The 123,467-nt window shown below is 42.7% G+C and overlaps 7 protein-coding genes across 9 annotated transcripts; 3 read left to right on the top strand and 4 right to left on the bottom strand.

Moving 5' to 3' along the window:
- Positions 1–5,771: 5,771 nt before the first annotated feature.
- On the bottom strand, positions 5,772–19,894 carry LOC106564034 (uncharacterized). Its single transcript, XM_045690608.2, has 3 exons — positions 19,779–19,894; positions 12,802–13,018; positions 5,772–12,155 (listed from the first exon to the last, which is right to left on the bottom strand). The coding sequence occupies exons 2-3, from the start codon at positions 12,998–13,000 to the stop codon at positions 10,372–10,374; spliced, it is 1,983 nt and encodes a 660-aa protein (XP_045546564.1). The 5' UTR covers positions 13,001–13,018; positions 19,779–19,894; the 3' UTR covers positions 5,772–10,371.
- A 509-nt stretch (positions 19,895–20,403) lies between these two features.
- LOC123725607 (uncharacterized) lies at positions 20,404–35,569 on the bottom strand. Its single transcript, XM_045692046.2, has 3 exons — positions 35,435–35,569; positions 28,539–28,749; positions 20,404–26,596 (listed from the first exon to the last, which is right to left on the bottom strand). Exons 2-3 carry the CDS (start codon positions 28,729–28,731, stop codon positions 25,743–25,745), a joined length of 1,047 nt encoding a protein of 348 aa, XP_045548002.2. The 5' UTR covers positions 28,732–28,749; positions 35,435–35,569; the 3' UTR covers positions 20,404–25,742.
- A 3,740-nt stretch (positions 35,570–39,309) lies between these two features.
- LOC106564035 (uncharacterized) lies at positions 39,310–54,075 on the bottom strand. The gene is made up of 3 exons (XM_014130005.3): positions 53,927–54,075; positions 41,740–41,954; positions 39,310–41,337 (listed from the first exon to the last, which is right to left on the bottom strand). Exons 2-3 carry the CDS (start codon positions 41,936–41,938, stop codon positions 39,365–39,367), a joined length of 2,172 nt encoding a protein of 723 aa, XP_013985480.3. The 5' UTR covers positions 41,939–41,954; positions 53,927–54,075; the 3' UTR covers positions 39,310–39,364.
- Positions 54,076–55,078: 1,003 nt separating this feature from the next.
- On the bottom strand, positions 55,079–62,084 carry LOC123725398 (uncharacterized). Of its 2 annotated transcripts, none has more exons than XM_045690606.2 (3): positions 61,805–62,084; positions 61,254–61,524; positions 55,079–58,353 (listed from the first exon to the last, which is right to left on the bottom strand). In XM_045690606.2, the coding sequence occupies exons 2-3, from the start codon at positions 61,516–61,518 to the stop codon at positions 55,775–55,777; spliced, it is 2,844 nt and encodes a 947-aa protein (XP_045546562.1). In that variant the 5' UTR covers positions 61,519–61,524; positions 61,805–62,084; the 3' UTR covers positions 55,079–55,774. The 2 variants fall into 2 exon arrangements, with proteins under 2 accessions (XP_045546562.1, XP_045546563.1); XM_045690607.1 differs by having other exon boundaries at positions 61,988–62,083.
- A 312-nt stretch (positions 62,085–62,396) lies between these two features.
- Positions 62,397–71,463, top strand: LOC106564074 (vascular cell adhesion protein 1). The gene is made up of 5 exons (XM_014130058.3): positions 62,397–63,225; positions 64,451–64,717; positions 69,868–70,212; positions 70,395–70,634; positions 70,723–71,463. Exons 1-5 carry the CDS (start codon positions 63,177–63,179, stop codon positions 70,794–70,796), a joined length of 975 nt encoding a protein of 324 aa, XP_013985533.2. The 5' UTR covers positions 62,397–63,176; the 3' UTR covers positions 70,797–71,463.
- Positions 71,464–76,413: 4,950 nt separating this feature from the next.
- Positions 76,414–80,101, top strand: LOC106564070 (uncharacterized). The gene is made up of 2 exons (XM_014130050.3): positions 76,414–76,592; positions 78,480–80,101. Exon 2 carries the CDS (start codon positions 78,556–78,558, stop codon positions 80,023–80,025), a length of 1,470 nt encoding a protein of 489 aa, XP_013985525.3. The 5' UTR covers positions 76,414–76,592; positions 78,480–78,555; the 3' UTR covers positions 80,026–80,101.
- A 3,430-nt stretch (positions 80,102–83,531) lies between these two features.
- On the top strand, positions 83,532–102,079 carry LOC106564071 (uncharacterized). 2 transcript variants are annotated; one of them, XM_014130055.3, is made up of 3 exons: positions 83,532–83,810; positions 97,758–98,157; positions 98,360–102,079. In XM_014130055.3, exons 2-3 carry the CDS (start codon positions 97,764–97,766, stop codon positions 99,133–99,135), a joined length of 1,170 nt encoding a protein of 389 aa, XP_013985530.3. In that variant the 5' UTR covers positions 83,532–83,810; positions 97,758–97,763; the 3' UTR covers positions 99,136–102,079. The 2 variants fall into 2 exon arrangements, with proteins under 2 accessions (XP_013985530.3, XP_013985528.3); XM_014130053.3 differs by having other exon boundaries at positions 97,755–98,157.
- Positions 102,080–123,467: the final 21,388 nt, after the last annotated feature.

The following is a 123,467-nucleotide window of genomic DNA, read 5'->3' as shown; positions in this document are numbered from 1 at the left end:
GACATGTAGTTTTGTGATTACAATGCCCACATGTCCCTGGTGATCTAAGGCTACAGCCATCACACGAAGTCCACGTGGTAAAACAATGCCTGTTCCCCTTAGGACTAACTGTCGAATTACACACAGTTAATTTGCTATAGGCCTGGCATGTCTCATAACACCCACTCTGCAGAGCATTTCTCAGCTCTCTTGGCTCTTCGTCTGTAGCTGATGCTTCCTCCACTTCCCTTGTGGTCATTGCATTTGGAGTTGCGTTCACAGCCACAAATCTCACGCTCTCCTCTGCTCCGTGTGTGTGTGTGTGTGTGTGTGTGTGTGTGTGTGTGTGTGTGTGTGTGTGTGTGTGTGTGTGTGTGTGTGTGTGTGTGTGTGTGTGTGTGTGTGTGTGTGTGTGTGTGTGTGTGTGTGTGTGTCTTTCACTGCAGTCTCTCCAATTAGATGAGACAGAGGGTCATCCATGTTGTTTTTTTCCCCCTGATATGTGGACAACATGAAAGTCATAGGGTTGCAGTCTCAGCACCCCACCGTTCGATGCGAGCGCATGGCTTTGAGCGAGGACTGTCAAATAGCCTCTAACGCCTTATGATCAGTCACTGGATCAAACTCCCTGCCGTATACATACGGCTGAAGCATTTCACAAGGCCAAACCAACACAAGGGCCTGACGCTCAGTTTGTGAATATCTGCGTTCAGACTCCTGCTCACATAACAGACTGGAACCATTTCTCTGTGCTGTTCTTGCAGGAGCACAGCTCCTATAGGCCCGCTGGTCCTACGTCTGCTGTTGTGTGGGGAGTGTCTTTGTCAAAGTATGTGAGAGTGTCGACGGCTTTAGACCGTTCCTCTTTAAAATGTCTGAAATACCTTCTTCTTCTTCTTCTTCTCCTTCTTCTTCTCCTCCTTCTTCTCCTCCTTCTACTTCTTCTTCTCCTTCTCCTCCTTTTTCTCCTTCTTCTTCTTCTCCTCCTTCTTCTTCTTCTCCTTCGTCTTCTTCTTCTCCTTCTCCTTCTTCTTCTTCTGTTTCCTGGTCCGAAGTGGAACTAGAAAGCTACAAACCTCTGATGCCGTCTCTCAGGCTCACTGGCCTCGACCACTCTGCTCTCACTCTTTCAGCTTTGGGCCGATTAAACACCAATTTGCCCCATGTTGAACTGACATTTCTCTGAGCTGAGAGTCAGCCCCAAAAAAACACTCCAGCCTATTGAGGACAGCATGTAGCCACTGGTCATGGGTCTCCTTTGTCTGGGACGTGGACGATGATGTCATCCGATATGTTCTCCAAACCCCTCGATGCCTGCCAGTTGCTGTTGCGATTTCACGTTGATTCTGCTCGCTCGCCGATGGAACTCCAAAGTCTTTTATATCTGTATATCCCATTATGCACTGCAAACGTCGTTATGCCTCTTGACTTTGGTGTTAGCTCCAGTTGATGATAGCCCCCATTTAAGATTCCAGTTTACTGAACGGGACAGACCCATTCATTCCTTGCTAAAGTTCATCAACTGTGGGGATTGGGTACCTGCCACGTATGATCGCTGTGTTCGCATGTCTCATGTCCAGACACAGTCTTATATTGCGGTCCGGTTTTGGCACTAACACTACCGGATTCACCCAGGGTGTTGCACCATCCACTCTCTCCATTAAGTCCATGTTTTGTAGTTCCTCTATCCACAGCTCCTCTCAGGTGGAATGGAACACGCCTAAAGGTCTGTGCTACTGGTGTCATGTGTAGGTTGATGTGCTTTGTGTTGAGCTTACCCACCCCTTCAACATGTAGGTTGATCTGCTTTGTGTTGAGCTTACTGTTAAAGGAATTCTATATCTTGATGATAATAATCAATAATCAATTCGCCTTGACTAATGCCCAAGGTTTGCAAGACAATGGGTTAAATAATTAGGCAAGGACTCAGCTTTCTGCAAAAGGTTTCTGTAGCTTTATTCATGAGAACGTTCTGAGGTCAGGATAACAAAACAGTCATTATATAGTTCTTGCTTACTTACGCACATGCATTTACACACAAACTGTTGGTGACCTGCATCCCCCATTGACTTGCCACACTGTTTATCACTACCTAGCTCAGCCTGTTCCTTTCCCTCAAGGTTAGGAACCCTTTGAAGTTTTACTCCCTTTACCATCTGTCCCCTGCTCTCTATACTAATTGCATACACACATTTCTTTCCCTCTCCAGTGGTTCCTGGACTTTCTGGAACTAATCAGACTAATCGATCACTACATTGATCATTACATTGATTATTCATTAACCATGCTGTATGACTAATAATCCATCATGGTTTATTGATTCATTTACCTTTATTAGATAATTATCTCATCACTTACCCACCCCTTCAACATGTAGGTTGATCTGCTTTGTGTTTAGCTTACCCACCCCTTCAACATGTAGGTTGATGTGCTTTGTGTTAAGCTTACCCACCCCTTCAACATGTAGGTTGATGTGCTTTGTGTTAAGCTTACCCCTTCAACATGTAGGTTGATCTGCTATGTGTTTAGCTTACCCACCCCTTCAACATGTAGGTTGATCTGCTATGTGTTTAGCTTACCCACCCCTTCAACATGTAGGTTGATCTGCTATGTGTTTAGCTTACCCCTTCAACATGTAGGTTGATGTGCTTTGTGTTGAGCTTACCCACCCCTTCAACATGTAGGTTGATGTGCTTTGTGTTGAGCTTACCCACCCCTTCAACATGTAGGTTGATGTGCTTTGTGTTGAGCTTACCCACCCCTTCAACATGTAGGTTGATCTGCTATGTGTTTAGCTTACCCACCCCTTCAACATGTAGGTTGATGTGCTTTGTGTTGAGCTTACCCACCCCTTCAACATGTAGGTTGATCTGCTATGTGTTGAGCTTACCCACCCCTTCAACATGTAGGTTGATGTGCTTTGTGTTGAGCTTACCCACCCCTTCAACATGTAGGTTGATGTGCTTTGTGTTGAGCTTACCCACCCCTTCAACATGTAGGCTGATCTGCTATCAACATGTAGGTTGATCTGCTTTGTGTTGAGCTTACCCACCCCTTCAACATGTAGGTTGATGTGCTTTGTGTTGAGCTTACCCACCCCTTCAACATGTAGGTTGATGTGCTTTGTGTTGAGCTTACCCACCCCTTCAACATGTAGGTTGATGTGCTTTGTGTTGAGCTTACCCACCCCTTCAACATGTAGGTTGATCTGCTTTGTGTTGAGCTTACCCCTTCAACATGTAGGTTGATCTGCTATGTGTTGAGCTTACCCAACCCTTCAACATGTAGGTTGATCTGCTTTGTGTTGAGCTTACCCACCCCTTCAACATGTAGGTTGATCTGCTATCAACATGTAGGTTGATCTGCTTTGTGTTTAGCTTACCCACCCCTTCAACATGTAGGTTGATCTGCTATGTGTTGAGCTTACCCACCCCTTCAACATGTAGGTTGATCTGCTATGTGTTGAGCTTACCCACCCCTTCAACATGTAGGTTGATCTGCTATGTGTTGAGCTTACCCACCCCTTCAACATGTAGGTTGATGTGCTTTGTGTTGAGCTTACCCACCCCTTCAACATGTAGGTTGATCTGCTTTGTGTTGAGCTTACCCACCCCTTCAACATGTAGGTTGATCTCCCACCCCTTCAAACAACTTGGGCTACTGCTGTTTTATCTGCGTTTTTACATCTGTCGCTGCTGCTATGTCAACACCCACTTTTTGCACACCCAATTTAATGGCAGTCTCTTTACCTAGCAACAGCTCTCCACGTCCACATTTCACAGTGAACTCGGCCTGCGCTGCGCCTATCTTTATTTGGCATGTGAAAACCACTTTTACTGGTAATGGTTCACGTGATGAGTATGCATATAGCTTTTTATCAGTCAGTGATGAATTGCACCTGATTTTCTTGGCTTTCAACATTTCCAATGTGCACTCATCTACTATGTTACTCGTGGCCCCGGAGTCAATTAACATGAATAAACTGACCCCTCCCACTGAGAAGGTGATCCTGTCTGAGATAACAAGTTCTCATTTACCACAAATGCATGGTCTCGGTTCTGTTCCTCTGAATCAACATATTTCCGTCTGTTTCAAGTAACCTTTTGGTCTTGCACAGTTTTTGGGGGCAAAATAGTCCCTCCCATTACATTTCTTGCAGGTCTGCCCACGTGCTGGACAAGCAGGCTCCTTTGCGAAATGATCTGCGTGTCCACAACCATAGCACACCTTCTCCGTCCTCTTTTTGTGGTATTTCCCCTCCTTTTTGAAAACACGATGCAAGGTCTCTTTATCTTTAGCATCTGTACTCACACGCTTGGAGGACATTTGCACTTCCATTCTTTCACGTTGTGCGGCTAGCTCAAGTGGACATGCTAATGTTAGCCCAGGTGCCTCCTCCAATAGTTTTCGGCGCACATGTTCAGAATTACACTTGCTCAGTATGGCATCTCTAATCTGATTATCCTTATCTCCAGCAAAGTCACAATCTTTAGTTGCATTGTCTAAGACTAGTAACAAATTGCTGAACTGTCGCGCCAGTTTTCTGTGCCAATTGATAAAATGTCTGTCTCACGAACGCTGTGTTCACCTGTGGCACGAAGTATACGTTTAACGCAGCCACAGCCCTGACCTAAGTCCGTTGGTTCTCCGGTGTCTGCGAGTGTGGAGAAAATGTCCTGCACATCTATCTCTGCATGATGTAGAAGCAAAGCTCTCCTCCGTTGTTTTGTAACCGCATCAACGTCACCGTACAGTATGTATGGCTGCCAATAGAACTGGTTCCCTTGTATTTATTAATGATGTGACTGCTGACAAAAGCAGCAGGATGAATTCTGCTGTTTAGGGCTATAGTGTCTGCTCAGATTCAGCTAAATGCTTCAAAACTCATTGGACGGCTCTTTCCAGGGCAGATGGACAATGACCCGAAGCATACTGTGAAAGCAACCCAATACTTTTTTAAGGCAACAAAGTGGAATGTTCTGCAATGGTCAAGTCAATCACCTGACCTGAATCCAATTGAGCATGCATTTCACACGGCTACAGTAAAGGCCTGGCAGAGCATCACCAGGGAAGAAACCCAGCATCTGGTGATGTATATGGGTTCCAGACTTCAGTCAGTCAGTGACTGAAAATTATTTGCAACCAAGTATTAAATCTCACAATTTAATTTATGATTGTTAGTTTGTCCAATTACTTTTGAGCCCCTGAAATTGGGGGGACCACATATAAAAAGTGCTGTAATTCCTACACCGTTCACCCGATTTGGATGTAAATACCCTCAAATTAAAGCTGCAAGTCTGCACTTTCCTTTCAAATCCATTGTGGTGGCGTACAGAGCCAAAATGATAATAACTTAGTCAATGTCCAAATATTTATGGACCTGACTGTATATTTTACGCTAATAAGGTGAAATTATTTATTTACAGAAGGCCTAGCCAACATACACTGAACAAAAATACAAACACAACATGTAAAGTGTTGGTCCCATGTTTCATGAGCTGAAATAAAAGAAACCAGATATGTTCCATACCCACAAAAAGCTTATTTCTCTCAAATTGTGTGCACAAATTTGTTAACATCACTGTTGCAAAGATAATCCATCCACCTGACAGGTGTGGCATATCAAGAAGCTGATTAAACAGCATGATCATTACACAGGTGCACCTTGTGCGTGTGCAACATTTCTGGGGTCTTACTATGACTGATATATGGTTGTGAACTTGTCTCACCTACAGAGCCTTCGGAAAGTATTGACTTATTACACATTTTGTTGTTACAGCCTGAAATCAAAACTGAATCTTTTTTTCCTCACCCATCTACACACAATACACCATAATGACAAAGTGAAAACACGTTTATAGAAATGTTTGCAATTTTATTGAAAATTAAGTACAGAAATAACTCATTTACATAAGTATTCACATCCTCGAGTCAATAACACCACTGAGTAAATACTTTGTAGAAGCACCTTTGGCTGTGATTACAGCTTCGCGTCATCTTGGGTATGTCTGTATCAGCTTTTTACATCTGGATTTGGGGATTTTCTCCCATTCTTCCTTGCAGCTTTTTTCAAGCTCTGTTAAGTTAGATGGGGAGCAGTGGTGAACACCAATCTTCAAGTCTTTCAATGGGATTCAAGTCTGGGCTTTAGCTGGGCCACTCAAGGACTTTCATATTCTTGTTCTGAAGTCATTCCAGCGTTGCTTGGTCATTGTCCTGTTGCAAAGTAAATCTTCACCCAGTCTAAGGTTGTTTGCATTCTGAAGCATGTTCTCATTAAGGATTTGCCTTTATTTGACTTAGAGCTTTTCCCTACAAAAACATTAATAAATTAGTTGACCGAGAGTTGTTTGTTTTTTCGACCAATCGATTGGTCGAAATGTTTAAACGTGTATTTTTCCATATGTGTTTGAATAAAATCAACTATATGCACTAAGCTTGTCTGATGCTTTAAGCGCACCATTTGATGAAATAATTAAGACACACAAATGACTGAAGAGGGAGCCCGATGGCCACATTGTGTTAAAAAGAAATGACAGTGAGTGCCTGTGTGACTGGCGCACGTTGTCTCTCTCTCCTCCCTACTGCAGCGAACAGGCACCACAGCACAGCAAGTGTTTATCACCGCTGTCCGTGCTGAAGCTGCACCATAATTACAGCCATTTTGTTTCTTACTTGTTCCTCTGACTAAAAAATAAAGTTACCAAAATACCTAATTTGTTTAGGAAAAACATTCCCTACTCCCTCAACCCTTGAAACATGTTTGGAACAGTGTAAACAACACTAAATTCATTTTTTGTAAAAATATATAAAGCCTTTATTACAGCAAAGAGTAAAACAGTTGCATGCATTTGTGAATTGCGGTTTATGTATTGTTTATGCCGGTTTATTTATTGTTTAGGCTAATTATCCAAAGCTCTCTTTGTTCTTTTATGTTAAAACCAAAATGCTTGATTGCTTGGGGTGGCAGGTAGCCTAGTGGTTAGAGCCTTGGACTTGTAACCGAAAGGTAGCCTAGTGGTTAGAGCCTTGGACTTGTAACCGAAAGGTTGCAAGATCAAATCCCTGAGCTGACAAGGTAAAAATCTGTTGTTCTGCCCCTGAACAAGGCAGTTAACCCACTGGTCCTAGGCTGTCATTGAAAATAAGAATTTGTTCTTAACTGACTTGCCTGGTAAAATAAAAAAATGTCAAAGTAAGAATGACTTGTGTGATGACTGATTAATATTACAAGTATTAAGATGAAACAGGGTGTGCTCTTAAGCCTCAATGGTGGTTATAGACGACTACTATTATAAGAAGCATGATAATGACTTTATTATAATGATGATCACAAGAAGCATGAGATAAAGGAGGAGCCAGAGCTGCATGCATATTATGTGTGACAAACAGGTGCTGTTAAGATTACGATATTATTCTTCTGCCCGTTAGGAATAGTGTAAACAACAGCAATATGATGGTTAACTTTGCTATTACGCACAGAGCAACATGGTCTAGGAAATGGCGCCAATTCAACGGCGCACTGAACATTATGCTTTATAACCATTTGTTATAAAATAATATTATATTTATTAGTGTTGAACCATTATTCTTACATAATATAACCATTTACAATTTAACATTTAGAGTGTTGGACTGTACCATCCCCGTGGCCTCTGGAAAGGATTAGTCCACCGAGACAGGCGTGAATCAGGCAGATGTCTTGTGCACCGTGACAAAAAAAAACCAACAATATATATATTTGTGACTGCACACCTAAAGAAATCTCGGTCGACCAACAACCTATCGACCAAACAATCGACCAGTAGACTAAAAATGGGGTCAGCCCTAATTTGGTTTCCTTCATTGTTTCATTCATTGTTCATTGTTATCCTTATCAGTCTCCCAGTACCTGCCACTGAAAAGCATTACGCTGCCACCACCATGCTTCATGGTAGGGATAGTGTTCCGACGGGTGATGAGCTGTTCCTGGTGTCTGCCACTGAAAAGCATTTCGCTGCCACCACCATGCTTCATGGTAGGGATAGTGTTCGACAGGTGATTGAACTGTTCCTGTTTTTTTCTCTCCAGACTTAGAGCTTTGCATTCAGGCCAAATAGTTAAATGTTTGTCTCATCAGACCACAGATTATTTTGCCTTATGCTCTCAGAGTCTTTTACGTGCCTTTTTGCAAACTTCAGGCCTGCTGTCATGTGCCTTTTTCTTAGGAGTGGCTTCCGTCTGGCCACTCTCCCATAAAGCCCAGATTGGTAAAGTGCTCTAGAGACGGTTGTCCTTCTGGCAGGTTCTCCCATCTCAGCCTGCTGTCATGTGCCTTTTTCTTAGGAGTGGCTTCCGTCTGGCCACTCTCCCATAAAGCCCAGATTGGTAAAGTGCTCTAGAGACGGTTGTCCTTCTGGCAGGTTCTCCCATCTCAGCCTAGGAACACTGTAATTCTGTCAGTGGTCATTGGGTTCTTTGTCACCTTCCTGAACAAGGTCCTTCTTCCCCGGTTGCTCAGTTTGATCAGATGGCCAGCTCTAGGCCAATTCTGGGTAGTTCTATATTTTTTCCATAACCCAATGATGGAGACCACTGTGCTTTTGGAAACCTTCAGCACTTTAGACATGTTATACCCTTCCCTAAAAACCCTGTAGTTTGGTCACTTATTTTGAGCAATAAAAAAATGTATATAAAATCAGGAAAGAAGAACCTTGTTGGATATAAAATAGGTTAAAGCATTCACAATGAACTGGCAGGAAGTTTGAATGGCGAGAGCTTCTGTGATGTCATCACATCGGCTGGTGGTAAAAATCCTCTGTTCTCACCGTCCGATGTTTATGTATGAATGAATGTATCTTTTTTTTTTACAGAAACAGATCTTGTCTCTCTCCAGTCAGAAGGAAGCAGATTCGGCAGTCAACCTTTCTACCTGTTCTCAATTATGGTGATACTATTTATAAAAGAGCAGCTGCCTCAAACCCGTTCACAGGGTTGGTTAAAAACCTCTACGGGATTGGTGTCCCTATACTGGGACGGTTGAGCTAACGTGCGCTAATTTGATTAGCATGACTATTGTAAGTAATGGCAAACTTTCCAGGACATAGACATGTCTTATACGGGCAGAAAGCTTAAATTCTTGTTAATCTTATTGCACTGTTCAATTTACAGTAGCTATTACAGTGAAAAAATACCATGCTATTGTTTGAGGAGAATGCATAACAACAAAAAACTTACCACGGCCAGAGATAAAATGTAACATAGTTTTATTTGATAAATTAAACTGTTATTGTTATATTTAAATATAGGAACTGGGTTCTACAGTTTGAACCCCTGCTGTCTCTGTTCTCCACACCCACCCTGCCCGGCCATCTAGATGTGTGAAAGTTTGTGTATAAGCTAATGATCCATCATGTCTGACATTCCTGGGAGTATCAAGAATATGCATATCCTTGCTTCAGGTCCTGAGCTACAGGCAGCTAGATTTGGGTATGTCATTTTAGGTGAGAATTGGGGAAAAAAGGGTCCAATTTATTAACTTTAGAGACTCCTTTGGTGTTTAGAGATTTAAGTAGATCAGCCTTTGGTTTCCTTGCGCCTTGTGTGTGGAATGATCTACAATGGAGGAATTAATGCCTTTAGGGCATTTCAGATGGTTGTTAGGGGATCTTGTTACTGAATGTGTTTGTTTTTTACGACTGTGTTTTGGTTTTCGTGTATTGTTGTGTATAATTACATGTATTTTAATGTGCATACGAATGTGTAGTTTAAAGTGTTTATTGTGCATATGAATGTGTAGTGTAATGTGTTTATTGTATATTAATGTGTATATAAATTGGTAGTTTAATGTGTACTATGGTGCAATACAGGGCTCATCTGTAAAAGAGACCTTGGTCTCAGCATCGACTCCCTGTCAAAACAAAGGTTTAATAAATACACTCTCCAGGACATTAGGTGGTGGTGGTGATGGTATTCAAGTTGAGTTAATTTGTGAACTTCCAATACACTCATAGAAGTAAAAGAAGATGAAAATAGCCCTAAATAGTACCGCCCATGACCATGTTTTACTTGCTATATTGTATTTACTTTGCCACCATGGACTTTTTTGCCTTTACCTCCCTTATCTCACCTAATTTGCTCACATTGTACATAGACTTATTTTTCTACTGTATTATTGACTGTATATATGTTTTACTCCATGTGTAACTCTGTGTTGTTGTATGTTGTCGAACTGCTTTGCTTTATCTTGGCCAGGTCGCAATTGTAAATGAGAACTTGTTCTCAATTTGCCTACCTGGTTAAATAAAGGTGAAATAAAATAAATTTAAAAAATGTTGTCACAGAAGATGCCATTGCAAGGATAGGTGTACATTTCCATATCTACAGAGCTGCTTATGTATCCTCACTTCACCTTTATTTCACTTTACTCTCCTCTCCCTCAACTTCTCTTTCTCCTCCCTCCTCCTCCTCCTCTTGGACAATCACATTGAAAGCACAGGCAGGCTTCGCTCCAATGGATATTCTCTCATGCCTTTTTAGACTTCTTAGCTGAGTGAATCTCTCTCCACACTGAGTGCAGTGGTAAGGCTTCTCTCCACTGTGTGATCTCTGATGATTCTTTAGGTCTCCTGCAAAACGGAAATTATTTCCGCACAGTGAGCAGTGGTAAGGTTTCTCGCCTGTATGAATTCTCTGATGTTCTTTAAGGCTTCCTGAATGATTGAAACTCTTCCCACATGTGGTGCAGTGGTAAGGCTTCTCTCCACTATGTACTCTTTCATGTCTCTTAAGGTTTACTTTCTCACTGAAACCCCGCCCACATTGGGAGCAGTGGAAAGGTTTCTCTCCAGTGTGTACTCTTTGATGATTTTTTAGATTACTTGAGGAACGGAAACTTTTCTCACATTGAGGGCAGGGGTAACGACCACGACCAAGTAGTCTTGATATATCCGAGTCAACTACACCACTATTGTCCTCCTCTTCCTCAACATCTCTCTTTTCCTCCACATTGATTTCCCTCTCACTCTCCTCCTCCTGAACAAATACATTGAACGCACAGGCAGGCGTCTCTAAAATATGTACCCTCTGATGACTTTTAAGAATTCTTAGCTGAGTGAATCCCTTCCCACACAGAGAGCATTGGTAAGGCTTCTCTCCACTGTGTGATCTCTGATGATTCTTTAGGTCTCCTGCAAAACGAAAATTCTTTCCGCACAGAGAGCAGTGGTAAGGCTTCTCCCCTGTATGTATTCTCTGGTGTTTCTTAAGGTTTCCTGGCTGACTGAAACTCTTCCAACAAAGAGAGCAGTGGTAAGGCTTCTCTCCTGTATGTACTCTTTGATGTTCCTTAAGGCTTCCAGAATGATTGAAGCGCTTCCCACATTGGGTGCAGTGGTAAGGCTTCTCTCCACTATGTACCCTCTCATGTCTTGTGAGGTTGACTTTTTCACTGAAACTCTTCCCACATGTGGCACAGTGGAAAGGTTTCTCTCCAGTGTGTACTCTTTGATGATTCTTTAGATTACCTGAAGAACTGAAACTCTTTCCACATTGAGGACAGGGGTAACTCCCACGACCAGGAAGTCTTGATGTACATAGGTCAGTTACACCACTATTTTCCTCCTCTTCCTCAACTTCTCTCTTTTCCTTCTCATCGATTTCTTTCTCATCCTCCTCCTCTTTGACAATCAAATTTAAAGCACAGGCAGGCTTCTCTCCAATGTGTATTCGCTGATGACTTTTTAGGTTTCCTGGCTGATTGAAACTCTTCCCGCAAAGAGAGCAGTGGTAAGGCTTCTCTTCACTGTGGGATCTCTGATGGGTCTTCAGGTCTCCTGCCCGACTGAAACTCTTCCCACAAAGAGAGCAGTGGTAAGGTTTCTCCCCTGTATGTATTCGCTGATGTTGCTTAAGGCTTCCTGAATGATTGAAGCTCTTCCCACATGTGGTGCAGTGGTAAGGCTTCTCTCCACTATGTACTCTCTCATGTCTCTTAAGGTTTACTTTCTCACTGAAACGCTTCCCACATGTTGAGCAGTCAAAAGGTTTCTCTCCAGTGTGTACTCTTTGATGATTCTTTAGGTTAGTTGAGGAACTGAAACTCTTCTCACATTGAGGGCATGGGTAACTCCCACGCCCAGGTAGTCTTGATGCTGTAGAACTGGGCTCGTTGTCTGGGTCTGGGTTGGGGCTCTCTCCTGTTAGAATATGAACAGAGATAGGGTAAGAAAGAGACAGAGAAAGGCTTTAAGCTTAACAATGCAGGATTCAACAGTCATTAGGATTAACAGAGTATTGAAAGAAATACTTTGCAAAGGGCTTGTTGCATCACACATATATAATACAATTGTCAAATTACAATGCATTCATTGCACATCGGTCTGTAGGCATTTTTGTTTTGGCACTTGCCTTCCCTCTTACACATACAGAGGCCTGAGGGGTATAATACAAAAAGCAGAATCAATGAGTTAACCAGCTAACTTGCCTAAATATTCAGATGTATTTTTTTAAAGATAAGCATGAAATTGGCATGGTCTAATTGACTCAAAAACCAATCTAAGTTAACATTTCTTAATGAACCAGAAAAATCAATGGTTATTTTGGGTTGTTTACCTCTCTGAACCAAAGAGGATGTTAGGCACTTGCCTTCCCTCTTGCTTTCCCTCTTATACTACAAAGCAGAATCAATGAGTTAGCCAGCTAACTTGCCTAAATATTCTGAATTAACATTTTATTCAACACCCAAAAACATATGTAAGTTTACATTTCTTAATGAACCAGAAAATCAATTGTTATTTTGGGTTGTTTACCTCTGAAGCAAAGAGGTTGTTAGCCTGAATTTACCTGAGTCAACAGAGTCCCTGTCCTCCTCTCTCTCTTCCTCCTCCCCCTCATTGATTTCTCTCTCCTCGCCCTCCTCTTTGACAATCACATTGAATTCCACTGTTTGACTGCAGTCCCCCAGCATCACTGACAGCATCTCTGGACCCCGCTGTGAGCTTCTCTGGGCTGGAACACCACAACCAGAACCCGGTTCAGACATGGTAGGCTGGAGGTGGATCTAAAAGAGGAGACCGAAAGAGTTCAGGGTGATTTTCACAATCCTAGATTGTGACATCGCTCCAGAAAAGACAACAAAAATGTATCTAAGCTAGCTAACCACACATTCCGTCCAGCAGGAACCCTTTTTCCCTAAAAAAAAAATAAGATTGAGGGCATCAGCCAGTCAGATTAGGCTATAAGATAAAAAAAACTTTAAAAAATCTCTGGCTGTTGAGTACAAGCATATTAATTTGATATTCATATCACTAATATCTAATTACCACCCCATCTTCAGTAACCTATTCAAACAGGCAACACAAGCACTTTCTTGCGTTGGAATTGTCCCTAATTCTAAGGTAACAGAGTGATGCTGAGACACAAATGTATGAAAAACCAATATGCAAAGTTAAACTACACAACTTCCTAAAAAAAATAAAAAATAAATAAAGTGTTTTCTTTTTCTCTCCAATTTTGTGGTATCTCAATTGGTAGTTACAGTCTTGTCCCATTGTTGCAAATCCCGTATGAACTCGGGAGAGGCAAAGGTCGAGAGCCGTGCGTCCTCCGAAACACGACCCAGCCAAGCCGCACTGCTTCTTGACACAATGCCCGCTTGACCCGGAAGTCAGCCGCACCAATGTGCCGGAGGAAACACCGTACACCTGGCTACCGTGGCAGCGTGCATACGCCCAGCCCGCCACAGGAGTCGCTAGAAATCTCGGCCTTCCAAACCCTCTCCTAACCCGGACGACTCTGTGCCAATTGTGCGCCGCTTCATCGGTCTCCCAGTCATGACCAGCTGTGGCACAGCCTGGGATCGAACCCGTGTCTGTAGTGACGCCTCAAGCACTGCGATGCAGGGCCTTAGACTGCTGCGCCACTCGGGAGTTCCACGCAAATTGATTTTAACAAACAATTGGTCCCCCAAAAAATGTGACCCTCCGTTGAATTTCAAAATCCCGATGTGTCCCTTGAGCCAAACAGTTTGCCCACCCCTGCTCTAGACTATAGTGAGTAGACTGGACCCTGGTTTTATAGACACACAATCGATTATGTACGGTGCAATATTTATGTCCAATACGACAAACAAGTGGATTTAAGCTGATTGGCCACTCTTTAAGGGCCGCAAAATGAGCAGCGACGCTCCTGGGGGTGTAAACTCAGTGGACTTGGAAACTAGAAGTGTTCCTGTGTAGAATGGACCTTTTACTGCAGCACAACATACAGAAGATAAGAGTACACACACAAACAACATTGTTGACCATTTAGGCTTGAAATAATAAACAAATAATATCTTATAGAAATACTTTACTTAGAGAGTCTACATACTAGCATTCCCCATACAGGCGGGGATGGCAGCCCTAGCTCACTATTTGAGAGACTGAGATACTAACGAATACCCACCAACAAACTTTATTCTAGAGCTGCCTGAATATGTTTTGACAAATAACTATTTCAGGTTTGATGATACCTCCAAAGGAATGGAACATTGATGGGCTCCACATTCACTCAGAGCTATGCTAACCTTTATGTGGGTCATTTTGAAGAACGTTTTGTGAACAATGAAAATCAAAAATCAATTTTTGAATAAAGTCCTGAAGTGGTATCGATATATTGACGAATTTCTTTGCATATGGGGGGAGAAGAGCTGTCAGATTTTATGGCATTACTCAATGACATTGACCCCAATCTCAAATTCACTATTGAATGGGACACTAAACGTGTTCATTACCTCGATATGTGGATTGAGAAATCAAATGGAACTCTGTTTACAACTTACAACAAAGAAACGGAGAGAAATACTATTACAGGGGGACAGCTTCCACCCTGAGACATTAAAAAGAGGACTTCTAAGAAGCCCGTTTTTCAGACTGCGCCATATATGCCACTCCACAGAGGACTATCTAGAAAAAGGAGCGGAGGATGGGCAATAGGTTTCTAAGAAGAGGCTACTCCCCACAAATTTGTGGATGAAGCTCTTAATATGGCATTGGAGAAAACACGAGATGAACTGCTACAAAAAAAGACCCACTAAAGCTAAAGAACCCTCTGTAATGTTCACCACCACATACACTTTGAACTTGTAAAAAGTGGGAGATGCTGTCAAGAAACACTGGAATGTTTTATCAATGGACCCAGCTTTGCCAGCTGAATTTAAGAATTCACCACGTATTGTATCGAGGAGAGGTCGCAATTTACGCGATAAATTGGTCCATGCTAACTGCCAGCCACAAAATAAAAATCAGCCAGGCTCTTCCACATGGGAGCTATAAATGCATAGGTTGAGCACAGTGCAACAATATGATGAAGTGTGAATATTTCTGCCACCCACATACAGGAAAACGGTTCCAAATAAATGACATTATTACATGCTCCACCACCCATGCTATCTACATGATTAAATGTCCATGTGGACTGTGTGATGTAGGTAAAACCTCTCGTTCTCTCAAAACAGAGAATCGGTGAACATAAAAGTTAAAATCAGAAGAAACGACAGGGATTATCCAGTCGCAGTACATTTTAATGACCTAAAACATGACATTTCTAAACTTTAGATTTCGTGGCATAGAGAAAGTCTAGATATCAGACAGGGGAGGTGATATTAATAATACTCTGAGTAAAAGAGAGTGTTTTGGGATTTTCACCCTCCAGACATTATTTCCTAAAGGTCTTAATGATGAAACGTCTACGTATGTTATGCTGTAAAAGTGAACATGAATTACGCCCCTATTTCAGATTACGCTGATGTTTTTCCTTGCGCTGTACCCAATGATTTTTTTGAAAACTTGCTTGGTAGGACAAATGTCCTCATTGTGGTTTCACAGAGGTGTTTAATATGTTTTGTGTATTGTTATATTTGGTAGCACTTATTTGTTTTCCCTCGACTCCCCATTTGATGCGTGGAATGGATGTGGGTGGGGCTATGTTTACATGAGGGCGCATATCTTTTTTTAAACTCACAAAAGCTCTGACGAAGGCCTCGAGGCCCGTACGTAAAGCTGCGACGAAGGCCTCGAGGCCCGTACGTAAACTCCGATGAAGGCCTCGAGGCCCGTACGTAAACTCCGACGAAGGCCTCGAGGCCCGTACGTAAACTCCGATGAAGGCCTCGAGGCCCGTACGTAAACTCCGACGAAGGCCTCGAGGCCCGTACGTAAACTCCGATGAAGGCCTCGAGGCCCGTACGTAAACTCCGATGAAGGCCTCGAGGCCCGTACGTAAAGCTTATTAAAGAGCAGTGATACTATCAAGAGCAGTGTGCAGGTTTCTTCTTTTTTCTCATTTTATTCAACTGTTACCAGGCACCTGCAAAAAAAGATGGCTCAGATGTGCGAGTGCCTTTTGAATAATGATAACAAGTATAAAATATATAGATAATTCTGCACATTTTCGCACTAATTATTCATTTACAAAGTATACACAGAGAGGAAGAGAGGCCTAACTTGGCTGCAAATCTCCAGCAGGTGGCGTTTTCTCGTTGTTTTGCCCACCAAGCAAGGAGTTTTGTATGGAGGTCAATGAGAGCGAGTCGAATTTGGTCAACAAAAAAAGCAATGGCTTATTTGCTACACAAGGTTTATTTGATAGAATAGAGTTTTCGTAATGTTTAAGTCGTTACGAGTGTACTGATATAAGTAGGACACTATATTGTAGTTGTCTCGAGATGGCTATGCATATTCATGGCATGAGGCTAGTAGCATAAATCAAATCAAATGTTATTGGTCACATACACATGGTAAGCAGATGTTATTGCGAGCATAGCAAAATGCTTGTGTTTCTAGTTCCGACAGTGCAGCAATATCTAACAAGTAATCTAACAATTCCACAACAACTACCTAATACAGACAAATCTAAATAAAGAGATGGAATATATACATATAAATATACGGATGAGCGATGACAGAGGCATAGGTAAGATGCAATAGATGGTATAAAATACACTATATACATATGAGATGAGTAATGCAAGATATGTAAATATTATTAAAGTGGCATTATTAAAGTGACATAGCATCTCTCTCCATTGAAAACAGGCGGTTGACGTCAACAACCCTCATCGAATACTTTTAAAAAGGATTACAATAATGAGATGTATCCACCAATTCAAAGAAAGGATAGGCGGGAGCTAGACAGCCCACCGTGCAGCTTTGTGGACAACCACTCCCATAATTAGGGCGGAGAGACATGTATTCTCTCAGTATATCCATAATGTTTGGTATACACGACGGGACTCCTATTCTGAAGGATTCCATAATGTTTGGTATACAGTGCATTCAGAAAATATTCAGACCCCTAGAACGTTACACATTCTAAAATGGATTAAATACATTTTTTTCCCCTCATCAATCTACACACAACACCCCATAATTACAAAGTGAAAACAGGTCAAATGTATTTTGCAAATTAAAAAAAATAAAAAAATAAAATGTATTTACATAAGACCCTTTGCTATGAGACTCAAAATTGAGCTCAGGTGCATCTTGTTTCCATTGATCATCCTTGTAATGTTTCTACAACTTGACTGGACATGATTTGGAAAGGCACACACCTCTCTATATGAGGTCCCACAGTTGACAGTGCATGACAGAGCAAAAAAACAAGCCATGAGGTCGAAGGAATTGTCCGTAGGGTTCCGAGACAGGATTGTGTCGAGGCACAGAACTAGGGAAGAGTACCAAAACATTTCTGCAGCATTGAAGGTTCCCAAGAACACAGTGGCCTCCATCATTCTTAAATGAAAGAAGTTTGGAACCACTAAGACTCTTCCTAGAGCTGGCCGCTCGACCAATTTGAGCAATCGGGGAAGAAGGGCTCTGGTCAGGGAGGTGACCAGTAATCCGATGGTCACTCTGACAGAGCTCCAGAGTTCCTCTGTGGAGATGGGAGAACCTTCCAGAAGGACAACCATCTCTGCAGCACTCCATCAATCAAGCCTTTATGGTAGAGTGGCCAGACGGAAGCCACTCCTCAGTAAAAGGCATATGACAGCCCACTTGGAGTTTGCAAAAAGGACTCTCAGACCATGAGAAACAAGATTCTCTGGTCTGATGAAACCAAGATTGAACTCTTTGACCTGAATGCCAAGCGTCACATCTGGAGGAGACCAGGCACCATCCCTATGGTGAAGCATGGTGGTGGCAGCATCATACTGTGCAGCAGATCTCCTATGTGGAGGCAGTGAAGAGAGCCGAAGGGGGAAGAGGCAACAGTGTTGAAGATATGGCAGGGGAGGCATTGCAACCAACTGCTAGTGTTTTAAGTCAATTGAGTTATCTGGATACACTCATTGTAAAGAAAGTGGATTCTGTGGCATTTATAGCCACAGTGATTAATTGTACAGCACAAGTGTCTTACAAGTCCAAGAAGCTGGATATCATTATATCTGCAGCAGATATGTTTTCTGGCCTCCGAGACTTCACGGCAGAAGCACTGCAAGGACTATTGTCGCTAGGAAATGTCCCGTCCTCACAGGAGTCTTCTGAGCCTGTTTAGGGACCTGATTAGAATTAGAAAAGCAGGTTGATTTTGTTTAGTTAATTTCTTTTTTGATAGTTTGTATGAAAAAATAAATAAAAAATACCCACATTATTTATTTTTAGGATCCTTATTATCCACCCCACAGGTGGTGGCAGAACGCACATCCAATTGTTGAGAACGCCATTATACCATAGAAGAAGAAGATCTGTAACCCCGAAATACTTACTTTTCCCTGCTTCACAGCTGCATTATTTTGATGGAAACACGAATTTTGCTTCTTATGACGACATGCATTGATCATCACAATATTTATATTGTAATGAAATAGGCTGGGAGTAGGACTCGAACCCTCGACCTTCTAGCCCGAAGTCCGCTTATAAACCCAGGGTCGTTACAATATTTATATTTTCGACAACTTTTACTTAATTTCTAAAGAAAAGTATGTACTATTTACTCCATACAGTTTCCCTGACACCCAAAAGTACTGATTACATTTTAAATGCTTAGCAGGCCAGGAAAATGGTCCAATTCACACACTTATCAAGAGAACATCCCTGGTCATCCCTCCTACCTAATCTGGTGGATTTGATACTTAAGTATATTTAAAACCAAATACTTTTAGACGTTTACTCAAGTAGTATTCTACTGGGTGACTTTTACTTGAGTGATTTTCTATTAAGATATCTTTACTTTTACTCAAGTATGACAATTGGGTATTTTTTTCCATCACTGCGTCGAATTTATCGAACGTATGCATAAGTGAATACGTGGACGGCTTGGCAGAAATGGTAGCTGAAGGTTGAATTTACACTCATAGCCAGATGATGCTGTGTACCATTTTGCGCAATGACACTATAGGTTTGTTCAAGGGATTAGCTGTTTGCATAAACCGGTAGCCGGGAAGTTTAGCAACGGTTAGTCCTGCAAATTTTGCTAGCTAGCTAACGTTACCGAGATAGGTTAGTTATAAAACATATTTGGTTTAGCTATCTGTGGCTAAACAATGAGCAGCCGGTTAGCTAATTCCTCAATACAGTCATTTTACTCACGATGAGTCGACAGCTGGCTAACTATGAAATAAAAGTCACTTCAATCGTGACCCCGAAATAAAGTTAGCATGTTAGCTAGGTAACTACACTCACGGGTCGAACGGGAGATGTGTAACTGGCTAACGACTAGTTAGCTGGGATAACAACAAAGCCAGGCCGCGGCAACCACTGCCGTTTCATCATTGAATATGTTGGTTTACAGACCGTGCTACAAGCAGAATTTAAAAATGTTAGAAATTAGCAACAGGTTACCTGGAACTGATTTCTTGTAGCTAATTGTTTGGCTGAAAAGAACTTGAGGAAATGTTGAGGTCTAGTAGAGCAAGCGGCAAAAACGTATCCACTTTCCGAGTGAGTTTGGTCTGGATTATGAGATGCTGCAGGAAATGTTCGTGAGCGTCGTATCAGCGTAACGTTTGTGCATGTTTTGCTAGCCTCTTTGACAGACAGAAGTCAGGCCAAACAAATATATATATATATTTGTTTTTACCTTTATTTAACTAGGAAAGTCAATTAAGAACAACTTCTTATTTACAATGACGGCATACCGGGGAACAGTGGGTTAACTGCCTTGTTCAGGGGCAGAACGACAGATTTGTACCTTTTCAACTCAGGGATTCGAACCAGCAACCTTTCGGTTACTTGCCCAACGCTCTAACCACTAGCCTACCTGTCGCCCCAAAACAACCAAAACCAAAACAAGACAGCTATCATTACATTATATTTCTATCAGCAGTGTGATGTTATATTATTCCAACAGTGTATAGCATCTGTTATCCTTAATTTATTATCACCATGTTACTATACTGACTTGTCATCGATAAATACAATCTACCAACATAATACACTTTCAATGAAGAGGAGGAGCCACAGACAGTTGGAACTGTTTGTATTTATAATTCAGTTGAAGGATAGTTGACAACATTTGACACCGTTTACAAGCAGATCATGACATAACAATACACTCATATCGTTAACTTTGGATGTCAATTAGAGGTCTTCCAGGTCCGGGTGGACCCAATATACCCGAGACCCGGGCCGTTCTGGTCTGAAATTCTAACTTGTCCCTCGGTTCAGGGTGGGTCCTGTTTGATTGTCATCGGATCTCGGGTCTATGGAACTACAGCCGATAGATCCGAATGGACCAATGGCTCTGCATAGTCTATATTTATTTTTACGCTAATACGGTGAACAAAAATATAAACGCAACGTGTAAAGTGTTGGTCCCATGATTCATGAGCTGAAATAAAAGATCACAGAAATGTTCCATAAGCACTAAAAGCTTATTTCTCTCAAAATGTGTGCACAAATTTGTTTACATCCCTGTTAGTGAGCATTTCTCTTTTGCCAAGATAATCCATCTACCTGACAGGTGTGGAATATCAAGAATCAGATTAAACAGCATGATCATTACAGAGGTGAACCTTGTGCTGTGGACAATAAAAGGCCACTGTTTTGAGGTAGCGTGCATTTGGCATGACTGCAGGAATGTCCACCAGAGCTGTTGCCAGAGAAACGAATGCTCATTTCTATACCATAAGCCACCAATGTCATTTTAGAGAATTTGGCAGTATGTCCAAACAGCCTGGTCCAAACAGACTCACAACCGCAGACCACGTGTATGGTGTCATGTGGATGAGCGGTTTGCTGATGTCAACGTTGTGAACAGAGTGCCCCATGTTAGCATTGGGGTTATGGTACGGGCAGGCATAAGCTACAGACAATGAACAAAATTGCATTTTATAGATGGCAATTTGAATGCTCAGAGATACAGTGACGAGATCCCAAGGCCCATTGCTGAGCCATTCATCCGTCGGCCATCACCTCATGTTTCAGCATGATAATGCACGGCCCCATGTCGCAAGGATCTGTATGTAGGAGAGTTAAAATGGTTATTCCATCAAACTTCAAATTATTAGAATAGTACACAACGCAGAAAAGAACATCCAGGTTAAGGGTCAGTGGCCCAAGTCCGCGAACAGGAATGTTCTAAATTCAGACTGAAGGAGGAGTCAGGAAGTTTACTTTTGGTTTCTATTTCATTTGTTGAACTACTAGTACTACCTGTTAATGTTAAGGAAGTAACTACAGTAGTACTGTCTGTTAATGTTAAGGAAGCAGCTACAGTAGTACTGCCTGTTAATGTTAAGGAAGCAGCTACAGTAGTACTGCCTGTTAATGTTAAGGAAGTAGCTTCAGTAGCTGGATGATATTAAAGAAAGTCTCTTAAGGATCGGACCCTTTTTGAAAATGTTTGCCTAAAATGACATACCCAAATCTAACTACCTGTAGCTCAGGGCCTGAAGCAAAGATATGCATATTCTTGATACCATTTGAAAGGAAACACTTTGAAGTTTGTGGAAATGTGAAATTAATGTAGGAGAAAATAACAAATTAGATCTGGTATAAGATAAACATTTTATTTTGTACCATCTTTGAAATGCAAGAGAAAGGCCATAATATATTATTCCAGCCCAGGCACAATTTAGATTTTGGACACTAGATGGCAACAGTGTAGGTGCAAAGGTTTAGACCGATCCAATGAACCATTGCATTTCTGTTCAAAATGTATCAAGACTGCCCAAATGTGCCCCCCCCCCCCAGTATAAATACAAAATGCAAGCAGAAATAAACATTCATCAGTTATAAGGTCCTCAAATCAGCTTTCTGAATTGCCCATAGCGGCATCAAAACATCAAATTTAACAACATTTTGAAGAGTTTTCTTGCACCTTATTTGTGGAACAAAAAGCTGATGTACCTAACTCAGTAGAGACCAAAGGCGTTTCCAGAGTGAACCATCCCGGAGACCGGGTGTGGTAAACAGGTTAGGTACTGTGAGACTTCTTGTAAAAGGGCTTTATAAATGAAAACATAGCAATTTATTTACCTACGTGACAGAGGGCTAACCAACTTGCTGGTAGAGAATGCAGTGATGAGTACTGAAACTGTCTGCCGTAATAAAGAGCAGTGCGCTATGATAAACTGCATTGTTACGAAACAGCCTTGTTCTAAAATGGATAAATAAAACAATTCCTAGCAATTTAGACACAATAATACACCTTAATGACAAAAGAAAACAGGTTTTTAGAAACCTTTGCAAATGGATAAAATAAAAAAATGGAAATACCTTATTTACATACGTTTTCAGACCCTTTCCTATGAGACTTGAAATTGAGCTCAGGTGCCTCCTGTTTCCATTGATCATCCTTGAGATGTTTTTACAACTTGATTGATTGGACATGATTTGGAAAGGCACACACCTGTCTACATACAGTGCATTTGGAAAGTATTCAGACAACTTCACTTTTTAAACATTTTGTTACATTACAGCCTTATTCTAAAATGGATTAAATTGTTTTCCCCCCTCATCAATCTACACACAATACTATAATCCATAATGACAAAACAAAAAGTTGACATTTTTGCTAATTTATTACAAATAAAAACTGAAATATCACATTTACAAAGTATTCAGACCCTTTACTCAGTACTTTGTTGAAGCACCTTTGGCAGCGATTACAGCCTCAAATCTTCTTGGGTATGATGCTACAAGCTTGACACACCTGTATTTACGGAGTTTCTCCCATTCGTCTCAGCAGATCCTCTCAAGCTCTGTCAGGTTGGATGGGGAGTGTCGCTGTACAGCTATTTTTAGGTCTCTCCAGAGATGTTCGATCGGGTTCATGTCCGGACTTTTGGCTGGGCCACTCAAGGACATTCAGAGACTTGTCCCGAAGCCACTCCTGCGTTCTCTTGTTTGTGTGCTTAGGGTTGTTGTTTTGTTGGAAGGTGAACCTTCACCCCAGTTTGAGGTCCGGAGCGCTCTGCAGCAGGTTTTCATCAAGGCTCTCTCTATATGTTCCTCCATTCATCTTCCCTCGATCCTGACTAGTCTCCCTGTCCCTCCCACTGAAAAACATACCCACAGCGTCATGCTGCCACCATGCTTCACCATAGGAATGGTATTGGCCAGGTGATGAGCGGTGCCTGGTTTCCTTTCATCAGACTAGAGAATCTTGTTTCTCATGGTCTGAGTGTCCTTTAGGTGCCTTTTGGCAAACTCCAAGAGGGCTGTCATGTGCGTTTTACTGAGGAGTGCCTTGCGTCTGGCCATTCTACCATAAAGGCCTGAATGCTGCAGAGATGGTTGTCCTTCTGGAAGGTTCTCCCATCTCCACAGAGGAACTCTGGAGCTCTGTCAGAGTTAGGGCTGTGGTGGTCATGAAATTTTGTCAGCCGGTGATTGTCAAGCAAATAACTGCCGGTCATATGGTAATTGACCAGTAATTAACATAAACACATTTAGCATCTCCTGGCTTCCACACACAGCCTACAAGCCACTGATGTAGACCTTTGGAACATCTACATTTTAAAAAGTCTAATACATCCATTTAACGTAGCCTACATCACAATAAATCCATTATTTCTTTTAGACAGGTCTAAATGAATAAAATGTAGTCTATTTCAGAAGAACAGAATACCATACTCTGTAAAAGTTGTCCTTATGTCAGGTCCTGATATGGCTGCGGGCTACACTAGTTCATTTAGCAGACAAGATTTGCTTAGAATTCCGTGGCATTATTTTTAAAATAATTTTATAGTTTGACGAATAGAATTGAACACAGCTTAATAAAATAGAAAGGATATTTTCTACAAACAATTTAAAAGGAAGTGCGCACATGCGGCTACTCTGTGTTGAGCGGTTAACAAAGAACCCTGTCCTCCTATATGCTTCATGTAGAGTTACTTATGCAACTTTAGTTGTGATACAAATGTTGGGATACATGTTCTGATTTTTAATACATTCTAAGCCTGCATGGTGGGACTCTAATGACGATTTGAAAATAGTCGCCAGCTGCACACACTTCATCAGTCTCTCATTAAAAATGTTGACAAGCACTTGATAATATTCTCATCAAGCCTCGAATTTCCTGGCGATGTCCCCCCTTGTGTGGCCGTAATGCATCATGGTGCCCTTGGGCTGAATATATATATATATAATTCCCTTCTCCCAGCTGCCGTGCGCCGAAGCACCTCTCTCACATGGCTCTCTCAGATATCTTAATTCTTATTAGCCAACGCCCGTCACGTGATCTGGTCCTTCTCACAATAACTTCAGCTGAGAACTAGGCTACAAGTGAAGACCGATACATCGGGGGATGGAATTGCGCAAGCCCCTCTTTTTCGAATTCCGAGGCGCATATTGAAGAACTTAGAACGGTCCACATTTAGCCTATTTTACGTCAACCAACAAGATGAGTAGGCCTATTCTTTTGGTCAATTTGTCCTTCTGTGCAATAAATAAATATTCCAAACATACTCTGGGACAGTTGTGGGATGCGATCGATCCCAAATTAATACAACCACTTGAGGCTGGTGCAACAGCTCAGAACATTTAGCTTAAAAATGTTAAACTATTAGGCTATTTCACCACATTATGAGCGTAGGAATGCGCAAACGGCAGTAGGCTATAAGAGCCAATGTTACAAAAATGAAATCAATTAGCGGGAAAACACTTCTTGAAAGCGACAGCAAATTCCATTATGCATGTAATGCTTTATTATAAAAGGTGCATTTTTACTGGTGAAAATTATCTTCCCCAAACTTGAAACTCACGGGCAGCCTATGTATGCCAGTTAGGCTCTCCACCAGTTATAAAGCGGATTAATGTGCTTAATTATAAGAAGTTATTTGGCTACTTTAGTTGTGATACAAACCTTATCAAAACATATAGGCCTGTGGGCTGGGCTTCATGGAGGTGTGCGACTATGATTTGAAAAAGTCACAAACAAAAAGGCATACGCTGTTTCTTGCCTTACTGTCACTTGTGGATGATGTTTTACCACTTGTGGATGATGCCCAGCTCGTGCAGTATATCATTCACAAGCTAATAGTCACCTATCAGACTATTCTTGATTTAATGTTGTCTTTACATTTACAAAATAATGTGTGTGTGAAATTAGTTTTGATTTAGAATGGACCATTATCATGAAGTGTTTGATTAGCTTTTGGATTACATTTGCATTGATCCCAGAGTGTTTAGAGATTAAAATGCTGAGTACCAGGCAGTTAAGCAAGTTTGGTAGGCTACTAATAACCATCAGCTGCATCAGAGCTTGGAGAAGCCTAATTACTGTGACTAAACGGTCACGTGGAATTTGACTGCCATCATGACCCCCAGTGTGGCGGTAATACGGTTACCATAACGTTCTTGTCACCTCCCTGACCAAGGCCCTTCTCCCCGATTGCTCAGTTTTGCTGGGCGGCCAGCTCTAGGAAGAGTCTTGGTGGTTCCAAACTTCTTCCATTTAAGAATGATGGAGGCGACTGTGTTCTTGGGGACCTTCAATGCTGCAGAAATTTTTTGGTACCCTTCCCCAGATCTGTGCCTCGACACAATCCTGTCTCGGAGCTCTACGGACAATTCCTTCGACCTCATGGCTTGGTTTTTGCTCTGACATGCACTGTCTACTACACCACTTTTGTCCTCCTCTCCCTCAACTTCTCTCTTTTCCTCCACATTGATGTCCCTCTCACCCTCCTCCTCTTGGACAATTACATTGAAAGTACAGGCAGGCTTCCCTCCAATGGGTATTCTCTCATGACTTTTAAGACTTCTTAGCTGAGTGAATCCCTCCCCACACTGAGTGCAGTGATAAGGCTTCTCTCCACTGTGTGATCTCTGATGATTCTTTAGGCCTCCTGCGACACGAAAATTCTTTCCACACAGAGAGCAGTGGTAAGGCTTCTCCCCTGTATGTATTCTCTCATGTTCCTTAAGGCTTCCAGAATGATTGAAGCTCTTCCCACATTGGGTGCAGTGGTACGGCTTCTCTCCACTATGTACTCTCTCATGTCTCTTAAGGTTTACTTTCTCACTGAAACTCTTCCCACATGTTGAGCAGTCAAAAGGTTTCTCTCCAGTGTGTACTCTTTGATGATTCTTCAGGTTAGTTGAGGAACTGAAACTCTTCTCACATTGAGGACAGGGGTAACTCCCACAACCAGGTGGTAGTATTGATTCTGTGGAAGTGGGCTCGTTGACTGAGTCTGGGTTGGGGATCTCTCCTGTAAGAATATGAACAGATATAGGTTAAGAAACAGACAGAGGAACAAAGGCTTTAAGTTTAACAATGTAGCATTAACAGAGTATTGAAAGAAATACTTTGCAAGGGGCTTGTTGCATTGCACATAGATAATGCCATTGTCAAATTACAATGCATTGCGCAATTTTTTATTTCACCTTTATTTAACCAGGTAAGCTAGTTGAGAACAAGTTCTCATTTACAACTGCGACCTGGCCAAGATAAAGCAAAGCACTGCAACACAAACAACAACACAGAGTTACACATGGAATAAACAAGCGTACAGTCAATAACACAATAGGAAAAAAAGAAAATCTATATACAGTGCGTGCAAATGGCGTGAGGAGGTAAGGCAATAAATAGGCCATAGTAGCTAAGTAATTACAATTTAGCAGATTAACACTGGAGTGATAGATGAGCAGATGATGATGTGCAAGTAGTGATACTGGTGTGCAAAAGAGCAGAAAAGTAAATAAAAACAATATGGGGATGAGGTAGGTAGATTGGGTGGGCTATTTACAGATGGTCTATATACAGCTGCAGCGATCGGTTAGCTGCTCAGATAGCTGATGTTTAAGTTAGTGAGGGAAATGTAAGTCTCCAGCTTCAGCGATTTTTGCATTTAGTTCCAGTAACTGGTAGCAGAAAACTGGAAGGAAAGGCGGCCAAAGTAGGTGCTGGCTTTGGGGATGACCAGTGAGATACCTGCTGGAGCGCGTGCTACGGGTGGGAGTTGTTATCGTGACCAGTGAACTGAGGTAAGGTGGAGCTTTACCTAGCATTGATTTATAGATGACCTGGAGCCAGTGGGTCTGGTGACGAATATGTAGCGAGGGCCAGCCGACTAGAGCATACAGGTCGCAGTGGTGGGTGGTATAAGGGGCTTTGGTAACAAAACGGATGGCACTGTGATAGACTGCATCCAGTTTGCTGAGTAGAGTATTGGAAGCTATTTTGTAGATGACATCGCCGAAGTCGAGGATCGGTAGGATAGTCAGTTTTACTAGGGTATGTTTGGCGGCGTGAGTGAAGGAGGCTTTGTTGCGAAATAGAAAGCCGATTCTAGATTTGATTTTGAATTGGAGATGTTTGATATGAGTCTGGAAGGAGAGTTTACAGTCTAACAAGACACCTAGGTATTTGTAGTTGTCCACATATTCTAGGTCAGAACCGTCCAGAGGAGTGATGCTAGTTGGGCGGGCGGGTGCGGGCAGCGAACGGTTGAAAAGCATGCATTTGGTTTTACTAGCGTTTAAGAGCAGTTGGAGGCCACGGAAGGAGAGTTGTATGGCATTGAAGCTCGTCTGGAGGTTAGTTAACACAGTGTCCAAAGAAGGGCCAGATGTACACAGAATGGTGTCCTTTGCGTAGAGGTGGATGAGGGAATCACCCGCAGCAAGAGCGACATCGTTGATATATACAGAGAAAAGAGAGTCGGCCCAAGAATTGAACCCTGTGGTACCCCCATAGAGACTGCCAGAGGTCCGGACAACAGGCCCTCCGATTTGACACACTGAACTCTGTCTGCGAAGTAGTTGGTGAACCAGGCGAGGCAGTCATTTGAGAAACCAAGGCTATTGAGTGTGCCGATAAGAATACGGTGATTGACAGAGTCGAAAGCCTTGGTCAGGTCGATGAAGACGGCTGCACAGTACTGTCTTTTATCGATGGCGGTTATGATATCGGCAATGGTCGGTAGCCATTTTTTTGGGGCACTCGCATTACCTCTTATACATACAGAAGTCTGAGGGGTATACTACAAAGCAGAATCAATTAGTTAGCCAGCTAACTTGCCTAAATATTCAGAATTAACATTTTATTCAACATCCAAAAACACATGTTTACATTTCTTAATGAACCAGAAAATCAATGGTTATTTTGGGTTGTTTACCTCTGAACCAAAGAGGATGTTAGCCTGAATTTACCTGAGTCAACAGAGTCCCTGTCCTCCTCTCGCGCTTCCTCCTCCCCCTCATTAATTTCTCTCTCCTCCTCCTCGTCTTTGACAATCACATTGAGTTCCACTGTTTGATTGCAGTCACCCAGCTTCACTGACAGCAACTCTGGACCCCGCTGTAAGATTCTCTGGGCTGGAACACCACATCCTGGTTCAGACATGGTAGGCTAGAGGTAGATCTAAAAAAGAGGAGACCGAAAGAGTTCAGGGTGATTTTCACAAACCTGATCGTGCTAGCTAACCACACATCCCGTCCAGCAGGAACCCTTTTTCCATATAATAAATATAGGACTGACGGCAACAGCCAGTCAGATTAGGCTATAAGTAGAGAAAACCACTGGCTTTTGAGTACAAGCATATTCAGTTCAAATTCATTACTAATATCTGATACACTCAGTGATTGAAATTACCACCCCATCCTCAGTAGCCAATTCAAACATTCGCCTATAAGCAACACAAGCATTTTCTTACCACAAAATCGCCTGGCTATTCAAGTTGAATAGATTAGGGGCAATTCCAAGGTAACAGAGTGATGCTGAGACACAGAGTTGTCACTTTAAAAATGTATGAAAAACCAATGAATGCAAAGTTAAACAAACCATACAACTCCATGGAAGCACAAGGACTATTTCCACTGAACATTCTACAAGGTTAAACAAACCATACAACTCTATGCACAAGGCCTACTTCTAACAATTTCCACAAACAGCACAAACCGTCATTCTGTTACCAAACTTTGTATATGCACCGTTCTTCAAGTCAATGTGTTTTTGTATCATTTTCAGTCTTAATTGCTAAAAGTAGTTTAGAATTGTTTGGTTTAATTCCATCCGTTCATATGAAGTGTAAGAATGTTAGAATGATGAACAATGTTCATCCACTAGGAGCAGTGGTATAGTGTTGAGAGTCTTGATTGTCAACACAACAAAACAAGAGCAACAGTATGGTGTCTTTAATAGTCAATGTATACAATCACTCACTGTGATATAGCTTCCCACTGGTAACACTCAAAATAATTAAAAAGCAGTGGACTGTTTTATCAAACCATCAGCATTAAAACACTCAATAATAAAAAAAAGTTAGCTTTCCCAAAACCACATTCAAAATTCAGCAAGGTGTAACAAAGTATTTCACACTCAGTAACCAATAACATAAGTTGGTGAAATATTAAAACAGTCATTCAACGATAACCTTGTAGATAATCAACCTTAGATTGTCAGATAAATGGGAGGCCCGTCAGGAAGTCCTGGATCCAGTTGCAGAGGGAGGTGTTTAATCCCAGGGCCCTTAGTTTAGCGATGAGCTTGGAGGGCACTATGGTGTTGAACACTGAGCTGTAGTCAACGAACAGAATTCTCACATGTTCCTTTTGTCCAGGTGGGAAAGGGCAGTGTGGAGTGCAATAGCGATTGGTCATTTGTGGAACTGTTGAGGCGGTATGTGAATTGGAGTGAGACCAGAGTGTCTGGGGTGATGGTGTTGATGTGAGCCATGACCAGCCTAGAGATGGGAGTCCTACGTGGTGGCAGTCATTTAGGCAGGTTACCTTGGCATTCTTGGGCACAAGGACTATGGTGGTCTGCTCGAAACATGTAGGTACTACAGACTGGGTCAGGGAGAAAATGTCAGTGAAGACACTTGCCAGCTGGTCAGCGCATGCGTCCTAGTAATCCGTCTGGCCCTGTGGCCTTGTGAATGTTAACTTATTTAAAAGGTCTTACTCACATCAGCTATGGAGAGCGTGATCACACAGTTATTCGGAAAAGCTGATGCTTTCATGCATGGTTCAGTGTTGCTTGCCTCAAAGTGAGCATAGAAGGCATTTAGCTCTTCTGGTACGCTTGTGTCACTGGGCAGCTCGTGGCTGGGTTTTGCTTTGTAATCTGTGATAGTTTGCAAGCGCTGCCACATCCAACAAGGGACAGATCCAGTGTAGTAGGATTCAAACTTGATCCTGTATTAACGCTTTGCCTGTTTTATGGTTCGTCGGAGGGAATAGCAGGGTTTCTTATAAGCGTACAGATTAGTGTCCCGCTCCTTGAAAGCGGCAGCTCTAGCCTTTAGCTCAGTGCAGATGTTGCCTGTAATCCATGGCTTCTGGTTGGGATATGTACGTACAGTCACTGTGGGGACAACATCGTCGATGCACTTATTAATGAAGCCGGTAACTGATGTGGTAAACTCCTCAATGCCATCAGATGATTCCCGGAACATATTCCAGCCTGTGCTAGCAAAACAGTCATGTAGCTTATCATCCGCTTCATCGGACCACTTCTGTATTGAGCGAGTCACTGGTACTTCCTGTTTGAGTTTTTGCTTGTAAGCAGGAATCAGGAGGATGATTTGCCAAACGAAGAGAGCGAGGCAGAGCTTTGTATGTCTCTCTCTGTGTGTGTAGTAAAGGTGATTTAGAGTTTTGCACAGGTGACATGCTGGTAGAACTTTGGTAAAACTGATCACCGGCCACTAGGTGTGCCGTCTCTGGATGAGCATTTTCTTGTTTTCTTATGGCCCCAAACAGCTAGGTGAGTCACCATTAAGTTTGCCGACAACACACAGAGTGGTGCCAGGACAACAACCTCTCCCTCAACGTCAGCAAGGCAAAGGCGCTGACAGTGGACTGACTACAGGAAACGAAGGGCCGAGCACGCCCCCATTCACATTGACGGGTCTGTAGGGGAGGGATCGAGAGCTTCAAGTTCCTCTGTGTTCACATCACTAAGGAACTATCATGGTCCAAACACACCAACACAGTCGTGACGAGGGCACGACCATGCCTCTTCCCCCTCAGGAGGCTGAAAAGATTTGGCATGGGGCCCTCAGATCCTCAAAACGTTCTACAGCTGCACCACTGAGAGCATCTTGACTGGCTGCATCACCACTTGGTATGGCAACTGCTTGGCATCCGACTGCAAGGCACTACAAAGGGTAGTGTGTACGGCCCAGTATATCACTGGGGCCGAGCTCCCTGCCATCCAGGACCTTAATACCAGGCGGTGTCAGAGGAAGGCCCTAAAAATTATCAAAGACTCCAGCTACCCAAGTCATCTCTGCTACCGCATGGCCAGCGGTACCGGAATACCAAGTTTGGCACCAAAAGGCTCTGGAACAGCTTCTACCCTCAAGCTGCGGAACATTTTCTTCACCATAATTAAACTAATGATCTTCAGCTAAAATTTGTTAATAATCTGCTTCCATAGTCAGAACTAGCGATATATTCCAGCTCATGAATTTCCTGAATAGCTGTATTTGCATTAGCCAGGCTATCTGCTACGGTGGCTACTTCTTATCGTCACAGAGTTTACATCCAGGAGTGTCGCTGCTCATTTTGCATCCCTTAAAGAGTAGCCAATCAGCCTAAATCCAATAGATTTTTCATATTGGACACAAACTTTTTGTTCAAATTCATCTGTTACAATGAGAAGAGTTTTGTTCAAACTCATCTGTTTTGTATGCTATAGACTCTAGTGAGTAGACTGGACCCTGGTTTTATAGACACACAATCGATTACGTACGGTGCAATATTTATGTCCAATATGACAAACAAGTGGATTAAAGCTGATTGACCACTCTAAGGGCTGCAAAATGAGCAGCGATGCTCCTTGGGGTGTAAACTCTGTGGACTTGGAAACTAGAAGTGTTTCTGAGTAGAATGGACCTTTTACTGCAGCACAATGTACAGAAGATAAGAGTACACACACAAACAACACTATTGGACATTTAGCATTGAACATTTTTTTTTTTTTATAAATCACATAATATCTTACAAAGAATAATTAAATATTTTATATATGATAACAAGTATAAAATGTATCGATAATTCAGCACTAATTATTAATTTACAAAGTATACCCAGAGAGGAAGAGAGAGGCCCAACTCGGCTGCAAATCTGTCTCCCTCCAGCAGGTGGCGTTCTCGTTGTTTTGCCCACCAAGCAGGGAGTTTTGTATGGAGGTCAATGAGAGTGAGTCGAATTTGGTCAGCAAAAAAAGCAATGACTTAATTGCTACACTAGATGTATTTGATCAAATAAATGTTTAAGTCGTTATGACTGTACTGATAACTAGGACATGTGACATTCGTGACACACTACTTTAAGATTAAAATAAATAAATAAATAAAAACACTATTGGAGTTGTCTCGAGATGGCTATGCATATTCATGGCATGAGGCTAGTAGCATAGCATATCTCTCCATTGAATACAGGCGGTTGATGTCAACAACCCTCATCAAATATTCAAAAACGGATTACAATAATGAGATGAGGCCACCAATTCAGAGCGCTAGACAGACGTTTTATGGACAATCGCTCCCATTATTAGGGCGGAGAGACGTATCTTGTCAGTTTATCCATAATGTTTGGTAACCATGACGGGACTCTTATTCTGAAGGATTCCAAAAGATCCATGATGACAACCGGTCAAAGAAGCGAGTTGACGGAAATGGCGACTGTGCTTGAATCTGAAAGTGTGGCAAGTGAAGTGTGTGACAATGAATGGAAAAGAGTGAAATCAAAGAATGGAACAAAACGAGCAAAAGTTGTAGTAGAAGACAAGGACCGGTCCAATAACGCACTTCTTATTGGACTGCATTTTTTGGACAAGAAGGTTCATTTGGGAAATCCATTTTTAATACCAAGGACTGTGAAGAAAGCAGTGGGAAAGGTGCCTACGTCAGAAGTAACCTGTATTGATCTTCGGAGTAAGGCGCCTGCCAAAGGAGTTATAGCTGGAGTCTCGTTGGATATAGATGACGAGTCCCAGGAGTGGTCAGTGCACGTCACCTGACCCGTATGGTGAATGGAAGGAAGGAGAAAAGCCTGTCGATATTATTGTTGTTTGATGAGACTCTACCTGAATATGTGAAGCTTGGATATGTGAGGTATGCGGTGAGAGCATTTATGTCCAAACCATTATAGTGTGGGAATTGTAAAGGATATGGTCTAATGTTTGCAGATGGAAGAAGTATGGTATTAAAGAATCTGTGAATGAAAAATGTTGCAACTGTGGTGGGGATCATACTTCCTTGAGTGTCCTGTTAGGGAGGTCGAGGTGTCAAGGATCAGGGCTGTACAGTGGATCTCCTATGTGGAGGTGATGAAGAGAGTCGAAGGGGCAACAGTGTTGAAGATATGGTGGTGGATGCATTGCAACCAGTTGCTAGTGTTTCAAGTCAAATCGAGTTATCTGGATACACTCATTGTAAAGAAGGTGGATTGTGGGCATTTATAGCCACAGTGATTAATTGTACAGCACAAGTGTCTAAGAAGTCCAAGAAGCTGGATATCATTATATCTGCAGCAGATAAGTTTTCGGGTCTCCAAGACTTCACGGCAGAAGCACTGCAAGGACTATTGTCGCTAGGAAATGTCCCGTCCTCACAGGAGTCTTCTGAACCTGTTTAGAAGTTTAGGGCCCTTTTTTCCTTCTTTAGTATTATTATTATTATTATATTTTTACAGGAAAGTAGGTTGATTTGGTTTAGCAAATTTCTTTTTTGCAAACTATTATATAATAATACCCGAATCCTTATTATCCACCCCACAGGTGGTGGCGGAATGCACATCTAATTGTTGAGAATCCCATTATACCATAGAAGAAGATCCATGACCTGGAAATACTTCGTTATTCTTGCCTACGTCACAGCTGTATCACAGAAAGAACAATGAGACAGATATTTCACTGCATGTATAAATATGAAGCATCTGCTTGGTGGTTCAACTCAAGCCCACTGGCGGGCAGTGGGAGAAGATGGAACAAGATGGATTTTGACCTACATTCTGCAAATTGTCTCTATCGTTAAACATTCTCTCTCAATACAGTTCTGTTCCCAAAACTAGAATCTGTTATGAACAGAGTTGACTAAGTTTTGTAGACTTTAGCCTTGCCCAAAAAATTTTTTATTTTTTAAATGTAGGAGTGAAAGTCTGATTGATTTACTGCACAAGGCGTATTTCACAGAGTAGGCGTTCCCTAACGGAAATATGCAGATGTATGCTAGAACGGGCCAATAGGATCTCGCTAGTTCGTGTTTATTCTGTCCATTATAATCTGTTCCCATTTGAAACGACAGGCTGTGGTTTATATTGGTTTAGTTATAACAAATCTTTGGCCTTATTATTTTGATGGAAACCCGAATTTTGATTCTTATGTAGACATTCCTTCTTAATTTGCTTTGAAAACGTTATGGAAAAATGGTTACGCCTTGATCACGCCACCACCATCATTGCAATTTGTTGCACCAGAAAGAAGTACATTAATTAATTTAACGGAACAATGCGTTTGCTTTGCGTTGCAGTGCGTTCTGTGTGGTGCATAAATCGAACGTATGCATAATTGTATGCGTGGTCGGCTTGGCAGAAATGGTAGCTGAGGGTTGAATTTACACTCATAGCCAGACGATGCTGTGTACCATTTTGCGCAACGACACTATAGGTTTGTTCAGGGGATTAGCTGTTTGCATAAACCGGTAGCCGGGTAGTTTAGCAACGGTTAGTCCTAATTTTGCTAGCGAGCTACCTAGATAGGTTAGTTATAAAAAATATTTGGTTTGGCTAATTGTGGCTAAACAATGAGCAGCCGGTTAGCCAATTCCCCGCTACAGTCATTTTACTCACGATGAGTCGACAACTGGCTAACTATGAAATAAAAGTCACACTTCAATCGTTAGCATGTTAGCTAGCTAGCTAGCTACGCTCACGGGTCGAACGGGAGATGTGTAGCTGGCTAACGGCTAGCTAGCTGGGATAACAACAAAGCCAGGCCGCGGCAACCACTGCCGTTTCATCATTGAATATGTTGGTTTACAGACCGTGCTACAAGCATAATTTAAAAGAAAAAGTGTTAGAAATTAGTAATAGGTTACCTGGAACTGATTTCTTGTAGCTAAATGTTTGACTGAAAAGAACTTGAGGAAATGGTGAGGTCTCGTAGAGCAAACCGAAAAAATGTATCCACTTTCCGAGTGAGTTTGGTCTGGATTATGAGATGCTGCAGGAACTGTTCGTGAGCGTCGTATCAGCGGTGTCATTGTGCATGTTTTACCGGCCTCTGACGGAAAGAAGTCAGGCAAAACAAATGCAAATAGATTTAAACCAAAACAAGACAGCCATCATTACATTCCATCTGCAGTGTGATGTTATATTATTACAACAGTGTACAGCATCTGTTATTCTTTATTATCATAATGTTACTATACTGACTTGTCATCGATAAATACAACCTACCAACATAATACACTTTCAACGAAGAAGAGGCATTACAGACAGTAGCCATGAAGTGCCATTTAGTGCTTTGAAAGGCTGGTCATGGCTCACAACAGCATCCTTCCGGATACCGTAGACTAGGTATTAAAATGTGATTCACATTAATAAACAGTACATTTATATTTTCCAACAGGGCTCTACATTTGGGTGAGTTTTTTTCCCCCTCGCAGCCTCGTTTAACAAAATGTCAAATACAGGTAGCCTAGTCAAATAATTAACATCCAATCACATTAATCGCTGCACTCTCGCGGTAATTCCACTAACGGTCCGTATGTAGCCAAACATAGCTGCTGCTCATGTTGGTATCTGTACTGATGACGCAAAAGCCACGACAGGGAGACATAGTGGCGTGGTAACACGCGTGCAGGCAGTTGCACCCGACGCCACTTGGGTACATAATTAACATCCAATCACATTAATCGCTGCACTCTCGCGGTAATTCCACTAACGGTCCGTATGTAGCCAAACATAGCTGCTGCTCATGTTGGTATCTGTACTGATGACGCAAAAGCCACGACAGGGAGACATAGTGGCGTGGTAACACGCGTGCAAGCAGTTGCACCCGACGCCACTTGGGTACACAAGGGGGAATGCTTGACAGCTTGAAATACGTTTGACACTACAGATTTTTTTTAAAATTTAGTTAAAGTAAGGCGCATGAACTTGTGTATTTTATGCACTATGCAATGATATGGGCAGCGACCATGTAACGCTTTTACAACATACAGAAGTGCGCTGGTTATCAAGGGGCAAAGTGTTGACACGTTTATTTGAGAGATGAGCTTAAAGTTTACTGACCATAATCACTTGTCTGACCGCTTGCCTGATGACGAGTTTCTCACATGACTGGCCTATCTGGGAGATGTTTTTTCTCACCTGAATGATCTGAATCTAGGATTACAGGAACTCTCCGCAACTATATTCAAAGTGCGGGACAAAATTGAGGCTAAGAAGTTGGAGCTCTTCTCTGTCTGCATTAACAAGGACAACACACAGGTCTTTCCATCATTGTAAGCTTACGGACAATGTCAAATGTGATTTAGCGAAGCACCTGAGTGAGTTGGGTGCGCAATTACACCGGTACTTTCCCGAAACGGATGATGCAAACAACTGGATTCGTTATCCCTTTCATGCCCTGCCTCCAGTCCACTTACCATATCTGAACAAGAGAGCCTCATCGAAATTGCAATAAGTGGTTCTGTTAAATTGAATTTAAAATCAGAAGGCACTGCTAGATTTCTGGATTGGGCTGCGCTCAGAGTATCCTGCCTTGGCAAATCGAGCTGTTAAGACACTGATGCCCTTTGCAACCACGTACCTATGTGAGAGTGGATTCTCAGCCCTCACTAGCATGAAAACTAAATACAGGCACAAACTGTGTGGAAAATGATTTAAGACTGAGACTCTCCAATACAACCCAACATTGCAGAGTTATGTGCATCCACTCAAGAACACCCTTCTCATTAACCTGTGGTGAGTTATTCAGTTTGATGAACAAATCATATTTTATATGTAAGATGGTTAAATAAAGAAATGATTGATTATTGTTATATTATTACTTGTGCCCTGGTCCTATAAGAGCTATTTGTCACTTTCCACAAGCCGGGTTGTAAAAAAAATAAAACACACTCATTCTTTAAAAAAATGTACTGTATAGTGTGTGGCAGGCTTACAATAATGGCAAAAAACAACATTTGAGAGTGACCCTGCAGCTGGAGGTTGAATGTTTGATAGGGTACGGGACTATAAAAAGTTTGGGAACCACTGCCCTAGACCCACTCCAGTTTGCATACCGCCCCAACAGATCCACAGATGACGCAATCTCTATTGCACTCCACACTGCCCTTTCCCACCTGGACAAAAGGAACACCTATGTGAGAATGCCATTCATTGACTACAGCTCAGCGTTCAACACCATAGTGCCCACGAAGCTCATCACTAAGCTAATGACCCTGGGGCTAAACACCTCCCTCTGCAACTGTATCCTGGACTTACTGACGGGCCACCCCCAGGTGGTAAGGGCAGGCAACAACACGTCTGCCACGCTGATCCTCAACACTGTATCACAGAAAGAACAATGAGACAGATATTTCACTGCATGTATAAATATGAAGCATCTGCTAAGTACACACCCTCATGGGGTGTGTACTTAGTTCCCTCCTGTACTCCCTGGCCAAATACAACTCCACCAAGTTTGCTGACGACAACAGTGGTAGGCCTGATCACCGACAACGATGAGACAGCCTATAGGGAGGTGGTCAGAGAACTGGCAGTGTGGTGCCAGGACAACCTCTCCCTCAATGTGAGCAAGACAAAGGAGCTGATCGTGGACTACAGGAAAAGGTGGGTCGAACAGGCCCCCCATTAACATCAATGGGGCTGTAGTGGAGCGGGTCGAGAGCTTCAAGTTCCTTGGTGTCCACATCACCAATGAACTATCATGGTCCAAACACACCAAGACAGTCACGAAGAGGGCACAACCAAACCTTTTCCCCCTCAGTAGACTGAAAAGATTTGGCATGGGTCACCAGATCCTCAAAAAGTTCTACAGCTGCACCAGAGAGCATCCTGACCGGTTGCATCACCGCCTGGTATGGTAATCGCTCGGGATCTGACCGTAAGGCACGACAGAGGGTAGTGCGTACGGCCCAGTACATCACTGGGGCCAAGCTTCCTGCAATCCAGGACCTATATACTAGGCGGTGTCAGAGGAAAGACTTCTCTGCTTCTACCCCCAAGCCATAAGACCGCTGAACAATTAATCAAATGGCCACCGGACTATTACATTGTTCGGGTAGATTAGGGCCTAATGAATTTATTTCAATTTACCGATTTTCTTATATGAACTCTAACTCAGTAATATCTTAGGAAATGTTGCATGTTGCGTTAATAATTCCCCCCCCCCCAGTATAAATACAAAATGCAAGCAGAAATAAACATTCATCAGTTATAAGGTCCTCAAATCAGCTTCATGAATTGCCCATAGCGGCATCAAAACATCAAATTTAACAACATTTTGAAGATCGTTTTCTTGCACCTTATTTGTGGAACAAAAAGCTGATGTACCTAACTCAGTAGAGACCAAAGGCGTTTCCAGAGTGAACCATCCCAGAGACCGGGTGTGGTAAACAGGTTAGGTACTGTGAGACTTTTTGTAAAAGGGCTTTATAAATGAAAACAAAGCAATTTATTTACCTACGTGACAAAGGGCCAACCAACTTGCTGGTAGAGAATGCAGTGATGAGTACTGAAACTGTTTGCCGTAATAAAGAGCAATGCGCTATGATAAACTGCATCTAACGGCTTTAATGAAGTGGCAGCTTCATATACAGCCCATTCGGAAAGTATTCCGACCCCTTCACTTTTTCCACATTTTGTTACATTCCAGTCTTATTCTAAAATGGATAAAATAGGTTTTTTTCATTGTCACTCTACACACAATATCCCATAATGACAAAGCAAAAAAAGGTTTTTAGAAATTTAAGCAAATTTATTTAAAAAACATTTACATAAGTATTCAGACCCTTTACTCAGTACTTTGTTGAAGCACCTTTGGCAGCGATTACAGCCTCCAGCCTTCTTGGGTATGAAGCTACAAGCTTGGCACACCTGTATTTGGGGAATTTCTCCCATTCTTCTCTGCAGATCCTCTCAAGCTCTGCCAGGTTGGATGGGGAGCGTCGCTGCACAGCTATTTTCAGGTCTCTCCAGAGATTTTCGATCGGGTTCAAGTCCGGGCTCTGGTTGGGCCACTCAAGGACATTCAGAGACTTGTTCCGAAGCCACTCCTGGGTTGTCTTTGCTGTGTGCTTAGGGTCGTTGTCCTGTTGGAAGGTGAACCTTTGACCCAGCCTAAGGTCCTGAGCACTCTGGAGCAGGTTTTCATCAAGGATCTCTCTGTACTTTTCTCCGTTCATCTCTCCCTCGATCCTGACTAGTCTCCCAGTCCCTGCAGCTGAAAAACATCCCCACAGCATGATGCTGCCACCACCATGCTTCACCATAGGGGTGGTGATGTGACGCTTGGCATTCAGGCCAAAGAGTTCAATCTTGGTTTCATCAGACCAGAGAATCTTGTTTCTCGTGGTCTGAGAGTCCTTTAGGTGCCTTTTGGCAAACTCCAAGCGGGCTGTCATGTTCCTTTTACTGAGGAGTGGCTTCCGTCTGGCCACTCTACCATAAAGGCCTGATTGGTGGAGTGCTGCAGAGATGGGAGAACCTTCAAGAAGGACAACCATCTCCACAGAGGAACTCTGGAGCTTTGTCAGAGTGACCATCGGGTTCTTGGTCACCTCCCTGACCAAGGCCCTTCTGCTCAGTTTGGTCGGGCGGCCAGCTCTAGGAAGAGTCTTGGTGGTTCCAAACTTCTTCCATTTAAGAATGATGGAGGCCACTGTGTTCTTGGGGACCTTCAATGCTGCAGAAATTTTTTGGTACCCTTCCCCAGATCTGTGCCTCGACACAATCCTGTCTCGGAGCTCTACAGACAATTCCTTCGACCTCACGCCTCGCTTTTTGCTCTGACATGCACTGTCTACTACACCACTTTTGTCCCCCTTATCCTCAACTTCTTTCTTTTCTCCCTCATCCTCTTGGACAATTACATTGGAAGTACAGGCAGGCTTCCCTCCAATGGAAATTCTCTCATGACTTTTAAGACTTCTTAGCTGAGTGAATCCCTCCCCACACAGAGAGCAATGGTAAGGCTTCTCCCCTGTATGTACTCTTTTATGTGTAAGGCTTCCAGAATGATTGAAGCTCTTCCCACATTTGGTGCAGTGGTAAGGCTTCTCTCCACTATGTACTATCTCATGCCTTGTGAGGTTGACTTTTACACTGAAACTCTTCCCACATGTGGCACTGTAGAATGGTTTCTCTCCAGTGTGTACACACTGGTGGTTCTTTAGATTACCTGAGGAACTGAAACTCTTTCCACATTGAGGGCAGGGATAACTCCCACGACTAGGTAGTCTTGATGAACGTGGGTCAACTACAACACTATTTTCCTCCTCTTCCCTCTTTTCCTTATCAATTTCCTTCTCATCATCCTCCTCCTCCTCCTCCTCCTCTTTGACAATCACATTGAAAGTACAGGTAGGCTTCTTTCCACTGTGTGATTTCTTATGAGTTTTCAGGTCTCCTGCTCGACTGAAACACTTCCCACAAAGAGAGCAATGGTAAGGTTTCTCCCATGTATGTAGCCGCTGATGTTTCTTAAGGCTTCCTGAATGATTGAAGCTCTTCCCACATTGGGTGCAGTGGTAAGGCTTCTCTCCACTATGTACTCTCTCGTGTCTCTTAAGGTTTACTTTCTCACTGAAACTCTTCCCACATGCTGAGCAGTCAAAAGGTTTCTCTCCAGTGTGTACTCTTTGATGATTCTTTAGATTAATTGAGGAACTGAAACACTTTCCACATTGAGGACAGGGGTAACTCCCACAACCAGGTAGTATTAATGCTGTGGAAATGGGCTTGTTGACTGAGTCTGGGTTGGGGCGCTCTCCTGTAAGAATATTAACAGATATAGGGTAAGAAACAGACAAACAAAGTGCAGGATTCAGTCATTAGAATTAACAGAGTATTGAAGTAAATACTTTGCAATGGGCTTGTTGCATTACACATAGATAATGACATTGTCAAAATGGTATGTAGTCATTTTTGTTTTGGCACTCGCCTCACCTCTTACACATACTGAGGGGTATACTACAAACCAGAATCAATGAGTTAGCCAGCTAACTTGCCTAAATATTCAGAAATAACTTTTTTTTAAAGATATGATTGGCATGGTCTAATTGACTTAACCAAAAACATATCTAAGTTCACATTTCTTAATGAACCAGAAAATCAATAGCTATTTTGGGTCGTTCAACTCTCTGAACCAAAGAGGATGTTAGCCTGAATTTACCTGAGTCAACTGAGTCCCTGTCATCCTCTCGCTCTTCCTCCTCCCCCTCGTTGATTTCTCTGTCCTCTTCCTCCTCTTTGACAATCACATTGAGTTCCACTGTTTGATTGCAGTCACCCAGCTTCACTGACAGCAACTCTGGACCCCGCTGTGAGCTTCTCTGGGCTGGAACACCACAACCAGAACCTGGTTCAGACATGGTAGGCTGGGTAGATCTAACAAAAAGAGGAGACCGAAAGAGTTCAGTGTGAGACTTTCAAACCTAGATCGTGGTATAGCTCTGGAAAAGACAAAAATGTATCTAAGCTAGCTAACCACATATGCCGTCCAACAGGAACACTTTTTCCATAACAAAAAAAGAATTGGTGACAAGTGCACTGTAAAATGATTTAATCCGACTTTAGGCACACTAGATACAGATAAAACCACCTCTTCCGAGCAAATGTAAGTTAAAAGGACTCCAGAGGAAGTTGCCACCACTATTTTGACATAATTCCACTGAAAAACATGCCCACAGCATGATGCTGTCACCACGCTTCCCCGTAGGGATGGTACTGGCCAGGTGATGAGCGGTGGCTAGTTTCCTCCCGACATGACGCTTGGCATTCAGGCCAAATAGTTTAATTTTGGTTTCATCAGACCAGCCAATCTGGTATGGTCAGAGTCCTTTAGGTGCCTTTTGGCAAACTCCAAGCGGACTGTCATGTGCCTTTTACTGAGGAGTGGCTTCCATCTGGCCACTCTACCATAAAGACTTGATTGGTGGAGTGCTGCAGAGATGGGAGAACCTTAGGGAATGACAACCATCTCCACAGAGGAACTCTGGAGGTCTGTCAGAGTGACCATCGGGTTCTTGGTCACCTCCCTGACCAAGGCCCTTCTCCCATGATTGCTCAGTTTGGCCGAGCGGCCAGCTCTAGGTTGAGTCTTGGTGGTTCCAATCTTCTTCCATTTAAGAATGATGGAGGCCACTGTGTTCTTGGGGTCCTTCAATGCTGCAGAAATGTTTTGGTACCCTTCCCCAGATCTGTGACTCAACACAATCCTGTCTCGGCGCTCTACAGACAATTCCTTTAACCTCATGGCTTGGTTTTTGCTCTGACATGCACTGTCAACTGTGGGAGCTTATAAAGACTGGTGTGTGTCTTTCCAAATCACGTCCAATCAATTGAATTTACCACAGGTGGACTCCAATCATGTTTTAGAAACATCAAGCATGATTAATGGAATCAGGATGCACTTCAGCTCAATTTCTAGTCTCATAGGAAAGGGTCTGAATACTTAATTTCACTAGGATAGGGGGCAGCATTCGTAATTTTGGATGAAAAGCGTGCCCAAACTAAACTGCCTGCAACTCAGGCCCAGAAGCTAGGATATGCATATAATTGGTAGATTTGGATAGAAAACTCTAAAGTTTCCAAAACTGTTAAAATAATGTCTGTGTATAACAGAACTCATATGGCAGGCGAAAACCTGAGAAAAATCCAACCAGGAAGTGGGAATTCTAAAGTTTGTAGTTTTTTAAGTGAATGCCTGTCCAGTATCCTGTGTCTGTGGGATCAGATTGCACTTCCTAAGGCTTCCAGTAGATGTCAACAGTCTTTAGAACGTTGTTTCAGGCTTCTATTGTGAAAGGGGAGAGAATAAGAGCTGTTTCAACAAGTGGTCAAGCTGAAAGACAGTTTAGTCTCGCGCATGAGCGCAACGCTCATTCTCTTTCCTTTCTAATGACAACGGAATTGTCTGGTTGGAATATTATTGAAGATTTATGATAAAAACATCCTAAAGATTGATTATATACATCGTTTGACATGTTTCTACGAACTTTAATGGAACTTTTTAGACTTTTCGTCTGGACTTTGTGCCCGCGCTTTGTGCATTTGGATTACTGGACTAAACGCGCAAGCAAAAAGGAGGTATTTTGACAAAGATTTACTTTGTCGAACAAAACAAACATTTATTGTCTAACATGGAGACCTGGGAGTGCCATCAGATGAAGAGGTAAGTGATTAATTTTAACGCTATTTCTGACACCTCTCCATAGCGGTTATGGGGGGGGGGGGGGCAGTGCCCCTGTGACAACAATTTTGGACCCCTTTGTGGCCCCCCTAAATGTGGAGTATAAAATAAATGTGCAAATCTTTGCCATTGTTCTTTTTTTTTACATCCGTTATTAGACAGTGGCAACGATGATGATTAGGAACATGGTCTTTTGCCTGCAATGCAGTGAAGAAAACGATATGACAACAATAACATCTAATGTAACTGGCCCCTCTAACAGTACAACTGGCCCCAGCTTGCCCCCCCCCCCCCCCCCAGTTGAAATGGTCTAGAACCGCCACTGCACCTCTCCTAACATAATCGCATGGTGTGCTTTCGCCCTAAAGCCTTTTTGAAATCGGACACAGCGGCTGGATTAACAAGAGGTTTATCTTTAATCCTATGTATAACACTTGTATCTTTCATCAATGTTCATGAGTATTTCTGTTATTTGATGTGGCTCTCTGCAATTTCATCGGATGTTTGTTTGAGACAATGCATTTCTGAACATAACACCGCAATTTCAAATTAGGTTTTTGGAGATAAAGATGAACTTTATCGAACAAAACACATTTGTCTAACATGGAGTCCTGGGAGTGCCATCCGGTGAAGATCAAAGGTTAGTGATTAATTGTAACGCTATTTCTGACTTTTGTGACACCTCTCCTTCTTTGGAAAATGGCTGTATGGTTTTCTGTGGCTAGGCGCTGACCTAAAATAAATCGCATGGTGTGCTTTCGCCGTAAAGCCTTTTTGAAAATAAGACACTGTGGCTGGATTAACAAGAAGTTTCTTTAAAATGGTGTATAATACTTGTATGTTTGAGGAATTTTAATAGTGAGATTTCTGTTTGAATTTGGCGCCCTGCAATTTCACTGGCTGTTGGCGAGGTGGGAAGCTCACGTCCCGAACGATTCCAGAGAGGTTAAGTAAATAAGGTATTTGTTTTATTTTTAATAAATTGGCAAAAAGTATTTGATCCATTTTAGAATGAGGCTGTAACAAAATGTGGAAAAAGTCGAGGGGTCTGAATAATTTGGGAATGCACGGTACCTCATGGTGTACAAGACTCCTGTCTGATTCGCACCTGTCTGAGTGGACAATTCCATTGTGGTTCGCAAACTTTTTATAGTCCCGTACCCCTTCAAACATTCATCCTCCAACTGCGTACCCCCTCTAGCACCAGGGTCAGCGCACTCTCAAAATGTTTTTTGACATCATTGTAAGCCTGCCACACACACAATACATTTTTTTTAAACATAAGAATGAATCCGTTGTCGTCACAACCCGGCTCGTGGGAAGTGACAAAGAGCTCTTATAGGACCAGGGCATAAATAATAAACAATAATTTTGCTCTTTATTTAACCATCTTACATATAAAACCTTAATCGTTAAGGAGAAGGGTGTGCTTGAAATGATGCACATAACTCTGCAATGTTGGGTTGTATTGGAGAGTCTCAGTCTTAAATCATTTTCCACGCACAGTTTGTGCCTGTATTTAGTTCTTATGCTAGTGAGGGCCGAGAATCCACTCTCACATAGGTACGTGGTTGCAAAGGGCATCAGTGTCTTAACAGCGCGATTTGCCAAGAGCCCCATAAACGTAACAAACATATACCAGGAGCTGTGCCACGCCCGCTGACTCATCCAGCTGTAACGCATATAATTCACTGGCTTATATGCGAAGCAGTAATTGTTTCAAAACATCTCCTGCCATGTCACTGATGCGTCGTGAAACAGTGTTGTTTGATGGAGGCATTGTCTGTATAGTTTTTTGGGGCCTTTTCCCCCAGCATTGTCTCTACAATAGTATGGGGCTTGTCTGTCCTAGCCACTCGGTAGCTCACCATGTAAGACGCTTCTAGACCCTTCTTATTAATGGTATCTGTTGCTTTTATACATGTCTTACTACTCAAAAATTGTCTTTGTTCTCACAAAAAAACTCCTGTGGCTTATTTTTCAAGTTGTCATGTTTCATTTTTATATATCTGCGCAAGAGTGAAGGTTTCCCGCTAGAGTGTAACGGTTAACCTGTTAGGGCTAGGGGGCAGTATTTGCACGGCTGGATAAAAAAAATGTACCCGATTTAAACTGGTTACTAATCCTACCCAGTAACTAGAATATGCATATACTTATTATATATGGATAGAAAACACTCTAAAGTTTCTAAAACTGTTTGAATGGTGTCTGTGAGTATAACAGAACTCATTTGGCAGGCAAAACCCTGAGACATTTTCTGACAGGAAGTGGATACCTGATGTGTTGTATTACCTTTAAACCTATGCCATTGAAAAACACAGGGGCTGAGGAATATTTTGGCACTTCCTATTGCTTCCACTAGATGTCACCAGCCTTTACAAAGTGTTTTGAGTCTTCTGGAGGGAGATCTGACCGAACAAGAGCCATGGAACGATGATGGCCCATTAGACACCTGGCGCGCGAGTTCATGTTGGGTACCCTCGTTCCAATACGTTATAAAAGAGAATGCATTCGTCCACCTTGAATATTATTCATGTTCTGGTTAAAAAAGGCCCTAATGATTTATGCTATACAACGTTTGACATGTTTGAACGAACGTAAATATATTTTTTCCCCTCGTTCATGACGAGAAGTCCGGCTGGCTTAGATCATGTGCTAACAAGACGGAGATTTTTGGACATAAATGATGAGCTTTTTTGAACAAAACTACATTCGTTATGGACCTGTGATACCTGGAAGTGACATCTGATGAAGAGAATCAAAGGTAATGGATTATTTACATAGTATTTTCGATTTTAGATCTCCCCAACATGACGTCTAGTCTGTATCGCAACGCGTATTTTTCTGGGCGCAGTGCTCAGATTATTGCAAAGTGTGATTTCCCAGTAAGGTTATTTTTAAATCTGGCAAGTTGATTGCGTTCAAGAGATGTAAATCTATAATTCTTTAAATGACAATATAATATTTTACCAATGTTTTCTAATTTTAATTATTTAATTTGTGGTACTGACTTGACTGCCGGTTATTGGAGGGAAACGATTTCCTCAACATCAATGCCATAGTAAAACGCTGTTTTTGGATATAAATATGAACTTGATAGAACTAAAAATGCATGCATTGTCTAACATAATGTCCTAGGAGTGTCATCTGATGGAGATTGTAAAAGGTTAGTGCATCATTTTAGCTGGTTTTATGGTTTTGGTGACCCTGTCTTTGAATTGACAAAACATTACACACAACTCTTGTAAATGTACTGTCCTAACATACTCTAAATTTATGCTTTCGCCGTAAAACCTTTTTGAAATCGTAAAACGTGGTTAGATTAAGGAGATGTTTATCTTTCAAAGGGTGTAAAATAGTTGTATGTTTGAAAAATGTGAATTTTGACATTTATTTGGATTCAAATTTGCCGCTCTTGAAATGCACCTGCTGTTGATGGAGTGCACCACCTAGCCCATAGAGGTTAATGTGATTGGATGTTAATTATTTACCTGTATTTGACAATGTGTTGTTATTTCGCTGAACACTAGATGGTTTAACAACATTTTTGGCAGTGAAATGAGGCTACTCAAACAAGGCTACCCAGCATACAAGTCATTCATGATTTGAAATGCAATCAAGCATTTTAGTTTGTTGAAATAAAATAAAGCGAACCTTGAATAATTAGCTTGAACAATAAATAAATCGTTCCATTTCGGGTAATTGCATTCACAAATGAATGTGACTTTTCTTTGCTGTAATAAAGGCTTGACAAAAAAAAACTAAAAAACATTACAGGACTCTGGTACGCTTATAATGTATTGTGTTGTTAACATTGTTCCAAACGGTCAGAAAAATGGTATTGTAACCTATACAGCACCTGTTTGGCATGACATAATATGCACGCAATGCTTGCTCCTTACCTTCTTTTCCTTGATCTCCAGTATTTTCCACAACCAGTCACATTTATTCCACACATCTGACTTCCCCTTTACCTCCTGAGCAACCAGTAAACATCCTCTGCATCCATTTTTTGCGGTTATGGTTTTTGGAGTTTGTTATAAACCAATTTATTTTTGTGACTATGATATGCGATAGGTCAGGCCCTATTGGTCACGTGCATGCGATGCATATGTCTCACATAAAGAGAGCAAAGGTTGAGGGAATAGGGAATGTTTTTCCTAAACAAATGAGGGATTTGGTAACATTACCGTTCAGTCAGAATTGGCTAAAATGGTGGTGCAGCTTAAGCAACACGGACAGCACGATAAACACTATGTTCTGTGGTGGTCACTGCAGCAGGGAGGAGAGACAACGGCTGCTAGTCAGAGTCAGTTGCAGTCTTTTTTTCTTTTTTAAAACACTGTACAGCAAGTCTGAGCCCAGCCCGCCACAATCAAATCTATTGCTGGTTGGACTCCCACTAGTAATTTGTGTGTCTTAACTATTTAATCAAAACAGTGTGCTTAAAGCATCAGACAAACTAAATGAATATAGTTGATTTGATTAAAACACATAGGATGTGTCTATACATGGAAAAGTTAAAAGAACAGACAACTCTGGGTCGACCAAGACTTTTACTTTAATTTGTTATTTTAGTCGGAGACAGTCCTAAATTTCAGTTGGGTCACATTTTTGTTTTATGAAGTTATTTCCTTTGAGTCTTAGTTCTTTAGGCTTTATTATTTAGGCCACTATTCAACATGCGGTTTGTTTCGCTCTTTCTTCCACACAGTGTTGCCAACAATTTCAGTGAGAATCGCTATTGGTCCCCGATGTAGCATTTTTACACTCTCCCCTTGTGCTTCTCTGCTTGTGTGCGCCGTTGCTGTTACTGTCACACAGACAGCATTTGCAGCAGAATTGAGTGGGAGAAGTCGCTAAACGCTATCAAAACTAGGGATGCACGATATAAAAATAGGTAGGCATATCGGAATCAGCCGATATTAGCTAAAAATGCCAGCCTCGGCCCGATGTCTAGTTTAACGCCAATGTGCAAAACCGATGTCAAAGCTGTCCATACCTATATAACGTAGGTAGATGACGTAATGACGCCACAACAAATATAGCGCTACACGTGCAACACAGCATTCCTAACCTAGCCCACAATGTCTGCTGTGTGGATGGAGCAGTCAACAAGTCCAGCAGTCATTTGAAAAGAGTAAGAACATTTCAGCGAGACAACTCAGACTAAATCCATTAACAGCCAGATAATGGAATTCACTGCCCTTAACAATCAACCGTTCTCTGTCGTGGATGATCTAGGCTTTCCCCGACTGCTCAAGCACCGGTACACTACTACCAAGTAGGCGCTATTTTTCAGATGTTGCCCTACCGGAGTATTGTTGAAACACACTTCCATGAACTACTTGCTATGGGCATCACTGCTATTTGCTTCACGACTGACATTTGGACCAGCGATGAGCATTCCGAGTCTTACAGCAAAGTGGGTCGACAAGGATTTTGTACTGAGGAAAGCCGTATTGCATGCTCAAAAATGTGCTGGTTCTCATGCCTGCTCAACAAAAATGCCAACAGACTGTCGGGTTAACATGGAAAAGTACTCTACTAGAGGCTGTGAACAAGCGATTCGGTGGCATTCTCTGAGCCTCTTTACTGTGTCGCCACCATGCTCGATGCTAGGTATAAGGACCGCTACTACTTCGATACAGACAAGAAACAGGGTTTACGTGAAATGTTAGACACAGCTGGACAAGATGGAAATGGACACAGTGACAGTGCGCACCGAGGAAGAGAAGCCACGGACAGACAGAGCTGAAACTTCACTGCTTGACATGTATGATGAAATACATGGTTGAGACGTAACAACGAAACAGCACAAGTGAAAGAAATAGGTTTTGATTATGTTTTACTGTTAACTTCTTTGGGATAGGGGGCAGTATTTTCACGGCCGGATAAAAAAACGTACCCGATTTAATCTGGTTACTACTCCTGCCCAGAAACGAGAATATGCATATAATTAGTAGATTTGGATAGAAAACACTCTAAAGTTTCTAAAACTGTTTGAATGGTGTCTGTAAGTATAACAGAACTCATATGGCAGGCCAAAACCTGAGAAGATTCCATACAGGAAGTGCCCTGTCTGACAATTTGTTGTCCTTCTGTTGCATCTCTATCGAAAATACAGCATCTGTGCTGTAACGTGACATTTTCTAAGGCTTCCATTGGCTCTCTAAAGCCGCCAGAAAGTGGAATGGGGTGTCTGCTGTCTCTGGGCAAAGGACAGCAGCAGAATTTGTAAGTGGTCAGCCTTGGGACAGTGAGACTGAGATGCACGGTCACGAGACTACTCCATTTTTTTCTTTCAGCCTTTGAATGAATACAACGTTGCCCAGTTGGAATATTATCTCTATTTTACGAGAAAAATAGCATAACATTTGATTTTAAACAGCGTTTGACATGCTTCTAAGTACGGTAATGGAATATTTTGAATTTTTTTGTCACGAAATGCGCTTGCACGTCACCCTTCGGAAAGTGACCTGAACGCACGAACAAAACGGAGCTATTTGAATACAACTATGGATTATTTGGAACCAAAACAACATTTGTTGTTGAAGTAGAAGTCCTGGGAGTGCATTCTGACGAAGAACAGCAAAGGTAATCCAATTTTTCTAATAGTAATTCTGAGTTTAGTGAGCCCCAAACTTGGTGGGTGTCAAAATAGCTAGCCGTGATGGCCGAGCTATGTACTCAGAATATTGCAAAATGAATATTGCAAAATGTGATAGACAAACTCTTCCGTTTTGTATGCTATGGACTTTAGTTTGTAGGCTGGACCCTGGTTTTATGAACACACAATCGATTATGTACAGTGCAATATTTATGTCCAATATGAAACAAGTGGATTTAAACTGATTGGCGTCTCTTTAATATTAACTCAGAATAAAATTTCTATAGTTCATTTTTACAAGTTGTGTTTGAGCTGCAAAAGTCAAATTGAAAACAATATTGGTATTGTTGAATTCGATTTTCATAATAGCAAGCTAGGACTGGTGGTTTGGTTAGCTAAACTAGCAAGTCTGTTTGGTTACCACAGCAACTACTGTAGCCATCTAGTAAACTTGCTAGCTACTTTAGTGGATGTTAAAACATTTCTACCTGCAAATGTGTTAAATTATAGCCATGGTATAAAAAGGGATAATCAACGCAGGGCTCTATGCGTTCTCTGGAAAATAGGTCAGTTTTATCAGTTCTACTCCACTAGCGCGTCATGGAAAACACCTTCCACGTCATTCATTATTTTCCATAGAAAACAACCCTCGTTGATCATCCCTTAAGTACACCGCAGGTATGATAAGACCAATATTTTTACTGGGGTAATTACTTTGGTAACCAGTTTATAATAGCATATGGCACCTCGGGAGTTTGTGGTGTTTTTTTAACCTAGGCAAGTCAGTTAAGAACAAATTCTTATTTACAATGACAACCTACACCGGCCAAACCCGGATGACGCTGGGCCAATTGTGCGCCGCCCTATGGGACACCCAAACACGGACGATTGTGATACAGCTGGATTCTAAACCAGGGTGTCTTTAGTGACGCGTCTAGCACTGAGATGCAGTGCCTTAGACCGCGGCACCACGCAGGAGCCCATGACCAATAAACCACGGCTAAGGGCTGTGTCCAGGTAGTTGTGCACAACTTCAGGAGTTGGAGTCGACTCTGACTCCCTGTGGTTGGAGTCGACTCTGACTCGACTCCCAAAACACACTGAAATGGATACGCACACACCACCTCCTTACTGCAGTCCTACTAGGAAGACTACATTTGCGTTCTAGAGGACTGACATGAGCATCATACCGCCATTTGCTCATCAACGCAGCCTATAAAAAGCCTAGGTGATGTGTAGGACTAGAATATTTCACTGATATATCTGCCGTGCCTAGACGGATCCCATGGGATGAATATAATCCCAGCCCCCGTCGCCGCAGGCGGCCTTTTGATAGGCCGTCATTGTAAATAAGAATTTGTTCTTAACCAACTTGCTTAGTTAAAGCACTCTACGCTGATAAGACTATTTTCCATGTTACAGCTCTATTCTGACAGGTATTACTAGAGATGAGCGTTTTCTAATTAGTATCCCAGCATGTGCGTTATTCCAGAGGACTATTCACATAGGATTAGTCTTTCCAAACTACCCCTGCAATTCTAATATATATTTTTTATTTTTAACATTGGAGTTATGACGGAAGCCTTATTGCAGGCGTGAAGATAATTCAATGTCACGTCTAGACGATAACAGGCTACACTGATAACTCGTGCTTGGCTCCCAAATGTATAGGTCTCCCCATAATATTTACAATTGATGAAATGTGATCCTATTCATTATTGTAGCTGATTCCATGGTCGACGTCCTTCCTAATAACAACGCCCCCAATCCTGCTGACTCCAGTTGCTGAACCATATTTGCACTTGACTGGGTTTATGGATGACAAGTGAACTTTAGCGGGGGATGCTGCTTTGAGATCTATCGCCTAGGACAGGGCTCTCCAACCCTGTTCGTGTCGAGCTACCCTCCTGTAGGTTTTCGCTTCAACCCTAATGTAGCGCATGTGATCCAATAATTATCTGCTTGATAAGCTGGATCAGGATAGTTACAATTGGGGTTGGAGCAAAAAACCTACAGAAAGGTAGCTCTCCAGGAACAGGGTTGAGAGCCCTGACCTAGGACATCAACAGACAGCCAGGGTTTCATTAAATAAGCTATAGGCAATACTTCTTTATTGCATATTTACGGCTAATTAAACTGATGCATTTGGCAATGTTCAACGTCAAAACACTGGCACCATGAAGAATAGCTTAACCATAGTCATTGACAGCCTAATATAGACTTTTGGTGAATTTACGATGCATTGCTAGACAGATAACCAAGAAATAGCCTATGCGCACGGTTCTGTCTGCCCCGATCCTCTTTCTAACTCGCTGGCTCCTCTTTCTCTTCACTATGAAAAACGCTAGTGTGTTTTTGGTCTTCGGTCTGCTGTGTGTAGAAGAGCTCAGTCTACTCATCGATAGCCCCTACTTTAGTGAACTTGTGCGAGACATTGCATGCCAAGAAATTGCAAATACAGTACTGCACGGTCGGAACAAGAAGCACAAGCATTTCGCTACACTGGCATTAACATCTGCTAACCATGTGTATGTGAGCAATAAAAAATTGATTTGCGATTGACTACATTTTTTGGATTACCGATGCATGGTTCTGGCTGTGGTTCCTCCCATCTCTTTCTCTCCCCCTCGCTCTTTCTTTGCTGTGAGTTTGTGTTTTCGAAGTAGACTACGGCAAATAGTTTCCTTAGGAATCGACGCTTGACACCCAGAAATGGGAGTCGACAAGGAATAGATTCATTTGGAGTCGACTCCCCACCACTATATCCAGGCACTCCGCGCTGCGCATAAGAACAGCCTTTAGCTGTGGTATACTTGCCATATACCACACCTCCTCTGGCCTTACTGCATAAGTATACATAACGAGACTCTTATTCTGAAAGCTTCCCAAAAAAATCCGTGACCCGGAAGTATTTAATTATTGTTCAAGTCAAGTTGGTCACATACATATAGCAGATGTTATTTTGGGTGTAGCGAAACGCTTGTATGCCTGCTTCACAGCGCCATTATTTTGATAGAAACACGAAAATTGTTACAAATTATGTAGACATTCCTTCTTAAATTTGCTTGAAAACGTTATGGGAAAAGGGTTAGGGATTCGCTGTTTTCATAACCGGTAGCCAGATAGTTTAGCAACGGTTAGTCCAGCCAATGTAGCCACCTACAGTAACGTTAGCTAGACAGATTAACGTTACTGTAGTTATAAAAACATATTTCGTTAAGCTATCTGTGGCTAAACAATGAGCTGGCGGTTAGCGAATTCCTCGCAACAGTCAGTTTACTCACAATTAGACGACAGCTCGCTAACTATGAAGTAAAAGTCACTTCAACCGTTACCCCGAAATGAAGTTAGTTTGTTAGTTAGCTATCGACAAACGGGTTGGACGGGAGATGTGTAGCTAGCTAACTAACGAGTGGCTAACAGCTAGGTAGTTAGCTAGCTGGGATAACAACAAAGCCAGGCCGCGGCAACCACTTGCCGTTTAATCGTGGAATGCGTTAGTTCACAGACCGTCCTACAAGCTCAAGTTTAACATTTTTGAAATTAGCAATAGGTTACCTTGAACTGATTTCCTGTAGCTAATTGTTTAGCCGAGAAGAACTTGATGAAATGGTGAGGTCTAGTTGAGCAAGCGGAAATTCATCCACTTCCCGAGTGAGTTTGGTCTCGATTATGAGATGCTGCAAAAAATGTTCGTGAGCGTCGTATCAGCGTAGTCGTTGTGCATGTGTTGCTGGCCTCTGGCGGAAATACGTTTTCTTCGATATGGTGTAACGGGGTTGGCATCCAATACATGTTACATTACCGCCACCTACTAGATTGGAGTAGAACTTCCTTATACTTTGAAAAAAAATAAAATAAATACCCTACCATATAATACTCACTCACAAAAAATAATATATATATTTTTTAAATAACACCACCCTACTCCACTATTTAAATCTCTTTACTCCTACCTCAGGTCAACAACCTGAAAGGATGGGACACCACCACTTAACACACCCTGTAACTCTTTTGATGTCAAGTCTCACACACCCAAATACCTCTCTGCCAGCTGCCACCACAACTTCAATCTTCTGCGACTTACATTCCATCCCTGCAGTACAGTTGATAACCATGGTAGAGAAATTAACATTAATTTATCTGGCAACAGCTCTGGTGGACATTCCTGCAGTTAGTATGCCAAGTGCACAATCTCTCAAAACTTGAGGCATCTGTGGCATTGTGTTGTGTGACAAAACTACAAATTTTAGAGTGGCCTTTTATGGTCCCCAGCACAAGGTGCACTTGTGTAATGATCATGCTGTTTAATCAGCTTCTTGATATGCCACACCTGTCAATTGGATGGATTATCTTGGCAAAGGAGAAATGTTCCCTAAAAGGGATGTAAACACATTTGTGCACAACATTTTTGAGAAATACGATTTTTGTGCTAATGGAACATTTTGGGAATCTTTTATTTCAGCTCATGAATCATGGGACCAACACTTTACATGTTGCATTTGTAGTTTTGTTCAGTGTAGATTTCTCAATCAAAACATGACAGCTATCATTACATTATATTTATATCAGCAGTGTGATGTTATATTATTTCAACAGTGTATAACATCTGTTATCCTTTATTATCATAATGTTACTATACTGACTTGTCATCGGATAAAGACAATCTACCAACATAATACACTTTCAATGAAGAAGAGGAGCCACAGACAGTTGGACCTGTTTGTATTTATAATTCAGTTGAAGGATAGTTGACAACATTTTACACAGTTTACAAGCAGATCATAACATTACAACACACTCATATTGTTAACTTTGGATGTCAATTAGAGGTCTTCATATACCCGAGACCCGGGCCGTTCTGGTCTGAAATTCTAACATGTCCCTCGGTTCAGGGTGGGTCCTGCTTGATTGTCATCGGATCTCGGGTCTACGTAACTACAGCTGATAGACCCGACCCCGGCTCTGCATAGTCTATAGCATATATATTTTACGCTAATCAGGTGAAATGATTGACTTATAGAAGGCCTAGCCAACATAAAGACCTATTAATTAACCAGAAGAGCAACTTGGCTGATATCTGGACCTGTGAAGACCTCTAATGTCAATACAAACCAGCCCTTCTACTGATTTGAATTATGTATACACATTTTTTATTTACAACTGAATTCTACTGGAGTCTATGGACTTATTTTGTATTCAATAGAATAGCCCATAAGGCCCATGGTCAAATGTAGTGCACTACAGAATAGGGCCCATGGTCAAATGTAGTGCACTACAGAGGGAATTGTGCACCATTTGGGACACTCAGCCCCAGTATATACTATATACAGACACAGCCCCCAGTATATACTATATACAGACAGAGCCCAAGCCTTCTCAGATTTTTCTCAGATGCTGTACTGCTCATTTAAACAGGAAGGCTCCAGGGCAGGTTTTATTTCGGACAAACTTATCGACGACCTTGTCGTGAAAGTCTGACCTGAGTCCTTGAATTAAGTCTTTCTCGACAGAGAGCATGGACAGTGCATTTAGCCTGCCATTGTTCTGTTGCCAAGCGACCGCGGATCCCGAGGTGTTCCGAGAACACGGCAACGCCTGGATTCTTTTCAGAGTGGGGAACCTTCTATCAGACTCGGCGGTCTGCATGGGAGTGGTGATGATGATTTTGAGAAGAGAGACCGTCTCTGACAAAACATCCTGGAGGTTGAGTTCGCTGATTGTTTTCAGTAAAGACAGCGCTGTTGTACCCCTGTGGAGCTCCGTGTGTTGGTACAGAGAGGTCAATTCATCTTTCAGCTTCCCAGTGTTAACCACCGGCCATAGCTTGGCAGCACACTGTAGGGCTGAGCACGGGAAACAGCCTACGAACTTAGAGAAGAGCGTGGGATTCACCAGTTTGGCTGCGATTAAATGGTCACTACTTTGAGAAAACCTGTGATGCACATGTGTGACGATGATGTCACATGCCTTCCTCATGACCGCTGCAGTTCTCTTTGTGTCTCTCTTGTCGTTGTCCGACGTGGAGCCTACGTGTGCTGTGGCCTCAGCTCTCCCCTGTTGGGCCTGAACGTACTTCTCGAAACTATCAACTGCCTGTTCGATGTCCGCCACGACAATGTCCCTTTTGAGTATATTGACAGTGAGAACATCCACCTCTTGCATGACCAAATAGAATAATTCCAGCAGTTGTAGGAACGTGGGGTCCCTGAGTTTGGCTGACAGGCCATAAGCCTCTCTGATAGAGTCCTGGTCCCACACCGGCTGTGTCCTAATATCCTCCACACACTTCTGAAGAGCAACGCGATTCTCCCAAACCACACTGACCGTTTCTCGCTCACAGTTCCACCCTGCAGCTGTAGCTCTCTTTGGCTGATCTTTGAAGAAGGTCTCGAACAAAGACAAATCCGCAAAAAACACTTTGAGTTGGGTCGCTGTCGCCGAGCAGATCTGTTGGAGTGTGACACGTAGCGGGTGAGCGTAGCAGTGCACAAAGTTAGCGTTGGGATAGGTGCGTTTCAGGTGAGTTTCCAGGTCGCGTACGTCGGCCCCGTCCACTGCTGCTGCCGCGACCCCGTCGTACGTCTGAGCGATCAGCTTGTGCTCCAGTTTCAGTGGTTCCAGCGAGTCCTTGACTGCGTTGGTGAGACCGGCGGACGTTTTATCCTTTAGGTCCACAAACTCCCAAAACCTCTCTGTGACGGTATTGTCTGGAAGCATGTACCGTAGCACGACAGAGACCTGCTGTGGCGTACAGGAGTAGATTGTTAGCCCAAGAAGCTGATCTTGGGCCAGTATGGCATTTTCCACACTAATGGTCAAGGTTGGAATTGGAGACGCTGATCCTAGATCTGTAGCTAGGGGTAATGTCACCCTAGAGGAGACCTCCCCTGTCCACGGCATGCCGTCCACCTGCACCGCTACGAAGCTAGCCGCCCACACCTCCTTGGTAATCGCCTCTTTGTACACCTCGTGCATACAGTCAAACAGTTTGTTTTGTACATAGCCTCTTGGGTGCTTAAAGAAGCCGTGAGCGTCGTAATGCCTCTGGAGTCTCGAGTCTCCCTCGCACATCGTCTCAAAGATGCACTTAAACATGGATGTGTTTAGAGAGTCCGACTCTACCCGGCCGCTCCGCCACGTGGCAGCCATGTGTCTTCCACACAGCACGTAGCATTTGACCATTCTACCCAGCACGTACCTGTTCTCCTCTGTTTGTCTGTTGTGTATCTCAATGGAGCTTGGGTTTACGCTGACCAGCTGACCAGCGGTGTTAGTCTTCCCTAGAAATCCCAGTTTCATGCCGTTTTCCAGATGAGTACAACAACTCTCATGTTTGGAAATCCTTTCGGAGAGGTGCTTCAGGTCCTTGAAACCCACCGTTGACCAAGTGCCCTCTTTGCCGAATAAAAGGCACGGGAAGCAGTAAAGCGCTTTTCTGGAGACGCTAGCCGTCAGCCACGATTTCTTATGGAACCACGAGGGGTTGAATGAACGGGTCGGGTCCTTTCCCTTTGTTCTGTGTTGGGGAAGTGTTATTTCTACATCAGGTGGCTGGTGGGGACCGAGACTTTTTATCTGGAGTTTCTCCTCCTGTGACAAAGTGTAACGGTTAGTAAGGAGAAAATCCACATGGTTACTGATTGATGTTGGTTTTCTGGCCTGGTTCAAGCTCTCATCACATATATCTTTATGTTTACTAGGATCCCCGTTAGCTGACACGATGATGAAAGAAAATTGTGGGAGGACTGGTGGGAGGATTGGTGAGAAGGAGCTGGAAGTCTTTTTCCGTTTGGGAGGACATGTTGCACCGTGGCTGCGGTCTTTACAAGTGTGTTTTCTCAACTCCTCTGGCTCATAGAAACTAGTGAAGCAGTCCATGCAGTGGTGATGTTTCTGTCTTGAGTTCCTCCCTCTATGTTGTCGGTGGTTTCCTGATACTGTGGTACTGGGCTCGCTGAGTGAGCCTGAGTTGGAGCTCTCTCCTGTGAGAATATATTAACAGATTTTATTTATTTATTTTCACATTTATTTAACCAGGTAGGCTAGTTGAGAACAAGTTCTCATTTACAACTGCGACCTGGCCAAGATAAAGCAAAGCAGTGCGACACAAACAACAACACAGAGTTACACATGGAATAAACAAACATACAGTTAATAACACAATAGGGAAAAAAGTCTATATACAGAGGTAAGATAAGGGAGGTAAGGCAATAAATAGGCCATAGTGGCGAAATAATTGCAATTTAACAATTAAACACTGGAGTGATAGAAGACGAATGTGCAAGTAATATGGGATTACAATCAGAAAAGTAAAAAAATAATGCATCTATTATTTAGAATTCAGGTGTGATTAAAACACCAAATAATACAAAGGCATCTCCCCCATTAAATTACAGCGCCTATCAGAATGTATGAGGTTAAAGGGGAAGTTGACCTAAAAATACCACATTTCCCAAGTGATTACATACATTGAAACTAGTTAGGTGGAGTTTGCCTTCTCCCCCTCTCTCTCCCTGCAGTCTAGAACTGGAAAGCTGCTAAAAGGGTCACGTTACTCGTCTTTCTGTACGACTAACTCTGCTCCGTTGTCAGTCAAAGAGTGATTGTGAAATCTGCGAATTGTGGACAGATTCTTTGATTTATTGAAAGCATATGGCCAAATCAGCTATTTTTTTAAATCAAAATTACTAAATGGTTTTGAGTCAGGTAATGTGTACTTTCCCACCTAAAACGATTGTGGTTATTTTATGTGGCCGACTGCAACAACAGCAGAGATGGGTAACAACTGTGCATGTGCGCTCTCGTGGGGCAAACTCTGTGACCAGTGGAGGCTGGTGGGAGGAGCTATAGGAGGACAGGCTCATTGTAATGGCTGGAATGGAATAAAGGGAATGGAGTCTAACCTGTGGTTTCCATATGTTTGATAACGTTCCATTTATTCCATTCCAACCATTACACGCTGTCGTATATGTCGATCCAGAGCATCCCAAACATGCTCAATGAGTATGCAGGCCATGGAAGAACTGGGACATTTTCAGCTTCCAGGAATTGTGTACAGATCCTTGCGATATGGGGCCGTTTATTATCATGCTGAAACATGAGGTGATGGCGGTGGATAAATGGCACGACAATGGGCCTCAGGATCTCATCACTGAAGTCTTTCGTCGTTTTCTCAGCTTGTCATTTCCTTAAAACTGGTAAAACGGATGATATTTGGACATCTTGCATAGGACCAATCTTTCCACTGTTTTGGAGTTATGGCGTTTCCTCCCCAGTCCCTAAACGAAACAGACAACTTTACTGGTGTTAACTAGATTACTAATGCATTCATTCTAACGATGTAAGACATTATTCTGGTGAGCATTACTTTATTTAGTTTTCTGGGGCAACAAGTTATGACAGAAGAGAAGCTGCTTTTATCAAACTATAGTTGACAAACAAATGGACTACCAAATGTCAGAAATTATAATATGGCCTAACAAATGTCAGAAATTATAAGCAGAAACTTGTCTAAATTAGGGGTGAAAGTAGCCAGTAGTAAATTCATTATGGCTGGCTAAATGATAGGGTAATTATTATGGTGGATCTAACTGCGCAGGTAGCCTACTTTTTGAAGTGATTTGTTTGAAAATCTGATGAAAACAGCATCACACAACACCCATGATATGTGAAACTGAGCCCGCACAGACCGCAAAAACTACAGTATACGGAAGGAGATGTTTACATGCCACAGTATCCTGTCTTAGATCAACTCATCCCTGGCATCTTATCCGGGTTTCTCATAACCCGAGATACAAGCTTTTTTCAGGTTATTGTAAAACGGGATATGATATTTATATGTGTCAACTCAAAAACAGAATAGTTGAGTATCCTGAATAATAACAGGATATGGGTGTTTATATGTAAACATGGTCAGTGGCTAAATAAGAGTTGAACATGTCATGTAAAATCCCTTGAGAAAACATTTTAAAATGCATCTTCTGAATTAAACGAAGATTAGTATTTTGCCGTTTGGTATCTCTAAAACATACTATGGGACAATGATCACTGAGATCATATGCAAATACTCCACTAGAGAAATATTTATGGATGTTATTAGTCAGAATTTTATTAATCAATGAGGAGTTAACTGGGTTTTTCACATTTAGGATCAATTGAGTCCAATTAAAATCAATACATATACTCTTTAACCACCTTGCATAATACAAAAAAATCTCCATCAAAATCCATCTATTTCAGATAGAATGCTAGGTTTTTTTTGTTGTTGTATGGGCTGCGTCTCAATCTACTGCATTCGCCAATGGTGGCCTTCTGCATCTGCGGTGAAAGGTGGGCAAACTACAGTGGTGTTTGTCAGACCACGAGACATGCCGAAAATTGGTCTTTCTCACAAAAACGTCGGAACGGTTTGGCCTACAAATTACTGTGACCACTATGGAAAGATGAGACTCTCATGAACATGATAGTTCACAAGTGTCATGGAACTCGCCTGAAGTCGGTACCGCCGATCTGCCCAACTTCTGTCTGTAGTGTCCGAACAGCTTGGGGCTACACACTTGTTTCGTTCTAGGATGCCCACAAGACTCGTCTGAAGGTAGCCCGGTACCAGTTTTAAAAAATGAATGGAAGTATATATGGAAGTAGTCTAGTGGCAAAAATATGGGTACAAAAATGTAAAATTATAAAATTATTGTTATCTGTTTTTCCATGTCACGTGACCCTTTTATGTAGCTTTCCAGTTCTAGGCTGCAGTGAGAGAGAGGGGGAGAAGGCAAACTCCACCTAACTAGTTTCAATGTATGGAATCACTTAGGAAATTTTAGGTCAACTGTATTATTTTGTCATTGACATCTCTCCATACCCCACATCCAACCTAACTGACCTGGAGGAGACATATCAGCATTTCTCTCCTCTTCTACTTGGACCTCTCTCTTCTCCCCCTCTTCCTTATCTTCTTTGATTTTGCTCTGTTCTTCTTTAACATCTCCCTTCTCCTCCTTTTTGACAATCACATTGAGTTCCAGTGTTTGACTGCAGTCCTCCAGCTTCACTGAGACGCAGTCCTCCAGCTTTACTGACACAGTCTCTGGACCAGGCTGTGAGCTTCTCTGGACTGGAATGCCACAGCCAGAACTCGGTTCAGACATGGTGGGCTAGAGGTGGGTCAGTAGAACCAGAGGCGGTATAAAAAGGTGAGTTTTACAAACAAACAGGTTATACCACATTTGGGAAAGGGGTGCAATGCAAACGTGTGTACGCTGATGTGGTAGTAAACAAAGCAAGCTAGCCATTTTACATTTGAGTAATTTAGCAGATACTCTTATCCAGAGCAACATACGAGTGCATAACTTTTCGTAGCCAACAGCAATAGCTAAATACTATATTATGGACAAAACACAATGCAAAGTGTTAGCTAGCTAGAACGATACCAACCTATTTAGCTGTAGTCACTTTCCAAACCAAGACAATGGCTAGTGTAACGTTAGCTAGCTTACAAGCTAGGATAACACGCACTCTAAAAGACTCAAGAGTTTGTCTGAGACATGCGTTATTTAAATAACTCATTAAAGTTCAAAATGAACATGTAAAACACATTTAAACGAATTTCCTAGCTACCTGAAATAATTGTTTGTTTGGATGAGAATATCGGTGGAAAACTACTTGACGCCAGCTAGCAATAACTTCCGGGTGACGTCATTTGGGGGAAAAATCCTTCAACATAAGAGTTCTGTCCTGTAAACCGTGTGTAAATGGGTAATGAAGGCGAAATAAACGATTGGAAATATATGCACAATTATAATCCTATCGTATACTGGTTATCAAACATGTATTTCTCCACTTATGATCAGCTCTGTGTTTAGCCTTCTCCTATTATTTTGGAATCGCCTACTATTCAACACACTAGCAGACATATAAATAAATATGTATAGTATATGCATTTAACCTTTATTTAACTAGGCAAGTCAGTTAATTAAGAACAAATTCTTATTTACAATGACGGCCTAACAAAAGGCAAAAGGCCTCCTGGGGGGATGGGGGTTGAAATTAAAAATAAATTACATAAAAATATTGGACAAAAACACACATCATGACAAGAGACAACACAACACTACCTAAAGAGACCTAAGACGACAGCATAGCATGGCAGCAAGACATGACAACAACATGGTAGAAACACAACATAGTAGCAGCACAAAACAGGGTACAAACATTGTTGGGCACAGACAACAGCACAAAGGGCAAGAAGGTAGAGACAACAATACATCACGCAAAGCAGCACATACCACACATAGTATCTGATACTTTAGTGTGATTGTGTGTAGCCTTCTCCTACTATTCAACTCATTAGCAGACATAGTATCTGATACTTTAGTGTGTATGTACTGTGTGCTGTAAATGGTGTGTGTACTGCCCACCCTTCTTAAGCCACATTGTGTTTAGACTAGCACTCTCTCCTCCCTAACTTCCTCTCACAGGTCATGCGTCCTGAATGTCACCCTGCGCCCTAAGTAGTGCACCAAAGTAGTGCACTATATAGGGAATAGGGTGCCATTGGCCATAGGACTCTGGTTAAAAGTAGTGCACTATATAGGGAATAGGGTGTCATTTTTGGAACGCGGTCGTAGTCAGAACAGTAGGAACACCCAGGTTGGTCACAGGACAAACCCAAAAGACTAAAGAAAAGGGACAATGAGCTGGACACACACACATCGGAGGAGATCAGCTATCTTCGTCTCAGTTACTAAGAGAACTCTGAGGGGAGCATGTGCAGCTACTGATCTCTCAGTGAAGAAACAGACACAGCATGCACACACACACTCTCCTCCTCCTCCTCCTCCTCCTTCTGAAGCCAGGTGAGTGTGTGTGTGTGTGTGTGTGTGTGTGTGTGTGTGTGTGTGGTGTGTGTGTGTGTGTGTGTGTGTGTGTGTGTGTGTGTGTGTGTGAGAGAGAGAGAAAATGAGGGAGAGACGCGTGATACAGAGCACTAGATCATGAAAGAGATTTAGTCTTTAGAACAGTGACAATTAGATCACCAGGAAACAATTGTTTAAAAAAAATAACATATATCATACTTCTTGTATTTTTTGAAATTCTATTTTCTATTATTATCTATATCATTAGTATTATTATCATTATTATTATCACTGCATTGATGGGAAAGAGCTCTCAAGGTAAGAATTTCACTGTACTGTTTTACAGCTGCTGTATGCTTTGCACGTGGCGAATAAACTTTGAAACTTGATTTCAGATGTCTAATGTCACGTATGTTTAGGATTATATTACACTAAGATTGAGGTTGAGAGAGATAGAGACGGCGGTTGAACAAATACACACACACACACATTCAGACACACAGTGCTATCATGACTGTACATGATTTCCCTATGTCAGTGAAAGTAAATGAGATCATAATATCCCAGAGGACCACTGAACAATGTTCATAGAGAGGAATGAGGTAATTGGCTGAAAAACGGTCACAGTAAGGTGATTGGCTAGGTCAGGGACTCCTTCCTTCCTGTCAGGAACTCCTTTCCTCTCCTCATTTTTGGAAATGAAGTGTGTGTGTGTGCATGCGTGTGCTGTTGCTGTGTTTGGATGTTGGCGTCGTCAGCATTCTCTATCAATGACAACGGTGAGGTCACCTCCCTTTCTCTCTCTCTCTCTCTCTCTCTCTCTCTCTCTCTCTCTCTCTCTCTCTCTCTCTCTCTCTCTCTCTCTCTCTCTCTCTCTCTCTCTCTCTCTCTCTCTCTCTCTCTCTCTCTCTCTCTCTCTCTCTCTCTCTCTCTCTCTCTAAAAATGTGAAGTCGTGCTTCTGTACCAGAGGTGAGTCGGACTTATGCTGTTTTGATGAGGTAGCCCTGACTTCAAAATCAGTGTCACCCTCGGACCAAGACGGAGTTTCCTATTTGCGTAATTGTTAAGACGTTGGTTTCCTGACACTTCCAGGCTCTCCACTCACAGACATAATATCTGTCCCCCTCCCCTCCCTCCCTCCCCCCGTCCGTCTCTCACTCCAGGCTCTCCACTCACAGACATAATATCTGTCCCCTCCCTCCCCCCGTCCGTCTCTCTCTCCAGGCGTGTGTGAGTCCTGTTCCCTGGTGGTCAGTCCTGCAGGGCTGGTGGTGAAGTATGGAGCCCCTGCTTCGGGCTACTGCACCTCCGATACGGTCACCTCTATGGGCTGGGTGACGAGCCAGGGAGAATCTCAGGTCTTTAGACCTGGGGTGAAAGAGCTGACTTGGAGAGTAGACAGCCTGACTGACTGGAATATAAAGCCTCAATGCTTTGAGATGTCTGAGGAGGGAGGCCAGTGTGTCAGAGTGTTGAATGTTACTGTTTACAGTGAGTAACTTCCCTCTTATGTTTGCTCTCTGACTCTCTTGTGTCTCCCAGTATCTTTTGTCTGTGCAGAAACCTGCTAGTGACACACTGACCAGAAACCTGTTAGTAACACACTGACCAGAAACCTGTTAGTGACACACTGACCAGAAACCTGTTAGTGACACACTGACCAGAAACCTGTTAGTGACACACTGACCAGAAACCTGTTAGTGACACACTGACCAGAAACCTGTTAGTGACACACTGACCAGAAACCTGTTAGTGACACACTGACCAGAAACCTGTTAGTGACACACTGACCAGAAACCTGTTAGTGACACACTGACCATACAACCTGTTAGTGACACACTGACCAGAAACCTGTTAGTAACACACTGACCAGAAACCTGTTAGTGACACACTGACCATACAACCTGTTAGTGACACACTGACCAGAAACCTGTTAGTAACACACTGACCAGAAACCTGTTAGTGACACACTGACCAGAAACCTGTTAGTAACTGACCAGAAACCTGTTAGTAACTGACCAGAAACCTGTTAGTAACACACTGACCAGAAACCTGTTAGTGACACACTGACCATACAACCTGTTAGTGACACACTGACCAGAAACCTGTTAGTGACACACTGACCAGAAACCTGTTAGTAACTGACCAGAAACCTGTTAGTAACTGACCAGAAACCTGTTAGTGACACACTGACCAGAAACCTGTAGTGACACACTGACCAGAAACCTGTTAGTAACTGACCAGAAACCTGTTAGTAACTGACCAGAAACCTGTTAGTAACACACTGACCAGAAACCTGTTAGTGACACACTGACCAGAAACCTGTTAGTAACTGACCAGAAACCTGTTAGTGACACACTGACCAGAAACCTGTTAGTAACTGACCAGAAACCTGTTAGTAACTGACCAGAAACCTGTTAGTAACACACTGACCAGAAACCTGTTAGTAACCGACCAGAAACCTGTTAGTAACTGACCAGAAACCTGTTAGTAACACACTGACCAGAAACCTGTTAGTAACTGACCAGAAACCTGTTAGTAACACACTGACCAGAAACCTGTTAGTGACACACTGACCAGAAACCTGTTAGTAACTGACCAGAAACCTGTTAGTGACACACTGACCAGAACCCTGTTAGTAACTGACCAGAAACCTGTTAGTAACTGACCAGAAACCTGTTAGTAACACACTGACCAGAAACCTGTTAGTGACACACTGACCAGAAACCTGTTAGTGACACACTGACCAGAAACCTGTTAGTGAACACACTGACCAGAAACCTGTTAGTGACACACTGACCAGAAACCTGTTAGTGACACACTGACCAGAAACCTGTTAGTGACACCTGACCAGAAACCTGTTAGTGACACACTGACCAGAAACCTGTTAGTGACACACTGACCAGAAACCTGTTAGTGACACACTGACCAGAAACCTGTTAGTGACACACTGACCAGAAACCTGTTAGTGACACACTGACCAGAAACCTGTTAGTGACACACTGACCAGAAACCTGTTAGTGACACACTGACCAGAAACCTGTTAGTGACACACTGACCAGAAACCTGTTAGTGACACACTGACCAGAAACCTGTTAGTGACACACTGACCAGAAACCTGTTAGTGACACACTGACCAGAAACCTGTTAGTGACACACTGACCAGAAACCTGTTAGTGACACACTGACCAGAAACCTGTTAGTGACACACTGACCAGAAACCTGTTAGTGACACACTGACCAGAAACCTGTTAGTGACACACTGACCAGAAACCTGTTAGTGACACACTGACCAGAAACCTGTTAGTAACTGACCAGAAACCTGTTAGTAACTGACCAGAAACCTGTTAGTAACACACTGACCAGAAACCTGTTAGTGACACACTGACCAGAAACCTGTTAGTACACACTGACCAGAAACCTGTTAGTAACACACTGACCAGAAACCTGTTAGTGACGCACTGACCAGAAACCTGTTAGTAACTGACCAGAAACCTGTTAGTGACACACTGACCAGAAACCTGTTAGTGACACACTGACCAGAAACCTGTTAGTGACACACTGACCAGAAACCTGTTAGTGACACACTGACCAGAAACCTGTTAGTAACCTGACCAGAAACCTGTTAGTAACTGACCAGAAACCTGTTAGTAACACACTGACCAGAAACCTGTTAGTGACACACTGACCAGAAACCTGTTAGTAACACACTGACCAGAAACCTGTTAGTGACACACTGACCAGAAACCTGTTAGTGACACACTGACCAGAAACCTGTTAGTGACACACTGACCAGAAACCTGTTAGTACACACTGACCAGAAACCTGTTAGTGACACACTGACCAGAAACCTGTTAGTGACACACTGACCAGAAACCTGTTAGTGACACACTGACCAGAAACCTGTTAGTGACACACTGACCAGAAACCTGTTAGTGACACACTGACCAGAAACCTGTTAGTGACACACTGACCAGAAACCTGTTAGTGACACACTGACCAGAAACCTGTTAGTAACTGACCAGAAACCTGTTAGTGACACACTGACCAGAAACCTGTTAGTGACACACTGACCAGAAACCTGTTAGTGACACACTGACCAGAAACCTGTTAGTGACACACTGACCAGAAACCTGTTAGTAACTGACCAGAAACCTGTTAGTAACTGACCAGAAACCTGTTAGTAACACACTGACCAGAAACCTGTTAGTGACACACTGACCAGACAACCTGTTAGTGACACACTGACCAGAAACCTGTTAGTGACACACTGACCAGAAACCTGTTAGTAACACACTGACCATGACAACCTGTTAGTGACACACTGACCAGAAACCTGTTAGTAACTGACCAGAAACCTGTTAGTAACACACTGACCAGAAACCTGTTAGTGACACACTGACCAGAAACCTGTTAGTAACTGACCAGAAACCTGTTAGTGACACACTGACCAGAAACCTGTTAGTAACTGACCAGAAACCTGTTAGTAACTGACCAGAAACCTGTTAGTAACACACTGACCAGAAACCTGTTAGTAACCGACCAGAAACCTGTTAGTAACTGACCAGAAACCTGTTAGTAACACACTGACCAGAAACCTGTTAGTAACTGACCAGAAACCTGTTAGTAACACACTGACCAGAAACCTGTTAGTGACACACTGACCAGAAACCTGTTAGTAACTGACCAGAAACCTGTTAGTGACACACTGACCAGAACCCTGTTAGTAACTGACCAGAAACCTGTTAGTAACTGACCAGAAACCTGTTAGTAACACACTGACCAGAAACCTGTTAGTGACACACTGACCAGAAACCTGTTAGTGACACACTGACCAGAAACCTGTTAGTGACACACTGACCAGAAACCTGTTAGTGACACACTGACCAGAAACCTGTTAGTGACACACTGACCAGAAACCTGTTAGTGACACACTGACCAGAAACCTGTTAGTGACACACTGACCAGAAACCTGTTAGTGACACACTGACCAGAAACCTGTTAGTGACACACTGACCAGAAACCTGTTAGTGACACACTGACCAGAAACCTGTTAGTGACACACTGACCAGAAACCTGTTAGTGACACACTGACCAGAAACCTGTTAGTGACACACTGACCAGAAACCTGTTAGTGACACACTGACCAGAAACCTGTTAGTAACTGACCAGAAACCTGTTAGTGACACACTGACCAGAAACCTGTTAGTGACACACTGACCAGAAACCTGTTAGTGACACACTGACCAGAAACCTGTTAGTAACACACTGACCAGACAACCTGTTAGTGACACACTGACCAGAAACCTGTTAGTAACTGACCAGAAACCTGTTAGTGACACACTGACCAGAAACCTGTTAGTGACACACTGACCAGAAACCTGTTAGTGACACACTGACCAGAAACCTGTTAGTAACACACTGACCAGAAACCTGTTAGTACACCTGACCAGAAACCTGTTAGTAACACACTGACCAGAAACCTGTTAGTGACACACTGACCAGAAACCTGTTAGTGACACCTGACCAGAAACCTGTTAGTGACACACTGACCAGAAACCTGTTAGTAACTGACCAGAAACCTGTTAGTAACCCTGACCAGAAACCTGTTAGTGACACACTGACCAGAAACCTGTTAGTAACTGACCAGAAACCTGTTAGTGACACACTGACCAGAAACCTGTTAGTAACACACTGACCAGAAACCTGTTAGTAACTGACCAGAAACCTGTTAGTAACACACTGACCAGAAACCTGTTAGTGACACACTGACCAGAAACCTGTTAGTGACACACTGACCAGAAACCTGTTAGTGACACACTGACCAGAAACCTGTTAGTAACACACTGACCAGAAACCTGTTAGTGACACACTGACCAGAAACCTGTTAGTGACACACTGACCAGAAACCTGTTAGTGACACACTGACCAGAAACCTGTTAGTGACACACTGACCAGAAACCTGTTAGTGACACACTGACCAGAAACCTGTTAGTGACACACTGACCAGAAACCTGTTAGTGACACACTGACCAGAAACCTGTTAGTGACACACTGACCAGAAACCTGTTAGTAACCTGACCAGAAACCTGTTAGTGACACACTGACCAGAAACCTGTTAGTGACACACTGACCAGAAACCTGTTAGTGACACACTGACCAGAAACCTGTTAGTGACACACTGACCAGAAACCTGTTAGTGACACACTGACCAGAAACCTGTTAGTGACACACTGACCAGAAACCTGTTAGTGACACACTGACCAGAAACCTGTTAGTAACTGACCAGAAACCTGTTAGTGACACACTGACCAGAAACCTGTTAGTGACACACTGACCAGAAACCTGTTAGTGACACACTGACCAGAAACCTGTTAGTGACACACTGACCAGAAACCTGTTAGTAACTGACCAGAAACCTGTTAGTAACTGACCAGAAACCTGTTAGTAACACACTGACCAGAAACCTGTTAGTAACACACTGACCAGAAACCTGTTAGTAACACACTGACCAGAAACCTGTTAGTAACACACTGACCAGAAACCTGTTAGTAACTGACCAGAAACCTGTTAGTAACACACTGACCAGAAACACACTCTGTCCATTTCAATGGTGCGTGTGTGTTTCCCTTCCTCCACAGAGCTTCCAGACAGAGTATCCATCAGATATTTAAACCACTCTGGTCCCGTGGTTGAGGGGCATCAGTACTCTCTGCATTGTGTTGTTCAGAACACCGCTCCTATTGAGCACCTCAGAGTGACCTTCTTCAAAGTCTCTACCAATGGTGAACAGACAGTGTTATACACACAACAACTGAACAATGACATTAGGGAACCGGTGAATGAGAGCTTTTCCCTGCAGTTCTCCCCCACTAGTGTTGATGACAGGGCCCAGATGTGTTGTTCAGCCATGTTGGATCTGGGACCACAGGGACCCCAACCTCCTCCTGTAATGGAATCAGAATGCCTCAACACCACCGTGCACTGTGAGTCCATCTGGAGATTCGTGACTTGATTGGTAATGTCTATCTGTACAGATCAGTACTGTGGTTATGATGGTTGTAAAGATGACGGGGATCAAATGATGGGATGTAATTATGAGGTCATGATGATGATTATAATATGGTTGTTTCACTGAAGATTCGTATCCTTTCTCTCCCCCCCCCAGTCGCTCCTGAGTTCTCCTGTTCTGCCAAGCTGCAGGTGCGAGCGGGGGAGGGGCTAACTTGTGATGTCAGAGGCAATCCCCTCCCATCGGTCACCTGGCTGAGAGACGGAAAGATGCTGACCCCGCCCACACACCTGAGCAGAGAGGATGCTGGGAATTACACCCTCATGGCTTTGAACCGTATCGGAAAAGCCAATCACACAGTGGAGGTGGAGGTCCTACATGACCGTGCTGCTAGAGGTGTGTTTGTTTGTTTGTGTTTGTGTGTGTGCGCGCGTGTTAGAAACGGATTTTTAAGGTGTTGTTCAACTTCTGTTTCCCTCCACAGGAGCTTCCTGTCAGGCTGCTGGGAGTGCCACGGTGGCTCTGCTGCTCCACCAGCTCATTCATTGGCTATATTGAATGATTATTTTATTGATCGAATGGTTGAATGATTAATTGACTAATCAGGACATCAATCTCTGTGCTGGAGCTTTGTAATTTGACTGTGATCTGTGAGGGCAGTCTTCAGTAGATCTGGAATCAGATCTGAGTTAGTAGAAAACCCTTTTTGCCTAAATGTGAAATTAACTGTTTTGAAATGTGTTATTTTGAAGTAGTGCTATTGAACAGGTCTATAATTAAGCAATAAGGCCAGAGGGGGTGTGGTATATGGCCAATATACCACGGCTAAGGGCTGTTCTTATGCACGGCACAACGGTATAAATGTTTATTTCAAACCCTAACCTTAAATGTTTATTACTAATAAACTACATAAATGTTTAAGCCTAATCCTAACCCTAAATGTTTATTACTAATAAACTATAGAAATGTTTAGGCCTAATCCTAACCCAAAATGTTAATTACTAATAAACTATATAAATGTTTAGGCCTAATCCTAACCCTAAATGTTTATTACTAATAAACTATATAAATGTTTAGGCCTAATCCTAACCCTAAATGTTTATTACTAATAAACTATATAAATGTTTAGGCCTAATCCTAACCCAGTCTCTAGCAACAGATCTGCCATTATCCTTATTGCAATGTTGTCAATGTCTTTTGTGACTAATAAAAGTTGACCCACAAACTGTCATTGGTTTAACATATTTGTTATCAGGTTGGCTGCAATGATGATGAGTGTGGGTGGATGTGTTTGTATGGCAACCACCGTAGGTGACATAGCCGCGCCATGTTATGCATTTTCAACCATAGGCTTTGTGCTATCTGGGATCCTTGGGATGTCCCTAGCCTTAAACCTAACCACTACCATTTTAAATGTCAACTGCAATGTTGTAGTGTGGTATGGACGTCCCAGGGATTCCAGATAGCATGGGCTGTTACCACAGCCATAAAGTCAAAAACACTGCATATTTCTACAATTCTCTTCTTAAAATCAGATTTAAAACCTAAATCTAACCACACTGCTAACGTTATACACAACCTCAGCCTAGCCGAAGCTCCAGGGACATGACTTGTGATTTTCTTCCCATTGAGAGTTTTCATTTTCAGAATCTTCCCTCGCTGAACATGGTCAGCACAGAATATTAACAGGCTACCATTACCAATGAACCGGGCTAATGTGACTTCCCTATCTCTTTCTTAACGGCCTTGGTTAATCGAATAGGGTGTAGTTGAGACCCCGTGGTCGCATCAAACATGATTACAACTTTCCACTTCCGACACATTATTACTTTCGTTTTTCACTACCATCACCCTCTTCACGTTCTCAACACTCAAAGTGCCTGTGCTGTCAGCAGCGTTTATAGCAGAGGACAGCAGTGGAGAAGGTAGAAAGTTTAAAGTTCCTCGGCGTACATATCACAGACGAATTGAAATGGTCCACCCACACAGACAGTCCACCCACACAGACAGGAGGCTGAAGAAATGTGTCTCGTCACCTAAAACCCTCACAAACTTTTACAGACGCACAATTGAGAGCATCCTGTCAGGCTGTATCACCGCCTGGTACGGCAACTGCACTGCCCACAACCGCAAGGCAAATTACCTGCCCTCCAGGACGCCTACAGCACCCAATGTCACAGGAAGGTCAAAAAGATCATCAAGGACAACAACCACCTGAGCCACTGCCTGTTCACCCCGCTACCATCCAGAAGGCGAGGTCAGTATAGGTGCATCAAAGCTGGGACAGAGAGACTGAAAAACAGCTTCTATCTCAAGGTCATCAGACTGTTAAACAGCCATCACTAGCACAGAGAGGCTGCGACCTACATACAGACTTGAAATCACTGGCCACTTTAATAAACGGAACACTAGTCATTTTAATAATGCCACTTTAATAATGTTTACATATCTTGCATTACTCATCTCATTTGTATATACTGTATTCTATACTATCTATTGCAGCTTGCCTATGCCGCTCTAACATTGCTCATCCATATATTTATATATTTTTATTCCTTACTTAGATTTGTTTGTATTAGGTATTTGTTGTGGAATTGTTAGATATTACTTGTTAGATATTGCTGCACTGTCAGAACTAGAAGCACAAGCATTTTGCTACACTCGCAATAACATCTGCTAACCATGTGTATGTGACCAATAACATTTTATTTTATTTTATTAGCAACACAGGTGTGAGATTTTAAATGCTCATGTTAATGTATATAAGAAAAGAGATACTATTGAGTCTTCTTTAGATGTCGATTTGAGATGTGTTCAGCCTTAATAGTGTCACAACTTCCGCCGAAGTCAGTCCCTCTCCTTGTTCGGGCGGCATTCGCCGGTCTTCTAGCCATCACTGATCCACCTTTCATTTCCCATTGGTTTTGTCTTTGTTTTCTACACACCTGGTTTTCATTCCCCAATTACATGTTCATGTATTTAACCCTCTGTTTCCCCCATGTTTTTTTGTGCGTGATTGTTTCTATGTTCATGTCGGTTCATGATGGCTGTTTTTTTGTCGGTTGCTGTTTTCACCCGTGCGTAATATTTACCGTTTGTATTTGGTCAAGTGTATTTGTTACCTTGATTATGAGTAAAGTACGTTGCTCACTCATTTTGCTCTCCTGCGCCTGACTTCATGCACCAGCTGTTACGTCCGTCGTAAGAAGGAGACAAAGGTGCAGCGTGGTTGTAAAAATGTTTTTCCTTTATTAAAATGAACACCGTCAAAACAACAAAATACAAAAACGAACGTAAAGTTCTGCAGGCTTCAAAGCAGCTATACAAAAATAAGATCCAACAAAAACCCTGTTGGAAAAAGCTGCCTAAATATGATCCTCAATCAGAGACAACGAAAGACAGCTGCCTCTGATTGGGAACCATATCAGGCCAACATAGAAATACAATGAGGTATAAACCCTGACCTAACCAAATAGAGAAATAAAAAGGCTCTCTACGGTCAGGGCGTGACAGTACCCCCCAAAGGTGTGGACTCCGGCCGCAAAACCTGACTCAATAGGGGAGCCTCGGTGGCGGCTCCGGTGCGGGACGTAGACCCCACTCTGCTCGCGGATCCGCCATCCTCGGTGGCGACTCTACTTCGTGGGTCGTCGTCGAAAGCTCCGGACCGTGGATCGTCGCCGGAGGACCCGGACCGTGGATCGTCACCGGAGGCTCCGGACCGTGGATCGTCGCTGGAGGCTCTGCACTGGGAACCCCGCTGGAGGCTTTGAACTGCCGACTGTCGCTGGAGGCTCCGGACTGCGGACCGCCGCTGGAGGCTCCGGACTACGGACCGTCGCTGGAGGCTCCGGACTGGGGACCGTCGCTGGAGGCTCCGGACTGCGGACCGTCGCTGGAGGCTCCCGGACTGGGGACTGTCGCTGGAGGCTCCGGACAGGGTTCCCTCGCTACAGGCTCCATGCCATGGATCATTGCTACAGGCTCCGGGCCATGGATCATCACTGGAGGCTTTGTGCCATGGATTATCACTGGAGGCTCTGGGCCATGGATTATCACTGGAGGCTTCGTGCCATGGATCATCACTACAGGCTCCGGGCCATGGATCATCACTGGAGGCTTCGTGCCATGGATCATCACTGGAGGCTGGGTGCGTGGAGCAGGCACAGGGCATACCAGGCTGGAGAGACGCACTGGAGGCCGGGTGCGTGGAGCTGGCACAACACGTCCTGGCTGGATACCCACCTTAGCTCGGTAAGTGTGGAGAGCTGGCACAGGACGCACTGGGCTGTGAAGGCGCACTAGAGGCATAGTGCGTAGAGCCGGTGCAGGATACCCTGGGCCGTGGAGGCGGACCGGAGGTCTGGAGCATAGAGCTGGCACAACGCGTCCTGGCTGAATACCCCCTGTCGCACGGCAAGTGCGGGGAGCTGGCACAGGCTGCACTGGGTTGTGCTGGCGAAACCGTGCGTAGAGCTGGCGCAGGATATCCTGGGCCAAAGAGACGCACTGGAGACCAGGAGCGCTGAGCCGGCACAATCCGTCCTGGCTGAATGCCCACTCTAACATGGCAAATGCAAGGCGCAGGCACAGAGCGCACCGGGCTATGAATGCGCACTGGAGATACATAGCGCATCACCGTATAACACGGTCCGGTCACACACTCCCCACGGTAAGCACAGGGAGTTGGCTCAGGTCTAAACCCTGACTCCGCCAATCTCCCCGTGTGCCCCCAACATTTTTTGGGGGGGAGCTGCCTCTCGGGCTTCCGTTGTTGCCATGCTAATTCCTCATAGCCTCGCCGTTCCTCTTTTGCTGCCTCTATCTCCTCCCTTGGACGGCAATACTTCCCAATCTGCGTCCAGGGCCCTTCTCCATCCAGGATTTCCTCCCATGTCCACGCTGCTTGGTCTGTTTTTGGTGGGATCTTCTGTTACGTCCGTCGTAAGAAGGAGACCAAGGTGCAGCGTGGTTGGCGAATTTTCTTTCCTTTATTAAAATGAACACCGTCAAAACAACAAAATGCAAAAACGAACGTAAAGTTCTGCAGGCTTCAAAGCAGCTATACAAAAACAAGATCCCACAAAAACCCAGTGGGAAAAAGCTGCCTAAATATGATCCCCAATCAGAGACAACGAAAGACAGCTGCCTCTGATTGGGAACCATATCAGGCCAACATAGAAATACAATAAGGTAGAATGCCCACCCAAATCACACCCTGACCTAACCAAATAGAGAAATAAAAAGGCTCTCTACGGTCAGGGCGTGACACCAGCTACACTCACCTTCTGACAAATAGGCTGTGGATATACAGCCCCAGGTCATGATCAGTTGATTTTACCAGACTATCAACATCTGTATCTGTGCCTTACTAGTGGAGGCAGGTGAGATGCCTTTGAATATACGGCGTAAAACAATGTATGCTCAGGATCTCTGTCTGTATTGAATAGTTTATAATTTGGTAAATCTAATAGGAGTGACCTACTATTGGTGGTATTAATGTTATTATGGAGAATTGAGAGAATGGGTGTATTAGTGAGACTCTGCTGGGTCCCAGGACATTCGGGTGTGGAAGGGAATGAAATTGTAGACCAGTTAGCCAAAAGAGTTTTGAAATTAGATATAATTGATATTAATGTTCCACTGGGTAGAGGTGAGGCCAAATGTAAGATCAGAGCCATTTGATAGATATGTGGCAGAAGAGATGGAACTCTGAGCCCAAGTGCTGGCATTTATATGCCCTCTAAAGAAAGGTTGTGGACCAAGATGCAAAGGAAGAGGTGTTGTTTGCTCGACTGCGCTTTGGACATTGTACTTGGAACTTGTCATTACATCTGTTTGGCAAGCATGTGAATGGTTTGTGTCTCGAGTGTATGGTCGATGAAACGGTGGAGTATGTGTTGTTATATTGTTGAAAGTGTGTTTAAGAGATTGAAGTATAGGGTCATTGAGGTTGGAAGGGATTTGGGGGATGGGGGAGGGTCTATTAGAAGTTAGTAGGATCTTTTTTATTTTCTCAGAAATACTGAGTTAGGTAGAAGGATTTAGAAATGTTGTAAACCGTGATTGACCACCCACTCCAGCACAGTAGGTGGCGGCATGCACCTTTAACGTTGGTTTGCGGACCGCCATTATATCATAGAAGAAGAAGTGGCCATAGGCAAGCGGATGTCACTTCGCTTCCGGCCGACTCTGGCGATACTTCACCAAATGTTCTGTGCTGGGCATACTTCATACACTCGATCTATAAAGTACATCGTCAAACTGACCTCAAGAGCAACGACAATTCAATCTGAACGTCAACGAAAGTAACGGTCATCCCGTGGAAACTTTGGTCTTGGCCTTTTACTGCTGGTGAGTTAGCATGCTATCGTTAGCTAACTGTAAGTTAAATAGGCAGCGCCAACTCAATGAATATGTGCGGTAAATTTACATGACTTTACTGGACGCGTCTTTATAGAATAGTGGAAGGTTTATTTGTGTCTTATTCAAGCAAAGCTTCTCAACATGTGTTATTTTATTATACACGTATGATATAGTAATGTTCTAGAGACGATTTGATTAAATTTACGTCACGAAATGAGATGCGTTCCCTTAAAATGGTTCCCTCCAGACACATTTTTTTTTTGGTTGATATTAGAATATATGATTAGACCATAGCTACACAGAATACAGTAGATGTTATTTATATAATACTATCTATGGTCCTCTCTTTATAACACCCTAAAATACTCTGGATACATTCAGGAAAATAATTAGAATATTCACGCTCAATTAGGGGTAGGTGTAGCTCAGTATTGGACTAAAGGAGTCTAACGTTACTCAATAGTTCAAGAACCTTACATCTTCTGTTTTTAAAGGGTGAATTGGCTCTGGAAGCCAAATACTACATATAAATGTGAATCGATGCTCAATTGCGGTACGGTTCTAGAAACATAAATCTCTCGACTTTCATATCACATCAAAATAATTTCACAAATGCGAAATACACACTTACTGTTTTAACCGGTTACGTTTGTGGCTTCCGTTTACACACTTCCCGTTTACACACTGGTGTTCGGAGATGCATATAACTAACTAGAGCATGTAGTCCACGCTGTCTTCCGTCTGTTTTCTGTAAACACGCTGCTTTAACATGGAGATATGGCCGTGTGGGAACACAAACCCTATAAAGGTGTGCATCAATTTAACCTTTTTTTTTTAAAACATGTTTATTTATTATTTCTCAATGATATGAAAGATAAGGTCCTTATGCTTCCGAAACCTTACCGTAAGTGTTGTGTGTTAATGTTCAGACCAAACATCAGGGCTATTAACAAAACTCCCCTGTACAGAAGATGCCTTCATCCAATTACTCTTATGTGTAATGCAACTGAGAGTCAGGATCAAGGGCTAGGGTAGGTGCAACTAAGACCCCAAAATGACAAAGGTTTCAGTAAGAGGACTAACTGGTGTCTCCAAGTGGACACACCTCTTCAATGTGTGCACACTTACTAAGTAATTTCAATGCACTTTGACTCAACGAAAGAGCCATCTAAGTTTTATTTAATTTTTTTAAGCTCTCCTAGCTTTGCCATTGAGGAACTGAAGCAAGCACTTGTAGTTTTCTTGTTTGGAACCCAGCCCTGCATCTCCATCTTCACCCTGCATCTCCAAGATGCTTATATGAATGACATCAGAGCGGTATTTATTCTAATCCTTAACATCTCAGAACACATCGAGTCCTCTTGATCTACAGCATTCCCCTTACTCAGACGACACAATGCACAGAAGTCCCAATTAGCAGGAGGGATGTGGGTGAGATCTTGTTGTGTGTGGTGCTCACGTTTTTAGAGCGTCTATCAGTTGAATCTCATACAGCGCTGAGCTCTGACATGTATAGAATGTTACTGTACAGCCACTGTGTTCCAATGTTTTCCCATATCAGTGACCTAATCTGCCATTTTCAACCCGTTTACGGGCTAGAGTGTAAAGTGTTGAGATCAATAGCCTCTAAATATAAATGTTATATAAACACACAATATACATAAAAAGCATTCATTGATATTACAACAGCATGTTGGTTTCACATCAAAAGTTGAAATGCTGTGGAAATATTCAATTGGTAACGTGTTATCAGTAAGCATCGAAGTATTGGATGTATATATTTTGACACTATCCTTCTACTACAGGTCATCTAAAGTGTATGGACTTCCTGCTGTCTTTTACAGTTCATTTACTTCCTGCTGTATTTTATTGCAGGTCATCTAAAGTGTATGGACTTCCTGCTGTCTTTCCATTGACTGCATTGCTGTTGTTGCCACATGAGCAGGACAACATGAGTCGAAACAGGGACAAGCTGTTGGATGGACTGGAACAGAGTTTATACACTCTAACCAAGGACAACTTATGTTACCTGTGCGTTCGTTGTGGAATAGGCTCCAAGGATAGGTTCAAAGGTAAAGAAAACAGTGAACGCACGCTGCGGCGTCAAATCATGGAGGAAATCTGGGAAAATGAGGATTCAAATTCTTGGTTACTCCAACTGAAAGAGGACATCAGAGGTATACAGGAGGATGGTAGACATGTAACCATGAGCTCCAGTGCATCGAGCAGCGTGTCCTCGAGTCCCAGCCAGTCTGATGGTGACGGGGACGCTGCAGACTGCCATGAAGCTGGGAAGCCTCGACAGTTGGAAGTGACTCAGCGAACACACACTGGAGAGAATCCTTACAGCTGTAATCAGTGTGGGAAGACATTCACTCAGTCAGGAAGCCTGGCAACTCATCTGAGAACACACACTGGAGAGAAACCTCATAGCTGTGATGTATGTGGGAAGACTTTTAACGTAGCCTTCAATCTGATCCGACACCAGCGAACACACACTGGAGAGAAACCCTACAGCTGTGAGAAGTGTGGGAAGAGCTTTTCTCAGTTAGGACTACTGGCCAGCCACCGTCGTTCGCACACAGGAGAGAAACCGTATGTCTGTGATCAGTGCGGGCAGAGCTTTGTCAATCCGGGATCCCTGGCAAAGCACAAGCGAAAACAACATGCAGGAGAGAAGCCTTATAGCTGTGCGGATTGTGGGAAGAGTTTCTTTGAATCACATACCCTGGCTAACCATCGGAGGACACACACAGGAGAGAAGCCTTATAGCTGTGATCTATGTGGGAAAAGTTTCGCTATGTCAGGAACCCTGATTAAACATAAGCTGACTCATACAGGAGAGAAACCTTACTGTTGTGACCAGTGTGGGAAGAGCTTCCGTGAATCAGGAAGGTTGAAAGTTCACCAGAGAATGCACACTGGAGAGAAACCTTACGGCTGTGATCAATGTGGGAAGAAATTTGGTCATTCGCAACACCTGAAAGAACACCTGCGAACGCACACAGGAGAGAAGCCATTTAGCTGTGATCAGTGTGAGAGGAAATTCACTCAACCACAACACCTGAAATCACACATGAGAACACACACTGGAGAGAAGCCGTTTGTCTGTGATCAGTGTGAGAAGAGATTCGCTCATTCACAACAACTCAAAGCACACCTGCGAATACACACTGGAGAGAAACCTCATATCTGCGATCAGTGTGAGAAGAAATTTGCTCATTCACAACACTTGAAAAATCACATGCGAACACACACAGGAGAGAAGCCATACATCTGTGGAGAGTGTGGAAAGAACTTTGCTAGAACAGGAACATTGAAAGTGCACCAGAAATCACACGCAGCAGGTGACGTGTGTACAGATCTGCCTCCCCAGCAGCAGTTCCAGAACCCTCAAATAAATCTGAACAGCCCAAAGTAACAGAACCCTCGATAAACTCTGAACAGCACAAAGTTCCAGATCCATATCCCTCCCCGGGATATGTATGTATATGTATGTATGTATGTATGTATGTATGTGTATATATATGTATGTATGTATGTGTATATATATGTATGTATGTATGTGTATATATATATATGTATGTATGTATGTATGTATGTATGTGTATATATATATATATGTATGTATGTGTATATATATATATATATATATATATACACATACATACATACATATATATACACATCGAGTTCCATCCATCTCTTTACCATATGTATATGTATGTATGTATATGTGTGTGTGTGTATGTGTGTGTGTGTGGGGATGTATGTATGTATGTATGTATATATAATGTGTATATATATATATATAATGTGTATGTATGTATATATATATATGTATGTATATATATATATATATATATAATGTGTATATCTATTGTTTTGGTCGAGTTCCATCCATCTCTTTACCGCATATGCATATATGCATATATGCATATATATATATATGCATATATGCATATGCGGTAAAGAGATGGATGGAACTCGACCAAAACAATAGAAATGTCATGAATACAGGTGGGAGAAAGATGCCATGGGGGAAAGATCCCGAATCTCCTCATGGTCCCCTCACTATATGTTGAGGTAAAAATCGGAGTATAATGCTTATATGGATGTCAACCCCAACACATGTTCATGTCATCATCACCAATCAACTGCATAATAGTAACAAAAGGACTTTGACTGCCATCAGCGATTTGTGTATGCTACAAGCTCATAACAACAGGAGTTAGCAGTTACTTCTTCTAAACAGGAAAAGGGACAACTTCAAAAATGTTATGCAGAGGAAACCGACAAATATATCTAAATCGGACTAAAGTAACCACTTTGTGGGCCTGTTACAGAAATCATATGACGGATTTGATGAATATATCCACTTTAGTTAGATCAGATTTGTTGAATGTGAGCCAATGACTCCGTCACAGCGTCCTGCGTTCCATTGACCTCTTTTCCCGCATCTGTGCCTGAATCCAGCTCTACAGATTCTGAATTCAGTTTTAATAGATTAAATACTAACCTTATTTTTTTCGATAGAAAATGGCTTTTTAAATTGAGGTGTGGTCAGAAATTGAATAAAATAGCCTCATATACTTTTATCTGCTTTAAGATGACTTAAGACACTGTGTACAGAAACATTGGTTCATTAAAATCATTGAGTTACATGGAGTGTGCGTGACCTTTTATTGTTTTGACTCCTCAGTTCAGTCACAGTTAAATCTTGGTACCACACCTAATATTATTCATGCATTTTATACTTGTACATTTCCTATGTGAATCAGACCATTGTTGTAAATTCTATGTGAAGACTAGATACCTGTTAAAGATGGCATCATCAACTACCACCACCCTGAGGTTTTAGATCGGCTACCATGTCAGTGCCTTTATTCAGCTATGGAGAAGGTGGCGCTCTCAGAACGTTCAGACAGAACTGCAATGGACCAACTCGATAGTACAGTAATATGGCTCTGCCACCACCCAGTCCTCCCTTTTATTTATTCTTATCATTAATGCCCAAGCAATTTATACATGTACATTACTTATGTTAATAGCACAGTTCTTGTTAAGTTCTCTTGGTAGAGATGTTCCTAAAAAGGTAACAGGCTTCTCTTGTTTTAGGTCAGTGAGTTGGCTTTTATGAACCAGCTATATTGTTCATTTGACACTTTGCCAGATTAAATCTTTTCAAATGGAATAGTGTCCAAATAAAATAGCCAAAAAAGGGCGCTAAAATGTGATGCAATAGCCTGTGGAGCTGTAGACTGTGGAGAAAGGGACAATGGATGGAGTGGGATGGAAGGATGGAGAGATGGATGGATGAAGGTGTAGACTGTTGTTTTACCATGGGTCCTGGTGGTCCTGTTACACCTGGTGGTCCATTTAAACCTTGTTCCCCCTGAGAGAGAGAGAGAGGAGACAGACAGTCATTATTTTTTTTATTTTATCTGTATTGTCATTGATGAAGTTGGTCAGTTTTGCATTCGCAGTATAGTACATCCGGCTTATGAGGTTGTGTGGTGATGAGTTGACAGGTCAGGGGTCAGGGTGTGTGTGCTCACCGCTGGGCCAGGGATCCCTCTGAGACCACTAGGACCTGGTTTATCTTCGGGCTCCACTGGGTAGAGGTGAGGCTAAATGTAAGATCAGAGCCTTTTTGATAGATTTGGAAGAGAGCGTTAGTAGGTCAACGGGGAAATGTCCTCCTGGGGATAATTCAGATTTTTTTTGGGTGTGTCTGCTGGGGCAGAAGAAGCGTGCTTTGCGCCTCAAAAAGACACTTGAATGTAATGTGTACAGATTTCCAAAGCAGGGCACCTGTCAAGGAGGTTATCTCTAGGGTGGCGCATGCAGATTATATTTTTTTATTTAACCTTTATTTAACTAGGCAAGTCAGTTAAGAACAAATTCTTATTTTCAATGACGGCCTAGGAACAGTGAGTTAACTGCCTTGTTCAGGGGAAGAACAACAGATTTTTACCTTGTCAGCTCAGGGATTTGATCTTGCAACCTTTCGGTTGCTAGTCCAAAGCTCTAACCACTAGGCTCTAACCACTAGCCTCTAACCACTAGGCTTCCTGCCTCTAACTACTAGGCTCTAACCACTAGGCTACCTGCCGAGGAAGCAGGTGAAGTGATTGGTGCACGTCAACTGACGGGTATGGCGGATGGAGTAAGGAAATTGACTTCATCCATACTACTGTTCTTCGATGAAAAGTCTCTCCCTTCTCATGTAAAGTTAGGATTTGTAAAATATCCTGTAAAAGCTTTTGTGCACAAACCCCTCTAGTGTCGTAAATGCAAAAAGATTTGGTCACGTGTCAAGTGTATGCAGACGGGAAGAATATCGTATGCCAGCTGAGGTAATGCTACAACTGTAAGTGGCGAACATGCACCTTCATTTCCCGGATTGTCCCGTTAGGGGGAAGGAGACAGAGGTGGCAAGAGTGAGGGATGTCCAGTGTGTCTCCTATCTGGAGGCGATGAGAAGAGTGGAAGGGGCGAGTGGCGTTGAAGACGCAATGGTAATAGAGCCTGCACCAGTGAATGTTTCTCGGCAACCAAGGGATCCTGATATATTGCACGTGAAAAAGTTGGTCTTTGTAGCATTTAGTGCCTCGTCGTAAACTACGCAGCACACAACAAAGAAGAAATCAGAGAACATTTTAGTCATTATTAGTGCATACAGAACGCTCTTTTGTGACTCTGAGTTTACAGCCGAGGCCTTACAAGAAATCCTGTCACAGAATGTTCTGTCCTCACAGGCCGCTGAGCTTGAATTGGACTGTGACAGACGGAGTAGGATAGGTTTTTAATGTTTATTTTCCAACAATTGAGTTTTTTCCTTCTTCTATCGTTTACCACTCGTACAGTAGGTGGCGGCATGCACCTGACACTTGTTTGCGGACCGCCATAATACCGTAGAAGAAATAGAACAACAACAATGCCAGTCAAAGCGGAAGTTGATACCTTGCTAGAGAGTAGCTGAAACGTTCGTGCTTGTAGCCTACTATAAATATATCCTATTTTCAATCTCCAAAATGCAACAGCCACAGGACAACTTTGTTTGAAAGTCATAAAGGATCATTAGACAAAACTGACGAGATAAAGCTTGCTAGCTACCTCATTTTCCACGTGGAAAAAAAGGAGGACAGGGACTTGCTAGCTGCGTTAGCTTGCTAGCTAGCTGGCTTTTCTACAAGTAATTTGGTGAGTTAAATAGCTAGCTTCTGTTCAACAACAGCTGTAGGCGGATTAATGTTTTGTGCACCTAAGAACGACGAATGTTGACAGTCTATATATGACGATATCGTCAATAATTCCAGTTTAGTGGTTCGTGAACAAACACGGCAGTGCAGGCCCGTCCGCAGGGTGAAACTCCTGGACAGCAGGTGTGGGTAGCCTGATTTTTAGGATGTAGTATTTGTTAAAATGTCATTCACACTGAATAGCTTTTTTTATTGCCTCAATTTTGTTTAGGCTATTTGATCGGAGAAGCGTGCATGCATGATGTAAAAAGTGTATGTTTCACGACATTGTCATAGATTTTTTTTTTTGACGGAACGTTGATGGAGCGCCATAGCGGTGCATCTCTCCAACAGCACCCTGGAGAAGCACGGACCAGCTAAATATTTTGCGAAAATAATTAATTAGTTTGTCTGCCACCAATAAGAATCATAAATGACTTAAAATGACTCATTATAAGTCATAAAATGTATCAGTTTCACTGACAGTCAAGAGGGTTGACAACTAAGCCACATAAAACAGATCTTTGATGTCCCAATACCATGGCAACGGGTTTGTTAAACAAAACAGATGCATCAATTCTTCTTTTAAATTTAAGCTATAATATAAAATTCTCTCCAGAAATAATTCTCAGTATATATGGGGTATTGAACAGACAGACCGGTGCACACTCTGCCATGTAGACAAATAATCAATAGCATGTCTCTTTGGTCCTGTCCTTTAGGGCTGGGCAGTCTGGTTCAATAGTGTGTCTAGGGCTGGGCAGTCTGGTTCAATAATGTGTCTCTTTGGTCCTGTCCTTTAGGGCTGGGTGGTATGGCTCAATAGTGTGTCTCTTTGGTCCTGTCCTTTAGGGCTGGGTGGTATGGCTCAATAGCCTGTCTCTTTGGTATTGTCCTTTAGGGCTGGGTGGTATGGCTCAATAGCCTGTCTCTTTGGTACTGTCCTTTAGGGCTGGGTGGTATGGCTCAATAGCCTGTCTCTTTAGTACTGTCCTTTAGGGCTGAGCGGTATGGTTCAATAGTGTGTCTAGGGCTGGGCAGTCTGGTTCAATAGTGTGTCTCTTTGGTCCTGTCCTTTAGGGCTGGGTGGTATGGCTCAATAGTGTGTCTCTTTGGTCCTGTCCTTTAGGGCTGGGTGGTATGGCTCAATAGCCTGTCTCTTTGGTACTGTCCTTTAGGGCTGGGCGGTATGGCTCAATAGCCTGTCTCTTTGGTATTGTCCTTTAGGGCTGGGCAGTCTGGCTCAATAGCCTGTCTCTTTAGTACTGTCCTTTAGGGCTGAGCGGTATGGCTCAATAGCCTGTCTCTTTGGTCCTGTCCTTTAGGGCTGGGTGGTATGGCTCAATAGCCTGTCTCTTTGGTATTGTCCTTTAGGGCTGGGTGGTATGGCTCAATAGCCTGTCTCTTTGGTACTGTCCTTTAGGGCTGGGTGGTATGGCTCAATAGCCTGTCTCTTTGGTATTGTCCTTTAGGGCTGGGTGGTATGGCTCAATAGCCTGTCTCTTTGGTATTGTCCTTTAGGGCTGGGCAGTCTGGCTCAATAGCCTGTCTCTTTGGTATTGTCCTTTAGGGCTGGGCAGTCTGGCTCAATAGCCTGTCTCTTTGGTCCTGTCCTTTAGGGCTGGGTGGTATGGCTCAATAGCCTGTCTCTTTGGTATTGTCCTTTAGGGCTGGGTGGTATGGCTCAATAGCCTGTCTCTTTGGTACTGTCCTTTAGGGCTGGGTGGTATGGCTCAATAGCCTGTCTCTTTGGTATTGTCCTTTAGGGCTGGGTGGTATGGCTCAATAGCCTGTCTCTTTGGTACTGTCCTTTAGGGCTGGGTGGTATGGCTCAATAGCCTGTCTCTTTAGTACTGTCCTTTAGGGCTGAGCGGTATGGTTCAATAGTGTGTCTAGGGCTGGGCAGTCTGGTTCAATAGTGTGTCTCTTTGGTCCTGTCCTTTAGGGCTGGGTGGTATGGCTCAATAGCCTGTCTCTTTGGTCCTGTCCTTTAGGGCTGGGTGGTATGGCTCAATAGTGTGTCTCTTTGGTCCTGTCCTTTTAGGTGTGGGCAGTCTGGCTCAATAGCCTGTCTCTTTGGTATTGTCCTTTAGGGCTGGGCGGTATGGCTCAATAGCCTGTCTCTTTGGTATTGTCCTTTAGGGCTGGGCAGTCTGGCTCAATAGCCTGTCTCTTTAGTACTGTCCTTTAGGGCTGAGCGGTATGGCTCAATAGCCTGTCTCTTTGGTACTGTCCTTTAGGGCTGGGTGATATGGCTCAATAGCCTGTCTCTTTAGTACTGTCCTTTAGGGCTGGGTGATATGGCTCAATAGCCTGTCTCTTTGGTACTGTCCTTTAGGGCTGGGTGGTATGGCTTAATACTCATATCTCCGTTTATGTTCAAATTTATGGGCGACTCATGATATATCTTGATAGTCTAAAATGTTATCCTCTAAATAAGCTTTGTTGTACAATTTTAAAGGTAAAATACACTGCATTTAAAAACGGTCAGAAATAATTGAATGAATTCAGAGCTTGTGACATTATACCAAGGCTGAATATATTCCTTCCACAACCATAAGACCCACTAATAATTTAATAAAAATAGTTTTACCTGCTTTTTTATGCTATCACTGATCTGGCTTTCAGGTCTGTCTATACAAATGCCCTTTTTGTTAAAACTTTAACCAGAACCATGCATAATGCACATTCACTAATAATGTAGCAGGCATTCTAGAACATTAACCCTGGTCTCATAAACAATCTCTCCAGCACAAGCCCACATGCTAGTGAGTAGCCAGCTCATATTTATATTTCAAGTTTAGAATATATTTGCTAGCTAACAAGGCATAACAGTTGAATTGTTATAAAAACACACCTTTCAGTCAGTCTCCAGCTGTTTGAACAGCATGCTAGCCTGTCCACTTTGTTCACATGTTGAAACCAAGTGGCCTACCTTATTTCTCAGAATGAGAAAGATTTGCCAATTCCTTATATCATTGTTTTATTCTTATTGCACATTCCTAAAACACAGACTAAACAGCCAGTATAACAGTCTTTATTTGACTAAAATGCTGCTAGCGGTACGTGGTACTGTAATGCGCTCGCGACAAAATGAGCATTTTGGCATCTGTTTTAGTAGTGTCTGCTCTGCTTGAAATGTGAGAAGTTGAAACATAAACAGGGATTGGTTCGAAAGGTTAACGTCTCCTCTATTACAGTAAAATAATGTCTCCGTGTGTTTCAGTGTCCATATGACCGACCTCAAATGCAAATAGCGAGTTGAAACTGCTTGTCAGCGACGAAGAAGTGATCTCTCATCTTTGTTGTTGTGAGTGGTAGGGACTTGGGAGAAAGAAGCCAAGAGAGAGGTGTCACTCTCGCCAAAATAAGCCCAATGTGTTTCTATGTGCTTATTTTGAACCTAAGCTTGTTGCCTGCCTTCACTTTGGGACAACAACTCCTGTTGTTAGTGGAGGAGACATGAGCATTTTGTCATTATATACAGATATCTGATGTAAATGGAGAAAGTGCACTCAGCACAGAAGGACCAAAAAGACAAGATGAGAACAAGCGGACAAACGCTCATAAAAAATAAATAAGAAACTTGATTCTGCAATACAGGCATTTGTAATCTTTTGCAAAAACATACATTAGAATAAATCAAATGAAATTGATATCGCCCAGCCCTACTGTCCAGTAGGTGTCTAGTTTCTGGAGTCAGGTTCAGGAACAATATCAGGGTGTGGTTGGTCCTGCACACCATATTGCTGGGAGACTTGAAGGACCACCGTCAGTCAACAGGAAATATCATTGTGCTCTTGGGTTAAATGTTGATTTTTTTGGGGGGACGTTTGCAGATGGCGGGGTTGAAGTCCCTAGTGAGACACCATGGGAGAATGGAAGGATGTATTGCGAGAGGAAATGGTAGAATGATGATTTCCTGGGAAAGATGGGTTGATCTGACGCTGTGTGAAGGGTGGAATTGATGAGTGTTGGAAAAATTATAAATGCAAATGTACATTATAAATGTTTGAGGTCCTCCATTCGGGTGTGAGGGTGGGATTATTGAGGTCCTCCAATCGGGGTGAGGGTAGGAATGGGATTATTGTATGTTTTACATTTAGCTATTTATGTTTTGTGTTTTTGTTTCATGCTGTGAGCGGTCTGTCTGGTCCTGGTAGTTTCATGCTGTGAGCAGTCTGTCTGCTGGTCCTGGTAGTTTCATGCTGTGAGCGGTCTGTCTGCTGGTCCTGGTAGTTTCATGCTGTGAGCGGTCTGTCTGCTGGTCCTGGTAGTTTCATGCTGTGAGCAGTGTGTCTGCTGGTCCTGGTAGTTTCATGCTGTGAGCGGTCTGTCTGCTGGTCCTGGTAGTTTCATGCTGTGAGCAGTGTGTCTGCTGGTCCTCTTAGATTCATGCTGTGAGACGTGTGTCTGCTGGTCCTGGTAGTTATGGGTGCGCTCACTTCCATGCCCGCCTGGGTGTTCCAAGTCCCTTGAAAAATCCCTTTGGGCCTTGTTGATGTCTCGGGGTGAGTGGGGGCATGAGCACCCACTGACCAGAACACCTTCTGACCCTCTGATGTGTCCGGCCATTTGTATTGTCTGTGTATTGTTGTTTTAAAGAAAATAAGAAAATCTATCTATATACAGTATCAGTCAAAAGTTTGGAGACACTTACCCATTCCAGGGTTTTTCTTTATTTTGACTATTTTCTACATTGTAGAATAATAGTGAAGTCATCAAAACTATGAAATAACACACATGGAATCATGTAGTAACCAAAAAAGTGTTAAACAAATCAAAATATTTTATATTTGAGATTCTTCAAATAGCCACCCTTTTCCTTGATGACAGCTTTGCACACACTTGGCATTCTCTCAACCAACTTCATGAGGTAGTCACCTGGAATGCATTTCAATTAACAGGTGTGACTTGTTAAAAGTGAATTTGTGGAATTTCTTTCTTTCCTTAACTTGTTATGGATAGGGGGCAGTATTTTCACGGCCGGATAAAAAACGTACCTGATTTAATCTGGTTATTACTCCTGCCCAGAAACTAGAATATGCATATAATTAGTAGCTTTGGATAGAAAACACTCCAAAGTTTCTAAAACTGTTTGAATGGTGTCTGTGAGTATAACAGAACTCAAATGGCAGGCCAAAACCTGGGAAGATTCTGTACAGGAAGTACCCTGTCTGACCATTTCTTGGCCTTCTTTGTCATCTCTATCCAAAACAGAGGATCTCTGCTGTAACGTGACACTTTCTAAGGCTCTCAGAAGGCGCCAGAACGTTGAATGATGACTCTGCAGTTACTGGCTGAAAAACAGTAGCGCATTTGGTAAGTGGTCGATCTGAGAACAATGAGACGGGTGCGCGCGTGCACGTGAAGAGTCCATTTTACTTTTTCAGTCTTTGAACGAAAACAACGACTCCGGGTCGGAATATTATCGCTATTTTATGAGAAAAATCGCATAAAAATTGATTTTCAACAGCGTTTGACATGCTTCGAAGTACGGTAATGGAATATTTTGAAATGTTTTGTCACGATACGCGTCCGGGCGTCACCCTTTGTTACCCTTCGGATAGGGTCTTGAACGCACGAACAAAACGCCGCTATTTGGATATAACTATGGATTATTTGGAACCAAACCAACATTTGTTGTTGAAGTAGAAGTCCTGGGAGTGCATTCTGACGAAGAACAGCAAAGGTAATCCAATTTTTCTTATAGTAAATCTGAGTTTGGTGAGTACCACACTTGGTGGGTGTCAAATTAGCTAGCCCGTGATGGCGAGCTATCTACTCAGAATATTGCAAAATGTGCTTTCACCGAAAAGCTATTTTAAAATCGGACACCGCGATTGCAAATTATTATGTTTTTTGTGAACGTTTATTGTGAGTAATTTAGTAAATTCACCGGAAGTGTTCGGTGGGAATGCTAGTTCTGAACGTCACATGCTAATGTAAAAAGCTGTTTTTTGATATAAATATGTACTTGATTTAACATAACATGCATGTATTGTATAACATAATGTCCTAGGAGTGTCATCTGATGAAGATCATCAAAGGTTAGTGCTGCATTTAGCTGTGGTTTTGGTTTTTGTGACATTATATGCTAGCTTGAAAAATGGGTGTCTGATTATTTCTGGCTGGGTACTCTGCTGACATAATCTAATGTTTTGCTTTCGTTGTAAAGCCTTTTTGAAATCGGACAGTGTGGTTAGATAAAGGAGAGTCTTGTCTTTTAAAATGGTGTAAAATAGTCATATGTTTGAAAAATTGAAGTTTTCGGATTTTCGAGGAGTTTGTATTTCACGCCACGCCCTATCATTGGATATTGGAGTGGTGTTCCGTTAGCGGAATGTCTAGATGTAAGAGGTTTGCGGAGCCATCAGTTGTGTTGTGACAAGGTGGGTGTATACAGAAGATAGCCCTAGTTGGTAAAATAACAAGTACATATTATAGCAAGAACAGCTCAAATAAGCAAAGAGAAACGACTGTCCATCATTACTTTAACCTCTATGGGCTAGGTGGGACGCTTGCGTCCCAACTACTCAACAGCCAGTGTAATCCCGTGGCGCGATATTCAAATACCTCAAAAATGCAAAAACTTCAATTTTTCAAACATATGACTATTTTACACCATTTTAAAGACAAGACTCTCGTTAATCTAACCACACTGTCCGATTTCAAAAAGGCTTTACAACGAAAGCAAAACATTAGATTATGTCAGCAGAGTACCCAGCCAGAAATAATCAGACACCCATTTCTCAAGCTAGCATATAATGTCACATAAACCAAAACCACAGCTAAATGCAGCACTAACCTTTGATCTTCATCAGATGACAACCCTAGGACATTATGTTATACAATACATGCATGTTTTGTTCAATCAAGTTCATATTTATATCAAAAAACAGCTTTTTACATTAGCATGTGACTAGCATTCCCACCGAACACTGCCGGTGAATTTACTAAATTACTCACGTTAAACGTTCACAAAAAGCATAACAATTATTTTAAGAATTATAGATACAGAACTCCTCTATGCACTCGATATGTCCGATTTTAAAATAGCTTTTTGGTGAAAGCACATTTTGCAATATTCTAAGTAGATAGCCCGGCATCACAGGGCTAGCTATTTAGACACCCAGCAAGTTTAGCATTCACCAAAGTCAGATTTACTATAAGAAACATTTTACTACCTTTGCTGTCTTCGTCAGAATGCACTCCCAGGACTTCTACTTCAATAACAAATGTTGGTTTGGTCCCAAATAATCCATTGTTATATCCAAATAGCGGTGTTTTGTTCGTGCGTTCAAGACACTATCCGAAAGGGTAAATAAGGGTGACGAGCATGGCGCATTTCGTGACAAAAAATGTCTAAATATTCCATTACCGTACTTCGAAGCATGTCGACCGCTGTTTAAAATCAATATTTATGCCATTTTTCTCGTAAAAAAGCGATAATATTCCGACTGGGAAATCGTTTTTTATTACAAAGAGAGTGAAAGTAAAAGCATGCTATCCCCTCATGCACGAGCCTCAGTCTAATGGCCCTCTGATAGAGCACTTGCCAAACACGCTAATGTGTTTCAGCCTGGGGATGGAATTACATCGTTCAGCTTTTTCCCGCCTTCTGAGAGCCCATGGGAGCCGTAGGAAGTGTCACGTCATGCCAGAGATCCCCTGTATTTGTTAGAGATGATCAAGGAGGGCAAGAAATGGTCAGACAGGCCACTTCCTGTAAGGAATCTTCTCAGGTTCTGGCCTGCCAAATGAGTTCTGTTATACCACAGACACCATCCTAAAGTTTCTAAAACTGTTTGAGTGTTTTCTATCCAAAGCCAATAATTATATGCATATTCTAGTTACTGGGCAGGAGAAGTAACCAGATTAAATCGGGTACGTTTTTTTATCCGGCCGTGCAAATACTGCCCCCTAGCCCCAACAGGTTAAGACATGAAGGTCAGTCAATCCGGAAAATTTCAAGAACTTTGATGAAACTGGCTCTCAAGAGGACCACCACAGGAATGGAAGATCCAGAGTTACCTCTGCTGCAGAGGATAAGTTCATTAGTTACCAGACTCAGAAATTGCTGCCCAAACAAATGCGTCACGGAGTTACAGACGCATCTCAACATCAACTGTTCAGAGGAGACTGTGTGAATCAGGCCTTCATGGTCGAATTGCTGCAAAGAAACCACTACTAAAGGACACCAATAATAAGAAGAGACTTGCTTGGGCCAAGAAACGCAAGCAATGGACATTAGACCGGTGGAAATGTTTTATTTTGGTCTGGAGTCCAAATTGGACATTTTTGGTTACAACAGCAGTGTCTTTGTGAGATGTGGTGTGGGTGAACGGATGATCTGCATGTGTATTTCCCACCGTAAAGCATGGAGGAGGAGGTGTGGGGGTGCTTGTCTGGTGACAATGTTTGTGATTTAGAATTCAACGCACACTTAACCAGCATGGCTAACACAGCATTCTGTAGCGATACGCCATCCCATTTGGTTCGGGCTTAGTGGGACAATCTTTAGTTTTTCAACAGGATAATGACCCAACACACCTCCAGGCTGTGTAAGGGCTAGTTGACCAAGAAGGAGAGTGATGGAGTGCTGCATCAGATGACCTGGCCTCCACAATCCCCCGACCTCAACCAAATTAGGATGGTTTGGGATGAGTCGGACCACGGAGTGAAGGAAAAGCAGCCAACAAGTGCTCCGCATATGTGTGAACTCCTTCAAGACTGTTGGAAAAACAATCCAGGTGAAGCTGGTTGAGAGAATGTCAAGAGTCTTCAAAGTAGCCACCCTTTGCACAATCTCAAATATTAAATATATTTAGATTTGTTTAACACTTTTTTTGGTTACTACATGATTCCATATGTGTTATTTCATAGTTTTGATGTCTTCACTATTATTCTACAATGTAGAAAATAGTAAAAATAAAGAAAAACCCTTGAATGAGTAGGTGTTCTAAAACTTTTGACCAGTAGTGTGTAACAAAAACGGGCACTGCTAATCATGGGGTGACTTCAGCGCTCACCTAAATCGCCCATATACATACTACTTGGGTGAGAGAAATTATTGTTTTTGGGCAGAATTATGTGAGCTGCTATGTGTTGTTGGAGGTGCGTCTTGTTCAGTTTAGCTCAGAAAATACCGCTGGCTACGTCCCTTCCGTCTTCAAGAGAGCGAGAGTTGCACCCCTTCTGAAAAAACCTACACTCGATCCCTCCGATGTCAACAACTACAGACCAGTATCCCTTCTTTCCTTTCTCTCCAAAACTCTTGAACGCGCCATCCTTGGCCAGCGTGATCTCTCTCAGAATGACCTTCTTGATCCTAATCAGTCAGGTTTCAAGACTGGGCATTCAACTGAGACTGCTCTTCTCTGTGTCACGGAGGCTCTCCGCACTGCTAAAGCTAACTCTCTCTCCTCTGCTCTCATCCTTCTAGACCTATCTGCTGCCTTTGATACCGTGAACCATCAGATCCTCCTCTCCACCCTCTCCGAGCTGGGCATCTCCGGCGCCGCCCACGCTTGGATTGCGTCCTACCTGACAGGTCGCTCCTACCAGGTGGCGTGGCGAGAATCTGTCTCCGCACCACGTGCTCTCACCACTGGTGTCCCCCAGGGCTCTGTTCTTGGCCCACTCCTATTCTCGCTATACACCAAGTCACTTGGCTCTGTCATATCCTCACATGGTCTCTCATATCATTGCTATGCAGATGACACACAATTAATCTTCTCCTTTCCCCCTTCTGACAACCAGGTGGCGAATCGCATCTCTGCATGTCTGGCAGACATATCAGTGTGGATGACGGATCACCACCTCAAGCTGAACCTCGGCAAGACGGAGCTGCTCTTCCTCCCGGGGAAGGACTGCCCGTTCCATGATCTCGCCATCACGGTTGACAACTCCCTTGTGTCCTCCTCCCAGAGTGCTAAGAGCCTTGGCGTGACCCTGGACAACACCCTGTCGTTCTCCACCAACATCAAGGCGGTGACCCGATCCTGTAGGTTCATGCTCTACAACATTCGCAGAGTACGACCCTGCCTCACACAGGAAGCGGCGCAGGTCCTAATCCAGGCACTTGTCATCTCCCGTCTGGATTATTGCAACTCGCTGTTGGCTGGGCTCCCTGCCTGTGCCATTAAACCCCTACAACTCATCCAGAACGCCGCAGCCCGTCTGGTGTTCAACCTTCCCAAGTTCTCTCACGTCACCCCGCTCCTCCGCTCTCTCCACTGGCTTCCAGTCGAAGCTCGCATCCGCTACAAGACCATGGTGCTTGCCTACGGAGCTGTGAGGGGAACGGCACCTCCGTACCTTCAGGCTCTGATCAGGCCCTACACCCAAACAAGGGCACTCCGTTCATCCACCTCTGGCCTGCTCGCCTCCCTACCTCTGAGGAAGCACAGTTCCCGCTCAGCCCAGTCAAAACTGTTTGCTGCTCTGGCACCCCAATGGTGGAACAAGCTCCCTCACGACGACAGGACAGCGGAGTCAATCACCACCTTCCGGAGACACCTGAAACCCCACCTCTTCAAGGAATACCTGGGATAGGATAAAGTAATCCTTCTAACCCCCCCCCTTAAAATATTTAGATGCACTATTGTAAAGTGGTTGTTCCACTGGATATTATAAGGTGAATGCACCAATTTGTAAGTCGCTCTGGATAAGAGCGTCTGCTAAATGACTTAAATGTAAATGTAAAATTAGTCACACTTGTCGGCCACCTAATCCTGCCTAATGGGCGGGGACTGACTATTACCCGAAAGTTCCCGCCCAACTATGTCGGTGAACGTTAGCTAGTCTTATAATGCCCTGTTTAAAAAGATGATCAGCTCAAATCAACCCTAGTTTTAATTTTCATGTCGCCGCCTTTAAACTACGTTCTGAATAGCTGCAAAAATAGCAGCAGATCTTTGTAATTGATTTGGTTGCGTCAATGTTGAAATTACGTCATTAGTCGAGATCTGAGTTCCCTTCTTTAGATCAGAAGACTGATAGCCCCAAGAAGCTAATGTTAAGCAAGACAAACTCATTTGCACGATTTCACTAAATATCATCAATATCATTTTGGGGGGTGATTTAGAGCTTGTTTTGTGAAAACAAATCGTATTTTGGTGGCCTCTGGTACATTTTAATGCCAGATTATATTTTCAATTTACAACTATCAGGGAATAACACTGATCACATTTTTTCACACGTTTTACAGTGTTAATTTCATCAACTGTTGTATGATATGAGATAAAACACAGTAACATTTTTATTCTGCACTGGGCCTTTTAAAGAATTTCTGTAAGAGTAGAGCAATATAGGTATGATTTGAACAATCAAAACACATTTTATTTGTCACGTGGCAATTACAACTGGTGTAGACTTTACTTTAAAAATGAAATAGTAACATGAGTAATAAAATAAAATACAGAATTGCGCTGTATACTGGGAGAACCAGTACCAGATCAATGTGGAGCTATCTACAGGGAGAACCAGTACCAGATCAATGTGGAGCTATCTACAGGGAGTACCAGTACCAGATCAATGTGGAGCTATATACAGGGAGAACCAGTACCAGATCAATGTGGAGCTATCTACAGGGAGTACCAGTACCAGATCAATGTGGAGCTATATACAGGGAGTACCAGTACAATGTGGAGCTATATACAGAGAGTATCAGTACCAGATCAATGTGGAGCTATATACAGGGAGTACCAGATCAATGTGGAGCTATATACAGAGAGTATCAGTACCAGATCAATGTGGAGCTATATACAGGGAGTACCAGTATCAATGTGGAGCTATATACAGGGAGTACCAGTACCAGATCAATGTGGAGCTATATACAGGGAGTACCAGTACCAGATCAATGTGGAGCTATATACAGGGAGTACCAGTACCAGATCAATGTGGAGCTATATACAGGGAGTACCAGTACCAGATCAATGTGGAGCTATATACAGGGAGTACCAGTACCAGATCAATGTGGAGCTATATACAGGGAGTACCAGTACCAGATCAATGTGGAGCTATATACAGGGAGTACCAGTACCAGATCAATGTGGAGCTATATACAGGGAGTACCAGTACCAGATCAATGTGGAGCTATATACAGGGAGTACCAGTACCAGATCAATGTGGAGCTATATACAGGGAGTACCAGATCAATGTGGAGCTATATACAGGGAGTACCAGTACCAGATCAATGTGGAGCTATATACAGGGAGTACCAGTACCAGATCAATGTGGAGCTATATACAGGGAGTACCAATACCAGATCAATGTGGAGCTATATACAGGGAGTACCAGTACCAGATCAATGTGGAGCTATATACAGGGAGTACCAGTACCAGATCAATGTGGAGCTATATACAGGGAGTACCAGTACCAGATCAATGTGGAGCTATATACAGGGAGTACCAGTACCAGATCAATGTGGAGCTATATACAGGGAGTACCAGTACCAGATCAATGTGGAGCTATATACAGGGAGTACCAGTACCAGATCAATGTGGAGCTATATACAGGGAGTACCAGTACCAGATCAATGTGGAGGTATATACAGGGAGTACCAGTACCAGATCAATGTAGAGCTATATACAGGGAGTACCAGATCAATGTGGAGCTATATACAGAGAGTATCAGTACCAGATCAATGTGGAGGTATATACAGGGAGTACCAGTACCAGATCAATGTAGAGCTATATACAGGGAGTACCAGTACCAGATCAATGTGGAGCTATATACAGGGAGTACCAGTACCAGATCAATGTGGAGCTATATACAGGGAGTACCAGATCAATGAGCAGCTATATACAGGGAGTACCAGTATCAGATCAATGTGGAGCTATATACACTGAGTACCAGTACCAGATCAATGTGGAGCTATATACACTGAGTACCAGTACCAGATCAATGTGGAGCTCCAGAAGACAGCTGGCGTGTGCTGTGTGGAGGCATCAACTCGTGTACTCTGCTCCAGAAGTTGTGACTCGCGGGAGCATGGTGGTGCTTGAATGATACGGCCAATCATATTGCTCAGCTACAAATAGCATGACATTTACGTGTGTAGTCTTCAATGGTAGACTGCGTCAGAGCAGGAAAATGTTGAACTGGAACGCAGAAATGCGCGGAAAAGTTACTGGCCCTGTCATGGGAGTGACTGGCGAGATCCACTGGCCTGACTGACACGTTTTTACGGGCCCAGCGTTCATGTCGGGCCGGGCACGCGAAATAAAATAAATGATTGTACCATAAAACAACAGGCTAAGTGTTAGCAGGTGGGCTACAGTCATTGGACCGTATCCCCAACGCTATAGACCATGTCTCGTTAATTAATCAGAGGTTGTAAATGTCCAAATTCATCAATATGCTGAAATAAGTTGTGATTTTGTTGAAGACCAAGACATACAAATTCCTCTCTACACACACGTATCACACTTCTTCAGATTACTTGTATTTTGCTAAAATACTACCTTTTAAAAACTGCTCACGCACCAATATTTATCAAGCGGCCACTCCAGACTGAAATTGATTAGTTTGTTCTACTGTAATAAATAGCGCGCATATTAATCACTCACATCGAAATCAATGAAAATGGGACAATAGCCGCGGAAACATCTGCCGTTTGTCCTCTTCTAAAAAGACCGACCACAACGAACTTGGGAATACTTCCATACCTGTTGATAGATGACAATCTGTAGTAGTTATTTATCAACTGAAGTGTATGGACTTCCTGCTGTCTTCTTCTACTACAGGTCATCTAAAGTGTATGGACTTCCTGCTGTCTTCTTCTACTACAGGTCATCTAAAGTGTATGGACTTCCTGCTGTCTTCTTCTACTACAGGTCATCTAAAGTGTATGGGCTTCCTGCTGTCTTGCCATTGACTGCATTGTCATTGTTTCCACCAGCAGGACAACATGAGTGGAGAGAAGGAAGCGTTGCTGGAAGAAATCGAACAGAGTTTACACCCTCTAACGGAGGATCATTTACGATACCTGTGTGAACGTTGTGGAATAGATGGCTCCCAAGTTAAAGGAAAGAACCATCGCTCGTTGCGACGTAAAATCATGGAGGAAATGTGGGAAAATGCAGATTCAGTCAAATCGGAGGAGCAGGGAATGTCTTGGTTACTCCGACTGAAAGATGACATCAGAAAGATACATGAAGAATCTACTGTGGCACCCATGAGTCCCAGCCAGTCTGATGATGATGATGATGATGATGATGATACAGACTGCGATGAAGAATGGAACGTGGAGGACAGCGATGGAGAGGGAGATTCAGATTCGATGTCATCAAGTAGGAACAATGGTGTGTATTAGACGACAATCTGCTTCTGTAACAGTTCATTGATTAATTAATATTTATTAATTGAGCCATATTTGCTGAACGTAACTACTCAGTGTTGTATAGCAGCTCATCTGTGTTGGATGGGGAAGATACTTCAACACTAGTTCATTGTTAATACTTTGGTACAGATGAGGAACCTTAACTTCATGTCTTTGTTTCACAGGGGACAATCCTAACGGTCGCTCGCTCAGTGGGAGGGTCTTATCATCTGGGAAGGATCGAGGGTTGAAAGAGATCCAGCGACCTTATAGCTGTGATGTATGTGAGAAAAGTTTCCCACATTTAGGAGACCTAAAGAGACACCAGAGAATACACACAGGAGAGAAACCATATGGCTGTGATCAATGTGGGAAGAGTTTTCGTCAGCCTGGGCAACTGACTAAACACAAGCTAACACACACTGGAGAGAAATCTTATCGCTGTGATCAATGTGGGAAGAGTTTTGCTCGAGCTGATTCCAGGACTGAACACAAGCGAACACACACAGGAAGGAAATCTTATGTCTGTGATCAATGTGGGAAGAGTTTCACTACCTTAGGAGCACTGACTATACACCAGAGAATTCACACAGGAGAGAAACCTTATGTTTGTGCTATATGTGAAAAGAGTTTCCGTCAGTCAGGACAACTGACTATACACAAGCGAACACACACAGGAGAGAAACCATATAACTGTGATCAATGTGAGAAGAGTTTTGCTGAAGCTGGTTCCCTGACTGAACACAAACGAACACATACAGGAGAGAAACCATATGTCTGTGATCAATGTGGGAAGAGTTTCACTACCTTAGGAACACTGACTATACACCAGAGAATTCACACAGGAGAGAAACCTTATGTTTGTGCTATATGTGGAAAGAGTTTCAGTCAAACGGTACAACTGACAAGGCACAAGAGAACACACACGGGAGAGAAATCTTATAGAAGCTTTGATCAATGAGGGGATTCGATAATCTCGCCTGGGTTGCCCCGGTGCGAAGTGTTTGCATCTGGTGAAAGGGGATTGCATTCGTTTTAGAACCAGGAAAGCCCATGGCAAAGTCGGCTCAAAACAAAAGTGACATATATTTAAGCTCGTGGAGTAATGACAAGGCTTCTGTGTGTTCAAAAGCAAGAAGTGATTGCTTTTGATAAAATCATTTTATCTGCCTTCTCAATGAAAACTCATTTGAGCATACATTTTAAGGAAAATATATGTATGTTTCTGGACGATGCACCATGCTGGCTTGTTGACAACATGACCGAGCGATGCAGATTACTGTTACATTTGAGAAGGGCACTCCTCCATCACCGCTTTCGCCCGTTTACGTCACGGACCATAGACTGGGGCCGCACGGCTTACACAAGCTAACACACACTGGAGAGAAGCCTTTCCAATGCTCTGTGTGGAAAGAGTTATACCAACATAAGGCTTTTTGAAATCTCAGGAGAGAAACCATACCTCTGTGCTATATGTGGAAACAGTTTTCCATCAGGCAGTACAACTGACTAGACACATGCTAACACACAGGGGAGAGGGCTGTGATCAATGTGGGAAGAGTTTTGCTCGAGCGGATTACCTGACTGAACACACAAACTCACAGTTGAAAATGCATCAGTGAACACACACTGGAGACATTACAGATGTGTGGTCTGCTGTGAGTTTAGTTTATTAGATCCCCATTAGCTACAGGATTTTGGATCCCCATTCTTCACGGTTTTGGTACTGTGAAGAAACTCAGTGGTGTGTCTGGTGGGGTATCTACAGTGTATTCGGGAAGTATTCAGACCCTGGGGGAGAAGGACTTTGGTCAGGGCGGTGACCAAGAACACGATGGTCACTCTGACAGAGCTCCACAGTTCCTCTGTGGAGATGGTTGTCCTTCTAGAAAGTTCTCCCATCTCTGCAGCACTCCACCAATCAGGCCTTTATGGCAGTGTCCAGGCGGAAGCCACTCCTCAGTAAAAGGCACATGACAGCCCGCTTAGAGTTTGCCAAAAGACACCTAAAGGACTCTTAGACCATGAGAAACAAGCATCATGCTGTGGGGATGTTTTTCAGCAACAGGGACTGGGAGACTAGTCAGGATCGAGGGAAAGATGAATGGAGCAAAGTTCAGAGAGATCCTTGATGAAAACCTGCTCCAGAGCGCTCAGGACCTCAGACTGGGGTGAAGGGTCACCTTCCAACAGGACAATGACCCTAAGCACACAGCCAAGACAACGCAGAAGTGGCTTCGGGACAAGTCTCTGAATGTCCTTGAGTGGCCCAGCCAGAGACAGGACTTGAACCTGATCGAACATCTCTGGAGAGACCTGAAAATAGCTGTGCAGCGACGCTCCCCATCCAACCTGACAGAGCTTGAGAGGATTTGCAGAGAAGAATGGGGGAAACTCTCCAAATACAGGTGTGCCAAACTTGTAGGTTCATACCCAAGAAGACTTCAGGCTGTAATCGCTGCCAAAGAGGCTTCAACAAAGTACTGAGTAAAGGGTCTGAATACTTATGTAAATGTGATGTCAGTTTTTTATTTTACTTGTATAAATTTGCAACAAACAGTTTTTTTGCTTTGTCATTATGGGGTATTGTGTGTAGATTGATGAAAACAATTTAATAAATTTTAGAATAAGGTTGTAACGTAACAAAATGTGGAATAAATCAAGGGGTCTGAATACTTTCTGAATGCACTTTGTCTGTTCTGAAGTGTATACAAATACATTATACAAGTGGTTAGGTGTTTTCAACACACAAATATTTCTTAAGACAAGAAGTAGTCAATTTCTCCTCAACTCTCAACCATAAAAGATTATCATCCATGGTGTTGATGTTAGTTATATGTGTGTAGTAAATTAAGGGGCAAGGCGTGCTGCTCTGTTTTGAGCCAGCTTTGCTCTGTCTTTCTTTTCTGCACCTGACCATATAAACAGACAGTAATCAAGATGGGACAAGACCAGAGTCTGAACAACTAGTACACTTGATCTTTGTGTCAAAAACACAGACACACCCCTCCCCATCTTCACAACAACTTAGTCAATATGACTTGACCATGATAACTTCACCCCATCTAAACAACAACTTAGTCAATATGATTTGACCATGATAACTTCACCCCATCTTCACAACAGCTTAGTCAATATGACTTGACCGTGATAACTTCACCCCATCTAAACAACGACTTAGTCAATATGACTTGACCGTGATAACTTCACCCCATCTAAACAACGACTTAGTCAATATGACTTGTTTGTTAACTTCACCCCATCTAAACAACAACTTAGTCAATATGACTTGACTGTGATAACTTCAACTTGTTCAATGGATACACACCCTTCACGCACAACCCCAGTTGAGGTTTAGGTCTTAAGAGAATGGTTTGAACCAAATACAATGCTTTTTAGATGTATTTAAGTCCAGTTGATTGTGTAAGTCCTTGCTAAGAGTCTCCGTGAGCTCCCTGGCTGTAGGTGCTGATGTGTAGAGTCTGCAGTTGTCAGCAATACATAGTCATTCTAGCTTGTTGTAAGACAAATGGCAAATCATTTGTAAAAATAGAGAAGAGTAAGTTGTGTGTGTTGGTTTGATGGCATGTTGAGGGTTTCACACTCTGTGGGGTTATATTTACCACCTACTGTTAGTGCTTTCATCTTAAGATGACTGAGAGACAGTCACTTTAAAAACGGGTTCATATTGTCAATTAAAATAATGTTATAATGTAGAATGTTTTGCCAATGTTATAGGTACAGTTTTCATGTTGGAATTCAATGTTATAGGTTGAGTTTGTTGTAATTCAATAGGTAGAGTTCATGTTTTAATTCAATTTAATTAAAATTGAACGCATATGTGATTGTAGTTAATACATGCCACTGTATTTTTGTTTTTAATGAGAATAAATACTAAGCTCCTATGAACTTTGGCATTCTTTTTTTTCAACTTATTCTTCTGAGAACAACTAAAAATGCATTTTTTTTTAACCTAAAGTAAGATTAGCTACACGAAACATCATCCGCGTAGACAAACAATAGTTTTGTAACTCCTATTGGGGAAAGACTAATGAACGGGCTGCACAGTCACTATGGGAGCTCTGTCTAGAGCGCCCGGTTAAATTGTGCATAGAAGCAATTATTTTTAAACTCTGCAAACGGTTAAACTCGTGAGATATAGATGTTTTCTGTAAAGTGGGTAACATAATACTATCATCCTAAATTGAAATGTTGATTTATTTGTACATATTGGATGATTTTATATTGCGCTGTCTTTCCTTGATGTTTTGATCCAAATGGACACCATACGTTTCAACTACATTATGCAAGCTCACGTTTTGATCACATCGAATTTAGGTTAATTAGACATCATTTTTACCTCCAGATTGGTGCTGTTAATGTAAACGTTTATAGTTATCGCGATGACACAATCGATTGCTTAATAAAATAGATCAATATCTTTGGTTTTTGTACGCTTGGCGGTTGCAGGACTTAGAACGCTGCTGTCAGTTTCAAACTCAAATGGCATGAATAATGCGGGACACTGTATAAAAGTCACTGGCCATACACCAATAAACTATCACTCAAATACAGTGCCTTTGGAAAGTATTCAGACCCCTTGACTTTTTCCACATTTTGTTATGTTACAGCCTTATTCTAAAATTGATTAAATTGTTTTTTTCCTCATCAATCTACACACAATGCCCCATAATGACAAAGCAAAACCATTTTTTTTGTTGACATTTTTGCTCATTTCTTTAAAAAACAACCGGAAATATCACATTTACATAAGGATTCAGACCCTTTACTCAGTACTTTTGTTGAAGCACCTTTGGCAGCGATCACAGCATCGAGTTTTGGGTGTGATGCTACAAGCTTGGCACACCTGTATTTGGGGAGTTTCTCCCATTCTTCTCTGCAGAAGGGCAATTCCTTCGACCTCATGGCTTGGTTTTTGCTCTGACTTGCACTGCCAACTGTGGGACCTTATATAGACAGGTGTGTGCCTTTCCAAATCATGTCCAATCAATTGAATTTACCACAGGTGGACTCCAATCAAGTTGTAAAAACATCTCAAGGATGATCAATGGAAACAGGATGCACCTGAGCTCAATTCTGAGTCTCATAGCAAAGGGTCTGAATACTTATGTAAATAAGATATTTCTGTTTGCAAAAATTTCTAAAAACCTGTTTTTGCTTTGTCATTATGGGGTATTGTGTGTTAGGTTGCTGATTTAAAAAAAATGTTATTTAATCCATTTTAGAATAAGGCTGTAACGTAATAAATTGTGGAAAAAGTCAATAGGTCTGAATACTTTCTGAAGGCACTGTACTTTCCCAACCCTTGTCGGTTTTGATATCTCATGTCAAATGAAACAAGTTAAATACCAAAGCAATTTATTTGTTTCTCCCCCCCCGTTTCAGGCAGCCTTCCAGAATCTCCATCTGACATTCTAGAATTTAGATGACAGTCTTCAACTAATTATCTTCTAACCAGTGATGTAAAAGTTCTCAGATTCTGTGTGGCTTTTGAGTAGTGTTAGTTTGATTTCAAGGTGATATTGATAGGAGTGATGAACAAAAAAGTGTAGCGTTACACTTATCGTGATGTGCGACCCACTTGAATCAAAATGCAACACATTGAGATGTGTCCCCCTGTCTTCTGCAGGTTGCCCTCTAACCAGTGATGTAAAAAAATATCTCCAGTTTCCATGTGGGTAGGGAGGTGACCGAGAACCCAATGACCACTCTGACAGAACTACAGAATTCCTTTGCTGGGATGGGAGAACCTGACAGAAGGACAACAGCCTCTACAGCACTTCAACCAGTCTGGGCATTATGGGAGAATGGCCAGATTGAAGCCACTCCTGAAGATGGAAGCCACTCCTGAGAAAAATGAAAAAGTTACATGACAGCAGGCCTGGAGTTTGCAAAAAGGCACTTGAAAGACTCAGAGCATAAGTCAAAATATTCTGTGGTCTGATGAGACAAACATGTAACTCTTTAGCCTGAATTCAAGCGCTATGTCTGGAGAAAACCAGGCATAGCTCATCACCTGTCTAACACCATCCATACCTTGATGCATGGTGGTGGCAGCATCATGCTATGGGGATGCTTTTCAGTAGCAGGGACTGGGAGACTGGTACGGATAGAGGGACAATGAATGGAGCCAAATACAGGCAAATCCTTGTTGAGAACTTGCTTCAGAGTGCAAACGACCTTAGGCTGGGGCGGAGATTTACGTTCCAACAGGACAATGACCCAAGCATACAGCGAAAGCAATGCTGCAATGGCTTCAGAACAAGAATGTAAAAGTCTTTGAGTAGCCCAGCCAAAGCCCAGACTTGAATCCCATTGAAAATCAGTGGAAAGACTTGAAGATAGATGGGGCACAGCGTGAACAGCAAACTTAACAGAGCTTGAGAAGATATGCGAGGAAGAAAGGGAGAAAATCCACAAATCCAAATGTGCAAAGCTGATAGACATACCCAGACAACTCAAAGCTGATACACACATACCCAAGATGACTCAAAGCTGATACACACATACCCAAGATGACTCAAAGCTGATACACACATACCCAAGATGACTCAAAGCTGATACACACATACCCAAGACGACTCAAAGCTGATACACACATACCCAAGATGACACAAAGCTGATATACACATACCCAAGACGACTCAGAGCTGTAATCACCACCAAAGGTGCTTCTACAAAGCATTGACTCTGGGGTGTGAATACGTATGTAAATGTGATATTTCCGTATTTAATTTTCAATAAATTAGCTAAAATTGCTAAAAACATGTTTTCACTTTGTCATGATGGGGTATTGTGTGTAGATGGGCGAGACATGCATATATTTAATCAATTTTTAATTTAGGCTGTAAGACAACTAAATAAGTCAAAGGGTGTGAATACTTTCTGAAGGCACTGTATAAGTGTAGAATAGATAGTAGATTTTTCCCTACAATTCTAAATCGATACTCGATTGCTCTGGCCTGTGTGACTGAACGCAACAACGCCAGTCAAAGCGGAAGTTGCTACCCTGCTAAATATGGAAGCTGAACGAGTCGAGCTAGTACTAGCCTTTAAAACCTCTTGACATTACCCTACGATAGGGGGCGCCACAGCGCATTTTGGAAAAAATTCGTGCCCATTTTCAACGGCCTACTAATCAGACTCAGAAGCTAGGATATGCATATAATTAATACCTGTGGATAGAAAACACCCTAAAGTGTCTAAAACTGTTTGAATGGTGTCTGTGAGTATAACAGAACTCATATGGCAGTCAAAACCCCCATGCATTGTGTAACATGATGTCCTAGGTGTGTCATCTGATGAAGTTTGTAAAAGGTTAGTGCTGCATTTAACTGTTTTTTGGTTATTTGTGATGCATGTGGTTGGTCGGAAAATGGCTGTTGCTGCTTTTACGATGGACTCCTCTAACATAATCTAATGATTTGCTTTTCCTGTAAAACCTTTTTGAAATCGGACAACGTGAGTCGATTCAGGAGAGGTGTATCTATAAAACGATATGAGACAGTCCTATATTTGAATTTTTTTTTAAATTAAATTTCGTTATGCTAATGTCGCTAGGAGTTTTCCCTGGATTTTGATCCCGCTGACGGGACGAGACGCTGAAGAGGTTGCAAGGTATCCTCCTCTGAATCTCCGAAATACATCAGCCTTAACTAAATAGATATAGCTAGCTACCTCCTTTTCCACGTGGAAAAAATACGTTAGCAAGCTAGCCGGGATTTTCTACAAGGAATCTGGTGAGTTGGCCAGTTTCTTTGCACTTAAGGACGACTGTTTGCAGTCTAGTTATTTATGACGATAATGTTACTAATTTGAGTTTTGTGAAGTGCAAACAAACACGGCAGTGCGACTATCACCCGGAAGTTATGTTCCCGCCCAACTAGTCGTCGGTGCATGTTAGCTAACGTTAGCCTGATACTGTTTGTTCCCTTAAGATTTCTAGCTCAAATCAACCATACGGTTTTATTTTCCAGTCAATGCCTTTAAACGACATTATGAATTCCTGCCAAAATACCAAAGAGTTTTGTAGTTGATTTGGGTTGCGTCCATGTTGAAATGACGTCATTTGGCCCAAAAATAAGCAAGACAAACCCGTTTAGGAGATATCTGGTTATCATGAAAATAAATAAATCACGTTTTTGGAATCATTCAGCAGTTTTTACCTGATTAAAAAGTACGTTATAAAACTTAAGTTGAAAATTATGCTGTCATTGCTTTCTGTTCACGAGACATTTTGATAAATAGCCTAATGTCATAACACAGTTTTAATGTCACTCCATAACCAACACGCAGGAACAGTTCGTGATAGTGAAAACCTAAATATACAATTTACTATCTAAAAAAATGATAATGATGGCGCCAGAGGGGATGTCTTACGTTTAGGTGCTACTAACCATTTGTAGTATTTTCTTCCGGCTTGTTTAACACATTTTGTAAATATTTGTTTCTGCCACCAGCTCTTATGACCATAAAGTGCTTATAGTTATCAGAACAGCGATTACTCACCTTGAACTGGAGGTGAGTCGTACGCAAAGGACTTACTGTTCCGCCCGGACCAGGCACAAATCCCCTTCATTCACATGAAGAAGAGACGCCGATACACGGGCCACAGATCCGGGTGTCTTGTGAGAGTCCTTCGGCGAGTGGGTAAACCGCCTCGACCATTCGTCCTATTGACGAACGTGGAGTCATTGGAGAATAAACTGGATGCGCTCTGTTCGAGACTATCCTACCAACGGGACATTAAAAACTGTATTATCTTACGCTTCACTGAGTCATGGCTGAATGACGACATGGATAATATACAGTTGGCTGGATTTTCCATGCATCGGCAAGACAGACCAGCTACCTCCGATTTGTCAATAACAGCTGGTGCGCGATCTCTGATATTAAGGACGTCTCAAGGTTTTGCTCGACTGAGATAGAGTACCTCATGATAAGCTGTAAATGACACTGTTTACCAAGAGTTTTCATTTCAATTTTTTGTAGCTGTCTATTTAACACCACAAACCGATGCTGGCACTAAGAGCGCACTCAATGAGCTGTATAAGGCCATAAGCAAACAAGGAAATCCTCATCCAGAATTGGTGCTCCTAGTGGTCGGGGACTTTAATGCAGGGAAACTCAAATCTGTTTGACTTAATTTATACCAGCATGTCACGTGCAACCAGAGGGGGGGAAAGAAAAAAAAACTCTAGACCACCTTTACTCCACACAGAGATGTATACAAAGTTCTGCCTTGCCCTCAATTTGGCAAATCTGACCATAATTCTATCCTACTGAAGCAGGAAGTACCCGTGACTCGCTCAATACGGAAGTGTTCAGATGAAGCATATGCAAAGCTACAGGACTGTTTTGCTAACACAGATTGGAATATGTTCCGGTATTCACCCGATGGCGTTGAGGAGTATACCACATCAGTCACCGGCTTCATCAATAAGTGCATTGTTGACGTCATCCCCATAGTGACCGTACGTACATATCCCAACCAGAAGCCATGGATTACAGGGAACAACCGCATGAGCTAAAGGCTAGAGCTGCCGCTTTCAAGGAGCTGGACACTAATCCAGACACTTATAAGAAATCCCGCTATGCCCTCCGACGAACCATCAAACAGGCAAAGCGTCTATACAGGACTAAGATTTCATCCTACTACACCGGCTCTGACGCTCGTATTACAAAGGGAGCTAAATGATTTCTATGTGCGCAAGCAACATTGAAGCATGCATGAGAGCACCAGCTGTTCCGGATGACTGTGTGATCACGCTCTCTGTAGCCAATATCAGTAAGACCTTTAAACAGTTCAACATTCACAAGGACGCAGGGCCAGACAAATTACCAGGACGTGTACTCAGAGCATGCGCTGACAAACTGGCAAGTGTCTTAACATTTAACACATTAACATTTAAGTCATTTAGCAGACGCTCTTATCCAGAGCGACTTACAAATTGGTGCATTCACCTTATGATATCCAGTGGAACAACCACTTTACAATAGTGCATCTATATCTTTTTAGGGGGAGGGGGGTTAGAAGGATTACTTTATCCTATCCCAGGTATTCCTTAAAGAGGTGGGGTTTCAGGTGTCTCTGGAAGGTGGTGATTGACTCCGCTGTCCTGGCGTCGTGAGGGAGCTTGTTCCACCATAGGGGTGCCAGAGCAGCGAACAGTTTTGACTGGGCTGAGCAGGAACTGTGCTTCCTCAGAGGTAGGGGGGCCAGCAACAGATCCACAGATGACGTAATCTCTATTGCACTCCACACTGCCCTTTCACACCTGGACAAAAGTAACACCTATAGCTCAGTGTTTAACACCATAGTGTCCTCAAAGCTCATTGCTAAGGACCTTGGGACTAAACACCTCCTCTGCAACTGGATCCTGAACTTCCTGACGGGCCGCCCACAGGTGGTAGGTTGTTGCTTACCCTTATCTGCCATGCTGATCCTCAACATGGTAGACCCTCAGGGTTGCGTGCTTAGTCCCCTCCTGTACTCCTTGTTCACCCACGATTGCGTGGCCAAGCACAACTCCAACACCACCATTAAGTTTTCCGACGGCACAACGGTGGTAGGCCTGATCACCGACAATGATGAGACAGCCGATTGGGATGAGGTCAGAGACCTGCATCCGACTGCAATGCGCTACAGAGGTTGCTGCACGGTAAGCGGTACCGGAGCGCCAAGTCTAGGTCCAAAAGGCTCCTTAACAGCTTCTACCCCCCCCCCCCCCCCCCCCAAGGCATTAGACTGCTGAACAGCTTCTTACCCCCCCAAGGCATTAGACTGCTGAACAGCTTCTACCCCCCCCAAGGCATAAGACTTCTGAACAGCTTCTACCCCCAAGCCATAAGACTCCTGAACAGTTCATCAAATGGCTACCCGGTTATTTGCATTAACCCCTTTTTTTTGCTACTCACTGTTTTATCTATGCATTAGTCACTTTACTCCTACCTACATGTACATATTACCTCGACTAACCCGAGCAGACATTGAATATCCTTTTGAGAATGGTGAAGTTATTAATCACACTTTGGATGGTGTACTTGAATGAAACTCTAACCATTTTAGGGAGTTTAACCATTTTAACCAGGAGGTCTAGAAAGAGTTGTCATAGTGGCTACACAGCAGCCTGTGTGTTCGCCCTCCCTACAACTTTCTTTATTTTCTTCTTCTGGAGAAGGTGTCTCAAGATGACATTTTCACGATTTCACTAATATCATCAGTCTATAAATCATCGCAATTTTTTTTGTACCTGATTTAAGTAGAATCCTGTTGAAAAAAATAAGTTGACATTTTATACTAGTATTTTATACTTGCTGCTTCCTGTAATTATAGCAAAGTGTCAAAACACCGGTTTTAAATGTCCAAATTCATTGTCAGTATGCTGAAATGAGGCGTGATATGTTGAAGACCAAGACGTAGAAATTACTCCTTACAAACATGTGTCGCTCTTGTGCTCAGATTAGTTGTATTTTGTTACTACACAATTTAACAAAATACAAGTATCTTAACTACTCACGCACCAACATTTATCAAGCGGTCACTCCAGACTGAAATGTATTCGCTTTTTCTAATGTAATCTATAGTGCGCACAAATGTATCACTCACATCAATATTGTATTGAAATCAATGAAACTGGAACAATAGCCATGGCAGCACCTACCATTTGCTCTCTTCTAAAAGACAAACCAACATAATCTTGGGTATACTACATATATACCTGTTGATAGATGAGAACCTCATACCCAGCCATTTACCTGTTGATAGATGAGAACCTCATACCCAGCCATTTACCTGTTGATAGATGAGAACCTCATACCCAGCCATTTACCTGTTGATAGATGAGAACCTCATACCCAGCCGTACTGTGTATTAATATTGTGTTGTGATGTATCATTCTTCTATTACAGGTGTATGGACTTCCTGCTGTCTTCTTCTACTACAGGTCATCTAAAGTGTATCGACTTCCTGCTGTCTTCTACAACAGGTCATCTAAAGTGTATGGACTTCCTGCTGTCTTGCCATTGACTGCATTGTCATTGTTCCCACCAGCAGGGCAATATGAGTGGCGAGAAGGATACATTGTTGGAAGAAATCGAACAGAGTTTACACCCTCTATCCGAGGATAATTTACTTTACCTGTGTGAACGCTGTGGAATAGATGGCTCCCAAGTTAAAGGAAAGAACCATCGCTCGTTGCGCCGCAACATCATGGAGGAAATGTGGGAAAATGCAGATTCAGTCAAATCGGAGGAGCAGGGAATGTCTTGGTTACGCCGACTGAAAGATGACATCAGAAAGATACATGAAGAATCTACTGTGGCACCCATGAGTCCCAGCCAGTCTGATGATGAGGAAACGGGTAAGAAGAATGGGGTCGCGGCAGGGGTCCACGTGGGTCACGGGATGAAAATAGCAATGATAAAAAATAAAAATACATTTTATAAATAGATTTCTGGGATGGAAGAGCGCTGTCAGTGTAAACGACTGAAACCAAATAGAATATGTAGAAAAAAAAGAATGGAGATGTATGTGTATGTATGTATGTATGTATATATATGTGTGTGTGTGTGTGTGTGTGTGTGTGTGAGAATAATAGGCTGTAATCTATGAGAACTTTGAAAGGGAAAAAGCTCCTAGACAATCAGGCCCTTTTGATAGGGTTCTAATGTTTGAGCATAGGAATACAGCATTATCCATGTCACAATGGGTAGAATTGTAGGAAATTATCTTAAACTGCAACATGTTCTTTCAGGTGTGTGTGTGTGTATTTATGTTTTCACCGCTCAAGCCTTATTGGTTGGTTGTGACTCAATACATCTGTATTGGTGGGACAAGAAGCCAAAAAAAATAGACTACAATCTGCTTCTGTAACAGTTCATTGATTAATATTTATTAATTGATCCATATTTGCTAAATGTGTTGTATAGCAGCTCATCTGTGTTGGATGGGGAAGATACTTCAACACTAGTTCATTGTTAATACTTTGGTACATGTGAGGAACCTTAACTTCATGTCTTTGTTTCACAGGGGACAACCTTAATGGTCGCTCGCTCAGTGGGAGGGTCTTATCATCTGGGAAGGCTCCAGGATTGAAAGTGATCCAGCGACCTTACAGCTGTGATGTATGTGAGAAGAGTTTCACTCAGTCAGTAAACCTATGAAGACACCAAAGAGTACACACAGGAGAGAAACCTTACAGTTGTGATCATTGTGGGAAGAGTTTTGCTCATTCCGGACCCCTGACTATTCACAAGCGTGTACACACAGGAGAGAAACCTTACAGCTGTGGTCTGTGTGGGAAAAGCTTTTCTCGTTCGGGAGCACTGACTATTCACAAGCGTCAACACACTAGAGAGAAACCATACAGCTGTGAACAATGTGGAAGGAGCTGCAAAGATACAACAGCCCTGAATGAACACATGCGTACACACACAGGAGAGAGGCCTTACATCTGTGATCAATGTGGGAAGAGAGACACTCATGCAGGTGAATTGACAAAGCACATACGTGCCCACACCAGCAAGAAACCCTACAGCTGTGATCTAGGTGGGAAGAGATTCGCTCAGTCAGGAAACCCGACGAGTCATCAGAAAACCCACACAGGCAGAGAGAGAAACGAGGCAGGCGGCGGGAGAAGTCAGGCAGGTGGAGAGGGAACCCACACAGGAAAGATACAGGAAGAATCTACTGTGGTACCCATGAGGCACAGCCAGTCTGATGATGATGCAGGTAAGAAGAATGGTGTGTATTAGACTACAATCTGCTTCTGTAACAGTTCATTGATTGATTAATATTTATTAACTGAGGCAAATTTGCTGAACGTAACTACTCAGTGTTGTATAGCAGCTCATCTGTGTTGTATGTGGAAGATACTTCAACACTAGTTCATAGTTAAGTACTTTGGTGCATATGAGGAACCTTAACATCATGTTTGTTTCACAGGGGACAACCCTTACGGTCGCTCGCTCAGTGGGAGGGTCTTATCATCTGGGAAGGCTCGAGGGTTGAAAGAGATCCAGCGACCTTATAGCTGTGATGTGTGTGAGAAGCGTTTCCCTCATTTAGGAGACCTAAAGAGACACCAGAGAATACACACAGGAGAGAGAATACACACAGGAGAGAAACTATATGGCTGTGATCAATGTGGGAAGAGTTTCTGTACATCAGGACAACATTATACACAAGCGAACACACACAGGAGAGAAATCTTATAGCTGTGATCAATGTGGGAAGAGTTTTGCTCGAACTGATTACCTGACTGAACACAAGTTAACACACACTGGAGAGAGATCAGTGTGGGGAGAGCTTTGCTCGTTTGGGAGCCCTGACTATTCACAAGCGTCTACACACTGGAGAGAAACCTTACAGCTGTGATCAATGTGGGAAGAGCTGCAAAGATGCCACGGCCCTGAATGAACACATGCGTACACACAGGAGAGAAACCTTTTCACTGCTATGTCTGTGGAATGAGTTTTTCTCAACGAAGCACCCTGAAAGTACACAGGCGCAGACACACAGGTGAGAAGCCTTACAGCTGTGATCAATGTGGGAAGAGATACGCTCATCCAGGTGATTTGAAAATACACATTAGAGTACACACCGGAGAGAAACCATACCGCTGTGACCAGTGTGGGAAGAGCTTCACTCAGTCAACAAACCTGACTAAGCACAGACGCATTCACTCTGGAGAGAAGCCCTAAAGCTGTGATTTATGTTCTATGAACTTCATTCAGTCATGCTCTCTGGTAAGACACAATAGTAGGAGTCACACTGGAGAGAAGCATTACAGCTGTGATGTAGGTGCGATGAACTTTTGTGTATTTGTATCTTATTTCATGGGCTCATATTGTCTTGTCTTCAGCAAATTCTCTTTTAACCAGTGAAATAAAAATTATTCTCAGATTCCGTCTGTCCTTTGAATACTGTTAGTTTGATTTCAATGTGATGTCGATAGGCGTAATTAACAAAAAGATGTTGTTACACTTATCGCGCTGGTGACCCACTTGAATCAAAATGCAACACTCCAAAATGTACCTGGTCGTGTTCTACAGGTTCCCCTCAAACCAGTTAACTGGCTGTGTTCTACAGGTTCCCCTCAAACCAGTTAACTGGCTGTGATCTACAGGTTCCCCTCTAACCAGGGCTAGGTGGGACGCTAGCGTCCCACCCGTGGTGCACTCCATCAACAGCAGGTGCATTTCAAGAGTGCAAATTTGAATCCAAATAAATGTCAAAATTCAAATTTTTCAAACATACAACTATTTTACACCCTTTGAAAGATAAACATCTCCTTAATCTAACCACGTTTTACGATTTCAAAAAGGTTTTACGGCGAAAGCATAAATTTAGAGTATGTTAGGACAGTACATTAACAAGAGTTGTGTGTAATGTTTTGTCAATTCAAAGACAGGGTCACCAAAACCATAAAACCAGCTAAAATGATGCACTAACCTTTTACAATCTCCATCAGATGACACTCCTAGGACATTATGTTAGACAATGCATGCATTTTTAGTTCTATCAAGTTCATATTTATATCCAAAAACAGCGTTTTACTATGGCATTGATGTTGAGGAAATCGTTTCCCTCCAATAACCGGCAGTCAAGTCAACACCACAAATGAAATAATTAAAATTAGAAAACATTGGTAAAATATTATATTGTCATTTAAAGAATTATAGATTTACATCTCTTGAACGCAATCAACTTGCCAGATTTAAAAATAACCTTACTGGGAAATCACACTTTGCAATAATCTGAGCACTGCGCCCAGAAAAATACGCGTTGCGATACAGACTAGACGTCATGTTGGGGAGATCTAAAATCGAAAATACTATGTAAATAATCCATTACCTTTGATTCTCTTCATCAGATGTCACTTCCAGGTATCACAGGTCCATAACGAATGTAGTTTTGTTCAAAAAAGCTCATCATTTATGTCCAAAAATCTCCGTCTTGTTAGCACATGATCTAAGCCAGCCGGACTTCTCGTCATGAACGAGGGGAAAAAATATATTTACGTTCGTTCAAACATGTCAAACGTTGTATAGCATAAATCATTAGGGCCTTTTTTAACCAGAACATGAATAATATTCAAGGTGGACGAATGCATACTCTTTTATAACGTATTGGAACGAGGGTACCCAACATGAACTCGCGCGCCAGGTGTCTAATGGGCCATCATCGTTCCATGGCTCTTGTTCGGTCAGATCTCCCTCCAGAAAACTCAAAACACTTTGTAAAGGCTGGTGACATCTAGTGGAAGCAATAGGAAGTGCCAAAATATTCCTCAGCCCCTGTGTTTTTCAATGGGATAGGTTTAAAGGTAATACAACACATCAGGTATCCACTTCCTGTCAGAAAATGTCTCAGGGTTTTGCCTGCCAAATGAGTTCTGTTATACTCACAGACACCATTCAAACAGTTTTAGAAACTTTAGAGTGTTTTCTATCCATATATAATAAGTATATGCATATTCTAGTTACTGGGTAGGATTAGTAACCAGATTAAATCGGGTAAAAAAAAAATATCCAGCCGTGCAAATACTGCCCCCTAGCCCTAACAGGTTTAACTGGCCGTGTTCTACAGGTTCCCCTCTAACCAGTTAACTGGCCGTGTTCTACAGGTTCCCCTCTAACCAGTTAACTGGCCGTGTTCTACAGGTTCCCCTCTAACCAGTTAACTGGCCGTGTTCTACAGGTTCCCCTCTAACCAGTTAACTGGCCGTGTTCTACAGGTTCCCCTCTAACCAGTTAACTGGCCGTGTTCTACAGGTTCCCCTCTAACCAGTTAACTGGCCGTGTTCTACAGGTTCCCCCTCTAACCAGTTAACTGGCCGTGTTCTACAGGTTCCCCTTCTACAGCTGATGACAGTACTGTAGGCCTTGCCTGGCTGTATGCAGAGCTGATGACAGTACTGTAGGCCTTGCCTGGCTGTATGCAGAGCTGATGACAGTACTGTAGGCCTTGCCTGGCTGTATGCACAGCTGATGACAGTACTGTAGGCCTTGCCTGGCTGTATGCAGAGCTGATGACAGTACTGTAGGCCTTGCCTGGCTGTATGCAGAGCTGATGACAGTACTGTAGGCCTTGCCTGGCTGTATGCAGAGCTGATGACAGTACTGTAGGCCTTGCCTGGCTGTATTCAGAGCTGATGACAGTACTGTAGGCCTTGCCTGGCTGTATGCAGAGCTGATGACAGTACTGTAGGCCTTGCCTGGCTGTATGCACAGCTGATGACAGTACTGTAGGCCTTGCCTGGCTGTATGCAGAGCTGATGACAGTACTGTAGGCCTTGCCTGGCTGTATGCACAGCTGATGACAGTACTGTAGGCCTTGCCTGGCTGTATGCAGAGCTGATGACAGTACTGTAGGCCTTGCCTGGCTGTATGCAGAGCTGATGACAGTACTGTAGGCCTTGCCTGGCTGTATGCAGAGCTGATGACAGTACTGTAGGCCTTGCCTGGCTGTATGCAGAGCTGATGACAGTACTGTAGGCCTTGCCTGGCTGTATTCAGAGCTGATGACAGTACTGTAGGCCTTGCCTGGCTGTATGCAGAGCTGATGACAGTACTGTAGGCCTTGCCTGGCTGTATGCACAGCTGATGACAGTACTGTAGGCCTTGCCTGGCTGTATGCAGAGCTGATGACAGTACTGTAGGCCTTGCCTGGCTGTATGCAGAGCTGATGACAGTACTGTAGGCCTTGCCTGGCTGTATGCAGAGCTGATGACAGTACTGTAGGCCTTGCCTGGCTGTATTCAGAGCTGATGACAGTACTGTAGGCCTTGCCTGGCTGTATGCAGAGCTGATGACAGTACTGTAGGCCTTGCCTGGCTGTATGCACAGCTGATGACAGTACTGTAGGCCTTGCCTGGCTGTATGCAGAGCTGATGACAGTACTGTAGGCCTTGCCTGGCTGTATGCACAGCTGATGACAGTACTGTAGGCCTTGCCTGGCTGTATGCAGAGCAGAGCTGATGACAGTACTGTAGGCCTTGCCTGGCTGTATGCACAGCTGATGACAGTACTGTAGGCCTTGCCTGGCTGTATGCACAGCAGAGCTGATGACAGTACTGTAGGCCTTGCCTGGCTGTATGCAGAGCTGATGACAGTACTGTAGGCCTTGCCTGGCTGTATGCACAGCAGAGCTGATGACAGTACTGTAGGCCTTGCCTGGCTGTATGCACAGCAGAGCTGATGACAGTACTGTAGGCCTTGCCTGGCTGTATACACAGCAGAGCTGATGACAGTACTGTAGGCCTTGCCTGGCTGTATGCAGAACTGATGACAGTACTGTAGGCCTTGCCTGGCTGTATGCACAGCAGAGCTGATGACAGTACTGTAGGGACAGAGCAGGGATGCAAACTAGTCACCTTTCGGCGAAATTCGCTGTTTTTGAATCCAAAATAGATGACCTACGTGATTCGTGTAGATCTGATGACAAAAGTGGGGGTGGTGGGGGGTTTAGATCACTACTGGCTGTAAGCTGGGGTTCACTACTGGCTGTAAGCTGGAGGCTTTGGATCACTACTGGCTGTAAACTGGGGGCTTTGGATCACTACTGGCTGTAAGCTGGGGGCTTTGGATCACTACTGGCTGTAAGCTGGGGGCTTTGGATCACTACTGGCTTGTAAGCTGGGGGCTTTGGATCACTACTGGCTGTAAGATGGGGACTTTGGATCACTACTGGCTGTAAGCTGGGGACTTTGGATCACTACTGGCTGTAAGCTGGGGGCTTTGGATCACTACTGGCTGTAAGCTGGGGGCTTTGGATCACTACTGGCTTGTAAGCTGGGGGCTTTGGATCACTACTGGCTGTAAGCTGGGGACTTTGGATCACGACTGAATGTAAAATGGGGTTCACTACTGGCTGTAAGCTGGAGGCTTTGGATCACTACTGGCTGTAAGCTGGGGACTTTGGATCACTACTGGCTGTAAGCTGGGGGCTTTGGATGACTACTGGCTGTAAACTGGGGACTTTGGATCACTACTGGCTGTAAGCGAACAAGTGATGCGTGTTTGGAGCAATACTGTCTGTATCCAAGGCTCAGCCAATCGTTCACATAACAACAGAATGCAACACGCGCCTGAAGAGAGAAGAGACAACCAATGTGCTAGTTACAGCATCATCGGCTCTCTGGAAAGACATCGGGAGAGTAGAAAGGCAGTTTGTCAGTTACAGCAGCGCATCCCCTGAATGATAACGAAGAGGTACTGTAGGTGAGAAGGTGATGAAAGCGTACTTCATGAGCTGCAACCGAAAAACAACTGGCATTTGGAAAGTTTGAGACGAGGGAGAAAGTGTGGTGGAACAGGTATTGTTAGCATTGTTAAGTTTCTTGCTAGCTGGATCGAATTCCCGTTAGCTAGCCAGAGAAATGTTGAGCAACATTAGCCAACGTAACTGATCAATTAATTGAGTTGGTGTGAAAAATTAGCTGGCTAATGAAGTCAGACAGCTCATCTGATGTTGTAACGTTAGCTAGCTAACGTTAGTAACCTAACCAATTCGCTATAGTAACTGGTATACCAATCCTTGCCGTTACTCAAGTTATAACGCCTTGTTGATTACTGGACCCTGGCAATCTGTGAAATGTTAGTTCGTTAGCTGTGTACTGATGTTTTCCCTCAAGTTTGTAGTTAATTTTCAGAATGTGAGAATTAGGTGAAAATGAGGCGTTGCTTGTGTTGGGTTTTATTTCACTTATTAGATGTGATGTAGGCCTAAGTATGAACGGACTGTAATGCACTAAGAGGTTTATATTGTATTAACATAGATTGAGCAACATATAATAGACATGACTAACGGGAGGGGCTGGTAGAATGGAAGATAGCTGTAGCATAAAAACAGGCACTGTCCTTGAGTGTCTGACTCTCGGTTACACACACGAAGATAAGCTAGAAGACAACTATGCTTGGCAACAAAGATGGGTCTAGAGGCTGGGACCAGCCTGCACGCCAACGATAGGCTGGAGTAAGTCTAAACCACACCCAAGCCTCTACTATGACAGGCCCTCAGGGAAAGGGAACTACGTCTGTCAAGAAGGATTTAAGGAAGAACTTATGTCATTTCAATTCTCTGTTTGCCCTGCGAGGTGTTACAGAGAGCCCGTGTATACGAACCACCTATTTACCATTCAAGTGTTTGCATTAATTAAAGTACAAAGAAATCAGAAGTTACTATGTGCTGACTATTTTGTTCTGATACCAGATTTGAATTGACGCAACCTAACACTTGTTAAACAACTGGATCCAGGGATGAAGTGTAGCTGGGCTTGGTTTAAACTGGATGCCACCATAGAGGTGAAAGGAACACCACACGCTTTCCCTCTCTCACTTTTCCAATACAGTGGATAAAAAGGGGTATGCCAGGTGTACTCTCTGCCTGAAAGAGATCAATTATGCCAACAAAGGGTCTCATGTTCGGCTGCTGGAACATTGTAGAACAGATGTCCACAGGCAGAAAGTGTACAATGTAATAATGTGTAGCCAAAAGATATTGCTTTTGTTGTGTTGAACTTGACAGTACCACTTGTGTGAGTGAGGGGGGATTATTTAATGTTTTACTCGGTGAGCGTTATTTTTTCACGTGTAGCCTTGTGCACTTGATCAATGTCTACTATAGTGGCCACTATAATAGAGCAGAAATAGAATGCCTGATTGTTTCATTCTATTTCTACTTTAAGATGGGGGAAGAAAACAAGTCCAATATTTAGATGTGTGTGTGTGTGGTCACAAGCATATATTATAAAGGCTGTCATGGTAACTGTAATATTAGTGTATTGTTTTTTTTCTCAAGACTTGGGAGTGCCATTTGCAGTAAAGTCCAGGCAACAAATAACATTGGATTGCTTTCTTTAGGTTCACATGAACCACTTTTTATTTGACACACAGAGACTGATCATGTAGATCATATTCTTTGTTGTTTAATTAGTTAAAACCTGTATTTCTCCCTAGCAGGGATTTTTAGCATGTTTCAGTGCAAAAACAAAGTGTCACCTTTTTGGGCCCTCACCAGTTTGCATCCCTGACAGAGGTTAGTGGGACTAGAGGCTAGAGGGAGTGATTTTAAGAGTAGAGGTACAGAGAAACAAAGGGCAGCATCCAGTCCTAGTAAAGAGGAAGTCAGGGAGGATGGCAGGAAGAGAGGAGGCCATCTTTACAAGGCTATGGATGGGACACAGCCGGCTGAATAAGACATTACATGTGATAGAAAAGCATCCAACTGGAAGGTGTGATTACTGCCAGGTCACAGAGAGAGTGGAGTGTATTCGTCCCACCTACGTAACAGCCAGTTGAATCCTGTGGCGCGATTTTCAAAACATTTGAAATGCTATTACTTCAATTTCTCAAACATATTACTATTTTACAGCTATTTAAAGACAAGACTCTCGTTAATCTAACCACACTGTCCGATTTCAAAAAGGCTTTACAGCGAAAGCAAAACATTAGATTATGTCAGCAGAGTACCAAGCCAGAAATAATCAGACACCCATTTTTCAAGCTAGCATATAATGTCACAAAAACCCAGAAGACAGCTAAATGCAGCACTAACCTTTGATCTTCATCAGATGACACACCTAGGACATTATGTTACACAATACATGCATGTTTTGTTCAATCAAGTTCATATTTATATCAAAAAACAGCTTTTTACATTAGCATGTGACGTTCAGAACTAGCATACCCCCCGCAAACTTCTGGGGAATTTGCTAACAATTTACTAAATTACTCACGATAAACGTTCACAAAAAGCATAACAATTATTTTAAGAATTATAGATACAGAACTCCTCTATGCACTCGATATGTCCGATTTTAAAATAGCTTTTTGGTGAAAGCACATTTTGCAAAATTTAAGTACATAGCCCAGGCATCACGGGCTAGCTATTTAGACACCCGGCAAGTTTAGCACTCACCAATATCAGATTTACTATTATAAAAGTTTGATTACCTTTTGTTGTCTTCGTCAGAATGCTCTCCCAGGACTGCTACTTCAATAACAAATGTTGGTTTGGTCCAAAATAATCCATCGTTATATCCGAATAGCGGCGTTTTGTTCGTGCGTCCCAGACACTATCCGAATGGTAAAGAAGGGTCGTGCGCATGGCGCAATTCGTGACAAAAAAAATCTAAATATTCCATTACCGTACTTCAAAGCATGTCAACCGCTGTTTAAAATCCATTTTTATGCAATTTTTCTCGTAAAAAAGCGATAATATTCCGACCGGGAATGTCCATTTAGCTAAACAGAGGAAAGAAAACAAAGCTTTCGGTCGACGCGGGCACGAGCCTGAGTCTCACAGTACTGTAACCAGCCACTACCCAAACGCGCTACTTTTTTTCAGCCAGAGCCTGCAAAGCCACGATTCAGCGTTTTGCCGCCTTCTGAGAACCTATGGAGGCCGTAGGAAGTGTCACGGGACAGCTAAGATCCTCACTCTTCAATAAACAGAGACAAGAAGAACGACACCTTGTCAGACAGGCCACTTCCTGCATGAAATCTTCTCAGGTTTTTGCCTGCCATATGAGTTCTGTTATACTCACAGACACCATTCAAACAGTTTTAGAAACTTTAGGGTGTTTTCTATCCAAAGCCAATAATTATATGCATATTCTAGTTACTGGGCAGGAGTAGAAACCAGATTAAATTGTGTACGTTTTTTATCCAGCCGTGTCAATACTGCCCCCTAGCCCTAACAGGTTAAACATCGAAAACGGTCTCATCAAACATTGGCTCCTCATGGTTAAAAGAAATGGAGCCATCTTCCAGACCTGGAGGCCCGTATTCGTCCTCCCACTGGTCGGAGCGCAGAATCGGTCCATATCTCACGATCTGCTGCGTCATCGATCTCTCTAGAGTTCTGGTGATTAAACCTTTCGTACATGGCATATACTCATCAACATCTACACAACACAATATCAACACACTCATACAGGTGAAAGCAGCCCAAAATACAGTTCTTACAACACTTCCATTTCCCAAACATGAGCTGTGTTATCAGGAATGTACGTGCAGCAATGAACCTAATCATTCTACCTACACCGCTCTCTTCTGCCAATAACATATTGAGAGTCAGTCTATTTTACCAGGTCAGTTATAGGTGCTGTGAGGTTAAGAATTTTCTCCTGTACTTCTAAACCTAACTCGGTCACATTAACGACTACCTTTCAGCCATTAAAATCATTTAAGTGCTCGGTGCCATTCTTGTATCTATAACACTGGTACTCATCAGGAATTTAAGTGAACCGAGGTGGGTTGGCTGAGTACTTCAATCTGGCCAACCCAGTCCCTGTACAGTTGTCTGCTTTCCTAGGAAATTGTTTAATGTTTACTTTAAATTCTACATCTTGATCTTCTTTGATTCCTTATTCTGTACGTCACTCATCAGTGTAATATATAGTTTATCCTTTCATTCTTATAAATGACAACAGTGTCGTATGATTAGTACCGGAAGGTGGTGGATCTGAATGTATCAGAAAGGTTACCAAGACTATGATGCAGCTCAGTCAATACTCTTCCCAAAAACCGCCAACCCTCTCCTGCCCTTAGTCTCTCTGCTAGGTACCACCCCATACTCACACCTCTAGGAGCACACACAGTGATGAACGGTCGGGATCGGAAATCTTCGTTAAGGAGGTAACCCCCGGACCCTGTTGGTACTCAGTACTTCTCCTAACTCTGTGTGTGATCAGCAGTGCTCATATGTGTACATACCTTCTTGCAGTGGGTAACATGGACCCAAGTGACTCTCTCAGCTTTTCTAATGGCAAAGGCAGTGGTTTAACAGAACCTGGTATGGGCCCTCCCCACGGGGCTGCTTCCCGTCTTTTCTCCTCAGGGACTGGATCCACACCCAGTCTCCTGGTTGGATTGAGTGAATCACCTTCTCCTGTAATTCACCTGTTGGACACACAATCTTGGACATACGGGTTTGGTTAACAAACAGTCTTCTCATGTGCTCTGCTAGTATATCTTTGACTTCTATGTCTACCTGTTCTGGTCTCTCTAACTCTGGCATTCTATTTGTTCTTCTTGATTAGCTAAAATGTCATCCATCATTTAAAGAGAGAGATCCTAGTAAACCAACTCTAGGGATAATATCTTGACCTAATATTTTAGCTACCATAATCATGTCCACCAAGTAAGTTGGGAACGCTTCTACCCATTTGCTATACTTATCTGTTATTGTTAAACACCCCTTCTTCCACTCTCTTCGGAGTAGTTCAATAAGGTCCATTTCCAAATGTTGGAGTGGATATTCTACAATTTTTTTAAAAGTAATTATCCTCTATGCCATTAAGTAGTTATCCTCTAGGCCACCACTCTTTCCTAACCTGCAGTGTTTCCTAACCTGTTCTATCACCTGCTCTACCATCCTTCCCACCGGTTGATACATGGCTCAGCCCATGTATCAATATTGCTGCATATCTAAACAATGTCTTTGGTAAGATTTGTAAATTATCCTTATGTCAGACCTTATCTTGTAGGATTGCCCATTTCATTTTCCACATGTCCAATTCTTCCTGGGGCATTCGTTCTCGGCTATCCTGTAACAAATCTCTGTCAAGTGTCTTATCTTCTTTAAGATTTATCTGTGCTGCTTTGTATGGTTTTAAATGCCTATGTGCTTGTCTGTGTAAATAGTAACTTTTCTCTCCTTTCTTATCTCGCCGGCTCTAGTCAATGCTACTATTTCGGCCTGATGTGCAGAATAGTGTCTGGGCAATGGTTCAGTGTCTAACACCTTAGTTCCTGAAACCAACTACGCTTTCATTCCCCTTTTAGTTAGGGTAACAACTACTTTCAACAAAATCATCGTATCTCTTCCTAGCGAATTTACCAAACAAACTTAAAACTAAAATACATGCCTCCTAACTTTTCATATTTTTTAAAACCAATGGAGCCGATAGCTTTAGGATATTAATTAATGGAGAGACTAAGCGTACCAAACTAAATTCTCTTCCTATCTTCTCCTCCTGGCTCCCCTCCTTTCTTCCTGCTACTCCCCAACCCTCAAGGTTTCAGCAGTGCGGGGGAGGACTTCTCTGTCTGTCCTTCCTTCTATCTGTCTGTCGCTCTTTCTCATAACAGTCAGTGTTAAATACTGGTTGTTTCCAAATATTGACTAAATGTCTCCCTGGTTGCACTCCTGGATTTTAGAAAAATCAACATGTCTTATGGTAGTAATTTCAAGATTATTGCATAGTTAACCTGTTAGGGCTAGGGGGCAGTATTGACACGGCCGGATAAAAAACGTACCCGATT

The sequence above is a fragment of the Salmo salar genome, chromosome 12 (genome assembly GCF_965601325.2).
Source record: "Salmo salar chromosome 12, fSalSal1, whole genome shotgun sequence".
NCBI lineage: Eukaryota > Metazoa > Chordata > Actinopteri > Salmoniformes > Salmonidae > Salmo > Salmo salar.
Note: the sequence above shows the minus strand (reverse complement) of the source record. Positions and strands in the feature narration are given on the sequence as shown.

Bases quoted from the DNA above. Each gene is read 5' to 3' on its own strand.
- LOC106564034 (XM_045690608.2), bottom strand. From the start codon at position 13,000: ATGTCTGAACCGGGTTCTGGTTGTGGTGTTCCAGCCCAGAGAAGCTCA. The intron at 12,156-12,801 runs GTAAATTCAGGC...ATATTCTAACAG, and splicing joins CAGGGACTCTGTTGACTCAG to GAGAGAGCCCCAACCCAGAC.
- LOC123725607 (XM_045692046.2), bottom strand. From the start codon at position 28,731: ATGTCTGAACCAGGATGTGGTGTTCCAGCCCAGAGAATCTTACAGCGG. The intron at 26,597-28,538 runs GTAAATTCAGGC...ATATTCTTACAG, and splicing joins CAGGGACTCTGTTGACTCAG to GAGAGATCCCCAACCCAGAC.
- LOC106564035 (XM_014130005.3), bottom strand. From the start codon at position 41,938: ATGTCTGAACCAGGTTCTGGTTGTGGTGTTCCAGCCCAGAGAAGCTCA. The intron at 41,338-41,739 runs GTAAATTCAGGC...ATATTCTTACAG, and splicing joins CAGGGACTCAGTTGACTCAG to GAGAGCGCCCCAACCCAGAC.
- LOC123725398 (XM_045690606.2), bottom strand. From the start codon at position 61,518: ATGTCTGAACCGAGTTCTGGCTGTGGCATTCCAGTCCAGAGAAGCTCA. The intron at 58,354-61,253 runs GTCAGTTAGGTT...ATATTCTCACAG, and splicing joins TGCTGATATGTCTCCTCCAG to GAGAGAGCTCCAACTCAGGC.
- LOC106564074 (XM_014130058.3), top strand. From the start codon at position 63,177: ATGCACACACACACTCTCCTCCTCCTCCTCCTCCTCCTTCTGAAGCCA. The intron at 63,226-64,450 runs GTGAGTGTGTGT...CTCTCTCTCCAG, and splicing joins CCTCCTCCTTCTGAAGCCAG to GCGTGTGTGAGTCCTGTTCC. The intron at 64,718-69,867 runs GTGAGTAACTTC...CTTCCTCCACAG, and splicing joins GTTGAATGTTACTGTTTACA to AGCTTCCAGACAGAGTATCC.
- LOC106564070 (XM_014130050.3), top strand. From the start codon at position 78,556: ATGAGTCGAAACAGGGACAAGCTGTTGGATGGACTGGAACAGAGTTTA.
- LOC106564071 (XM_014130055.3), top strand. From the start codon at position 97,764: ATGAGTGGAGAGAAGGAAGCGTTGCTGGAAGAAATCGAACAGAGTTTA. The intron at 98,158-98,359 runs GTGTGTATTAGA...TTTGTTTCACAG, and splicing joins GTCATCAAGTAGGAACAATG to GGGACAATCCTAACGGTCGC.